Source organism: Mobula birostris, chromosome 11, assembly GCF_030028105.1.
Source record: "Mobula birostris isolate sMobBir1 chromosome 11, sMobBir1.hap1, whole genome shotgun sequence".
Lineage (NCBI taxonomy): Eukaryota > Metazoa > Chordata > Chondrichthyes > Myliobatiformes > Myliobatidae > Mobula > Mobula birostris.
The window spans coordinates 19,828,948-19,950,843 of NC_092380.1; the positions used below are offsets into that span (position 1 = coordinate 19,828,948).

The 121,896-nt window shown below is 44.9% G+C and overlaps 2 protein-coding genes across 3 annotated transcripts; one reads left to right on the forward strand and one right to left on the reverse strand.

Moving 5' to 3' along the window:
• Positions 1-51,273: 51,273 nt before the first annotated feature.
• Positions 51,274-80,809, reverse strand: pane1 (proliferation associated nuclear element). Of its 2 annotated transcripts, XM_072273027.1 has the most exons (6): positions 80,677-80,808; positions 79,734-79,813; positions 66,852-66,950; positions 56,128-56,207; positions 53,349-53,440; positions 51,274-51,885 (listed from the first exon to the last, which is right to left on the reverse strand). In XM_072273027.1, the coding sequence occupies exons 1-6, from the start codon at positions 80,731-80,733 to the stop codon at positions 51,745-51,747; spliced, it is 549 nt and encodes a 182-aa protein (XP_072129128.1). In that variant the 5' UTR covers positions 80,734-80,808; the 3' UTR covers positions 51,274-51,744. The 2 variants fall into 2 exon arrangements, with proteins under 2 accessions (XP_072129128.1, XP_072129129.1); XM_072273028.1 differs by lacking the exon at positions 66,852-66,950 and having other exon boundaries at positions 80,677-80,809.
• A 23,746-nt stretch (positions 80,810-104,555) lies between these two features.
• On the forward strand, positions 104,556-104,762 carry LOC140205427 (small integral membrane protein 45). Its single transcript, XM_072273029.1, has one exon. The coding sequence runs from the start codon at positions 104,556-104,558 to the stop codon at positions 104,760-104,762; it is 207 nt and encodes a 68-aa protein (XP_072129130.1).
• The last annotated feature ends 17,134 nt before the right edge of the window (positions 104,763-121,896 follow it).

Here is a 121,896-nt window from a genome sequence, read left to right on the forward strand (position 1 = left end):
CACCGTTAGGGTGGGAAGCCCAGTGATGTGGCCAAACAATATCCCGAGATGGACACATCTTACTGATATCAGCCAAGCTCAAAACAATCAAAGCACGCTCTGCCTCCTGATCCTGATGACAGTCTACTTCGAGACAGCAGCTTTGTGAGGAAGAACTGGGAAAGGTGGAGAGGTCGTCGGCTGGGCTCACTCCAAACAGCTGTATAATACGGGAGACACATCTGTCCTGATGCAGGCTCTCAAAACAAAACATCAACAATTCCTCTCTCTCTTTCCCCCTTCACCCCAGAACACCAAAACACAGACTGGTCTGTGCTCTGTATATTACAGAACCCCTGAGATGTGTGGGCTGCTGCCACTGAGACACACACACACACACAGACACACACACACACACACACACACACAAACACACACAGAATCACAGGGTCAGGGATGTCCCCTGGTATAATCCAAGCGGTCCACCCCCCCACCCCCAATCCAGAGCAAGGTGTCATCCATGATCGGGCACTGCAGACTGTCTGCTCGAGGGTCCGGAACAAGCTTTGAGGGAGAGACTGAAGGTGGGGGTGCCAGCCGCAGCAAGGGAGATGGGGCAGAAGCCGCGGTTTGGAGCCTCCCATCTACTCCACCCAAAGTTACCGAAATTTGTGTCAAAGCCCCATCTTCTACTGGCTTTCGATTCAAGGTCAGTCAGGTTTATTGTCAGAGGGATACATACCCAGGGCATAGATGCTGTGAAAATTAGCACTTATTGTAGAAGTACAGTGCCTTACAGACCTGACAAACATCAGTTACGTATACTTACATTGATATAAAGATAACTGACTTACTGACCGTTCCACCCCCGACGTTTAGGACAGCAATGAAGGATCTCCATCTCTGGTGGTGTTCAGGGCTTCCTTCATCATGTCAGTAGCTTCCTCTTGGTTTTCACTACTGTCAGCCATGCAAGTCCTGGGTGGAGACTCAGGAATACCCTCGCAATCAGATGCAGAAGGATTTTTCATTGCTGTTTCAGTAACAATTCTGTTCTACCAGTCAGGTTTGTTAGCCCTGAGTTGAACCCCCAAACCTGGAGTACCGGTGGACCACTCTTAGTCTGGCCTCTACCCTTTGACCTGTTTGGCATGGGTGGCCCTACCAAGAGCCAAAGCATAAAGCCTTGACTCCAGCCAACATAGCTCTCTGGGTCATTGAGGCATGGAAGCCTCCAAACCCTACGACAAGGTTGTGGTCCTCTTGGATGTCATCTACACACAGTGGGGACAATTTACAGCGGCCAATTACCCCACCAGGCTAGACATCTTTGGGATGTGGGTGAAAGAGAGAACAACCCAGGGGTATACCCACATGTTCATGGGAAGATCAGGCCATTTCCACACAGACTGCCCTTGTGGCCAGGATCAAACCAGGGTCTCTGTAGCTGTGAGGCAGCAGCTTTACCAGCTGTGTCACTGTGCCACCCTGCCGCTCTGCCCACAAAAGTAATTTCACCAATGAGCTTTCCAGCCCGAGGATTGCCTCCCTGTCTGTGCCAGGGACTGAGGGCACAGAGTCCCCACAGTTTCCCCTCTCCCTCCCCTCCCACCCCCCACCCCGAATCTGGAGGACTGGTGGACCACTCTTACTCTTTGACCTGTTTGGCATTGGTGAGGAAGAAGCTGGTGTAGAACTCTGAAGTGTATGTCTTCAGGCTCCCGATGGCAGCATCGAGAAGAGGGTACAGCCTCAATCATAATGGCAATGGATGTTGCCTTCTGAGACATCATGCCCTGTGGATGTCCTCGATGGCGGGGAGAGCAGTACCCATGATGGAACTAGCAGAGCTCACCACTCTCTGTTGTTGTAGTAGTAGTAGGCAGCCGTCAATCCCAGGGGATCATGGGTTTGCGCCTCTGGTGGATTGTGTCCTCTCCAGGGCACAAGCTTGGGTGGGAAGACTTGAAGAACCGGCTGTTGCCATGAAGCAGGTTCCCCCTCTCCATGTCGCTGACATAGTCCAAGGGAAGGGCAAGCGCCGATTCAGATTGGCACCAGTGTCGTTGCAGAGGTTTCCAGAGTGAAGTTCTAAACAGCATCAAACTGCCTTAGGGACCCCGGCTCCAGAGTTTTTCCTTGGGGTTTAGTCCCGAAGCCTTCCCCATGGGTGGGTATGGCTGCAAGCCAGTGGAGGTCTAAAATCAGAGTTTTCTTCTTCCAGGCAGGCTTCCATCCAAGACTGACAAGCCCCACCAGCCCGAAGCAACTAGTTTTGAGGCGCCACTGGTCCGCCTTTGACCCTTCCCTTGTCAGTAGAAACAGTTTCTTCAGGCGTAGTAGCTAAGCCACACATGCAGGCCAAGAGTTGGACAGAGGCTGTTAGAGATGCATGCCAGTTGGAGCACTTTATAGGTAGTGGGAGCTTGTTCCCAGCACCACCCCCGGCTATGACAACCTTAGGAACCCCACTCTCTTTAGCCTCTTGCATCCTTCTGCATTGGAGATTCCATACCATATGATCTTTCCACTGTACATGTGTACAGGTTTGTCTGTCTTTATTTACATTCTGAATTTCTTGAAACTTCTAAGAAAGAACGAAGAATGAGAACTGATGATATACTATCGACCTTTTATGAAAATATTCATCTGAATGCCCTATATTATGTTCTGCTGAATTCTAATATGAATAAAATTTATCCGGAATTTTAAAAATAAAAGCAGACCCAGTCTTCAGAAAGAGAATCAATGATACTGCTGCTCACTCTACACCCAGACTGATGAAACACTCTTATCTAACAGGCTCCCTGATTTGTCCAAGCAACTCCATCCATTGCCTGCATGGGACTAAAACACACAAGATCCTGTGGGGTCCCAACAGGGTGGGTGTGTTTCCTCTAGTGAGAGAACGTAAAACCAGAAATGTTCAATATCTGGAATTGCCCAGTTCACTCAGAGATGAGCAAATCGTTCTCTGGGGAGTGAAGATGTTGAACTTCTTAACACAAGGATAGATGAAGTCAAAGCCCCAACTCCAGTCAACATAGCCGGCTGGGTCATTGAGGGGATGAAAGGTTATTGTCATCCATGATATTAAGTGGCAGAGCAGGGTTCAAGGGACGAAATGGCCAGCTCCTGCTCTGGATTTGTATGTGTTGAATCACTGCTTAATTTCTGCTCCTTAGGGATCTTCCAGGAGTCAGGAATGATGAGTAGCCTTAATTCCAAGATTTCAGTTTATTTTAGTGTACAAACAAAAACGCAAATACTCATCAAACCAAGTAAAGAGCTGAAAAACGATGCTAGGAGTGGAATTAATGTTACAGGCTTTAAGACAAAAGAATAAAAGATGGCGCTTCTGAAAAATCTATCACTTTTATAGATAAGATACTCTTTAGATACAGATAAATTAATTAATAGTCTACATAATTAAAACAGTTACATCATGTTGGTCATGTGCTAATACTCAGCCAATGAAAGATGAGAAATGATAAATTCAGCAGGCCAGATTAAGGGGTCACAAGTTCTGATGAAGGGTCTCGGCCCAAGACGTCCACTGTTTACCCTTTTCCACAGATGCTGCCTGCCTTGCTGAGTTCCTTCAGGATTCTGCGTGCGTTGCTTTGGATTTCCAACACCTGCGGATTTTCCCCTGCGGGTGATAAACCGTTAGTTTAGCTGCTATACCGCTTTCTGCCAGTGAGTGTGAAAAATACACCAGTTTGTTAAAAAAGTACAAATCTTATTAAAAGTATTATTTAAAAAAGGTCAGTGGTTTCCAACACGTTAGGAGCTGAGGGGTGACTTCATAGAGACGGGTATATCAGGAGGGGGTATAGATAAAAGGGGACGGTCACAGTCTCTTCCCCAGGGTAGGGGAATCTAAACCTAGAGGGCATAAGTTTAAGGTTAGAGTGAAAAGGTGAACAGTGGGGTAGGCTTCCCCACATGCAGGGTGGTGGGTGCAAGGAATGGGCTGCCGGACTACATTACGCGGAATTAATTACAGTGATAAAAATTGAGCAGGATGCTCCTGTTTTTCATGTAATGCCTGAGAAGGCAGACAGGGCTTCAGTTTAATCTGACCATAAACTCACCTTCATTGAAGAAAGTAGAGCGGTGGATGTACTGTATATGGATTTCAGTAAGGCATTTGATAAGGTTCCCCATGCAAGGCTCATTCAGAAAGTAATGAGGCATGGGATCCAAGGAGACCTTCCTTTGTGGATTCAGAACTGGCCTGCCCACAGAAGGCAAAGGGTGGTTGTGGATGGTTCGTATACTGCATGGAGGACGGTGACCAGTGGTGTTCCGCGGGGATCTATCTGTCTGGGACACCTCTTTGTGATTTTTATAAATAACCTGGATGAGGAAGTTGAATGGTGGGTTAGTAAGTTTACTAATGACACAAAAGTTGGGAGTGTTGTGGATAGTCTGGACGGTTGTCAGAGGTTACTGCGGGACATCAATAGGATGCAGAACTGGGCTGAGAAATGGCAGATGGAGCTCAACCCAGATAAGTGTGAAGTGTTCATTTTGGTAGGTCAAATTTGAAGAAAGAATATAACATTAGTCGCAAGACTCTTGGCAGTGTGGAGGATCAGCGAGATCTTGGGGTCCGTGTCCATAGGACACGCAAAACTGCTGTGTAGGTTGACAGTGTTGTTAAGAAGGTGTATGGTGTGATGGCCTTCATCAACTGTAGGATTGAGTTCAACAGCCGTGAGGTAATGTTAAAGCTATATAAGACCTTAGTTAAACTCCACTTGGAGTACTGTGTTCAGTTCTGGTCACCTCACTACAGGAAGGATGTGGATACCATAGAGAGAGAGCAGAGATGATTTACAAGAATGTTGCCTGGATTGGAGAGCATGCCTTATGAGAATAGGTTGAGTGAACGTGGCCTTTTCTCCTTAGCGCGACAGAGGATGAGAGGTGACCTGATAGAGGTGTATAAGATGATGAGAGGCATTGATCGTGTGGATAGCCAGAGGCTTTTTCCCAGGGCTGAAATGGCTAACACAAGGGGCATAGTTTTAAGGTGCTTGGAACTGGGTGCTGGGGGGATGTCAGGGGTAAGTTTTTCACACAGAGAGTGGTGGGTGTGTGGAATGCACTGCCAGTGACGGTGGTAGGGGTGGATACAACAGGGTCTTTTAAAAGACTCTTGGATAGGTACATGGAGCTTAGAAAAATTGAGGGCTATGCAGTAGGGAAATTCTAGGCAGTTTCCAGAGTACATTACATGGTCGGTACAACATTGTGGGCCGAAGGGCCTATAATGTGCTGTAGATTTCTACGTTCTATGGACTCTTCCCTCTTGCTGGGTCAGAGCAAGGGGACTGACTTTGATCGTATGTTCCCAGGACCAGGGCTTGAAGGCACAACTTCTGACTCAAGAAGTAAGGGCGTCACTGAGCCGCTGTTGGCATATTCTGACCACTGAGTTCTTGTTTACTTGGTAAAATAAAGGTTACAGTAGGGTCTGTTTCCTGGTAAAGTTACAAAGCATTTTCATAATCTGTCAGCTTTGTGCTGAGATCAGTCAGTGATGCAAAATCTGGCATTTTTCCAGGGGTTGAGGTTTAACAATGCTCTGCTGCCCCCCCACTGCCCCAAGAACTGGACTGGGTGTATCAGGTGTAACATTACAAACAATTCCTGAGGCTTACAGACAGCCTTGACATTTCTATAGGGGTCCAGACATGGAAAGAGTTGGGAGGAGACATGGCAGGGCACTCCCACGCATCTCAAATTAGAACTGGGACCCCTATAAACATCTGGACCAAGCAGATCAGGTCCGTTTTTCCACCCCAGAACTGCAGATACACACATCATGGCATTACACATTCTGTGAGTGGGCACCCCGGGTGAGAAGGCAGTGTTCAGCAGTGTTGAGTCAGTGTCAGGGCTCAGTGTGGGGTGTTACAGTGGGGGGTGTTACAGTGCGGGGTGTTAGGGTCTGGGGTGTTACAGTGTGGGTGTTACAGTCAAGGTGTCACAGTGTAGGGTGTTTCAGTGAGGGTGTTACAGCGTGGGTATCACAGTGAGGGTGTCGCAGTGAGGGTGTCTCAGTGAGGATATTATAGTGAGGGTGTCACAGTGAGTGTATTATAGTGAGGGTATCACAGTGAGGGTGTCTCAGTGAGGATATTATAGTGAGGGTGTCACAGTGAAGGTATTATAGTAAGGGTGTCACAGTGAGGATATTATAGTGAGGGTGTCACAGTGAAGGTATTATAGTGAGGGTGTCACAGTGAGGGTATCACAGTGAGGATATTATAGTGAGGATGTCACAGTGAGTGTATTATAGTGAGGGTGTCACAGTGAAGGTATTATAGTGAGGGTGTCACAGTGAAGGGTATCACAGTGAGGATATTATAGTGAGGATGCTACAATGAGGAATGTAACTGTAAGCTGATACAGTGATGCATGTTTTGCAATTCCTTTGATGAGTGAGTAGAAAAATTCTGACCTAAGGTAACCTGAATGTATAATCTTATTATTGATGTAAATTTTCAAATCAAACAAAGTTTAATATTTTGCATCCTTACATTTAAGACACCTGTCGAGAATACTAAAAATTGCAAATATTTTGCAATTACAATGCAGAATGAAGTGGAATGTGTGATCCTTGAAAGTAATGAATGTTGGGGCATATCCCAATCAATTCTTCTTTGCATTGATCCAAGCAATATTAATAGTGAGTCCAGTAAGTATTGGCTGAGTTCGGCAGCTGTCTGCAGTCTGTGGATGATCAGCGTACACAGTAAGGGGTAGGACCACATGCTGATCTGCACATTTTAAGAACAGTTGCAATCTGACAGGGAAGGATCACAGAATCTGATGAGTGTTGCCTGAAGTGGAAGCAAGATGTTTGTTACAGCTGAGCACAGTCAGTAAAGCCCACTGTAAGAGACAGTAGACAATGATGGGGTGTCTAGAACTCAATGGAGGTTATTGGGCTGGTTAGCAGGAGAGAGCAGCGACCATCAGCAAGATTTTTCAATGGAGAATAGGACTGGTGTATTGTGCAAGCTTCAGTCTTGGGGCCCTAATTGTTCACTGCGTTACTGATGACTCAATATTCAAATATCCAGTAGCCAGAGAGAAGAGGGATCACTGAAAACATCTTCATCAGCATACAGGAAGCAGACTGAAAATTTGGCTGAGTGGTGTAATAACAACAACCTCTCACTCAATGTCAATAAGATCATGGGACTGATTGTAGACTTCAGGAGAGGGAAACCCAGAGGTCCATGAGCTAGTATTCATTGGAGGATCAGTAACTTTAAATTCCTGGGTGTCACTATCTCAGAGGACCTGTCCTGGACACATTACATAAATATAATTGCAGAGGAAGCACGACAGAGCCTCTACTTCCTCAGGAGTCTGCAGAGGCTCAGCATCTCATCAAAAACCTTGGCAAACTTCCATAGATGTGTGGTGGAAAGTGTGCTAACTGGCTGCATTATGGCCTGGTATGGGGACACCAATGCCTTTCAGCAAAAAATCCTACAAAACGCAGTGGATTCATCCCAGCATATCACAGATAACACCTTCCAAACCATTGAGCACATCTACATGAAACGCTGCCGTACAAAAGCAGCATCCATCATCAAAGATCCTCACTGTTGTAATGTGAGCATTATTAAAAGTAAGTTAATACTAATTAGGATAATGGGAGAGGGGGGGTTTACTTCCGGTGGGCTTTGTATATAGTGTGCCTGCCATGCGTACAGGTTGTGAAAGCCTCTGTATATACATAACAGTTTTGAAGTTCAAGATAAAGTTGTTTCTTTGGCATGAAGTTGTCGAGTGTGCCTTTTTCAAAGTAGAAGTTACTGCACTCACCACCCAGGCCATGCTCCCTTCTCACTGCTGCCGTCAGGAAGAAAGTACAGGAGCCTCAGGACTCACAGCCGCCAGGTTCAAGAACAGTTACTACCCCTCAAACATCAGGGGATAATTACACTCATTTAAGGACTCTTTTATCTTGTTACTTCATGCTCGTTATTTATTGCTATTTATTTATATTTGCATTTGCAGAGTCTATTGTCTATTGATCCTGTTTACAGTTACTGTGCTATAGATTTGCTAAGTATGCCCGCAGAAAAAAATCTCGGGGTTGTATGTGGTAACATGTATGTACTCTGGTAATAAATTTTACTTTGAACTTTGAACTTTCATGGGCAGTATATATGATTTTGAGAGCAAATATGGGTCCCCTGTGAATTCACCTTCCCCCACATTTGCATCCACATTCCACAGATCACCCTTATCATTTCTAGCACCTCTTTTGGGTTTTCACCACCACACGTATCTTCCACCCCTCTGCCTTCCAGCGTTCTGAGGCACAGTTCCCTTTACGGTGGTCTGGTCCATTTATCCAGCTCCACCAACGACTCTCCTTCTCACACCCCTTCCCTGTCTATCTGCAGGAGATCCAACAGCGGCTGATTTATCACCTCTCCCCTCATCAAGGGCCATCTTTTCAAGGTGAAGCAGCAGTTCACATGAATCTCTTCCGATCGAGTGCTCATGATGTGGACCTCACCTCACTGTATCAGAGAAACCAAAGACAGATTGGAGCAGAAAGCAGCTGCTCCGTCCACAGAAATGGCCCTGCAATCCCAGCTTCCTGTCACTCTAATTCTACGTCCCTTCTCCCCCTTTCAAACAATTTTAGGTAAATTCTGTGCTTAACTTCTATGTTCTATGAGATTTACAAGACGATGAGGCACAGCAGCACCTCTTTCACCTCTGATGGTTGAGGAAGTTTGGTGTGGGCCCCTAAATCCTAAGAACTTTCTACAGGGGCACAATTGAGAGCATCCTGACTGGCTGCATCACTGCCTGGTAGGGAACTGTACCTCCCTTAATCGCAGGACTCTGCAGAGAGTGGTGCAGACAGCCCAGCACATCTGTAGATGCGAACCTCCCATTATTCAGGACAGTTACAAAGACAGGTGTGTAAAAAGGGCCCGAAGGATCATTGGGGATCCAAGTCAACCACAAACTGCTCCAGCTGCTACCATCTGGGAAACGGTACCACAGCATAAAAGCCAGGACCAACAGACTCCGGGACAGCTTCTTCCACCAGGTCTTCAGACTGATTAATTCATGCTAACACAACTGTATTTCTATGTTATACTGACTGTTCATATTTAACCATCTTGCTACTGTCCTGTTGTATATACTATTTATGATAAATTACTATAAATTGCACATTGCACATTTAGACAGCGGTGTAATGTAAAGATTCTTACTCCTCGTATATATGAAGGATGTAAGTAATAAAGAGGCCAGCTGGTGGTGCAGTGACATCAGCGCCAGACTCCGGAGCGAAGGTGCCCGAGTTCAAACCCAGTTGGGCCACTCCCGGGCACGCTTTCCATCCGTGCCAGGTTGAGTGTCGAGCTCGCAAATCGGCCTTGTAAAAAAAAAACACTGCGCTGTGAGAAGGACGTGGGGGACCACTCACAGGATCTTTCCTCCAAGACAACCACTTGAAAAGTGGTCGCCGAGGCTCTGGCAGAGTATGGCACACAAAAAAAAAGTAATAAAGTCCTGCTGCCGACACACCTCTAACAGTGCCCTTAGGTCATCAGCCATTGATGTTTTGCTCCCTTAGCCTTGGTACATCTCCTGGTGGTGGATCAGTGGTAGGGGCCCCCCTTCAGCTTCCAACGGGGTTAGTTCGGTTCCCCCCTCGCCCCAATTTCTGTCCTTCCTCCTCAGCCACAGCCAAAAGCTGCTCTTTTCTGCCTCTTCTCTGGTGACCATCTTGAGCCTCCCTCCAGTCACTGCCATTTCACAGAGTAACCCAGTCATCAATGTGTCGATGAAGCCCCAGCATCCAACCTCCACAGGGTAGGTAATGGTCCTACAGCCAGCTTCCTTACACTTGGCTTCTGCATTCTAAGATTGAGTGGTTAGTCAGAGATTTTTATAAGGAGGCATAACTTTAAGGTGATTGAGGAAAAGTATAGAGGGATATCAGAGGTAGATTTTACACAAAGAGCGGTGGGTTTGAGGAATACTCTTCAACAAGAGCATTGGGGTAGAAGGGCATTAGATTAGGTTTTAGATTTTGAGGACACGCAGTCCTCTTTTATTGTCATTTCGAAATGCATGCATTAAGAAATGATACAATGTTCCTCCATGAATGATATTACAGAAACACAAGGCAAACCATTAATTGCCCATTAAGGGCAATTAAATAACTCTTAGGTACGCACACGGATGATAGAAAAATGGAGGACTATGTAAGAGGGAAGGGTTAGATTGATCTTAAAGTAGGTTCAAAGACTGGCACCACGTAGTGGGCTAAAGGTCCTGTACTGTGCTGTGATGTTCTATGATCTCCGATAAACAGCATTATTTTTCCACTGATGTGCCTGCACTTTGCTTTTTCAGTTTCAGTTTGCTTTTTCATCACTTCATTCTAAATGGGTCTTGATGGTAATTTTTACCATGACATCTTTGGCCTGCACCACAACAACTCTGTCCTCCCTTCCGCACCTCCTGTCTTCTCACTCTCCTAATTTTGAGGAAGGGCACCCCCCCCCAATCCAAAGCCTCCGCTGCTCCTCTCTCTGCAGGGGCCACTCAGGCTAAGAGCATCCTCTGCTTTTATTGTCCACAGAAGCGCACAGTCGTGAAGAGGCATTAAACAAGTTTGGCAGATTGAGATCGGTATAGAAAGGACAGCCACTTTGGAGCTAGAAACAACAGAACACAAAGAGACGTCAAAGCAGCAGAAATCTAGCATCAAAGGCAGGTACATGTACATCGATTATTAAAATATAAAAAATAAAAATGGCCAGAGGAATTCTGATCTTGCTATCCAGGGGACTGGGCATGGGGCTTCAGCCATACACAGCCCTGGGGGAACACCAAGACTGGAGAAGGGTCTAAGCCTGAAACATTGACCGTTTGTTCCTCTCTGTAGATTCTGCCTGACTTGTTGAGTTCCTCCAGCAATTTTTGTGGGTTGCTCTACAGTACTGTGCAAAAGTCTTAGACACGTGCAAAAATTATTCTGCAAGGTGAAGATGCTTTCAAAACTAATGAAAAGTTTCTAAATTTACCATCAAGAGGAGTAAACAGTAAAAAACTATATCAAATCAATAATTGGTGTGATCACCCTTTGCCTTTAAAACTGCATCAATTCTCTTAGGTACTCTGTCATGCAGTTATATAAGAAATCAGCTGGTCGGTTGTTCCAAGCATCTTGGAGAACTTGCCACAGTTCTTCTGCAGGCTTTAGCTGTCTCGCTTGCTTCTGTCCCAGACAGCCTCGATGATGTTGAGATCAGGGCCCTGCGGAGGCCATATCGCCTGAAACAATACAAAAAACCTAGGGATGCCTAAGACTTTTGCACAGTGCTGTAGACTTCCAGCACCTGCAGAATCTCTTGTGCCCCTGATAGAGCAAACCTGGAATACTTCAAGTCCCAAAGGGTTACAAGTCAGGGGAAAATAAAGTCCATCACATGAAGAGTAAGAGGCAATGTTCTGAAATCTGAGCTTGAATATAGCGCCAATGACATGTAATATTAGATAAGTATCCCAGTAAGAATGGTTGCACCTGACTAAATAGAGCAGTGCAGCTGATTAACCTGCTGCCGTATAGCTCCAGGGGCCTGGGTTTGATCTCTGTCTGTGTGGAGTCTGTACGTTCTCCCTGAGACTGGCGGGGTTTCTCTCGGGTGCTCCTGTTTCCTCCCACATCCCGAAGATACGCAGGTTGGTGGTTTGATCAGATGCTGTAAACTCCCGCTAGGGTAACGGGCTCATGTGATCAGGGTTGATGTGGGGCGGGGGGAGTTGATGGAACATGGAAAAATAAAATGGGATTTGGGTAAGTATGTACTTGATGGTCAGTACAGAATCAGGTTTAATATCACTGGCATATGTCATGAAATTTGTTAACCTAGCAGCAGCAGCAGTACAATGCAATACACGATTATATAGAAATAAATAAATAAGTCATGTATACGTATATATTAAGGTGTGGGCACGTGGCCATGTGGTTAAGGCATTGGACTGGTGACCTGAAGGTCATGAGTTCGAGCCCCAGCCGAGGCAACGTGTTGTGTCCTTGAGCAAGGCACTTAATCACACATTGCTCTGCGACGACACTGCTGCCAAGCCCAATGGGTCCTAATGCCCTTCCCTTGGACAACATCGGTGTTGTGGAGAGGGGAGACTTGCAGCATGGGCAACTGCTGGTCTTCCATACAACCTTGCCCAGGCCTGCGCCCTGAAGAGTGAAGACTTTCCAGGCGCAAATCCATGGTCTCGCAAGACTAACGGATGCCTGAAAATATATATTAAATAGTTAGATTAAAAATAGTGCTAAAACAGAAATAATACAAATAAAAAGTGAGGTAGTGTTCATGGGTTCAATATCTATTTAGGAATCGGATGGCAGAGGGGAAGAAGCTGTTCCTGAATCGCTGACTGTGTGCCTTCAGGCTCCTGTACTTCCTTCCTGATGGCAACAATGAGAAGAGGTGGTGGGGACCCTTAATAATGGACGCTGCCTTTCTCAGGCACAGCTCCTCGAAGAAGTCTTGGATACTACAGGGGCTAGTACCCAAGATGAATCTAACTATTTTTACAACTTTCTGTAGCTTCTTTCGATCCTGTGCAGTAGCCCTCCCTCCCCACATACCGGACAGTGATGCAGCCTGTTAGAATGCTCTCCGCAGTACATGTGGAGAAGTTTGAGTGTTTTAGGTGACACACCAAATCTCCTCAAACTCCTAATGTAATCTAGCTGCTGTCTTGCCTTCTTTATAGCTGCATCGATATGTTGGGACCAGGTTAGATCTTCAGAGATCTTGACCCCCCAGGAACTTGAAACTGCCCACCCTTTCCACTTCTGATCTCTCTATGAGGATTGGTATGTGTTCCCTCATCTTACCCTTTCTGAAGTCCACAGTCAGCTCTTTGGTCTTACTGACATTCACTGCAAGGTTGTTGCTGCGGCACCACTCATCTAGCTGGTATATCTCACTCCTGTACACCCTGCCGTCACCATCTGAGATTCTCCCAATAATGGTTGTATCATCAGCCAATTTATAGAAGGAATTTGAGCTAGACATAGCCACACAGTCATGGGCACAGAGAGAGTAGAGCAGTGTTGATAATCAGCGAGGAAGAGATATTAGCACCAACTTGCACAGATTGTGGTCTTCTGGTTAGAACATCAAGGAACCAATTGCAGAGGGAGGTACAGAGGCCCAGGTTCTGTAGCTTATCAATCAGGACTGTGGGAATAATGGTGTTAAATGCTGGCCTATAGACAACAAACAGCATACTGACACAGGTGTTTATATTGTCCAGGTGATCTAGGGCCATTGGAACACTTACAGTACGCTGGAGAAACTCAGCAGGTCGGCCAGCATCAGTGGAAATGATGAGTCGACGTTTCGGGCCCGAACCCTTCGTCAGGACTGAAGAATGAAGGAGAGGGAAGGATTTGAAGAATGCTTGTAGGTTCGGTTGAAAGATCAGTAATTTGAAAGACAAAGGGGTGGGGTAGGGGAAGCATCGACATCATAGGGCCATTGAAGAGCCACTGAGATTGTATCTACCATAGATCTATTATGGTGATAGTCAAATTGCAGTGAGTCCAGGTACTTGCAGAGGCAGGAGTTCATTCTAGCCATGACCAACCTCTCAAAGTATTTCATCACCGTAGATGTGAGTGCTACTGGATGATAGTCATTAAGGCAGCTCACCCTGCTCTTCTTGGGCACTGATATAATTGTTGCCCTTTTGAAGCAGGTGGGAGCTTCACACTGAAGCAGTAAGAGGTTGAAAATGTCCTTGAATACACCTGGCATTCGGTTAGCACAAGTTTTCAGAGCCTTACCAGGTACTCCATCAGTGCCTGCCACATTGCGAGGGATCACCCTCCTGAAAGACAGCCTGACATCATCCTCCGAGACAGAGATCACAGGGTCACCGGGTGCAGCAGGGATCTTCACAGCTGTAGTTATATTCTCCCTTTCAAAGTGGGCATAGAAGGTGCTGAGCTCATCTGGTAGTAAAGCATTGCTGCCATTCATGCCATTGGGCTTCACTTTGTAGGAAGTAATGTCCTGCAAACCCTGCCAGAATTGTTGTGCGTCCGATGTCGCCACCAACCTCACTCGGAATTGTTCCTTAGCTCTTGAAATAGCCCTCTGCAAGTCATGGGAAAAAGTACAGTTGACGTTTCGGGCCAAACATCGACTGTTCTTTTTTCCATAGATGCTGCCTGGCCTGCTGAGCTCCTCCAGCATTTTGTGTGCGTTGCTCGGATTTCCAGCACCTGCAGATTTTCTCTTGTTTCTCCACAAGACATGTCTGGTTTCCTTATAGAGATCTGGGTCACCAGACTTAAATGCCACAGATCTAGCCCTCAGCTGACAACGAACCTCCTGGTTCATCCATAGCTTTTGGTTTGAGAATGTAGAGTGAGTTTTTGTAGACACACACTCGTCCACACAGGCTTTAATGAAGTTGATGGCAACTGTGGCACACTCATCCAGATTCAAAGATGAATCCCTGAATACAGTCCGGTCTACCAATTCAAAGTAGTCCTGTAAGCGCTCCTGTGCCTCCCTTGCCCGTACCCTCTTGGTCCTCTCTACCCTCAGGGAGTAGAAGTACAGCCAAGTGATCAGACTTTCCAAAGTGAGAGATGGCCGAATTCCCATGCTCTTATGAAATGCTACAAAATGCTACCCGATATGCGTTTGTGGGGGAATTTGGAGGGTCAATGATAATGTGTGACTGCTGAATGTCCTAGTAGAAGGAAACAGAAATGTCAATAAAATAAAAGAGGATATGGAAAGCAAGTATTTTTAAAACATACCAGTAAGATGCTAAGCTAATTGCTAACCACCCTTCCCTAGCTGCAGTGGTTGTTGTGAAATGCAACTTCTACTCAGTCTCACAAATGATTGGACTGTTACACCTGTTTACCCTATCAGGAAACCTTGACCTGAAGCCTGTAGCTTGTCTTAAAAGGGAGCATTATGGACTGTATAATTCAGAATCGCCGCTCTCTGAGAAACGATTTTCACGTGGCCATGGAAATAAAAGACAATTGAATATCTGGGTCTGGTTGTTGTTTTAAATTCCCTGACAATATCAATATTTGAGCCTGAATATTATTTGATTTGTCCTGACAGCATTCTTGAAATATTAGATTAGGGTAGTCAAATCCATTGGACAGTTCAGTGCTATTTATCTACTTACCTATCTATTTATTTACTGATTGATGGATCTACTGAGATAGAATGTGGAATAGACCCTCCCAGACCTCCCAGCAATCCCCCAGTATAACCCTAGCCTAATCACAGGACAATTTACAATGACCAACTAAGCTACCAACTTGGGCTGGGGGAGGAAACAGGAGGACCCGAACGTGACAGGGAGAACGTACAACCTCCTTGCAGGCAGTGGTGGGGAATTGAACTCTGCACTGTAAAGTGTTGTGCTAACCACTTCACCCTGGCGGGTGTAGCATCTACGTGAAAGACAAACCAAAACCATTCAGAGACTGAGTGAGGGATTTGGCACTGTTGAAAAAAGTGTGTCCAATCCTTTATTACCAAGCCAGCAAAGACGAGCAATCAAAATTGGCGATAACATTAGAGTAATAAGCAAAATAAGTGGTCAACAAAAAACATATTAATTCCCTGGCTCACCCACTCTCTAACCAAACTAAACTAATGACACAAAGCGAGAATATGTGACTGTACTCATTTGCTTCTACCACACCCCAGTCCACATGACAAATTAAAAGGCACAACACAAAGTATAATGCAGACAGGCAGAAAATAGATACACCGCTCCTACAGCTGGCATTAAACAGAACTTGTTGCGAGCCTGGCTCAGTTCCATTCTATGAATTCTTTAGTACATTGAAGTACTTAGCTTAACTCACTGCTTATCTTTCGATATCTCAGAGAGATTTGGGTAATACCTTTTGATATCTCAGAGAGATTCTGGTAATATCTTTCGATATCTCAGAGAGATTCTGGTAATATGGTATGAGAAGTGTTAGTCAATGTATCTGTGACATTTAGTCTCCATCACTGAAAATGAAGATAACATGAACATCTGCTGACTTGTGATTCAAATTAAATTCTTCATATTTTATTTTTACCTACAGACTGAAAAACTTCTTCACAAGAAAGGTCAGTGCAACTGAACCATAATGTCCTGATCTCTCCTTTACACATTTCTTACAGAATGATGTACAATACTGTGCAAACTTTTTAGCCGCATACACTATTTATATAGCTAAGGTCACTACATCGCTTTCATTGACCTTACGAAAGCCTTCGAACTCGTGAGCAGAGATGGCCTGTTCAAAATCCTCACCAGGATCGGTTGTTCCCCGAGGCTCCTCAGGATAGTTCAGTCATTCCACACAGACATGAAGGCGTCGTTCAGTTCGATGGCTCTTCTTCGGAGGCCTTCAACATCCGCAGCGGTGTGAAGCAGGGCTTTGTACTTGCCCCACCCTGTTTGGCATCTTTCACGCAGTCATGCTGAAGCACGCCTTTGGAACATCAACTAATGGTGTCTCCCTCCACACCAGATCGGACGGGAGGCTGCTCAGTCTGTCCCGGCTGAGGGCGAAAATCGAGACTCATGAAGTACTCATCAGGGACATGTTGTTTGCAGATGATGTGTCACTGGCAACACACTCTGAAGAGCAACTGCAACGCCTCATGGACAGCTTCTCAAGAGCCTGCCAGGACTTCAGCTTGACCATCAGCCTGAAGAAGACCAACGTGTTGGGCCAAGGCATTGGGCACCCCCTCTGCCATTACCATTAACAACTATGAGCTGGAGGTAGTTCAGGAGTTTACATACCTTGGCTCCACCATCACGGACAGTCTCTCCCTAGACCCCGAGATCAACAGACAGATCGAACGAGCAGCCTCAACGTTCGCCAGGCTGACAAAGAGAGTCTGGGGGAACAGAAAGCTGACGACTCACACCAAAGTTGCAGTCTACAGGGCCTGCATCCTCAGCACACTGCTTTACGGCAGCGAGACCCGGAGCCTCTACTACAGACAAGAGCGGCGTCTCAATGCCTTCCACCTTCGCAGCCTGAGACGCATCCTGGACATCATGTGGACTGACCGAGTCACCAACAATGAGGTCCTGGCCCGCGCCCAGATACCCAGCCTCTTCACCCTGCTCCAACAACGCCATCTCCGCTGGCTGGGCCACGTACACCGCATGTCAGATGGGAGGATCCCGAAAGACCCGCTGTACAGGGAACTGGCCTCCGGCAAGAGAGCACAAGGGCGGCCCAATCTTTGTTTCAAAGATCCCTGCAAGAGAGATATGAAGTCACTGAACATGAACGTCGAGAGGTGGGAGGACATCGCAAGCGATTGCTCTCACTGGAGGCTGGAACTATGCAGAGGTCTAAAAAGAGAAGAGGAGAAGCTGAAGCTTGCTGCTGAAGAAAAGTGCACTCGTCAGAAAAACAGCACCAAGACAACACTGAAGGACAGCGCCTTCAAGTGCGGTCACTGCAGCCAAGACTGTCACTCCCATGTGGACCTCAACAGCCACAACAGACGCTGCTCTACCAAGACAGACTGAAGCAAGACTTTCCAGGCACAGATCCATGGTCTCGCGAGACTAACAGATGCCACAACAAAGGTGCCTAAGACGTTTGCACAGTACTGTACTTGTCAACGTGGAGTAGAGAGCAAGTTTGTCAATCCAGTGGGAGCAAAGGATGTTGGGAATTGTGAGGGTGGAGTGCTGCAGGAGGGGTGTGGAACAGATGGCAGAGGAGTGCCAGGGTAGCGAGGGTGGTGTGGTGCAGGTGCAGACGCACCAAGCCCTGAGACACCAGGCAATGTAATTAGTTCCAAACAATTGGTTTATTGATCATTACAGAATGTCTCTCTGATGCTTCCTGCTCCCTTCACCTTTTCCCAACTATGATTCCCTTCTCTCTGCCCCCTTCCTTCTCTCAGTCCACAATAGAGACCCATAACTAAATATCATCACTCATGTATGTCATGAAATTTGTTTTATTTTCCGGCATCAGTACAGTGCAATACATAAAATTACTACGATCCTGTGCAAAAGTCTTAGGCACCCTAGTTATATATGTGTGCCTAAGACTTGTGCACAGTACTGCATACAATTTTTCAGTGTGATCAATCATTTTCTGCATGGGGAGCATTTTGGAGGACAACACATTGGGTTTCTGCTATCTTCTTATCCTTTGGGCTCATCAGTCATCCCATCTGGTTGTGGTATGGAAGTCAACCAGTCACAGGGACTGCCTCTACTCTTGTTACTTCTCCTCTTGAAAATTACTTTGCTGAAGTGAGTTCAAATCAGTTCCCAAGCATGTTCGGTTGGGATTTTCAGCCCTTAATCCTTTATGTTCTGTGTTCTTTGATCCTCTTCTGACTCGAAGCAATTATTCAACATGTCTACCTTTACCTCATTTTCAGGGACTGCATATTACACTCGGTCACTCACTATTTCACATGACGTATTTAAGACAATTTGGAAGTTTGGTGGATCGCCGAGCTTGGCAAAGTGTTTGCAGACATTTCAGCTCCAATCGAGAAGCCAACATCAGTGTGCAATTGAGGATGTTATCTCCTCGGAATGCCACTTTATCAACTCCTTCCGGGAACAAGTGGATATTGATTGGATGTTGTGATCTGGTTAGCTGGTTCAAAACACAGTGAACAGTTCAGCAGTAGAAGATTCTGATTGGCTAGCTTTGAAGGCGATCTGTTGGAAGTGTTTCCTTCACTATCCAGACCCTGAGATTTCTGGCGATTTGTTAATTGTTGAGGTTGTTGTTTCTCCTTTCTCCGTAAGGGTTCATATACCGGATCTATGTCGGTGGGTTTGTTGATGGATCCTTCTGTACGGAACCACACTTCCAGAAATTCTCATTCTTTTCTTGTTCTTGCTGGAGTCAAGACTTTGTCGTTCAGTTGACGGCGAGAGGAGAGAGAGCGGCGCGCCGCGCGTGCACAGCCCTCCGGTGAAAAATGATATTGTATCCGTTAAATAGGGGCCGTGGACAATTTTGATTTGATGGAGATGGACGTGAAAGCACAGAGGAACATCTGGAGAAATTTCTGAAACGCTCGTTCGCTGCTGTCATTACTGCGTGGTTGGGAATCTTCCGGAGGGTAGGTCTCAAAATCCCCGGCTTTGCCTGCTGTTGGAGACCGAGATTGAGGTCAAAACGTTCGGACAGAGATGGCGCTCAGTACTCGGTGTCAGAGAGCTGATTCGGAGGCTCGAAGTTTTCGGATGACTCAGAGACGGATTGTGGTCGGGCATGGCAGGGAGAGTTTTTCTTCCTTCTCCTGTCTGCGTGAGATGTGGGACATTTGAGAGATTTTGAACTTTACTGTGCTCATGGACTTCTTCATCAAGTTATGGTATTGTTGCACGGTTGTAACTATATGTTATAATTATGTGGTTTTGTCAGTTTTTTCAGTCTTGGTCTGTCCTGTGTTTTGTGATATTGGAAATATTGTATCATTTCTTAATGCGTGCATTATTAAATGACAATAGAAGAGGACTGCGAGTCTTCATAATCTATCTAATCTAAAAAATGGTGTCTTCTTGTCTTCATGAGCTGATACTGGCGAGAGTGGGTCGTGCCCTCTGCTCGCTCGCTGATGCTCATGTTTTCTTCCTGTTTGACCAACGTAGCACTTGTTGCAGTCACTACTCCGGATTTTGCAGAGAACATTTGTTTAAGACCATATTGACACCACTTGAAAGTTACTTTTCGTACCTACAGCACTCTGAATTTTATTAGTTTCCTTTCAATTTGACTAATTAAGTTGATGTTTATATTAAAGGTTAAAGAGTAGCTTTATTTGTTATGTGTACATCGAAACAGAGTAAAATGCGCCGTTTGTGTCAAAGACCAACACAGATAGGCGTGGCCCACAAGTCTTGCCATGCTTCCGGCACCAATGTAGCACGCCCACATCTCACTGACCCATACGCCTTTGGAAAAATGGGAGGAAACCACAGCAGCTAGCTGGCTGGTGGCGTAGTGGCATCAGCGCCAGACTTCGGAGTGAAGGCTCCCGAGTTCGAACCCAGCCGGCTCCCCTGGCACGCTTTCCATCCGTGCTGGGCTGAGCATCAAGCTAGCAACTCAACCTCATAAAAAAGAAATTGCCTGCTACAGAAACATCAACAGCAAAAAGTTCATGGCCTGTGCTCTCTCGTGAATTTAAAGGCAATTTCTCTCTCTTCTTCTCTCTCCAGAGCATCTGGAAGAAACCCATGCGGCACGGGGAGAACATACAAGCTCCTTACAGACCGTGGCAGGAATTCAACCCTAACTGCTGCACTCCTTAAAATTCTTTTTATTTAAAATTTGCTGTTCTCTATGCATTACGAAATGAACATTTCCTTATCACTTTCCAGGACATTAGGACACACCAAAGCAGCTTACAACCAATGAAGTTATTTTAAAGTCTTGTAACCCAGGAAATTTGGAAGCTCATTTTGTGTGCAGTGAGCCCCCACAAGGGCCAGTGGAGGTGATTTGGTAACATGGTGGATGGACACTGGAACAAACTCAGATACGGCAATGGGATTTTTTATGTCCACCCACAAATAAAGAGATGGTCTCATTGTGAACTTTCAACAAACTGTGCAGCACCTTGGAGGGTATGATTCTGCCTGGATTATATGCAAGCGTCTCTAGAATGGGACTGAAACTCACAATTAATCCCGAGCCCAGAGCACTCCTCCAGCCAGTCACAGCACAACCAGGTTTGGACCATCCGATAAGAGAAAATTCTCCATTCCCTCCACTGGGGCTCTCTCTCATGTTTCCTTTTGATGTTTAAGGATACCTGTCACCCTGGACATTCCCCTTTCTCTCTTCTACCTTCTGGGAGAAGATACTGGAGCTTGAAAGTCTAGATGACCAGACACAAGAGCAGCGTCTTCCCCACTACGATCAGACTTCTGAACTTCTTTCATATCTCCTTTCCTGCAGTGCTGCCATGCTCTCGGATCTTCTTCTCTCTCTCAATTCCTTCCTTTATCAACACCTTCTACAAGGGCACCATTGAGAGCATCCTAGCTGGTACAGGAACAGCACCAACCTTGATCACTGGGCACTGCAGAGAGTGGTACAGACAGCCCAGTGCATCTGTGGGTGTGACCTTCCCTCCATCGAAGAATTTACAGCAGTAGGTGCATAAAGAAGGCCTGGAAGATCATCGGGGACACCAGTCACTCCAACCATAAACTGTTTCAGCAGCTACCACAGCATGAAAGCCAGGACCAACAGGCTACAGGACAGCTTCTTTCTACAAGCCTTACAAATTCACATGTCTGTACATTATGATGGAGTCATAACACAAAGATTTTTACTCTCTCACGTCATGGGACAGATGGAAGATTTAAATAAATTAATTCAATTCATTCATTCATTCAAATCAGCATTTCTTTTTGCCCTGCTTCAGACTGCACCACAATCTTCAGAATATTTCACTGTTTCATTTATTCATTGATTGAGAGTCAGGACAGAACAGGCCCTTCCAGCTCTTCGAGCCGCACCTCCTGGCAATCTCCAATTTAACCCTAGCCTAATCACTGGACTCTTTACAATGACCAATTAACCTATCAACTGGTACATCTTCAGACTGTTTTGCCTTTGTAATGATATTTATTATTGCAATGCATACTGGTTACTCTGTGCGCTGCACTCAGGCAAGGAATGCCAATGCACTCTGGTGTACACGTCAATAAATTAATCTGAAATCTGAGATTTAAAGTAGTTCACATCAGAAGTGATGTATGAGGTAAGGATTTTCACACAGTTATTCCCTTCTTCCATATCTCCATACCCTGGTGCCCTTTCTACTCCAGGCCTGCCCCTGCAATAGTTCAAAGTTCAAAGTTCAAAGTCTATTTATTATCAAAGTGTATACTACATCACCATTTACCACCTTGAGATTCATTTTCTTGCGGGCATTCACAATAGAACAAAAAAATACAATAGAACCAGTGAAAGACTACACACAAACTGAGGCTACGTCCATACTCCACCGGATAATTTTGAAAACGCTGGTTTCGAGTAAAAATGACAGGCGTCCACACTAAGCGTTTTTCAAAATATCTCTGTCCGCATTAGACGGATATTTCGGCGAATCTCTTCCTACTGGGCATGCGCAGGGCACACAGCAAACAAGTGAAGCGGAAACAGTATACAGTACTTAGTGCGCGTTTGTCCAGTTACAGAGTAGAAAAACTTCAGAGGAATTGCTCTTGGCTCTCACGCAGGAGGACTTAAAACTAAAAAAAACAAATACTGGAGCGTATGGAGGCAACCGACAGGGAGTTCACGGACAGTATGACCCGGCTGACGACGAACATTGAAAAACTGACTAACTCTGTTGCATTAATAAAGCACCTTGTTAAATGTATAAAACATGTCTGCATCAGTGTTATCTTGTATTTCCATACAACGTTACATTCCGCTGTTACACATCTATTGTCAGAGAAGTACTTGCATAAATAGGTAAAGCACCTTCATACAAGCAAGGACAGAAAACAGGGCAAAGTGAGTATACTTATTTATTCAGTAAGCTATGGGTCAAAGTATTTGGTGAGTACATTTTTAACTCTTCTGGCTTCAGTCTCGTTGTCGTCTGTTCTGAAATTGTTAGGTTCTGCGAAGCGCAGAATCAAATATCGCTGTGATGATTGTACACTCTAATATCAATTCTTTGGCGACAATAAAGTAGTAATAAGAAGAAGAAGAAAACAATGAAATGCCGCACTGTCACCATCTGTTCCAGCACGTCATGACAGCGGTTTCAGAAAGCTCCGGTTACCCTGTACACACTGCAACGGATATTAGGCATTTTCAGATTTATTCACTCTGGAGACCGTTTCTGAAAATCTCCGTTTTTGGGGCTGAAAACGCCATTTCAGTGTGGACGGAAAGTCAAAACGAAGAGAAAAGGCTTCATTTTCAAAACTATCCGGCGTAGTGTGGACGTAGCTAAAGACTTACAAACAACCAGTGTACAAAAGAAGACAACTCATGTAAATACAATAAAAAAAAATAGAGGGAGAGCAGGGAGAGAGGGAAGGGGGAGAAAGAGAGAGAGAAAGATTGAGAGATGGAGAGAGAGAGATTGAGAAGGGGGGGAGAGAGGGAGAGAGGGAGGGAGAAGGGAGAGAGAGGGAGAGGGAGGGAGAGGGAGAAAGAGAGAGAGAAAGATTGTGAGAGAGAGAGATTGAGAGCAAGAGAGAGAGAGTTTGAGAGAGATTGAGAGAGAGAGAGAGAGAAAAACAGAGAACATGAGTTTAGAGTCCTCGAAAGTTAGTCCATAGATTGTGGAATCAGTTCACCATATTCCCCCACCCAAATCTCCATGAGAACCATTCTGATTCCCACATCTGCTGCTTTTCATTCAGTCCTCTCTCCCCAGAGCAGAGCCCATGGGTGCAGCCAGTTGCTCCCTGGGCTGGTGGGTGAGAGAGCACCTGACTGAGCTGTGGCCTCTATGGAACTCTAACAGGAAGGATCTCAGACAGGAGGAGCCCAGGTCCTTGGTGCGAAGAAAAGAGACAGGACACAGAAGGCCATACCAAGTCTGAAATGAGATCTTTCCAGTTTCAATCGGACTGCTGTATTTTTCACCATTCGCTGAAAATAGAAATAAAATTTGCACTTCAATGCCATTGAAACCTCCAGGAGTTCATCTCCCTGAGAGTTGCATGCAGATGCAGTTAGTATATTTCAGAATCACCCTAGTTAACAAAAGTTCTGGCCAAAACTAACATGAAGGATTTCAATTTGGCACTGTTCTTCATGTCATTGTATTTACTGGCATTGGCCGTGGTTCAACGGTTTTGGTGTACGCAGTTTTATATTAGAAGGTCATAATGTTCCATTGCAAAGATGTAACCACAAGCTGCTGATGACACTCCTGGGCTGGGATTGAAAAAGTGATGAGATATTGTACCAAACTCCTTGACTCACCAACAAGTTAATGTGAAAAAAAGCCCCAGCGCGCCATTTCAGAATGGTAGTTAGTGCCGGTAATGTGCCAGTACTTATCCCTCAGCCAATATTATTAACATTGACGATCTGATCAGGAGGCATCCTGCTGGTTGTGGAAGTAAGCCCAATGTAAATTAGTTGCTGTTGTCCCCCTGTCACGGCAGTTATCATACAGTTTTTAAAGAAATATTTTACTGGCTATAGAGCATCATGGCATTTCCTGGGCTCCCAGGAGGAACATAATGAGTGCAACTCTTACTCTTATTATAAAATGGCTGAGGAAAATGATCATGATGGTGCTGTGCTGTGGATCCAGGGCAGTCCTACTTATAACCATAAGACAATAAGATACAGGAGCAGAGTTAGGCTGTTTGGCCCATTGAGTCTGTTCCGCTACTTCATCATGACTGATCCATTTTTTCTCTCAGGCCCAGTCTCCTGTCTTCTCCCCATATGACCAACCAAGAACTTAAGGCTCCGCCTTAAATACACATAAAGACTTGGCCTCCACAGTTGCCTGTGGCAACGAATTTCACAGATTCACCACTCTCTGGCAGAAGAAATTCCTCCTCATCTCCATTCTAAAAGGATGCCTTTCTATTCGGAGGTTGTGTTCTCTGGTCTTAGACTCTCTCACCACGGGAAACATCCTCTCTACATCCATTCTATCAAGGCCTTTCGCCATCCGATAGGTTTCAATGAGGTCATCCCTCATTCTTCTGAATTCTAGTGAATACAGGCCCAGAGCCATCTAACGCTCTCCAAGTAACAAGCCGTTCAATCCTGGAATCATTTTCGTGAACCTCCTTTGAACCGTCTCCAGTTTCAGCACATCCTTTTGAAGGGGCATAAAACTGCACATAATACTCCAAGTGAGGCCTCATCAGTACTTTATAAAGTCTCAACATGACATCCTTGCATAACAAATATGCTTCAGCAGGCAAGGCTGGTGATTCTGAGTGACAGTACGGAAACAGGCCCTTCAGCCCAACAAGCCTGTAGCCAACATCAACCACCCATTTACACCAGTCCTAGGTTAATCCTATTTTTATTCTCCGCACATTCCTATCAGCATTTGCATGTTGATTGGCTGGTTGTTTATTAGTCTTGTTTATGTTTAGTTTTAATGAATTCTAGTCAAGTCAAATTTATTTATAAAGCACATTTAAAAACAACCCATGTTGACCAAAGTGCTGTACAAACCATAACAGGTAACTAAAATCACAAATACAAGAAACAACAAGGCACACAGCTTATAGGCACAAAATAAACAACACATGAGCCTAGGCACAAGCCAAAAATCAGCCACATCAGGAAGATTCAAACGCTAGTGAATAAAGGTAAGTTTTAAAACTGGACTTAAAACAGACAATGGAGGGGGCAGATCTGATAGGGAGGGAAATGCTATTCCACAGTCTAGGGGCTACAACTGCAAAGGTGCAGTCACCCCTGAACTTAAGTTTAGATCGCAGGACAGCCAGGAGCCCCAAGTCAGTGGACCTAAGGGACCTAGAAGTAGAATAAGGGGTTAGAAGGTCTGTGATATAGGAGGGGGCCAGCCCATTTAGGCCTTCTCTTGGTGCATTTCCTTATTTTCTAGTAAATTCAAAACCATAATTCCAAGCAAATTCATCTCCAAACTCCAACACTTAGGACCCAGCAACTTCCCTTGACTTCCCGACTAATCCGCAATATACTACAGGTGGGATTGGCTAGATGACCTGCTCATCCCCATTCTCCCCTTAACCTGTGATGCTTTGACTAATCAAGAACCTTTCAACCTCCGCTTTAAATACACCCAATGACTTGGCCTCCAGAATTATTGGTGTCAATGAATTCCCCAGATTCACCACCCTCAGTCTGAAGAAATTCCTCCTTGTCTCGGTTCTAAAGGAACATACTTGTATTCTGAGGTTGTGTCCTCTGCACCTAGACTCCCCCACTATAAGAAACATCCTCTCCATGTTTTTCAATATTTGATTGGTTTCAATGAGACCCCCCCCCCCCCCCATTATTGGTAGCATCAAGAAGTCTTTGCAAGGCATCCATAGAGAACGCTTCGATGGTTGGAGCCTTACGTCAGCCAAAGATAGATGGTTATGTTTGTAGAAGATGAGTCATCCGTGCCCCAGGACCCCACTGCAGCAGCAGTACAGTGCAGAGCAGGCAACCAGACCCAGCCACCTGCGGCGGCTTCTGTTCATCTTAACAGCAGAAGCGGGTCGTCCTCTGAAGCCTGCACAAAGTTAAGTTTCATTCATGACTTTTCAGCATAACGCAGCCCAAGTCAGCAAAGCACAAGACCTGCACAACATTCAGGCAAGGCCTGATAAGTGGCCTGTATCATTTGCATCATAAAATTGCCAGGAAATAGTCATCGCTAATAAGAGAGAGTCAGTCAATAACTTGATCAGTCTAGAGCCCCCACCCTCAACCATTATTAACCTGATCAACTTGATAAATGCCATGGCTAAAAGGGCAGGTAAGAAGGTGATTAGCTGTAGTAACTGCCGTCCCACCATCAGAAGCCTGATAGAATAATCTTCTGTTGCCTGGATGAGCTCCTACAGATCTCTAAAGGCTCAACGTTAACCAGGACACAGCCCATCAACCACTCTACACAAGTCATAAACACAAGAGGTCCTGCAGATGCCGGAAATCCAGAGTGACACACACAATATGCTGGAGGAACTCAGCAGCTCAGGCAACATCTACAGAGAGGAATAAACAGTCAATGGTTCAGGCAGAGATCCTCCATCAGGACTGGAGAGGAAGGGGTAAGGAGCCAGAATGAGAAGGTGGAGGGAGGGGAAGGGGCACAAGCTGGCAGATGATAGGTGAAGGGAAGAGTAGGTGGGTGGGGGAGGGAGGATGAACTGAGAATCTAGGGGGGAATAGGTGGAAGCTGTAAACCGTAAGCATTCACTCATTCCACCAGTGCACACAGTGGTTGCTGTGGGTACCGTCCACCAACAGCACCAGTTACTCCCCTAGACCACTCTGACATCACCTCCCAAGCCTGTGAACCTGGCCACCATGGAAGGACAAGGGCAGAGAGTGCTTGGGAGCACCACCAACTTCAGGATCCCCTCCAAGTCACACAGCACCCTGTCTGGAAAATACACTGTTGTTCCTCTCTGAAGCTTCCTCTTGGAAGTGTTCTGGGATCTCCAGGAGAACAGCAGTAATCATTGGACCAGAAGGGCCTGTTCCCTGCTAAATGAAATTAATTAATAGTCCATTCCTCTCCCAAGAGTAATCTGGGATGGGCAATAGATGTTGGTCCTGCCAGCTACACCCAGGTCTAAAGCAGACTTTTAAAACAAAGGAGAAATTTTACAAATCTGGTGGGTCTAACTGGATTGCACCTCACTCACCGTTGGTCCCTATCTGATTCAGCTCTCACATGTGGCTCTGCTCCAATTTGCCTACAATCACAACAGATCAACGGCAGATGCCATTTCATTGGCTCTTCACTCAACCCTGGGACATCTGGACAGTGAAGATGCATACATCAGGATGCTCTTCAATGACTACAGCTCTACATTCAACACTATCATTCCCTCAAAACTAATCAATAAGCTCCAAAACACAGGCCTCGAAACCTCTTTGTGTAACTGGATCCTTGGTTTCCTCACTTGCGGACTCCAGTCAGTTTGGATTGGCAACATCTCCTCCACAGTCCCAAACAGCACAGCCGTATCTCAGGGCTGTGTGTTTAGCCCACAGTTCTACTTACTCCACACCAGGGGTCCCCAACCTTTTTTGCACCGCAGACCGGTTTAATATTGACAATATTCTCGTGGACCGGCCAACCGGAATAAGGGTTGGGGGTAGGTTTGCCAACGGACAACAGTAGTAGTCAAATTCGGGACACTTGTGTTTACCCTGAAAAAGACTACCATGACCATGAAGCCTTGCGCGGGCACCTTGCGCGCATGCATGTATGTGCCAATTTTTTCTACAAATCGTTTTTGGCGATTCTGTTCAGTGAAACTACACTGTACATACATTATTTCTACTTTATATAGGTTGTGTATTTATCATATCATTCCTGCTTTTACTATATGTTAGTGTTATTTTAGATTTTATGTGTTATTTGGTATGATTTGGTAGGTTATTTTTTGGGTCTGGGAACGCTCAAAAATTTTTCCCATATAAATTAATGGTAATTGCTTCTTCGCTTCACACCATTTCAGCACGAACAGTTTCATAGGAACGCTCTACCTTAGCGGGGGAAATACAGGACAAGGGCGGTCCCGTATGGGACAAACCAATTTAGCCCAATATACGGGATGTCCTGGCTAATACGGGACAGTTGGCAACCCTGGGGGGGTGGGGTGGTGTTAATCACAACCAGAATATAGGTGATAAGTCAACTATGTCACTTATAAGTGGCTAATATACTCAATTTCGTTTCTAAAAGGGTTTATCTAATGAATTTAATATTAAGCACACAGCGCATATTTTCCTCGCATGAATATAGCGGTAAGTCAATTATAAGTCACTTATAAGTCAATAGCATCATAACATTTTAAGTAACGTTTGGATATTAAACACACAGCACATACTTTCCTCATATGAACGTATAAAATTATTGCAACACACCAATATCACTGAATCCTGGCTGGGCTTGTTTCCCTGCAACAAGACGGTCCTATTGAGGGGTGATGGGAGACTGCGATACTCGAAGGGGGTTCCTTATGTCCAGTCTATTCCACAATTTAGTTTTCGTTGCATTCATTGCAGAAAACCCTGCTTCGCAGAGATATGTTGGAAATGGAAGCAACGTTTTCAGTGCTTTCGTGGGTATCTCAGGATATTCAGCCTTGACTTTAATCCAGAGTGCCGGCAGAGATGTTATGTCAAACATACTTTTCAGCCCGCCGTCATTAGCAAGCTTGAGGAATTGATCTTCTTCCCGCGCTGACATGGATGACGTGTGCGTAATGACCTGGCGTGTGTTCAAGTTCAACAGTGGGTATGACAGGGAATGAGGAAAGGTGCAGCTGACTCATATAGCCAAATCGTATTGTTTCTTCGCAGCCTGGTAGCACATGCTTTGCGGCCCAGTATTGCTCCACAGCTCGGTGGTTGGGGACCACTGCTCCACCCTTATGACTGTGAGGCTAAGTACAGCTCCAACATCATCTATAAATTTGCCAATGACACAACTCTTGTTGGCAGAATTTCAGATGGTGATGAGGAGGCATACAGGAGTGAGATAGATCAGCTGGTTGAGTGGTGTCACACTTAGCATCAGTAAGCCCAAGGAACTGATTGTGGACTTCAGGAAGGCGAAGTTGAAGGAACACACACCAATGCTCACTGAGGGATCAGCAGTGAGCAGTTTCAAGTTCCTGGGTGTCAACATCTCTGAAAATCAATCCTGGGCCCAACATATCGATGCAATTACAAAGCAGTCACAACAGCAGCTATATTTCATTTGAAGTTTGAGGAGAATTAGTATATGACCAAAGATACTCAGAAATTTCTACATAGAGAGCGTTCTAACTGATTGCATCTGGTATGGAGGGACCACTGCAGAGGATCAGAAAAAACTGCAGAAAGTTGTAAACTCAGCCAGCTCCATCATGGGCACTAGCCTCCCCAGAATCCAGGGCACCTTCAAAAGGTGATGCCTCAAAAAGGCAGCATCCATCATTAAGGACCCTCACCACACAGGACATACCCATTTCTCATTGCTACCATCAAAGAGGAGGTACAGGAGCCTGTAGACACACAATCAATGTTTTGGGAGAAGCTTCTTTCCCTGCGCCATCCGCTTTCTGAATGGACAATGAACCCATGAACACTTCTTCACTATTTTTTCCTCAGTATTTTTTCCCACTCTGTTTGCACGACTAATTTAATTTATTTTTTATATATACTTCTTATTGTAACTTATAATTATTATTACTATGTATTGCAATGTACAAAACAACAAATTTCACAACATATGTCAGTGATTTTACACCTGTCTGATTCTTAATCAGCATATAGGAGGGAGATGGAAAATCTGATCAAATGATACCACAACTACAAACTCTCATTCAACGTCAGCAAAACGAAAGAGCCGATTATTGGCTACAGGAGGAAGAAACTGAAGGTCCATGAGGCAGTCCTCTGGAGTTGGAGAGGGTCAGTAACTTTCAATTCCTTGGCATTATCATTTCAGATAACCTGTCCAGAGATCAGCATGTAAGTGCCATCACAAAAAAAGGCACAGGCAGTGTCGATACTTTCTTAGAAGTTTGCACAGATTCAGCATGTCGTCTAAAACTTTGGAAAACTTCTAGAGATGCACAGTAGAGAGTATCCTGACCGGTTGTACAACAGCCTGGTATGGAAACCAATGCCCAAGAATGGAAAAGCCTACAAAAATTAGTGGATACAGTCCAGTCCGTCACGGGAAAAGCCCTCCCCACCATTGAGCTCATCTACTTTGTACAAGGAACGCTGCCATAAGAAAGCAGCATCCATCATCAGAGACCCATCCCCTCCCCCAACCATCCAGGCCATGCTCACCTCTCATTGCTTACAGTGGGAAGGAGGTACAGGTGCTTTAAGTCCCTCGCCACCAGGTTCAGGAACAGTTATTAGCCTTCAGCTATCAGACTTCTGAACCAGCATGGATAACTTCACTCACCTCAACACTGAACTGATTCCATAACCTATGGACTCACTGTCAAGGACTCTACAGCTCATGTTTGCAGCATAATCTAATTAATTAATTAATTATTAACTATTTGCTCAGTTTGACTTTTGCATATTGATTGTTTGCTCCGTCCTTCTGCCTAGTTTTTCATTGGTTCTGTTGTATTTTTTGTTCTACTATGAATGCCTGCAAGACATTGAATCTCAGGGTATTATCTGGTGACATATACGTACTTAGATAAGTTTTTTTTGAACTTTGAAGTCTGAAGTAGGTACTTGTACATGGCAGCAGCCACATCCCATTATACTTCTTGGACAGGCGGTGTAAGTCAGGTGAGAGTAGCCGCGCTGAATAGAGACATGCCTGTCCTAGCATGTAAAGTCATCTCTGGTGCACTGGGCAGATAAGACCTACAGTGACATCCAATGGCCAGGAAGGCAGTTTTGTGGAGAGCGAAGGGCATGACAAGGGACAGAAGAAATCATGGTCATCCACTGCAACCAAAGAAGGCGCCAGCTGTGATGCCCACTCGTACCGCTGGAGCTGGACTTCTGAGGTCAAGAGAGCGGAACGGCCCAGTGCAATGGCTTTTCCACTTTAAAAACCCTCCCACGCAGGTTTCCTGTCATCGTTCGACATGACAAACAGCTAATCAATCAGCACAGGCATTACCATCTGCGTTAGAGTATTAGCGAGATATAACATGGCAACAGGCCCTTTGCCCCACTGATCATCGGCCGCTCATTTTCACACTAATCCTCTGCTAAGCCATTCCCAGCCTGTACCGCTCACCTACACACTGAGGCAACCTACAGCAGATAACTAAATGACCAAACCCCACCCCTGCAATGTGGGAGGAAGCTGGATCAACGTAAGGGAAACCCAGATGGTCACAGGGTGAATGTGCCCATGCCACGCAGGCAGGGACTGATCCTGACTAGTGACTCTGCTGGCCCTGCCACTCTGCCAATGATACTGGCACAGAGAATCATGGAGAGAAATGAAATCTACGGGTGAAGAGACAGAGGGGGAGGCAAACACAAAAGAGCAGGTAGAGTAGTTCAGAAGTCTGGGTTAGGAAAATTGGTGGAATTTGGGCATTGAGAAGCCATATTCTTCTCCTGGAGTCAGTACGAAGCTCCTCTGATAGACCATCACTTAACTTCTTTGGTTATGCAACCACACACACGTGTGTAAAATCCTAAGTGAGACCTACTGTCCCAGTTAACTTCAGTCCACATCAGTAAAGGGGAACATTCTGTTCTGTATGACATTGAAGCCTTGTTATGTGCAAGTTGGTCACCATTCTCCACTATAGCTTCCAGTCACCCCACTGGACTCTCAAGTACACTCAGTGGCCACTTTATTAGGTACACCTGTACACCTGCTCGCTAATGCAAATCCCTACCTGATCTGCCAATCGTGTGGCAGCCAACGAATGCATAAAAGTATGCAGACATGGTCAAAAGCTTCAGTCATTCAGACCCAGCATCAGAATGGGGAAGGAATATGACCTAAGTGACTTTGTTTGTTGGTGCCAGACAAGGTGGTTTGAGTGCCCCAGAAACTATTGATCTCTTGGTTGCTGGTGCCAGACAGGGTGGTTTGGGTACCTTAAAACCCACTGATCTCTTGGTTGTTGGTGCCAGACAGGGTGGTTTGAATACCTCAGAAACTGTTGATCTCCTGGGATTTTCACGAACATCAGTCTCTAGAGTTTACAGAGAATGGTGAGAAATAAAGCACCCAGTGAGTGGCAGTTCAGAGGAGATTGGACAGACTGGTTCAAGCTTACAAGAAAGAGGCAGTAACTCAAATAAGCACATGTTACAACAGTGGTGTTCAGAAGAGTAGCTCTGAATGCACAACACATTGAACCTTGAAGTAGATGGGCTACAGCTGCAGAGGACCATGAACATACACTCAGTGAACACTTTATTAGGAACAGGAGATACCTGCTAAACTGGTCACTGAGTGTATATTTTGGTCAGATTCATGGGAAGTTCTCTCCCCCCCCCACCCCGTTTTAGACAACACCAATGGTCAGGACAGTCATGGATGTGTTGTCCTGTGTTGTGGGATCATCTGCCACATTAAACTTGTACTCTGCATCCTATGCTACGGCTAACTAGACACTCCTTCCCTCTTGAGTCTTTAGAGTACTGCACATCCATTGCAGGTCACCTGCACAGACCCAAATTTATAAAGTAGTTTTGAAATGAACTAGAATGTAGTAAACAGCAGCTGAAGACAAAATTAGTTCAGGGACCAAAAAAAAACAAGTTATTTATGCATACAAGGTGGGCATCTTCAGTGGAAATGACATCAATGTGTATGCCTTTAATCAGTGACTTCTGATGTCAGACTACCTCCCACATTATGCCCGCTCTACAAACACCTTCAAAAGAAACCTGCCCCCACAAACCATTTGCTAACTTCAAGAATGCTTCCTCTTTCAGAGAAAAAAAAACATGTTACCACCAAGGAAGTACTTCTTCATAGAACTCAAAGGAACTCTAAGGGTGCGGAGCCTCGAAGACTTCTTACCCTTCTCCTGCCCAAGGCACATCTCATCTGATACATGCCTTCTGCTTAAGCAGCCAAACACACACATACACACACATATGCACTCACACACATAGAGCACATGTGTAAATATACTCACACACCTTACACATCAGGCAGATGCACACGCACTGTCTCATAATTAGGTGTGAAATGTCCTAAATTACACCACATGCACTGACTAATATTTATCATACCACCCACATTATACCAACTGTAGGAGTTTGCACTCCACACTGTTGTTGTGTCAATGAAGTTACTGGTAGTTACAAAGCAGCTTCTTTATTTGACAAAACAAGGTACAGTAGGCATCATATGGAGACGCCTTCAGTCAAAGGGTCATGCTGGCCCAACATGGGGTTCGATATTTTATGTACCAGACATCAAAGGGCAACTCCATATTTATAATGTATGGACAATGCTTTCTTTAAAACTACATACAAACTTCACACCTCCCTCTTCGCACACACACCATAGACATTGAAGTGAATTTTAATCAGGATTGTCTGGACTGACATTGATGGCTTTTGGGAATCCATTGTTCAGAGCTGCACTTCAAGTTAAATCCACCATTCATATTCAGATGCGAAGACTGGTAGCCAAAGTCATTTGCTAAATGTACATGTGCTAAACCCAAAAATTGTTCTAACACACACATTGATTACACTGGACAACAAAGATTTTGCTTCCTGAATACCTTTAGGTGTATCTTATGAATTTTGGGCTACTGATCATGAAAATCACTATGAAATTTCCCTATCTCGCACCATTTTTTGAAATCTCTTATGTTTATTATTTCAATTCATAATTCAAGTCAATTAAAATGTTGCCTACAATGTAAACTGGAAAATTTCCTATCTTGTCCAGGCATGCTTGGGCATGCTTAGGCGGCGCAGCTGCTGCATGGCAGGACAGATTTTCGTAATAATTATTGGGTTTAGGACTGTAAGGATGGAATTTGCTATCACCAGGCACAAAAATTTCTATGAAGGATTTTGATATTTGAGACAGATGTTTCCCAGAGTAACTGGTGCCAAGATTAAGAAAAGCATTTTTGTTGGTCCATAAATCAAACAGGTCATCAATGACAGGCAATTTGAAGAATTTCTAGTGGGACCAGAGAAAATCACATTCAAGGAAGTTGCTGAAATTTTTCTCGGCATCTACAGAGCACCAAACTACATGCAGCTGGTTGAAAGCATGCTTCAAGCATATAAAACCATGAAATGCAACATGCCACTAAAGACTCATTTTCTGCATTCCCATTTAGACTTCTTCCCTGCAAATCTTGGTGCTGTTAGTAATGAGCATGGTGAAAGGTTTCACCAGGACATTGCAGTCATGGAGAAAAGATACCAGGGCAACTGGAATCCATCAATGCTGGCGAATTATTGTTGGACACTTAAGCAAGAAGCCTCAGACACTGAGTACAAATGAAAATCATTAACAAAATATTTTTAACTTAGTTGAACTATTGCAAAGCATCAGCACCATTATGCAATTAAACACATTATATTCAATAAAAGTTAATTTGTTGTTTCTCCAAATTCCTGCGTGATACAAGTAGTCTGAAATTATATTTGTGTTCATCTTCAAGCAGTCTATCATAAACAAAAAAAATTCTGAGGAAGCAACACTTTTGAAAAAATTTGTTGTCCAGTGTTACTGGTCTCTCAGTATACTTTTCTATCTTCTCTCAAAGAACAGCACAACCAGGTTCTGGGAAACTGCTCTCTTTGTTCTAGCCAATATTTATTGTCCAACTAATGCCTTAACATATCAATCTGCTCACTAATATGTATATTATGCATGCTATAATGAAACCCCTGTTTAGATTCCCATATTTCAACAGAATGGATCTCTACCAAAGGAGGTGTAAGGCATTCCTTCCCTCTGCTAGCCTGCAGGTCACCCTTGGACAAGGTGTAGCACCTGGTTCGCCCCCGATCAGGGTCACGTGAAGCCGTGGGAGCAGGTAGTGAATGGTCATACGAGCAGCTGGTGCATATCACAAGTCCTGGTTATGTGGTCACTGGTGCCAGGCAGGCAATCTCTGAAGAGTATTGATAATGGTTGAGGGCCACCCATCTTGTAAAGGCACTGCCCAGAAGAAAGCCACTTCTGTAGAAGAAGCAATCATGGTCATGGAAAGACTGCGATCACCCACGTCATACAACACGGCACATGATGATGATGATTTCAACAGAGGTTAAGCTAAACATAATTATAAACATCTTTCTATGGACTGTAACATGTACTAGGATGGCAAAGGAGGGCTTCAAAAAGATTCCAGGCTTTTTAAAAACCAAATGAAGATCAAGAAAAAACTGCAAATGCTGGAAATCTAAAATAAAAACAGAAAATGCTAAAAACACAGCAAGTCGGGCAGCATCTGTGGAAAGAGAAGTAGTTGTTCCGATGAAGGATCTCCAATTTATCTTACCACAGCTGCTGCCTGACCTGCTGAGTGATTCCAGCATTTTCTGTTTTTTAAAGCCAAGTTTGATATCATTTCCAATTGCTTCTCTCCGCTCAGTCTTGAGAACATTGAAGATAAAAAAGTACAGCACAAGAACAGACCCTTCAGCCCACAATGTTGTGTCGAGCCAATTAAAATTTTGATCATGCTCATGTCCCTTCAAATTCAGTTCGTGTAGTTGTCATTCAACCATATACATGTATACAGCTAAACAAAACAACATTCTTCCAAAGCCAAGGAGCAAACACAGTAAATATCATTACACACAGCACATATTGTTACAGTCCAGCACAGACAGTCACAAAACAATATTAGCACAAGTCCCTGAGTAGCATGGTCTGAAGGGTGATGGTGCATGGGATGTTGTCCTGGAGCCATGTTTCTGCAAGGACAAGGACGCAACAGTTCCTCATCTTACTCTGGGTCAGCCCCAGATTAAGGCAATCCTGCTTGTCTCCCAGGGAGCGAACACTGGAGAGCAGCAGCAGCAGGAGTGCTGGCCTGCAGGAGCCAGCCTACAACCCAGCACACTCACCGCGCCTCTGACGCCTTCTCCCATGGGTGGCTGTAAAAGACGACGCCGCGGCCTGAGGGTTAACAACTGAGATCACATGGTCTTGCCAATGAGACAATGAACCAGACTTGCAGTATTGTGTATTACCAATATCCAACAGGGTCTTGAAAAATTTTTTGAAACAAACATTTGCTCCATTTGTCAGACATGGAGAAGCCGCTGCGACCAAGCACGCCACTACATTACCGGAAAACAGAAAACGCCCAATTTTGAATATGTAGTAGGCATAGCACCTTTGACAGTAAAAAGTCAGTTTATTATGCGTATTTGTATTTTAAAACACATGCATTAATTCTCAGTATTTATTATCTATTGTGAGTATTTTATATTGTGTTTTATATATGTATTTTATATATGTAGTGTGGTGTTGTGTATCTTAAGCACTTACCACTGAACAAATGAAGTTCCTCACGGAAAATAAAGTGAATTGAATTGAATTGAATCTGTGGAATGTACTGTCACTGGCAGCTGTGGAGGCCAAGTCATATTTAAGGCAGAGGTTGATAGATTCGCAATTAGTCAGGGCATGAGGGGATACAGGGAAAAGGCGGGAGATTGAGGCGGAAAGGGAACTGGATCAGCCATAATGAAAGCAGAACAGACTCAATGGGTTGAATGGCCTAATTCTGCTCCTATATCTTACGGTCTTAAGGTTTATAGTCTAATCTCTGATCAATAGCCTCCCATGCACCAGATTACCTGTTTTACCACAACTGGTTGAGGGCTAAGTATTGTTGAGGAGAGGGTGAGGGGTCATCGGCCTGAAACATGCAGCACTGCGAGAATTGTTATGTCAACCTCCTTTTATCGGGGCTGTAGGGACTCCTTAATTTCATTAAGCAGAATTCATCCGGACTGTTAAGGGTTAAGTTTGCCGTGTATGTTAGGTGTTACGTTGTATGTTATTACGTCTTGGAGGTAGGTTTTTTTCATATATATATATATATATATATATATATACACACACACACACACACACACACACATCGCCATTTGTTGGCAGTGGGAATAAACAACTATGACTGCAAACACCGTTGGTCTCAAGCTCCTTGAATTCTGGAAACGCCGTTGGTCTCAAGCTCCCTGAATTCTGGAAACACCGTTGGTCTCAAGCTCCCTGAATTCTGGAAACGCCGTTGGTCTCAAGCTCCCTGAATTCTGGAAACACCGTTGGTCTCAAGCTCCCTGAATTCTGGAAACGCCGTTGGTCTCAAGCTCCCTGAATTCTGGCAGGAACATGCCGCCATTTGGTTCGCCCAGTTCGCAGTGTGGGGAGTCTCTCAAGGTGACACGAAACATTACTATGCTGTTGCAGCATTAGACAGCTGTACAACGACTAGGGTGATCAGTGTCCTGCCCCCTCCCCCCCAGAAGTCGGCAGGTATGGGACTCTTAAGCAACTCTTAACCAGAGACTTTCGAACTTTCTGAATCTGAGTGCAGCCGTCAGCTCTTCTCACTGCCCAGCCTGGGCGACTCTTAAGTCGTCAGAGTTGATGGACCACATGTTGTCCCTCCTGGGCGGACATCAGCCATGTTTCATCTTCAGAGAGCTTTTCCCTGAAGCAGCTACCAGGCAAGGTGCAATTGGCTCTGACTGGCCCCTCAGAGACCTCCGGGCTCCAGGGAGAGAGGCTAACAAGCTGTTGTCCGTCACTAAGAGGCCCTGTGTGACCTTGTGGCTGGACAACTTCGCCACCTCGCCACCACCTGAACATGAGACAATCGCCGTGGCTCAACGATGGGCTCCTACCCTGTGTTTTTACCACACACAAGATTTGGGCCGAGAGATAAGAAGTGGCGCCCACCCTGCGGGTTCAAGGAGTCAGGAAACAGGAGCTGCTATGGGCTTCGGCAGGTCAGGCAGTTTGTTGTTCATTACAGACTCTGTTTCCTGGCGCCATTTCCTCCGTGATTTGGGTGCTCAGGTGAGAATCCTGCCCGCGTCTAAATTGGACATACGGACTGGGAAATATGGACCATCTCTCGAAGCCGTGAACAGCAGTGTCATCCAGACTTTTGGTAAGCGTGAGATGGCATTGTGCTTCGGCGGGCAGAAGATCCGCCGGAATTTGGTGTTGGGAGCAGACTTCCTCTGCACCAACAGCCTTCTTGTTGATATCCAGAACTGGCTCCTCGTCAACGCAGAGACTTTCTACTCCCTCTCCGGCACACTCAGCCCCACTGGCACTTCAAAGTTATCCAGCGCTCTTTCCGCCTCCGACAACTTCCTCCGCCACTGGGTGGGGCACCACTTCCTCACCACTGGCCCACACGTTCACGCCCGCACCAGGCGCCTCGACCCAGAGAAGCTAGCCGTCACCAGGGCTGAGTTTGATGCCATGGGGTGCCTGGGCTTCATCAGGCAGTCCTGCAGTCCATGGGCTTCCCCTCTCCACGTCATGCAAAAACCAGGGGGTGGAAGGCGTCCACGTGTTGATTACCACTGCCCCAACAACGCCACAACCCCTGACCGATACCTGATCCCGCACATCCAGAATTTCTCTGCCTGTCTGGCAGGGAAAATTGTTTTCTCAAAGGTGGACCTCATTCGCAATTATCACCAAGTGACAGCCCTAAAACCGCTGTTATTACACCGTTTGGTTTGTTTGAGTTCCTTCAAATGCCATTCGGGCTGAAGAACGCAGCCCAGACCTTTCAGCACCTCATGGACAGTGTTCTCAGGGATGTGCCATTCCTGTTTGCTTACCTAAAGGACACTTTGGTAGCCAGTTCTTCTAGAACCCTTTTCGAATGCCTTAGTCAGTACGTCTTATCGTCAACCCGGTCAAGTACCAGTTTGGACTATCTGTGGTCGATTTCTTTGGACACCGTGTCAATGCAGCAGGGGCAATTCCACTGCCGGATAAAGTTGAGGCCGTTAAGCACTTCCCTTGGCCAGTCACTGTTCAGGCCCTGCAGGAGTTTTTGGGCATGGTGAACGTTTAACACCGTTTTGTCCCCAAAGCGGCTCAGCTCAGGCGCCCCCTCTACGAGGCCCTTGGGGGCAAAGCGGCTGAGCACGTCATAGACTGGACGGAGGAAAGGTCCAAGGTGCTCCCGGACACTCAGCAGGCATTACCTAATGCGACATTGCTGATGCACACCCTCCCAGACGCACCGATCACTCTCACCACAGATGAGTCTGATTGCGTGGTCGGCGCAGTGTATGAGCAAGTTGGTTCTTGGCGTTTGACAGCCTCTCGCCTTTTTTTAACCATCAGCTTCTTCCCTGCGAGCACAAGTACAGCATTTTGATTGTGAGCTTCTTGGCTTGTACTTGTCAGTACGGCATTTTCATATTTTCCTAGAGGACTGTCCATTTATGGTTTTTGTGGCTCATAAAGTCCCTAACATTTGTCATGGCTAAGGTCTCTGAACTTTGGTTTGCTCGACAGCAGGCCATCTTTCTTTTATTTCAGAGTTCACCATGGACATCCAGGATGTCGCGGGGAAGCGTAATCTCGTGGCTGACTGCCTTTCCTGGTCCTTCCTTGGTGCTGTTCCTTTGGGCATGGACTACACTCAGATGGTGTCATGGTCCGGATCGGGATCCCTTTAAATTTAGCTTGTTTATGTTACGATCCGGACCGTTGATTCCTTGCTTTCCCGTGTCCCTTGACTTCGGTGATTAGAAGCAAGTAACGCTCGGCTGAACCGGTAGTTATAGTCTCCGGCTTTCAGCCATTCGGCGCAGGAGCGTCTGCAAAGTCACGGCATGCCAATGTCATCTGGCCGGAGCAAGCCTTGTCTCTGCCGAAACGAGTGCCGGTAATTCGCCTTTCCTCACCGGAGCAACCCTGTCCAGTTACTTCGCTGAAGCGAGCCTGTAAAGTTTCCTCATCAAGGTGGGTCCGTCAGTTAACCCGCCGGAGAGAATCAAGAGCCGCTGTCTACTGTTCCCGGGCCGAGTCGAGAGCTCGGCACTACCCGGAGGTCCCAAGCACCACGTCCTCGCTCCGGCGGCATCCAAGTACCACGTCCACGTCTCGGCTCCAGCGGCATCCAAGTACCATGTCCATGTCCTGGCTCTGGCAGCGTTCAAGTACCACGTTCATGTCCAGACCCTGGCGGCGTTCAAGTACCATGTCAAGTCCTGGCCCTGGCAGCTTCCAGTTCTGAATCTAGTCCTGGCCCTGGCGGTCTGTGATTCCTGTCCTACCCCCTTATCTGAATCCCTCTTCTGCCCCTCTCGCCTCTAGCCCTCATCTGCAGCCCCCGCCTGCACTTCGGTCTAGTTCCATCACCGGAGCTAGATAGGTACTGTCTGGTGTTCATTCATGTTGGTCTTGTCTTGTCTTGTCCTCGCCTCCTTGGGGTAAGTCAGGCCGTTTTGCCGTTGCCCCGCGGGGAGTTGTGCCTTGTCTTGTCTTGTCCTTGCCTCCGTGGGGTAAGTCAGGCTGTCTTGCCATTGCCCCGTGGGGGCTCATGTCTTGTCGTGTCTTGTCCTCGCCTCTGTGGGGTAAGTCAGGCCGTCTTGCCGTTGCCCCACGGAGGGTCATGAGTCCCGGCCCTATGTCCTGTACCCAAGGAGGGGTCCCGGCTCTCTGTTCTGTGTGCAAGTCCCAGCCCTATGTCCTGTACCCAAGGAGGGGTCCCGACTCTGTGTTCTGTGTATGTGTCCATGGTTCCATGTACCTGTTCTCCTGAGACCGAGGCTCTGTGTTCCCATGTTCCTCCTCTCCCTAGCCCATGTCATGTCAATGCCTGGTTCTGGGGTCCGAGCCCGAGGCAAGACCCAGGTACTGGGTCCTTGCCCAGTCTCGGGCTTGGAGTCCATACCCTAACCTCTTCATGTCTCCTCTAGTTCTGGGAGCCGATTCCGAGTCCTAGCCCAGACCCTTGGTTCCAGCCTAGTCGTAGTCCTCAGTCCTTATCCAGTTCACTATTCCTACTCCTGCCTTGCTCTCCTGGTTTCGAACAATAAACTAAATTTAAGTAACCTCACAAGATGTGTCTTGCATTTGGATCCACCCTTGCTCCCAAAGCCCCCGCCATTGTGACAGATGGCAGCAGACCAGATTTCGGGCCTGAGTGTGTAGGCACTGCGTTCAGCTGACAAAGGGTTGAAATTGGTGGACGTTGCTTTCTGTGACAGCGGCGTTTCACTACTGTGTGATGCGTCAATGGGGCGACCAAGGCTGGTTGTGCCAGTGAGCTGGCAGCAGTGCATTTTCATTGTGGTCCGCGGGCTTTCTCACCCGGGCTGGAGGACCTCACAGAAGCTGGTAACAGAGAAGTTTGTATGGCATAGGCTTAAGAAGGATATCAGGGACTGGGCCGGTGCTTGTTTGGTGTGTCAACACGCGAAGGTGCATTGACATGTGTGACAATATCCTAAGTTATTCATTAGGGACTGTGCTTTTAAAAAGAGAGAGAGAGAGCGTGCAGCTGTACAGCACAAACAACTTGTTACAGAGAGAGAGAGGGTGAAAACTGCTCACAGTTTGTTTGGGATTTCTGCAAGGTCACTGCCAGCTTCTGAGTTCCTACAGGGAGAGGGGAGGAGCTACTTGATGGACAGCTGGTGTTCAGTACAACAGTATTTAAACCAGCGTAATTGCCTGTTTCACAGGACACGCAGACGCACCAAGGTGTGGTGAAGTTACCACTATCCTTTTCAGGTGCCCACGAGTGTGGGACTGAGGATCAATAACGAGATATTGATCTGTGATTATTAGTGCGTGAAAGAGCGACCCTGTGGAGTCTATCAGTGTGTCTAACCTTTGCCTGGGTTGATAGACTATCACTTGAAGATTGTGCTCTTAAGTTGGTCAAGTTTGGCTAACTTGGAAGTTTCGGAGGACAACGGGAAGAATCGACGGCATCGGCTTACTCAGACAACCACAACACCTCTCTCTCTCCATCACTACTCAACTCAATAGCACGAACTGAACTGATTTCATTTACCCATCACCATAAGACAGTATTCATTTACTTGAAGAAGCTTGGTTTTTATATTTCCACACTTATACGTATAATCATTGCTAACCCGTTTGATACATCTGTATTTATATTACTGTATTGCGTAGTTACTAATAAACGAGCCTTAGTTAACAGCAATACCAGACGCCAAGGTGTTTTCCATTTCTGCTGGTTCCTTAACACGTCACGGGGTACGTGACACACGCCAAGGCTCCTTTTATCTCTTTTCACAGTCCCTGAGCAGCGCTTCGACCAGCTGAATGTGGATTTGGTTGACTGGTCGGCTCTGTCCTCCGGGTTTACTCACCTCCTCGCTCTCACTGATAAGACCAGAGGCAGTGCCGCTGTCGTCCATTTCAGGCGCGGAGACGGCGCGCGCGTTCCCTGGCTCGTGGGCCGCGCGGGCTTGGGCACGCGGTGCCCGCGCCCTCGTGTTCGCACGATTTGGAGAGGGGAAGCCCATGCACTGCAGGACGATGCCCAAGCGCTCCACGGCGTCAAGATCAGCCTTGGCGACGCCCAAGCTTTGGTGTGCGGTCGCCCGTAATGGGGGAGGTGGGGGGCGGGTGTCAAACTGCACTGGACCACGGCTGATCACCCTCAAGCCGACGGTCTGTGCGAGCGGTTCCACCGTTCAATGAAAGCCGCGCTCCGTGCATGCCTCGGTGGCGGTTGTTGGGTGGACGGACTGCCGTGGGTCATGTTGGGCCTGGGGACGTTTAGTCCCCTTCTGCAGAGCTCGTTTTCGGGCAACCCCTGCCGGTGCCGGGAGAGTTTCTCCCAACATCCACGCTCCCCTGGTCTGCTTCACAGCAGCGGGCGCCTTGTATGAACTGCGCCGAAACTTGCACTCCGTGCCCACGACGCAGCATGGCATGCCGCGGTCAGACCTGTTGCCGGGTCTGCGGGAGGCGAATTATGTGTTTGTACGTCGGGGTCCTCCGCGGCTGCCTTATGGCGGCCCGTTCCGCATGCTGGAAGCGGGGGTTCATTTTTTTACGCTGGACTTTAGAGGTATCCAGTACAGTGTTTCTGTGCATTGTCTCAAGCCTGCCCATTTGGACCTGGAGTCTCCAGTTGGAGTGGAGCTGGACGCTCCCAACTCCAGACCTTCTGACATTGGCTGTTCTTCCTGCCGGTGAAGGCAGGAGTAGGTTCGGACGCGTTTTGCGGGCCCCTGCTCGTTTGACTTTGTCTGCTAGGGTGAACTCTGGCGGAGTGGGGGGGGGGGGGGGGCGCATGTGTAGGGACTCCTTAATTTCATTAGACAGAATTCACCCAGACTGTTTAGGATTAAGTTCGTAGTTGTAAGTTACGTGTTACGTTGTACATTATTAAGTTTTGGGGGTGGAGTTTTTCCTTATATACCTGTATATATAAAATTTCACCATTTGTTGACGATTTAAAGAAAGTGTACGTTAGAAGTAATTACACTCGTGTCATTTTTTGTCACCACTCCTACAGGGCCTCTAATTTCTTCTGAAGGTGACACCTTTTTGATGCATTGATCTCTCAGTACACTCTGCAGTGTCAATGTATTCAATTGACTTTATTTCTTACATCCTTCACATACACGAGGAGTAAAAATCTTTATGTTATGTCTGCATCTAAATGTGCAATGTGCAATTTATAGTAATCTGTAATAAATATAGTATGTACAACAGGACAGTCAATATGGCATAGAAATACAATTTTATCAACGTGAATGAATCAGATTGTGGTTGGGGTGACTCGGTCCCCAATGGTCTTTCACACCCTTTTTATACAACAGTCTTTGTAAATGTCCTGAATAGTGCGGTGGGTTGTCTGCACCACTCTCAGCAGGGCTTGAGTCCATGGTCTTGTAAGACCTGGGATGGTCATTTCCACTAGAGGAAAGATTTACTCATAGTGGTTCTGATCTTGGAATGACTGGGTAAAATGAGAGCAACTGCTCAGTGTTTCGTAAGATGGGCTCAGTGCAGAGCCAAAACAGGAAACCACAAGGACAACAAAGGTGGAAAGCTGCAATGAATTTGCTTCAATTAGGGTAACAGTCAAAACCAAACTGCGATGACTACATGAACTATCATTGATTGCTGAAAAAGGTACAAAAACCTGGCAGGGGAATCTCGGTCTCAAGTTCCCAATCTGATTTAACTACGTCTAGGGTGGGAACACTCCAAGGATATCAGTATTGTGAGGAATTTCAAACAAGAACGGAGGTAGACCTAGTTGTGGCAAACAAAGCAGCCCCTTGATTGGGTGACACAAGGGAAGTGGTCACCACCTCCTGGGGTTGGCCCCATCGCATAGTCAATATGATCTTTTCCAAGAAGCCCTGAGAGAAACTGGCCCATTGTTTTAGTTTGTTCTCATCTCACTGAACGTCCTAGCTTATCCTTGACTCTATCCCATCCAGTCCCTTCCTGCCTCCCTTGTGGGCGGCACGGCAGTGTAGCAGTTAGCGTAACACTATCACAGCGCCAGCGACCTGAGTTCCATAAGGAGATTGTACACTCTCATCATGGTCGTGCGGGTTTCCTCCGGAGGCTGCTGTTTCTTCACGCTCTCTCAGGTTAATTGGTCCCACGGGTGCAATTGGGCAGAAGTGTACTGGTAAGTGGGAGCCTTCAAAAGTGAAAATTTGAGAGTAGAGTTTGTATGTTCTTGTCAGAATAAAAGGCAGGGATAACAGATTTAGGGAACCTTCGATTTTGAGAGATATTGAGGCTCTGGTTAGGAAAAACAAGGAGGTGCACATCAAGCATAAGCAGTTAGGGACAAATGAGGTACTTGAGGAGTATAAGAAATGCAAGAGAACACTTTAGAGAGAAATCAGAAGGGCTAAAAGAAGGCATGAGGTTGTACTAGCGGTCAAGGTGTAGAAGAATCCTAAGGTCTTCCACAGATATATTAAGGGCAAGACAAGAACAAGGGACAAAATTGGTCCACTGGAAGATCAGTGCGGTAACCTATGCATGGAGCTGAAAGAAATGGGGGAGATCTTAAATGGATTTCTTGCATCTGTATTTACTCAGGGGACAGACACAGGGTCTATAGAAGTGAGGCAAAGCAACAGGGAGGTCATGGACCTTATACAGATTACAGAGGAGGAAGTGTTTGCTGTCTTGAGGCAAATTAGGATGGATAAATCCCAGTGCCTGACAAGGTGTTCCCACAGATCTTGAGGGAGGTTAATGCAGAAATTACAGAGGCCCTAGCTGAGGTATTTAAATCATCCTTAGCTACAGGTGAGGTGCCAGAAGATTGAAGAATAGATAATTTATTTATTTATTTGATTTTTTTTGTTTTATTTAGAGATACAGCGCAGAACAGGACCTTCTGGTCCTTTGAGTCACACCACCCAGCAACCCACCGCTTAACTCAAGCCTAATCAATGGACAATTTATAATGAAAAATTAACCTACTAACTGGTACACTTTTGGACCATGGGAGGAAACTGAAGCAACCAGAGGAAACCCAAGCACACACGGGAAGGAACATACAAACCTGCTTACAGAGGACACTGGAATTGAACTCGGAGCTCCGACATACCGAGCTGTAATAGCGTTGTGCTAACCGCTATGTACCATGGCGCCCCAATGTTGTTGAGTTCTTTAAGAAAGGCTCTAAAAAAAAGCCAGCAAATTATAGGCCAGTGGGCCTGACATCAGTAGGGGGCAGTTTATTGGAAGGTATTCTAAGGGACCAAATATATAAGAACTTGGGACTGATTAGAGATAGTCAACATGGCTTTGTGTGTGGTAGGTTGTGTTTAACTAATCTTTCAGAGCTTTTCAAAAAAAAGTTACTAGAAAAATTGATGAAGGAAAGGAAGTGGATGTTGCCTTCAAAGTCTTTGACAAGGTCCCACATTGGAAGTTGGTCAAGAGGATTCAATCACTTGGCATTCATGATGAGATAGTAAATTGGATTAGATACTGGTTTTGTGGGAGAAGCCAGAGAGTGATAGTAGACGGTTGCCTCTCTGATGGAGGCCTGTGACTAGTGGTATGCCACAGGAGTTGGTGCTGGATTCTTTGATGTTTGTCATCTATATCAATGATCTGGATGATAATATGGGAAACTGGATCACCAGATTTGTGTATGATACCAAGAACAGGGGCGTAGTGTACAGTGAGGAAGATTGTCAGTAGGCCTGCAAAGAGGTCTGGGAGTACAGGTCCACCATTCCTTGGAAGTGCCATTGCAGGTGGACAGGGCCATAAAATTGCTCTCTATAAATTAAAGTACTGAGAAACAATGGTTGGGATGTTATGTTGAAGTTGTAAAAGACGTTGGTGAGGTCTAATTTGGGATATTGTGTGCAGTTCTGGTCGCCTACCTGCAGGAAAGGTATCAGTAAGTTCAAGAGAGTATAGGGAAAATTGACAAGGATGTTGTCGGGAATTCAGGGCTCGAGTTATAGTGAAAGGCTGAATAGGTTTGGACTTTATTCCCTGGAGCGTAGGAAAATTAGGGAAGATTTGATAGAGCTATTCAAAATATAAGGAGTATATAGATAGGGTAAATGTAAGCAGGCTTTTTCCACTAGGGTTAGATGAGACTACAAGAGGTCATGGGTTAAGGGTGAAAGGTGAAATGCTTAAAACGAACATGAGGGGAAATTTCTTCACCCAGAGGGTGTTAAGAGTGTAGAATGATCAGCCAGCAGAAAATAATGTATGCTGGTTAAAGTTCAAAATTTAAGAGAAGTTTGGATAAGTTCATGGATGGGAGGGATATAGTCTATTCAAGTCAATGGGAATAGGCAGAATAATAGTTCGGCACAGACCAGATGGGCCAAAAGGCCTGTTTCTGTTCTGTAGTGTTCTATGACTAAGACTGATAAACTATACGTAGTCCTCACCTTTCATGCATTTAGCCATATAAATCAGGATATATTAATGAACAGAGTGTATTTGAACTTTTGTAGGGGAACTGTGAAAGAGCTCATCCCCTGTATAGAACCAAGAAACAAATGTGGTTGCAGTTTGATCAATGATTTGTGGTTTATGGGGTTTTTGAAGATCATTTAAATGGCATTGAACAGACTGTGCTGGACAGCACTTACTTTGATCTTGCACTCACCCTCAGAAGAGAACAAAGTGCAACACTGCCACCCTCTGACAACCTGTCCTTACTGCAGCTATTTCAAATGGAAACACACAGGAGAGAGTAATTATAATGATCTATGTGGCTTTTAAGATGGAAGTGTGGGTTTTCTTGAGAACAGGATAGAGCATAGCTCTACAAACTGAAATAATAACACTGTCAGATTGTAATCTTTGCTGCTCTCTTCTGTCAACTTATTGCCTGCTCCATTCTAGTCCTGTGATGTTTCCCATAGACCTCCTTTTTAGTCTAATATTGCTGATCAGTAGGTAGAGCTTTGAGATATTATAATGTATAATGCATACTATAATGCACTGATCTAAAGAAATGGTAGAAAAAGGTCAAGGGGCTGAATGGCCTCTTTCAGTCCCAATACTCTATCCTATGTTTACTAGATTATGGATTTCACACTGAATTCTGTTCCATATCCTCTCATTAACACAGGGTGGGTTTCAGTTCCCTTGCTTTGCTGAAAATGCAACCATTGTTGGCAGAATGTCAGATGGTGACAAAAGGGCGTACAGGAGCGAAATATACCAGCTGGTTGAGTGGCATCGCAGCAATGACCTTGCATTTAATGTAAGACCTAAGAACTGATTGTAGACTTCGGAATGGGTAAGACAAGGGGACACACACCAATCCTCATAGAGGAATCAGAAGTGGAGCGAGCAAACAAGCAATTTCAAGTTCCTAGGTGTCAATATCTCTGAGGAACTAACCTGGACCCAACATGTTGATGCAACTATAAAGGTTATTCAGGTGTATTTCATTAGGAGTTTAAGATTTGGTATGTCACCAAAAATACTTGCAAACTTCTACTTGCAAATTCCTACTGCACTATACTGTAAACACGAAACCACTTTTTATAATGCTGTTTACATTTTAAGTACATAGTTTTATTTATGCATTTTTGTTTATATCTGCACTTCTATCTTTATGGTGAAAAAAATTAATCCTTGACTTAAGTCCGCCACCCAACCTGCGATAAAAACTGTTGTCATTCAGAGTTGTGGTTTCGCCAAAGAAATAGGTTTAAAACACGCCAAGCAGGAAATCAAAATGAAATCCAGGAACTTCGAAACAATCTCAAATTGCATGCTACATTATGTTAGTCCCAATGTTGTAAGTCAGGAAAGGACAATGTGGAAAACAAGCAGTTGACATGGAAATCCCATTGATAAATGATATGAGAACCCAACAAATGATGTTCAATATGGGTTGTTTGTGTTGCAATTTCTATTATGTGATGGGTGTAGCGAGGGCAAAACCGCTACTGGCTATGGCCTTAGACCAACAATTGGACTAGTGATATTCAGAATGGTACTGCATCACAATGTAAACCGTGCAATCCATTTGGGACAAAAAATCTAACTAAAGTCGCAAAACTGATTTAGCCTAAACTCAAAATGACTCGATAGCTTTAGGATCTAGTAGGGTTCAGGGTTAAAATTGTCTATAGAAAGTTGTATGTAAAATGTGATAGGTGTGAAATGCAGAGTTTAAATCAAAGCTTTCCCTTTACAAGATTGTTATGTAATTAAGTCATATTAATGGATTGATTAAACAATCAGCAAAAACAAACACCTTAAGGGCATACAAACCAATTATTTGTGAAATATATGGGTCTCAACAAGTGGAGGCCTTGTTGAAGATGGGGAATATAAAAGTAAATCGGGGAAATAATTTGCTACTTGCTTTTTATTTTAAAACCAACATAATGCCAGTGTGGCCTCATTCAGGACTAATACCCACCACTAACCAAGCATTTAGTTCAGTTAATGAACCACATTAACCAAACTCAGTCTCCAACAGATCCTGACATTTTCATTTATAGGATTGTACAATTTCATATAAAATCCTGAGTTTTGACACACTAATTTATAAAGAGCCAACCCTACCCTATCCAATTTAAACACCAAGTTCATTTTTTGATAGGAATAATCAGGTCCCAGTGGGGCTCTGGTTGCGTACCCAGGCTCCAGATAAATCATTTTGGAGTGTTTCATGTAAAGCTGTTTCATGTAAACTCATGATGTTATTGAAGAATCCCTAACTGTCTTTTAAAAATCCCTCCAAAGTTTATCCATTGATTATGCAGCCATTAACCAATGACTGAAATAAAATAGAAAATGCTGAAAACACACAACAGATCAGGCAGCACCTATGAAGACAAACCATTAATGTTTCAACTTAAAGACCCTCCATGAGAATTGAGAGAGAAAACGAATTTTGCTTTAGTTGCCTTTTGTAGAGATGTATAAGATAGGGAATCCAAGTGTGTTTCTCCCACATATCACTACAATTTGACTTACATTTGGGGCTTGGGAGGGGCTTAATGGCACACAACTAGTCTATAACAACTGAGTAAGAAGTTCTTTAGTCTTTTCAAGCTATACCAACAATGTTTGCTCCCAGGCCTTTAACAATGCATCACCCATGAAGGGTAAGAGCACTTCTATATTCACCCCCCATGAAACAACACAAAATAGGAAGCACAATACTTGTAAAGCTTTCTTCAGCCACTACGTTAGCGCAGTTAAGCCACAACACCCTTGAGTAGAGTTGGATTCTTCTGGGTTCCTAGATCCAGGAGACACCATCTTTAATCTGTGCCCACTCCAGAACCTCAATACCAATCAGATGCATTTGAATATTGTTCTTTACCCACATTCATTCAAAGTTATAAAGCAAGGCAGGTGTTAGGTGCTCCTTCCCTCCACTAGCCTGCAGATTACACTTGGATAAGGTGTAGCACCTGCTTAGCAACCCCGCCCCCCACCCCAGATCAAGGTCACATCAAGCCATGGGATCAGGTGGTGGAGGGTCATATGAGGAGTTGGTGCATATCACAACTCCTGGTTATACGACCACTGACACCAGGGAGACAATCTCTGAAGCGTATAATGGCTGGAGTCACCCACCTTGAAAAGTCACTGCCCAGAAGAAGCCAATGGCAAACCACTTATGTAGAAAACTTTGTCAAGAACAATCATGGTCAAGGAAAGACTATAATCGCCCACAACAGGAATTCTGCAGATGCTGGAAATTCAAGCAACACACATAAAAGTTGTTGGTGAACGCAGCAGGCCAGGCAGCATCTATAGGAAGAGGTGCAGTCGACGTTTCAGGCCGAGACCCTTCATCAGGACTAACTGAAGGAAGAGTGAGTAAGGGATTTGAAAGTTGGAGGGGAAGGGGGAGATCCAAAATAATAGGAGAAGACAGGAGGGGGAGGGATGGAGCCAAGAGCTGGACAGGTGATAGGCAAAAGGAATACGAGAGGATCATGGGACAGGAAGTCCAGGAAGAAAGACGGGCGGGGGAACCAGACGACGGACAAGGGGTACCCCATCTGTTACTTATTTTTATAGACTTCTCTAACTTCTGCTAATGCCCCACCTCCCCCTCGTACCCCATCCATTATTTATTTTTATACACACATTCTTTCTCTCACTCTCCTTTTTCTCCCTCTGTCCCTCTGAATTTACCCCTTGCCCATCCTCTGCGTCCCCCCTCCCCCTTTTCTTTCTTCCTGGGCCTCCTGTCCCATGATCCTCTCATATCCCCTTTGCCAATCACCTGTTCAGCTCTTGGCTCCATCCCTCCCCCTCCTGTCTTCTTCTATCATTTTGGATCTCCCCCTCCCCCTCCAACTTTAAAATCCCTTACTCACTCTTCCTTCAGTTAGTCCTGACGAAGGGTCTCGGCCTGAAACGTCAACTGCACCTCTTCCCAGAGATGCTGCCTGGCCTGCTGCGTTCACCAGCAACTTTTATGTGCGTTACTATAATCACCCACATCATCTGACATGATACATAATGAACAAATGATAGAGCAAATAGCTACTCCAGCTATTTCCCTAAATGTACATTACTTCACAATTAGAAAAAACCCAGAGACAAACAAGTTGAAACCAACAAAATGGTTAATTTATACTTTATTTATATTACACATTGCATTATTTACAAGCATCATAGAACTAATAGGAAGAAACCATTTCCTTAAAATCCCAAGACCGAAAAATCCATATTCTTTGTTGAATTCTAGCTCAAACTTTCTCTATTCTGAATTCGTTTCTATTCTCAATCCAATCCCCACTCCCAAATACTAATTGTTCATTGACAGACCAGTGTTGCTCCAAAAATGTTTTATATTACATCCAAACCTGCACTTCAACTGACTCCATACAGTGAAAACACCAAGTCAGCCACATACACAATAATTACCCAACATCTCAATTGTATTTAAGGAAAAGTAAATTGAGATGATTGCTTCCACAATACATTTGGGTAGGGCACTGAATTGAAGTTCAAGATATTATACGAGTTACATTAAGAAATATCATGGGATGCTTTGCAATTGTAAGTTGGAAATGTCCATAATACAACAGGCTGTTTAGCATTTCTCCACTTCGGTCTTGAAGGAAGGCCTTATCAAAGAACTGAGAGCAAGGGCTGAGATACCTGGGACCAGGCCAGCCGCCACCTTCAACATCTGAAGGAGCCTCTTGGCTATCACTGCTCTTCTTTCTGTGGACTGATAAATAAAGTAAATGTCACTCAGACCCAATTGGCATAAAGAAATATAAAATTAGAAATTCCACAACAGTAAGACAGATTCTAGTGCTTCTCACGTATCACGTGGCTGGTGTATTTGTTTGGCCACATTTCGTGACATTTAACCCTTTCACCCTTGTTTCATCTCGTCACATCATCTGCAAAGATTGTTACTCATTTTCATTTCATTTTAATTATCATCTGATCAAACAGTGATCTGTTCCAAAGATGTAAGTGACAAACTCAGGTTGGAGTTCAATTAGTTTAAAATTCAAGTTCTTGCTCTGGTGCTAATCTCATCACCACCACCCCAGTGTAGGAAGGCATCTCTACACAACCATTGTTTTCCCTCTAATTCACATCTTTGTTCCTCCAAGAGGACCACAACCTTGTCACAAGGTTTGGAGGCTGGAACACCTCAATAACCTGGAGAGCTATGTTGGCTGGAGTCAGGGCCTTCTGCTTTGGCTCTTGGTAGGGTCACCCATGCCAAACAGGTCAAAGGGTAGAGGACAGACTAAGAGCATTCCACCAGTCCTCCAGGTTCAGGGAGTTCAGGTGGTTCAGGTCAGGGCTAACAACCGTGACTGGTCAAGACAGTCATTGCTGCCCTAAATGATAGCGGCATAACAGGTAGTAAGTCATATGTTTGTTCAGCAGCTGGAAAAACCTTTAGTCTTGAAACAAGAGTTGATTAAAATATTCAAGTTTTGACAAAAGAGCCAGGTCTTAACATGAAAAAGTAAATATAACTTATTGGACCTTACAAACTTTTTCATTACTGGATGCAGACTTAAGTTTCAGCTGTTAATTCCTGATACCTTTTAAGCGTAACTTTACATTGCATTAATGTGAACATTAGAACCCTTTCCAATCAAAATTTGAGAACAACGCTTTTGCAATCTCAGATAACACTTATTCCAGGGAGATTCTTTATGCAGCTTTCCCTAGACCTGTTGGAAATGATTGTTCCCTTCTGGAGGTATCTCTGCAGCAGTGCAACTGATGGCTGAGGCTCTCCCTGAAAAACCATGGAAACCAGCTTCCCAGGACAGAGCTGGATGTCCGTCCCACCAGATATGGCAAAACATTTTGGGAAAGATTTTGGTTTGCCATAGATCAAAACAAATACTCTCAAAATAGTGCCTCATTTTTCTCACACAGGCAGCAACTAGGAGGCACAGTTTCTCTGCAGCTGTCAACACCTCCCCCCACCCACCCCCACAACATCAGTCATATGGAACTAAGATGGGAAAGGAAATTTTTCTTCCCCATCTAAAATTGAACACTACACTTCCATACAGACCTCCCAACTTGAGCCATCAGACCCATTGAATGGATAAAAATCAAATAAAACAAATAGTGACAGTTGACTCTCCCAAAGGGGAAATCATACCATGCATATAACACCTTACCATGAGTCATCCTCACAATTATTCATACCTCAAGTTCAACAGGTATCAGGGGGCTCAAGTAGGAATCTGCCAGTTGCTTCAGCGTATACATGTCCACTGACTGGTGTTTAACAGATTTGTCTAAAACAAACAGAAAAATGTCTGAATTGCAAGCCAATGAATATTTGTCCTTATAGATTTAGGGATTTAACTTGTGATAGACTGTGGAGCTCCCAATTCAGTTAGCAGTGAACACAACCTTACAGATGCCATAATTCTACTGCAATACAACATAGAACACTACAACCCAAGAACAGGCACCACAATGTTGTGTCAAACCAATTAAATTAGTAATCAAGCATGCCTTGCTAATCACCCATCACCCCGTGTAGCCCCTTTCGAGGAGCTATGAACTTGGACCCCAACCTCACTGCTCATCAACACTAAGGGTGTTGAGGGTCTTTCCCTTAACTTTGTATTGTCTCTTTATATTTGACCTACCAAGGTGCAACACTTCAGATACAGTCAGGTTAAACTCCATTTGCCATTTTTCCACCCATACCTGCAACTGATCTACATCTCACTGTATTCCTTGCCAGTCTTCTACACCACCCACAGCACCATCAATCTTCGTATCATTGGCATACTTACCATCTACATTTTCATCCAGGTCTTTCATAGACATCGCAACAGCAGAGGTCGCAGTACAGATTCCTGTGGAACACCATTAATCATAGACCTCTACCTAGAATAACTCCCTTCAACCACCACCCCTAACTTCTATGGGCAAGCCAGTTCTGAATCCAATCGGCCAGATCACCATGGATCCCGTGCATCCTCATCTTCTGGATGAGCCTCCCATGGGGGACCTTGTCAAATGCTTTACTAAAATCTATGCAGACAATATCCACAACTCCACCTTCATCAATCACCCCTATCACCTCGTTAAAAAACTCAGTCATGTTAGTGACTTAATCTGTATAAAGCCATGCTGGCTCTCCCTAATTAGACCCTGGTTTTTCAAATGGATAAATCATATCCCTAGCAATTCTCTCCAGTAACTTCCCTACCACTGACGTGAGACGTGCCAGTCTAGTTTCCAGAATTATCCCTGGTTCCCTTCTTGAATTATGGAACAACATTAGCAACTCACCAGTCCTCTAGGACCTCGCCTGTGGCCTAAGAGGACATGATATTGGTCAAGGCCCAGCAATCTCATCTCTTGCCTCTCTCAGTAACCTGGGAAATATCCCATCAGGCCCTGGGAACTTGAGTTCTAATAGACACAACACTACCTCCACCTCTAGCTCGAAATGCCCTTTTCCTTGGTAAGTACTGATGTAAAGTACACACTAATGTCCAAAGCCACATCCTCCACATCCAGCAAATATTCTCCTTTTATCATTGAGTGGTCCCATCCTCTTCCTAGTTATCCTCTTGCTCTTGATATATACACAGAATGCCTTGGGATTCTCTATTTCCTACTTGCCAAGGACTTTTAATGGCTTTTCTAATTCTTTTCTTGAGTTCTTTTCTGGCTTCTTTGTAAACCTCAAAGGCAGTTTGATTCAGGTTTCCTACACTTCACATACTTTTCTTTTTTTTTCTTGACTAAATTCATCACCTCTCTCAATATCCAAGGTTCTCTAACTTTGCCATCCTTGTCCTTCCTACTGACCAGAATATACCTGTCCTATACTGTGTAGTTGGTCTTTCAACCCCCTCCACATGTCAGATGTGAAACTTGCCCAAAAACAACTGTTCCCAACTCTCCCTAGTTCCTACTCAATGCTCTCACAACTTGCCCTGGTCCAATTTAATAATCTCTCACAAGGTCATACTTATTTTCATCTATCACTATTTTAAAACTTAAGGAGTTATAGTCATCGTTCCCTAACTGTTCACACACTGAAAGGTCAATCACCTGACCAGGCTCATTCCCCAACACCAGGTTCAATACAGCCCTTCCTCTTGTTGGACTCTCTATGTATTGATTTGAGAAGCCCTCCTGGATACGTCTAACAAATTCTGCCCCATGTGAAGCTCTTGCACTAAGGTCCCTGTTTATATTAGGGCAGTTGAAGTCCCCATGACAACAACACTATTGTTTTTACACCTTTCCTTAATCTACCTGCATATCTGTTCCTCAATGCCTCAGTGGCTATTGGGGTGGAGTCTGTAGTATAATCTCAGAGAGATTACACCCTTCCTAGTTTTGAGTCTTACCCATAGACTCAGTGGACTAGCCTTTCATTCTGTCCCGAGTGCAGCTGTGATATTGTCTCGATTAACCCCCCCCCCCCCCCTTTACCTCCCTATCTTTTTTAAAACTTGGTAACTCTGGGACATTAAGGATCCATTCATGTCCCTCTCTCAAAACCAAGTCTCTGTAATGGTCACAACATAGTTCCATGTAGTGATCCATTCTAAGTTTATCACCTATACCCATAATACTTCTAGTACTAAAATCCATACACTCCAAAATATCGCTGCTTGTCTATTTCCACTCCATTCTGTAGAATCTGACCTTCATCGTGGGGTTTCATCACTCCACGCTTTCATTCATTTTCTCACCAAGCTTGACTAATCTAGATTTGATTTTAAGGCACTGATGGATTTCAAGATTAGATTTCAATTGATTAAATTTTCAAAACTGAACTGCAACTAAACAAAACAGCACTATCAAAGGTTGAAAGGAAATGAAGAAAGCAAAAGTCAAAAAAGTCCCAGTGGGATAATTATGATTATTTGACTTGAGGGATGCAAGAGAAAAGGGCAAGTGAGGTTGCACATTTTGAAAGTGGTTGAAAAGAATTAACTGAACTTACCCCCAACTGCCATAAAGCAAACTTTTCCAAGAAAGAAGTTCACATCGACATAGGCCAACGATGACCTCACAGTTTCTACACTGAAATTAAAAACAAAGCTTAATGTGTTTACAGGTGCAGAACCACATCAAGATTCCACTCCCCAACCCCAATGTTGAGTTATTCTCAATTTTTAAATCACAAAGGCCAGAAATGACCAACAGTTGTTTGATGTGGCAAGTCCCAATGACAACACTAGCACCTTTTCAGTCACTTTGGCCAAATACTTAATTCAAATATTTGTACAGATCTGCTGCCCTATCGTTGGCAATTGCACTGTGGGAATCACAAATGAAAATTTGCTCTTGCTCTCAACTTGCATAATCCAATAGGGTAAAACCCAGTGTAATGCCCTGGTTAAGAATTTTACTGTGAATGCTGTAGGGTATTTCATTTAATAGCTTTCTGTAGAATCAGTGTGTTCTGCTGCTAGTGTTTGGGTTTCAGGTAAAGATAAGGGGCTGTAATATTCAATTTCGGAATGTTGAGTCAGCAAAACAAAATGGTGGAATTGGGTGAAGGTTCTAGAGAAAGCCGGGCAGAGAGAGTTTTGTGATAGACACTGGTGGGGGTTGTGGTCTTTTAGTGGGAGATGGAGAGAAAAGAAGATCAGGAGAGACGGCTGTAGGATTTGATTCAACTGGAATGCAGATTCGATGGAGTCCAAGGTGGGAAGTTCTACCAGTGATCGGTGCTGAAGAGTCAGTGCCATAAGGAACACATCCAGATTTTGGAAGATATGAGCTCAAACCTTATGCACATTTAGACTGGTTCAATTATAGTGGGACCTTTCTCTTTTTCTTCTTTTAATAACTGTTTGATTAAGCCGACACAAGTAAATACACCTTTATAATTGTATGTCAGTACGATCTGTTATTTCTTACCAATGGATAATTGTACGTGGGCAGTATTTACACAGTACCCGCTCAAATTGGAGTTCGGGTGGTCGAAACCTTCCAACATTCCAGCTTGGTGGAACCCAAGTTATACCAACCCTGGATGTAGAGTTTGAGAAAGGTAGTTTTCTCACTGCTGAGTCTAGTGCCTGTTAGCAGAGTGGCTAATAAGCCAAGTTTCTATAGAAGCCCAGTAAAAGGGGGGGGGGGGGCAGGGGGGAGAAGAAGGGTGGTAGAGGGATTTAATTCTGTGGGCTCATCCAGGATTAATTCACTGAATATTGTGTAATTGCGGTAAGAATTGATTTAAATGGTCTGTGTTTAAACTAGTGTCGGGAAAAGCGATTAAGGTACTTGATCATGGACGCCCCAGGGATTGAGCTTTGTTGTGATTCAAAGTGATTACCCACAACTAATGCTTGTGTTCTGAGCGGAGCAGATATCCACAGCCCAGATGAATTGCTGATTAGAGTTTTAAATTCAGTTCCAGTACTAGGGAAAGTTACACTCATCGAACAGCAGTTTGACCAAATGACAGGCAAAGATGTCTTTTTAGTTCAGACTAGCAGTGACGTGACTGGAGTGGTGCTGCCTGGTATGATTAGGCACCTGCAGAGGCGGGGCCATAAGTCATCTATACTTTTGGGGCGGGGGGGGAGAAGAGAGACAGAGACAGAGACAGAGAGATTGAATCAGAGGGTGACAAATTTGAAGCCAATTTTCTTGTAGCTGAGGCAAAGACTTTAAAGACAAGTAGCTATCGTTTCTGCAAAGTGAGGGGAAGGAGTTGTCTGATGTGAAAGGTCTAATAGGTCCCTCAGCGAGTGCTGAAAAGTCCGAGTTGGTTTCCGCAATTACCACTGGCAGAGTCAGAATTATTCTAGGCTGAGAATGTTCTCGGGAGTGAAGCCCACCCCCAAGTGGGAGGGGGAATATGAGACTTGGGTAGAGCAGACATCTCAGTTACTGGATGAGTGGCAGTGCTCAGACAATATGAAAAGACAGCGACTCGTAGAGAGTCTAAAAACTCCAGTTGCTGAGGGGAGGTCCTTAAAGAGAACCCATTTACCGCGCCAGCGAGCTACATGCAAGCGTTATTTAATGCCCTGGTTAAGATTTTTACTGCTATGCTGTAGGAATTTTATTTTAGCAGTTCTGTAAGAGCACTCTGTTCTGCTTTCAGCCTGTTTGAGTTTGAGCTAAAGATAAGGTGCTATGATATTCAACTTAGAAATGTTGTGTCAGCCAATCAGGATAGTGGAATTGGGAGAAGGTTCTAGAGAACGCTGGGCAGAGGGGTTTTTGTGATGGACACTTGTGTGGGTCAAGGTCTTTTTGGCAGGAGCTGGGAAAAGACAGGAGGAAAAATGGCCGAGGATGCTGTTCCTGTTGCACAAGGTGCTTTGCACAAATGAATGGCTTCAAGGAGGAAAGACCAATACACCTGTGGGGGAGCCTGTTTGTTCAAGATGGATTTTGAACAACATTCAGAAGGTGGTGTGTACTTTCACGCAGACAGAGGGTCCAGCGCTTGAGTTAAAGACAACTTCAAGATGAGCTCCATCTTATGTGCATATTTGGAATGGGTTAACTGTAATGGGCTCTTTTTATTTTTTTTCTTTTTCCTATTAACTGTTTGATAAAGCTGACACTTGTAAATATACTTTATCATTGTATGCAGTGTACGATCTGTTATTTCTTGCCGACAGCTAATTGCATGGGGACAGTGGTATTCATACAGATTGGGGTTCAGGTGGGTGAGACATCGCAACTTCCCTGTTTTGCTGGGACAAAAGACGGACAGAATCAGAGAAAGGTGGTTATCTCACCGCTGAGTCCAGTGGCTGTTAGTGAGGGGTGAACGAGCCATATTTCTAGAAATGCCCGGTAAAAAGGGGTTTCAGTTAGGAAGTGTTTTTGGTACAACGGACAGACCTGATGAGGTTTAGGCACACATTCCAGGATAAAGGGGAGAAACTTTCTACCTACATTTTCCAGGTAGAGAGACAGCTGCATTGCTTGTGCCATAAAGGGGATATTCAACCGGCTGAGATAAATCAATCAAGGATGGAGCAAGTGGTGAAGGGCGCACAGTCACTCTACATGATTGCATTAAGCCTCTGAATGACCTGTATGACGTATACCCCCTCTCGTTTTTTGGGCTGATTAGAGAAGAAAGAGGTGGAAAACCTAATGGAGGAGTGGGAAGCCTCCATCAACAGGGCAGAATCCTCAGTACTAGCCTCTGTTGCTGAAGCGACCCGATGACACACAAGCGAGGGCTTTGCAGGATGTAGTGAAAGACCTACAAGCTGAGGTATCTCAGCTGATATCGGCTAGTGCTGCCACCAAGCACGACAAGGCCAATAGGAAGCCGGACCCACCACTGGGACATACTAAGCAGAGGGCTGCTACAAAGCAGGGTCTCTTGACCAGGGAAATGACCGGTATTTTTTGTACAACTGTGGGGAAAATGGACATTTCAATCAGGAGTGTGAAGGTCAAGATAACTTTTAGAACGTAAACTAACAGTTACTTAAACAGAAAAGGAAGTTGGGAAACTTTGGACAGACCAGCAAGGGAATAGCCTGGCGTCTCAGAGGGGAAACACGCTCCAATCAATGCATCAAGAAATACACTAAAGAGCAAAATCCAATTTCTGAAGGCTTACTGGAGCTGAGCTTCATTGTATCCACACAGATTGAGGGTATTTATGCTGGAGCCATACTTGACTGGTTCCAAGGTTACTATACTGTACAGATCCTTCTACAACTGGTATTTGACGCATTAGAGATTTGGGGCCTCAGTACTGATGATTTTGCATATGATAGTTACTTGTCTTTGAAGCTGGAGTTTTCAGAAGCAGGTGCTGGAGTAGCTGAAGGCCTTGATACATTAGTGAGAAGGGTAAAGCTGCCATTATTGTGGGAACAAATACTTCCCTTGTGAGAAGGCTTGTGGGAGATAGCAAGGAGAGAAATGGAGAGAATTTCTTGAGAACCTTGTCAATTCACCAAGTATTCAGGAGACATTTTTGAGAAGGTGCAAGTTCCTCCAAGTTCTGAGAAGGCTGTTACCTTCCTCAGTCCAAGGAACTGTCTGGTACACCCAGCCCAAACTCATTGTGTTACATCTTGGGGAAGTAGCTAGAGTGACAGGACACCCTGAATTCCCCAGAATCCTTGATGCTGAGGCCCTCCTGGTGGATGCTCTGGAGGATCACGAAGAAGAGTCACGTTTACCTGCTGGAGAGGCCTGAACTTCAGAAACTGTCAGCTGTACATGCAAACAGAATGACAGTGATTGTCAGGAACACCACAGTGAGAGAGGTCACCCTCAGATGCGGGATGCCGATGGCACATCTTTTCCCAGTGAACATAATCTCTAGTTTTCAGATGAGAAAACCAGAACAGAGACAATCTCCTGGACTGAGGAAGGTAACAGCAAAGTCATTCAATTTTGGTGACTCCCTGGTACCCGAGAGATGGAAAAGGAGACTGACGGAAAAGATGTTAAAGTTCGAAGAAGTCTTTTCTACTGATGAGTGATGTGGGTTGTTCCAAGAATACCCCTTTCAGATAACGGTCTCAGCAGTTAACTCCTGTGGAGGTGGAAGATATTCAGCGGCATCTGCTGAAACTGAAGGAAACTGGAATTATCACCGAGTCAAGAAGTTCCTATGCACCGTGGTGAGGAAGAAGAATGGGAAGGTATGAATGTGTATTGACTATCGGACACTGAACTGACTATAGTCCCTGACCAATATACTGTTCCACAGATCGCAGGTGCGCTGGCATGCCTGAGTGGAGCAAAACGATTCAGTGTGCTGGACCTAAGGAGTGGGTAATATCAGATACCCATGAGTGAAGTTGACAAGGAGAAGATGGCACTCATGTGTCCAGTTGGATTCTTTCGGTTTGAAAGAATGCTCCAGGGCATATCAGGGGCACTGGCTATGTTCCAACGTGTCATGGAGAAGACTGTTGCGGAGATGAACCTGCTTGAGGTACTGGTGTACTTGGATGATCTCATAGTGCTTGGGTCCACTCTGGAAGAATACGAGACAAAGCTACTGAAGGTGCTAGACCTCCTGAAATCTGAAGGGTTAAAACTGTCACTGGACAAGTGCCAGTTCTGTAAGACATCAGTCAACTGTGTCTGGCACATAGCCTCACAGGATGGAGTAGCTACAAATCTGTCCAAAATAGAGGCAGTGACCACATGGCCAAGGCCCAAGAATGTGAGTGCTCTACACTCCTTCCTTGGATTCTGTGGGTACTACTGGAAATTCATGAAGGACTACTCCAAAGTAAGCCACCCTTTGAATCAGCTTCTGGGTGGGTACCCTCTCCTAGGGAAGAAAGGGAGGAGAACAAAAGGACAAGGCAACATTTATTCTAGCCTTTCGGAGAAAGATGGGATGCAAAATGTGAAGAAGCCTTCCACCTGCTGACTAAAGCACCTGTATTGGCCTTTGCAAACCACCAACTGCCATACATGTATGCCCTGCACACCAGTGCCAGCCGTGAGGGTCTAGGGGGGTGTTCTATATCAGGACCAGGGCAAAAGGTTGAGACTTGTTGCTTTCATCAGCCAGAGTCTGTCACCCTCCGAATGAAACTATCCTATGCACAAATTGGAGTTCCTGGCATTGAAATGGGCTGTGGTAGATAAGTGACTGTCTATTTTGTACCAAGTTCAAGGTGAGGACTGACAACGGTCTACTGACTTATATCTTGACCTCAGCGAAGTTGGATGCCACAGGTCACCGATGGTTGGCAGCGTTGTCAGCTCATGAGTTCAGCTTGAAATATAGACCAAGGAGCTGGAACACTGATGTGGATGTGTTGTCCCAATGTTCGCATGAGGTGCTGGAAATGGGCAGAGTGGGAGAGCGTTCCTGACTTTGGTGTTAAGGGAATGTGCCAGTTATCCGCCACAGGGAAACCAGTGGCAAGGCTGTGGCAGAATAGAGCTGGGGATCATTCGGGAGCTTCGGGTTGGGCTACCCCACAAGGTTATTGCAACTTGACGACTCTGAACACGAGGCAGTTCCTTGCCTTGAGTCCTGCGGAACTGACGACCACCCAGCGAGGCGACCCCGGCATAGGTGCCATTTGGGCATCTGTTACTGAAGGGGATATGGCCCAAGCTGAAAAGACGAAACACCCTACCCTACTCTACTGATGAGAGAATGGAGAAAACTGGAGCTGAGGAACCTGGTTTTATACAGGGTCACATCTCCTCCAGACAGGCCTTGGCATTCCGAGTTGGTTTTGCCTGAGAAGCATTGAGGATTGTGCTGAAGTCACTTCATGATGATTCGGGTCATTTGGGGTTTGACAAGACCAATTGATTGGTCCAAGATCGGTTCTATTGGCCCCGAATGAAGCCTGAGGTTGTACAGCACTATAAGTCGTGCATTCGATGTATTCGGAGGAAGACACTGCCTACAAGGGTTGCTCCATTATCTAATTTATAGAGTGGGGCGTCACTTGATTTAGTGTGTATGGACTTCCTCTCCACAGAGCCTGATACCCGCATCACGACAAATGTCTTGGTCATTACTGATCACTATATCAGATCTCCTCAAGCCTTCCCCACAAAGGATCAAATGGCATCCATAGTCACCAAAGTATTATGGGAAAGTATTTTGTTCATTATGGCCTCCCAAGGTGGATACACTGATCAGGGAAGGGATTTTGAGAGTAGGCTCATACGTGTTACTGAGCATGCTTGGAGTTGTGAAGTCGAGGACCACACCCTATCATCCTCAGGGTGATCCCCAGCCTGAAAGGTTCAATCAGATAATGCTAGACAGACTTGGAACTTTGAATATCAGCAAAAAGAGCAAGTGGGGTCAGCATATTGGGCATTTGGTTCACTGCTATAACTGTACAATGAAGGAACTATAGAATGAAGCTACTGGACACTTGCCATACTACTTGATGTTCAGGCACGAAGCCAGATTGCCAATAGATCTCTGTTTTGAGACCGGTGGTGAAGACTTGCCACAGAAGACTTATCTTAAGTATATGTCTGACATGAGGAAAGAACTGCAAATGCTTATGCTCTGCTAACAAGCAAAATCAAGGAAACGAAAGGAGATATGATCAAAAGATTAGATTTTCTCAACTGTTGTCTGGTGACAGAGTTTTAATAAAGAACTTGGGGCTACCAGGGAAGCACAAGTTGACTGACCGCTGGATGTCTACACCTTATGTAGTAGAGAGTCAGATGCCGAATGTGCCAGGTTTCAAGGTGAAGCCAGAGGATGGGAATGGTCCCGTCAGAATTCTCCACCGGAATCACCTTTTACCTCTACAGCAGAAGGTACGTGTTGACCCAGAGCCCAACATGGACCCTACACCTAGCAGGAAAACTCTGCGCAGGACAAGGGGAAAAGACGATTAGTGGAAAGGCCCAAAAAGGACCTACCCACTACAAGCTGTATGGCCTCTGAGGAAATGGGGGTGTGGTATACATTACCCTTAGATTCTCTCAACTGATGCCTGGTGACACAGTTTTAATAAGGAACTTGGGGCTACCAGGGAAGCACAAGTTGGCTGACCGCAGGATGTCTATGGCTTATATAGTAGAGAGCTAGATGCTGAACATGCAAATTCCCCAAGAATTGATGGAGATTCCTGAATCTCTCCCCACTGACTTCGAGATAGTGGGGGGAACTAGCAGAGGGCAGGCAGACACAATGCTAGACAGATTAGGGAAGCTGGGCTCCAGTGCAATTGGGGATGAAGCTGAGCTCAGGTGATAGGAGGATCTGAGTTGTCAGAAGGCACAAGTAATGGACTGGGGAGGCATCCCCAAGCAGACAGGAAAGGTCCCAAGGAATAATGGATGCTAAAGAAGCTGAAAATGGGATAAGAAGGCCTCAAAGAGTCAGGAAACCCCCAGATAAACTGGCATATGACGTACCGAAGGAATAAAGTGTTGCATCTATCGCCCGAATGAGCTATGTCACTGCCATTTACAAATGGATTGGAGGCCTTGACATCACAAAATTTCTTTGGAAAACTGTTATTAATGATGGGTTGATAAAATTCAAAGTCATGAGGACATGACTATCTTTGGTAGGGGAGAATGTTAAGATTTTTACTGCGAATGCTATAGGGTATTTCAGTCCTGACGAAGGGTCTCGGCCTGAAACATCGACTGTACCTCTTCCTAGAGATGCTGCCTGGCCTGCTGCATTCACCAGCAACTTTGATGTGTGTTGAGGGTATTTCAGTTAATAGCTTTCTGTAGAATCAGTGTGTTCTGCTATTAGTGTTTGGCTTTCAGGTAAAGATAAGGGGCTGTAATGTTCAACTTAGGAATGTTGGATCAGCCAGTCAAGATGGTGGAATTAGGAGGAGGTTCTAGAGAAAGCTGAGTGGAGAGGGTTTTGTGACGGACACTGGTGGGAGATGGAAAAAGAAGAAGATCAGGACAGATAGCTGTAAGTTTCGATTCAACTGGAGAGCGGATTTGATGGAGTTCAAGATGGGAAGTTCTACTGGTGATCAGTGCTGAGGAGTCAGTGCCGTGAGTAAGGGACTTATCCAGATTTTGTAAGATATGAGCTCAAACTTTGTGCTCATTTAGACTGGTTTAATTATAATGGGCCTTTTTTTTTCTTTTTCTTCTTTTTCTTCTCTTAATAACTGTTTAATTAAGCTGACATTAGTAAATACACCTTCTTTATAATTGTATATGGTGTATGATCTGTTATTTTTTGCTGACAGATAATTGCATGTGGGCAGTATTTATGCAGTATTTGCTCAGATCGGGGTTCAGGCGGTCGAAACTTAACCTTCCAGTTTGGTAAAACCCAAGGCATACCAACCCTAGACTTAGAGTTCAAGAAAGGAAGCTTTCTCACCTCTGAGTCCAGTGGCTGCAAGCAGAGGGCTAACTAGCCAACTTTCTATAGAAGCCCGATAAAGGGGTGGGGGTGGGGTGTTTCCACCAAGACAAACATTCAAGCACATTGCAAATGAGACAACTATATCACCTACACTCAGATAATTCTAGCACCACAAAGAGAGTGACTCTTTCAACAGCTCAGTGTATTGAGCCTGATTATACTGAAGCAGAAGTATCATACCACATTCACCACCTTATTGATGCAATGTGTTTCATTGTAAACAACAGGAATTCTGCAGATGCTGGAAATTCAAGCAACACACATAGAAGTTGCTGGTGAACGCAGCAGGCCAGGCAGCATCTCTAGGAAGAGGTGCAGTCGACGTTTCAGGCCAAGACCCTTCGTCAGTTTCATTGTATCTGCCTTGGCTCAATGATAGAACTAATGTGGTAAATCAAAAGGGCAGGGAATCAAGGTCTCAAAGCAAGAGTATGTAATTTAAACTGACAGCAGTGAACTATGAGGATATAAATACACAGCACTAATTAGACACAAGCAGTACTGTCCTGGCTGACATTCACCACCAACTAGTTATTTAGCTCAATATTACCTGTGCTGGGAAAAGTGACAACAAAAAACAGTTCAAAAGCACTTAATTGAACAAATAGCATTTTGGACTAAGGCCATGAAATTTACTCTAAAATACAAACTTGATTTTTATATTAATAATAATTGTGCAAGTCTGAGATTGTTACTTAGAACGTTTACTTAGAAGCTAGGAGTAAAGCTAAAATAACGTTCAAATAGTAAAGGAAATGAAAATCAGAATAAATAAAAATAACAATTCAGTGGGGAGGTTTATTCTCACAATGTGTAGTTAATATAACACGAATGCATCACAGCTTTGTATAGCAATTGCTTTGCCCATGACCACAAGAAATTATAGAGTTGAAGGCAGCCCAGTCGATCATGCAAACCAGCCTCTCCTCCACTGATTTCTCCTCACACTTTCCATTACCTTGGGGAAAGATCAAGGCCCTTCAAACTGAGTCTGTCTCTCTCCTCCCACTGGGCAGAAGATACAAACTCTTGAGAGGACATACCACAAAACTCAAGGTCAGCTTCTATCCTGCTGTTATCAGACACTTGAGCAGATCTCTCAAATGCTAAAAGATGAACTCTTGATCTCCAAAACTACCACATTGTGGCCCCGGTCCTTTATTTACCTACCTACTCTATACTTTTCTCTGTAACTAACATTACATTCTGCTTTTCCTTTTCACTACCACGATGTACTTATGTATGGAATTACCTGGCTGGCTGGTACACAAAAGACAACAATAAAATGAAGAATAAACCAATATGTTATGACTTCAGTATGCTACATCTTGTTCCAACAAAAAGGTTGCGGAAACATCTCAAAATAATCCAAGTTAAGGCATAAACTGAAGAAACCCTAGTTCCCATTTCCTCTGTTAGCAACATAATTGATGTAAACTGTGCTCAACCGATGTCTATTGAGTTAGATTAGGAGGTTTGCATCCCTCTTCAGCTTACAAGTGTTTGATTAAAAATGGTGATACTGTCAAGGAATAACAGTGTGAGACACAGTAACTGCAGATACTGGAATCTGGAAGAGAAAACAAGATGCCAGAAGAACTCTGAGTCAGGCAGCATCCGTGCAGGGAAATGTTCAGTCACTGTTTCGGGTCAGAAGCCTTCATCTGAACTAAACAAGTACAGGAGAAATGGTCTGTTTAAAGAGGTGAGGGGGCAAGAAGAAGCAAGAGGTGGCAAGTGATAGACAAGCCAGGAAAGGAGGACTGAGTCTCTGTGAATCATGCTCTCTAGGAACTGTAACCCTATCAGATATACATAAATGGATCAAAGATGTTCTGGTTTCAAGAATCATTCCAACTCACCTATGCTGACTGCGCATATCCATTAGGAATACAATGAGGTCTATCCGAGGCCGGGTGTGCTCATTTTCCACTGGTAATGGCAGACGTTTTGCTAAATGGCTAAAATAAAAGTAATATTTTACGTTATCTAATGAAACTGTAGGCAGGGGTTAGGTAATATCCTCAATGAAAAGAACCATGAATACTGAATTACTGAAGGAAAATCTACAGTTACTGTTAACTCTTAGTTGTTAGCACCAACTGACTAATACAGTAAATATACTGTACTTCAAGCCATCTGCCTGGGCTAAACAACACTACACAGGTGAAGAGATGAAAGATTTTTGCAATTATCTAATATTTAGTTAATCAGTTATACTGCTAGCATCTCAACATCAAAATGAGAAAATATCACACAGAAAGCTGCCCTCATTTTTTGAAAAGTGATGACAAAAGGCTGATTCAAAGCCACAGTCATGAAGAACTCCGACACTTGTTCCTCCAGTCTGACCCATATTCAGTATTATGAGTGATCAACATCTAACTTCATGTAATGTCTGTCTGTATAATGATACTTTGCTGAGCTCCCAGCATGCAGTGAAAGAGTCATTATGTCTACAAACACACTTTACTGACAGTAATGTTGATCTGGAACCTGATATAAACCCGTCCTTACTGCAGATGGCGCAAACTCATAAATTGCTTGCAACTGCTGTTGAAGGTTCGTGTGGCCAAGCTGGGATGAGCAGTATGTCCACTGAGGTGTGGAAGTGACGGCTGCATCCTAGTAAGCAGAGGCTATTGCTAAGGAATAGCAGCATTCAACAGGGTGTCGACATACCATCTGGGATTGTTTATCAGCAAGATGTCATACTAAACAACAGAACATAATGAAGCTAACTGGTCCCTCAAGTCTGTCTTGCCATTCAATATGGCCATGGCTGATCTTCCCCAGGTCTCAACTGCTCCCCACAGCCCTCAATTTTCTAATTTTTAAAGTTTTATGTGTCCTTGTGGGAGCTAGATCATTGGGGGTACTTAACAACACTCCCGGGTAAAGAATTTTAGAGTCACAATCCTCTGAGAAAAGAATTTTTGCGCTCGTTTTAAATGAATCCAATTTAATCTGGTAATGATGTTTTAGTGCAAGATTCTCCATTAGTGGAAATATCTTGACACCCAGCCATGAGATGCCACTAGATAAAATATCCCTGATCTTTCTATACACTAAAGAATATACAGGAGGTCTATTTAACTGCTTAGGATAGAATAACCTTCTCAGCATAGGAATTTAAGTAAAACTGCTAAACAAACTTGACAGGGTGAGCAACATCTGTGGAAGCACTCCAGTTCCTCACTTTATTTTTTGCTACAAATTTGAGCATCTGCAGTCTCTTGTGCCTCTGTCCTAGGAAGTAACCTGTTTAAGAATTCCTCCAATGTCAGTATATCCTTACTTAAATAAGGGAACCAAAACTTTACTGCACATTATACTCCAGGTATGGTTTCACTAACACCCATTTCTAAATCTAACGCTCTTGCAATAAAGGTCAATGTGCCAAACTGCAATACCACTTGTAGTATTTTCCCAATTTATGCACAAGAGCACCCAGCTCCCTCTGTACTTCACTTTTCTGCACATCTCAATTTAGATGACAAGCTGCTTTTAGATTGCTCTTACCAAAATACATGAACCACTGGCATACATTGTGTTGTTTTGCCGTAGCAGTACATTGCAATATATAATTTAAACTATAAATTACAGTAAGTATATATCAAAAGAAAATTAAATTAAATTAGTACAAAAAGAAGAAAACAATACTGAGGAAATCTGATGACAGAGGAGAAGCTATTTCTAAAACATTGACAGTATGCCTTCGGGCTCCTGTACCTCCTCCTTGATGGTAGCGATGAGAAGAGGGCATGTCTTGGATGATGGGGAGCCTTAATGATGAATGCCACTTTTTTGAGGCATTGCCTTTTGAAGATGTCCTGAATGTTGGGCAGGCTAATGCCCATGATGGAGCTGGCAGAGTTTATAACTTTCTGCAGCTTTTTCCGATCCTGTACAATAGACCCTCCCCACCTCATACCAGAAAATGATGCAACCAGTTAGAATGTTCTCCATGGTACATCTTGTAGAAATTTGCGAGTGTCTTTGGTGACATACCAATTCTCCTAAAACTCCTAATGAAATAATGAGGCACTGTCATGCCTTCTTTGTAATTCAATCAATATGTTGGGCCCAGGATAGATCCTCAGAGACACTGACACCTAGGAACTTGAAACTGTTCACCCTTTCCACTTTTGATCCCTTGATGAGGACTGGTGTGTATTCCCTGGACTTTCCCATCCTGAAGTCAACAATCAATTCTTTGGTATTACTGATGTTGAATGCAAGGTTGTTGCTGGGACACCACTTAACCAGCTGTTCTATCTATCTCATGCCTGTATGCCTCTGTCACCATCTGAAATTCTGCCAACAATAGTTGTGTTGTCGGCAAATCTATAGATAGCGTTTAAGCTGTGCCAATCTACACAGCTATGAGTGCAGAGAGAGTAGAGCAGTGGGCTAATCAAACATCCTTCAGATGTGCCAGTGAGAAGATATTATTTCCAATCCACAGAGACTGTGGTCTGCCAGTGAGGAAGGCAAGGATCAAGTTGCAGAGAGAGGTACAGAGGCCCAGGTTTTGTAGCTTGTTGATTGGAACTAAGGGTAAGATTGTGCTCACACTTCCCCAACCCACATTAAACTTCACTTGCCAAGGTTTTGCCCACTCACTCAAACTATCCATATCCGATTGATTATAGACTCCAGCATCCTTCCAATAGATATTAACCTAACAGGCCAATGGTTACCCATTTTTGGTCTTCTTTGCTTATGCAATAGTAAGTTTTCCAGTCTGTTGGTATCTTCCCAGAACTTGGCAAATTTTGTAAAATCTCATCCAATAGCTCCAGTATCTCTGCAGCCATTTCCTTTAAAACAGTCAGATGCAGACCCTGGGGACAAGGTGACTTGTCTACCTTTAGTCCAATTACCTTCTCTATTGTTATCCCACATGGTAATAATTGCTGCAAGTTCTTCTACTGTGATTGAAATCAGCTCATCAGAAACCTTTGGAATGTCTGCAGTGTCCTCTATCATGATGACTGAGACAGAGTATTGATTCAGCTTATCTGCCATTTCTTGTTATTAATTCTCTGTAAAAGATGACTAAATTAGGCAAATTCCCTGGGCACAGCTACAATTAAGTCATATGTGACTGCCAATCTAAGTAAGCCAAAGAGACCAAAAGTTTATTCCCAAACTCTGCCCTGGACTGACTCACAACATGGCCATGAATATACATCAGGGACAGCAATGGTAGATGGCAGTTAATCCTGATGAGTGCAAGATGATGCATTCAGCTAGGATATACATAATGAAAGCTTGGTTCCTAAAGCTGAGGAGCAGAGGAGCCTTGATGCCAATTATTTCTAAATGCACCAGCAAAGTCGAAGACTGGCCCTTCAGCTCACCATATCCATCCTGATTTTGCTCAACCACACTAATCAATCCCTATTTGACTTGGAGTCAATCAGCATGGAAACAGGCCTTTCAACCCACCACAATCTCATCAACCAGTGAGCACTCATCTGTATTAATCCTATCTTCCATTGACTTGTAGCCTTCTATACAAGTATTTGTCTCGAAATGTAAATGCTGTACAGTTCTGTTTGCACCACTCATCAGATTAGTATGTTCCAGGTACATGCCACTCGCTGGGTAAAAATGAAGGCAGAGCTTAGGAGGGTTAATGGCATCCAACGGCAACTCCTCTGCTTGCATCTTTGGAAACAGCTCTATTTCCATCTTTAATAACTCTATTTTTCCCTTTCAGGGTTCTTTTGACGACCCTGATCCAGAGTTACAGGTTGATTACGGCTCCTTGCAGGAATGGGACCCGCTCTCGGGGTTCCATAACTGGCCGTTGTTTGGCAGGCCAAAGGCTCAGCCTAAGAGTCCAGCTCGAATTCGGATGCATAGAATCTCGGAGCTCTGGAGACGGGCGGATCGAGGATCAGTGTCACAATAGGAGACCCATGTGTTGTCGGAAGAGTCAGGATATCTGCCGTGTGCCTGGAGACCCGAGATTTTTGTAATCTTCAGGCACAGAGTTCGAAAAGAGCGAAGTAACGGACTTTTAACATCATAAACCAGCGAGTTGTTTGTTATGTCTCCCTGCTCATTAAGAAAATGAAGACATCTCTTTCTCCCTTATTAGAGAGAGAAAGAACCTGCAGTATGTCGAATACCAGGTGAAATGCGAAGTCTTTGGGATAACTGCAAGTCTGTGTCTTTGCTATTGCTTTGCTCATGCTTGAGCAGTGGTGGCAGTGCCAATGCTTTTTCTTTGCCAGTGGGGGGAGGGGGAATTGTTGCTCGCTGCCACTATGCATGGGAGGGGGAAGCTGTGGGGGGAGGGGACTTTGGGGTTCTAACATTTAACTGTCATTCATTGGGGCACTCCTCTTTTCTCGTGGATGCCTGAGAAGAAAAAACATTTCAGGATGTATATTGTATACATTTCTCTGACATTAAATTGTACCTTCAAACCACCTCTTACCCTTTATCCTAGATCTTTGTCCTTTAGTTTCGTTCACCTGTGAGAGGGAGAAAAGTTGTCCATCTATTCCATACCCTTCATAACTTGTCATGTCCCATTTACAGTCCTGACGAAGGGTCCCGGCCCAAAACGTCGACTGTACCTCTTCCTATAGATGCTGTCTGGCCTACTGCGTTCACCAGCATTTTTTGTGTATGTTGTCCCATTTTAATCTCCCTGATCTGAGACCATTTTTCTAACGTTTTTTAAATGTTGTTTTAAATTTCCTTTAAATGTAGTAATTTTATCTGCTGCCACCACCTCCTCTGCAGCACAATTTAGATATCGGTATCTTGGTTAAAAAAAAAATTGTTGTCCCTTCGGTCACATTGAAAACTCCTTCCACTCACCTTAAACCTATGGCCTCTAGGTTTTGATAAGGTGAAAAAGGCAGATAGGATATTAGCATTCATTAACTGATGAAGAGAATATGACAACAGAGAGGTTATGGAGCAACTGTATAAAACATTGGTTACTCCACATATGTGTTCGGGTCTGGTCACTATACTGTAGGAAGAATGCAACATAGTGCAAACAACATTCACCAGATTGTTGTCTGGAACAGAGCATTCCAGCTATACAAACAGAATCAATAGGCTGGGTTGCTGTCTTCTCTTCTGTTCCAAAGAAAAAGGGGCACAGAGAGTATAAGGTATTAAACCAAATTCAGAGTTGTACAGTATGGTAATGGGCCCTTCAACCCAATTCATCCATGCAACCAAGATCCTGTTTTCTCCATATCCCCTTAAAGCTTTCTTATTCATGTACTTGCCTTTTAAACATTGTAACTGCACCCGCCTCTACTGGCAGTTCATTCTATATATCCACCACCCTCTGTATGACAATCTTGCCCGTCAGATCCCCTTTAAAGCTTTTCCATCACTCAAACCTATTCCCTATAGATTAAGGCACCTCCTACCCTGGGAAAAAAAACTAACCATTGGCTCACTATCCCCAATTTTTTAAACCACTACATCACCTCTGAGCCTTGTTCATTCCAGGGAAAACAATCCCAACTTGTCCAGTCTCTCCCTATAACTCTATCAATGCAACATTACTGTGAATTTTCTCTATACGGTTTGTAGCTAAATCACATCCTTCCAACTAGAACTACACACAGTACTGCAAGTGTTGCCTCATTGTTAAATTGTGTCTCACCACTGTAAGATGACATCCCAACTCTTATGCTCAAGCTTCAGCTAATGACGGCAAACATACCATACACCGTCACCACTCTGTCTACCTTTGCTTCTTTTGAGGAACTATGTACTTGTACCCCCTTACTCTCACTGTTCAGTACCCACTCTCCAGATTCAGAAAGATCTGAGGAAGAACTATTTTCACCTCACAACATTAAATAAAATATTGGTGGCACAGCTGCTGCCTCAAGGCCAGAAACCAGATTTTAATCCCAACCTAACACGCATGGAGATTGCACATTCTACTTGTGACTGTGCTGGCTTCCTCACACTTCTCAAACACATGCAGATTGGAATTGGTTTATAACAGTCACATTTACAGTGAAAAGACTGTCTTGCATATTGTACAGATCAAATCATGACACAGTGCATCGAGGTAAAATAATAACAGAATTCAGAAAGAAGTGCAACAGCTAGAGAAAATGCAGTGCAAACAAACAATAAGATACAAGAAAATAAGGTAGATTTCGAGGTCAAGCGATTGTCTAACTGTACTAGTGAACTATTCAGTCTAACAACAGTGGGTAGGTGAATTGGCCAGTGTAAATTGCCCATGATGAGTAGGAATGATACCAGACTAACAGCACGTTTACCCTCGGGTCTGAACGGCTGAGCACAAGTCTAATCCAAGTGCTCTTACTACATGGTCCATCTGAGATTTCTCCTTTCCCTTTCTGGATCCCTCTGTCTCAGGGGAGCAACTAGCCACAACATCTATTACGTTTAGACTCATTCAGCTGTCCTGTACCCTTTCACCCATTTCCTACCCGGCATGCAGGAATTCAAAACAGTCTCAGTGAAGCACTGATTCACTTGTACCTCTACAAATCTAGTGTACTTCAGTAGGTGTAGGTGTTCAGAAAGTGGTGTTCACCCCCCCCCCCACACACACTACAGAAAACAAATGTGGATAAGACGATTGGTTTGCGTAGTAACAGTGTTCAGTCCTCAGAGTAACTGAGCTTCTAGTTGCTCTCCAGTGTAATTTCCCATTTCACTCTGACCTCCTGCACTAATACAAGGTCCAAGACAAGCCCAATTCATCTTCCATCTGGGAACATTGCAGCCTTCCGGAATTAATATCAAATTTCCCAAAGGAGAGACAAAAGACTGCAGATGCTGGATTCTGGCTCAAAAAAAAAAGTCTGCTGCAGAACACAGCAGGTCAGGCAGCATCTGTGGTGGGAAATGGACAAATAATGCTTCAGGTTGAAACCAGATGAGATGCATCAAAACATCAACTGTTTATTTCCCTCCACAGATGCTGTCTGACCTGCTGACTTCCTCCAGCATTTTATCTGTTGCATCAAATTATGTCCATTTGTGATCTTGGCCTAGTTCTACTTCATGAGAATTGTCCAGTCAGCTGCTCACATCTCACAGTTCTGTTATTAGCTACACATACCACAAAGCAGAATACAACTGTCACAGTGAATTATCAAGCCTCATCCTAACAGAGAATTCTCTTTATCACAGTACAGCAATGCAATGGTTACCACAACGCTTTATAGTACCAGCCACCCAGGTTCAATTCCCACCACTGCCCGTAAGGAGCTTGTTCGTTCTTCCCAAGACAGCGTGGGTTTCCTCCAAGTGCTCTGGTCTTCTCCCACAGTCCAAAGACCATAATATACAGGAGAAGAATTTTGGCCCATCAAATCTGCTCCGCCATTTCATCATGGTTGATCTAATTTTCTCTCAGTCCAATCTCTTACTTTCTGCTCATATCCCTTCATGCCCTGACCAACAAGTATCCATCAACCTCTGCCTTAAATATACATAAAGACTTGGCCTCCACAGCTGTCTGTGGCAAAGAATTCCACAGAGTCACCATCATAGCTAAAGAAACTTCTCATCTCCATTCTCAAAGGACATCCCTCTATTCTAAGGCTGTGTCCTTTGGTCTTAGACTCTCCCACCATATGAAACATCCTCTCCACATCCACTCTTTTTAAGGCCTTCCACCATTCGATAGGTTTAAATGAGGTCACTCCTCTTTCTTCAGAATTCCAGCGAATACAGGCCCAGTCATCAGACTATCTTCATATGACAAGCCATTCAATCCTGAAATCATTTTTGTGAACCTCCTTTGAACCCTCTCTGGTTTCAGCATATTCTTTCTAAGATAAGGGGCCAAAAACTGCTCACAGTACTCTGTGAGGCCTCAACAGTGCTTTGTAAAGTCTCAACATTACACCCCTGCTTTTATATTCTAGTCTCCTTGAAATGAATGCCAGCATTACATTTGCCCTCCTCACCACAGATGCAACCATGCAAATTAACCTTCAGGGAAAGCTGCACAAGGACTTCCAAATCCCTTTGCACCCCAATTTTTTTTAATTTTCCCTCCATATAGAAAATAGTCACCCCTTTCATTTATTCTACCAAAGTGCATGACCATACACTTCCCAACACTGTATTTCATCTGAACACTCACATTGTGCTGGATGAACTCAGCAGGTCAGTCAGCATCAGTTGACTATTTCTGCTATTTCTTTGCCAATTCTCCTAATCCAAGTCCTTCTGTAGCCTCTCTACTTCCTCAAAACTACCTGCCCTTCCATCTATCTTCATATCATCTGTAAACTTTACAACAAAGCTATCAATTCCATCATCCAAATCATTGACATACAAGATAAAAAGAATTGGTCCCAACACAGACCCCTGTGGAACACCACTAGTCACCAGCAGCTAGCCAGAAAGGCTCCCTTTATTCCCACTCTTTGCCTCCTGCCAATTAGCCACTGCTTTATCCATGCTGGAATCTTTCCTGTAATTCCACAGGCTCATAGCTTGTTAAGCAGTCTCATGTGTGGCACCTTGTCAAAGACATTCTGAAAATCCAAGTACGTATCAACCGATTCTCCTTTGTCTATCCTGCTTGTTACTTCTTCAAAGAATTCCAACAGATTTATCAGGCAACATTTTCCCTTGAGGAAACCATGCCTGACTACAGCCAACTTTATCATGTGCCTCCAATGAGACCTCATTCTTAACAATCGACTCCAACATCTTCCTGACCACTGAAGTCAGACTAACTGGCCTATAGTTTCCTTTATTCTGCCTCCCTTCTTGAACAGTGAAGTGACATTTGCAATTTTACAGTCTTCTGGAACCATTCCATAACCTAGTGATTCTTGAAAGATCACTACAAACACCCCCACAATCTCTTCAGCCACCTCCTACAGAACTCTGGGATGTACATCATCTGGTCCAGGTAACTTATCTACCGTCAGAACTTTCAGTTTCCCAAGAACCTTTTCTCTAGTTATAGTAACTTCACACACTTCACGCCTCTGACATCTAGAACTTCCACCATACTGCTAGTGTCTTCCACAGTGAAGTTTTCCATTATTACCTCTCCAACATAGTTTTCCAGTGGTCCAATACACAAGTGTCTTTTACACTTTATGTATATGTATCTGAAGAAACTTTAGGTATCCTCTTTAATTTTAGTCGAAGTCTGTCCCGAGCCTTTGTGGCCCAACAGGCCAGTGCTTATGCCGGTTTCTGTGGCGTGAAATGACTGAGTACGAGACTCCCCCCCCCCCCCCGGATAGGACGTCAGTCTATCGTAAGGTTAACCCCCACCATTCGCCAGTACCCATTTTCAGCTGGGTGGACTGGAGCGGTGTGTGGTTAAGTGCCTTGCTCAAAGACACAACATGCTGCCCTGGCCAAGACTCGAACCCACGACTTTCAGATCGTGACCCCAACACCCTAACCACTTGGCCACGCGCCACACTCTTTAATATTATTAAGTGTCTTATTCTCGTGCTCCATCTTTACCTTCTTAATGATTTTTTTTAGTTGCCTTCTGTTGGTTTTTAAGTTTCCCAATCCTCTAACTTCCACCTAATTTTTGCTCCATTATGTGCCCTCATTTCCCCTTTTATGTTGGCTTTGACCTCTCTTGTTAGTCAGTTATGTCACCTTTCCTTTAGACTACTTCCTCTTTGGAATGTATATATCCTGTGCCTGCCAAATTACTTCCAGAAATTCCAACCTCTGCTGCTCTGCCATCATCCCTGCCAGTGTTCTTTTCCAATCAATTCTGGCCAACTCCTCTCTCATGCCTCTGTAATTCCCTTTACTCCACTGTAATACTGATACATCTGACTTTAGCTTCCCCTTCTCAGATTTCGGGGTGAATTCAATCATATTATGATCACTTTCCCCTGAGGGTTCTTTTACCTTAAGCTCTCTAATCAATTCTGGTTCATTACACAACACCCAGTCCACAATAGCTGGGCTCAACCATAAACTGCTTGAAAAAGCCATCTCGTAGGCACTCTAGAAATTCCCCCTCCTGTAATCCAGCACCAACCTGATTTTCCCCAATCAACATGCATATTAAAGTCCACCAAGACTATTGCAACATTGCCTTTTTGGCATGCATTTTCAATCTCCTGTTGTAATTTATAGGCCACATCCTTACTATTGTTTGGGGGTCTGTATACAGTTCCCATCAGGGTCTTTTTACCCTTGAAGTTCCTTAGCTCTATCCACAATGATTCAACATCTTGTGACCCTATATCACCTCTTTTTTTCCCCTTGATTTCATCTTTTACTAACAGAGCAATGCCGCGCCCCCTGCCTTCCTGCCTATCCTTTTGATACAATGTGTATCCTTGGACATTAAGCTCCCAGCTATAATCTTTCTGCCATGATTCAGTGATGCCAATATCATACCTGTCAATCTGCAACTGTGCTGCAAGTTCATCTACCAATACAACACCTTCAGTCCTATATTCACCCCTTTCGATGTTGTCCACTTTACATTGCAACTCCTTCAGTTGTCTCCAATTTTGTCCTATCAACAGCCTCTCCTCACTATGGGTTGCCCATTTGTAAACCAGCTACCCCATCTTCAGCACTATTATCCATCTTTCCTACAATACTTCTTGCAGCTCAGGACACTAGTTGGTCCATGCTGAACCTTTTGCTTCCTTACTTTGTCTGAGATCTTACCAACATCTGCCTCCACAAACTCCCCACTGATTGCTCTGGCACTCTGGCTCCCATTCCCCTGGAACTCCAGGTTAAACCCCACCATGCAGCAGTAACAAACCTTCCTGCAAGGATATTAGTCCCCCTCCAGTTCAGGTACAAACTGGCCCTCTGTATCCCTGGAAGAGAACCCAATGATCCAAAAATCTTATGCCCTCCCTCGTACACCAACTACTTATTTATAGGCATCCGTTAGTCTCATGAGACCATGGATTTGTGCCTTGGAAGGTTTCCAGGGTGCAGGCCTGGGCAAGGTTGTATGGAAGACCAGCAGTTGCCCATGCTGCAAGTCTCCCCTCTCCACGCCACCGATGTTGTCCAAGGGAAAGACATTTGGACCCATACAGCTTGGCACCGGTGTCATCGCAGAGCAATGTGTAGTTAAGTGCCTTGCTCAAGGACACACATGCTGCCTCAGCCAAGGCTCGAACTAGCAACCTTCAAATCACTAGACAAATGCCTTAACCACTTGGCCACGCGCCAACACAATAGCCAGATATTAAACTGTATAATCTTCCTAATTCTAGCCTCACTAGCACGTGGCATGAGTGAAATCACAACCACGGAAGTCCTGCCCTTTATCTTAGCACCTAACTCCATGAACGTCCTATCCTAACTACATGGACCACAACTCCTGGCTGTTCACCTTCCTACTTAAGAATCCTGAGGACTCGACCATCCGGGAATCTTGTTCTCGCCCACAGAACCTCCTGCTCATTCCCCTAATGAATCCCTGATCACCACAGCATGCCTTTTCTCCCCACTTCCCTCTGAATTACTGAGACATGCTTAGTGGTAGAGACCCAACCATTGTGACTTTCCTCTGTTAGGTCATCACCCCTCAACGGTATCTAAAGTGATATACTTATTGCTGAGGGGGACGACCACAAGGGTACTGTACACTAGCTCCTTAACCCCTTTCCCCTTCACAACTGTCACCTTGGGTGTAACTACCTCTCTATATGGCCTATCTATCACCTCCTCAGACTCCTGAATAATCCAGCTCTAGCTCCAACTCCTTAATGCGGTTTGCTAGAAGCTGCAGCTGGATGCACTTCTCACAGCTGTAATCGTCAGGGACTAGAGGTATCCCTGCCTTCCAACATCCTGCAAGAACAACATTTCACTGCCCTGGCTGTCATTTCTACTATCCTAGCTGAGCAGATATACAGAAGGAAAAAAAATTGAAGTTTTCTTTACTTTGCTTTCTCTAAGTGAAGCCTCTCTTAACTGAAGCCTCGAAGAGCTAACACCTTAAGATCACCACTCTGGCAGTCCAGACAACGGCCGCTGCATTTGCCTCTGCCTTCCTTTTATTTGCTCTTACTAATCAATCCCAAACACCGCTAGTCACTGGTCAAAGCACTATTACACTGTCACGACCTACCCCTGCCTTTTATTCTCAGGCAGTGGACCTGATTGAAGTATCCAACTTCCAATATCCAGATTGGCCGCTGGTCAAAGACATACTGTTTGGTAAGTTAATTGGTCATTGTAAATTGATCTGTGGTAACTTTGAATCAGAGGTTGCTGGGTGGCATGGCTGAAAGGGCCTGTTCCATGCTGTATCTCAATAAATAAATGTTACTGAAAACAAAAAATGTCTTCTTAGTTCCAGTTCTGACAAAGAACCTGAACTGTTACCTGCGTACCTCACACTACAGATGCTGCCTGAGCAGCTGAGTATTTCTAGCATATCCTGTTTTACTTCCAACACTTGCAGTTTTTACTTTGGAAACCGAATCAACTTGTTTAAGTGTCAAAAGAATTACATAAGGTAAGAGGCACTGATATGCTGAAAAGTCCAGAACAAGAGTACAAAGTCCTAAATAGCTGGGCCACTTCAAATGAAATCAGGAAATACTTAAATGAATGAGAGAACAAACACATTGGAGAAAGTTTTGAAGCCATTGTCACAAATACAACAGTTTTGAAATAAAGGCAATTCATTGACCAACCCATTACTCCATCATGGTTCCCTGATTACCAGGGTACCACTCAGCCCAACTGATTTCAATGTATCTGTAATAAGCAGAACTTACACATTCACTTCAAACGACCTGTTCTCCTTCAGAATCGCCGCCGCAAGTTGTTCTAGAGGAAGAGCTTCAGCTCCAACTAACTGCAAAGACAGAAATATTTTTAAGAGACTTGTAAATTTAACTTAAATTTAACATACATCAGCCCCATGCAAGATAAAGACTTCCAAATTGAAGACATTCCCGATTGCGCTTTCAGTAAGACTTTATAATGGCTCAGAGATATTCAACCAGGCTGCTGAAAGAAGAGGGCATTCACAGTCTGAGCTCTCCCCCAACTTAATAATGCTCGCAACTCATCCCCCCCCATCCCTGATCAACTCGCTGGGGTGTATTCAGACACTGAAGGGTGGAGAGGAACAGATGAAGAGAGGGAAGGACAAATGCATAGATAGGAAGGGGACAGATAGACTAGGAAAGGTAGAGTGAGACGAGGAGTGGGGGCAGAGAGGAATGAATGAGGGAGAGGAGGGGGAGAGGAGGGGGGGAGGAGGGGGGGAGGAGGGGGAGAGGAGGGGGGGAGGAGGGGGGAGGAGGGGGGGAGGAGGGGGGGAGGAGGGGGGGAGGAGGGGGGAGAGGAGGGGGGAGGAGGGGGGAGGAGAGGGGGGAGGAGGGGGGAGGAGAGGGGGGAGGAGGGGGGGAGGAGGGGGAGGGGAGGAGGGGGAGGGGGGGAGGGGGGAAGGGGGGAGGGGGGAAGGGGGGAGGGGGGAAGGGGGGAGGGGGAGGGGGAGGGGGAGGGGGAGGGGGGAGAGGGGGAGGGGGGGGGTGGGGGTGGGGGGAGGGAGGAGGGGGGAGGAGGGGGGGAGGAGGGGGAGGGGAGGGCGAAGGGGGTGGGGGGAAGGAGTACGGTGAGGGTGGAGGGGTCGGGAGGGCGAGGGGGAGTCGGTGAGGGATGAGGAAGGAAAGGGTGACAAGGAAGGGAAGGGTGACGGGGAAGGGTCCGCACCAGCACAGTGGCCGTGTTGAGGTCCGGGTGTTTGCTAAACGGCCTCAACGTCGCCATCTCCCACCGCCCGCGCGCGCCATCCGCTTTGAAAAAAACCTCTCCCCTCTTGCGTTGTCACGCAGCGTGCTAATCGCATGACGTCATGCCGAAACGACTTGTCATGCGCAGCCATTAGATTCAGCAGTGCTGCTGTTTAGTGTTGCAGCGACTGCTGCGGATGGGAGGACCATGGACTCCCGGAATTAATATCGTGGACTTTGTTGCTTTACAGCAGCAGTCTATTTCAGTTCATAATATTAAAAACTATAACTTACAATAAGTATATATAAACAAAAGAAATTAAATATGTAGAGAAAAGGAAGAGGATTAAATACTGAGATAGTGTTCATGGGTTCAATGTCTCTTCAGAAATCTGATGGCAGAGGGGATGAAGCTGTTCCCGAATCGCTGTGTGTCTTCAGGCTCCTGTACCTCCTTGATGGTAGCAATGAGAGGATGGTAGTCTCAGGGTGATGAGGGTCCTTAATGATGGATGCTGCCTTTTTGAGTCATCGCCTATTGAAGGTGTCCTGCAATGCTGGGGATGCTAGTACCCATGGTGGAGCTGGAAGTTTCTGCTGCTTTTTTCCAATACACTGCAGTGACCCCTCCATACCAGACAGTGATGCAACCAGTAAGAATGCTCCCATGGTACCCATGTAGAAATTTGCAAGCGTCTTTGGTGGACACACTAAATCTCCTCAAGTCCTAACGATATATAGCTACCGTTGTGCCTTCTTTGTAATTGCGTCGATATATTGGGCCTAGGATGGGACATCAAAGATATTATCAACCCAGGAGCATGAAACTATTCACATTTCCCACTGCTAATTCCTCGATGAGGGACTGGTGTGTTCCCTTGACTTCCCCTTCCTGATGTCCACAATCAATTTCTTGGTCTTAATGACACTGAATGTAAGGCTGTTGTTGTCCCCCACACAAACTAGCTGATCTTATCTCACTCCTCCTCTACGCCTCCTCATCACCATCTGAAACCCTGCCCAACAATAGTCGTGTTGTCCGCAAATTTATAGATGGCATTTGAGCTGTGCCTAGCCACAGAGTTGTGGATGTAGGGAGAGTAGGTGTTAATTTCCAATTAACACAGACTGTGGGCTCCCGGTGAGGAAATGAAGGATCCAGTTGCAGAGGGAGGTACAGAGGTCCAAGTTTTGGACCCAGTGATCCGAACTGGGAGTATGATTGTGTTGAACGCTGAGCTGTAGTCAATAAACAGCAGCCTCACGTAGGTATTGCTATTGTCCAGGTGATCCAAGGCCGCGTGGAGAGCCAGTAAATTTGCATCCATCGCAGAACGATTGTGGCAATAAGCCAATTACAGTGGATCCAATTCTTGCTTAGTCCGGAGTCCGTGCTAGCCAGGACCAAACTCTCAAAGCACTTCGTCACAGTGGATGTGAATGTCACTGGGTGACGGTCATTGAGGCAGCTCATCCTGCTCTTCTGGGGCACTGGTAAGATTGCCACCCTTTTGAAGCAGGTGGGAACCTCCGACAGCAGCAGTGAGAGATTGAAGATGTCCTTGAACACTCCCATCAGTTGGTGCAGGACTTGCACCACCAAGTTCAAGAACCGTCATCTACCCCTCAACCATCAGGGTCTTGAATGAAAGGTCATTACTACACTCACCTGTCCATTCTTGGTTCCCGCGCCAGAGATCTAACTTTAAAGATTCTTTATTTTGTCATTTCATGTTCTCATTATTTATTGGCATTTATTTATATTTGCATTTGCACAGTTTGTTGACTTCTGCACTCTTCTTGATCTTTCATTGATCCTGTTTACAGTTACCATTCTATAGATTTGCTGAGTATGCCCATAGGAAAAAAGAATCTCAGGGTTTTATGCGGTGGCACGTATGTACTCTGATAATAAAATTTACTTTGAACTTGGTTTTCAGTTCCCACCAGGTACACATCAGGGCCTTACGCCTTGCATGGATTCACCCTCTTGAATAAAGTTCTGACTTTGGCCTCCAAAACTGAGATCACAGGGTGACCAGATGCTGCAGGGATTCTCGCTAGTAGTTTTATTCTCCATTTCAAAGCAATTGTAAAAGGCGTTGAGCTTATCTGGGGGTGAAGTATCACAGCTTTGTAGGAGATAATGGCCCGCAAACCCAGCCAAAGCTGTTGTACATCCAATTCCGTCTCAATCAAAATTGCTTTTTTTTTGCCCTTAAAATAGCCTTCAGTAGATTGAACTTGGACTTCTTGTATAGTTCTGCATCACCAGTCTTGAATGCCACAGATCTAGCCCTCAGCAGACCACAAATTTCCTGGTTCATCCACAGCTTTTGGTTTGAATATGTCTGATATGTTCTCGGAACACACTCACCTACACAGATCTTGATGAAATCAGTGAGAACTGTGACAAATTCATTCAGATTTGTAGATGGATTCCTGAATATTGTCCAGACCACTGACTTAAAGCACTTCTGTAAGTGTTCCTCTGCCTCCCTTGACCATACCTTCTTGGTCCTCACCACTGATGTTACAGCCTTTAGCCTCTACCTATTACTGGGTGTAGAAGTACGGCCAGACGATCAGACTTCCAAAAGTGTGGGGTGGGATGGTATAGTACATGTACTTGATGGGGGTATAACAGTGGTCAAGTGTGTTGGCTCCTCTGGTTCCATAGGTGATATGTTGGTGGTAGTTGTTCAGAGACTTCTTCGAGCTGACCTAGTTGAAATCTCCCGTAATGATAGGGTGCACAGTTTTGTGCCTACTGTTTACATTGCTCAGTTCCTCCAGTGCCTGTCTGACTTTGGAATGTACACTGCTACCAGGATGATGGTGGAAAATCCCCTCGGCAGACAAAATGATGACATTTGACTGCTAGATGTACCAGGTTATGTGAGCAAGACTGAGACAGAATAGCCGCATTTGGTCACTACTATGAGTTAATCATAAAGCATTCTCCACCAACTCTGCCTTTAAAAATCTCAGCTTTCCTATCCTTGCAGAGAACCATGAAGCCATCGAGCTGCAGTGCTGCATCTGAAATGGATGAAGGTAGCCACGTTTCCATGAAGCAAAGTATACACCAGTCCTTAATATCTCTCTGGTTCAGCAATCTTGCTCTGAGGACTTCCATTTTATTTTCTAGAGACTGTACATTCACCAACAGGATAGTCAGGATTGGGGATCTAAAGCCACTGCATTTCAATTGTATTTACAGACCGGCACGCCATCCCCATTTATGTTTTCTTAACGGTGAACACCACTCGCAGCCCGAGTCTGCCATTCAAGGTTCATTGATTTTGAGTATCCATAGAATTTCTTAAACATCTTAAAACAGAGTTGCTTATTGCAGTACCCATGGCCGTGACAATGGATTTCAGCTACAGTAATCCCAAATGGGAATACTTGATGATTCCCATTGGAGATGCACACAGTTTCCCCTTAATGTCAACATGGTGTTGCAGACCCGGACCGCTGGATTCTACCTGCAAAGATGTTGCTTATTCTGCTCACTGCTTCCAAAAGTTTCACGGTCCTTCTTGCATTTAATCTCCTCCCTCTTTATCTTTTTAGTCTTTCATTCCAATGCCCAAACTGTTCTCTTTGTCTTCTAAACCACGAACTTTTGAATAATATTGGTGAAGTGTGGGCAAAATTGGTGACAACGAGATGCATCGGAGTTGGACATATGTTACATTCCCCTTAGGCAGACCCCTGGAATCAATGGCGTCTTGCTTCCTGATGAAGGGTCTCAGCCTGAAACATTTATTCATTTCTATAGAAGCTGCCTGACCTGCTCTAGTTTTGTGTGTGTGTTACCCTGGATTTCCAGCATCTGCAAAATCTCTTGTGTTTATGATGTGTTTCCTCTGTGAGATGTGGGATTGAGGTTGTGGGAGCTGCAGGTAGGGCAGACGGTGGCTGGTTGCTTTATGAGCTGAAGCCCTCCTTCTCTTTGCTCCCAGCTCATGGCCTCAAGGCTTTCAAGGCCATCCCACCCAAAGAGGTCGAGATCCAGTGACGATTTTCTTCACAGAAACTTATTTTAGGTCATCCTTGAATCGCTTTCTTAGTCTGCCTGGTAACCTCCCAAAACAGAGGTAGAAGAGAGTGCTTATTTCAAGGGACTGGTATCAGATTAGTACCTTCCCAACACACTCTTTCCAATTCAGATTTCCAAAATTTGTAATTATTGGGTTTCCAGTTACTTCATTGGTGCAATATCATTATCATAATTATGTCCTGTGTCATATGATGTGAGCGATCATGGTCTTTGACCATGATTGTTCTTGGCAAATTTTTCTACAGAAATGGTTTGCCATTGCCTTCTTCTGGGCAGTGTCCTTACAAGATGGGTGACCCCAGCCATTATCAATAATCTTCAGAGATGGTCTGCTGGCATCAGCGGTCACACAACCCAGGACTTGTATTATGCACCAGCAGCTCGTAAGACCATCTACCACCTCCTCGCATGGCTTCTCGTGACCCTGATCGGAGGGCTAAGCAGGTGCTACATCTTGCCTAAGGGTGACCTGAAGGGTCCGTTGGTGGAGACCTATCTTCACCCTACCATCCAAGTACATTACACTTAGTAATTTTAGCATGCCTGGTTAACGCTATGATTATTACTTCCTGTCTAATTTTTCCCAATCCCCTGGCCACATTGCTAGTTTAAGAACTTGTAAAAAAAAATTTCTGCCCAAAAGAACCTTCCAGATACACGGCGGTGAAAGGCGATTGCTGCATCATCAGTTACTTCTTGTGTTCCATATGTCGTTTCAAAGAAAAGCAAAGATCTACAGACGCTGTAAATCTGAAATAGAAACAGAAAAAAGGTGGAAATACTCAGCACGTCAGGCAGCACCTGTGGGGAGAGGGATGTTATCATCATCATCATGTGCCGTGTCGTATGACATAGGTGATCATGGTCACATAACCATGATTGTTCTTGGCAAATTTTGCTACAGAACTGGGTTGCCATTGCCTTCTTCTGGACAGTGTCTTTACAAGATGGGTGACCTCAGCCAAGATCAATACTCTTCAGAGATTGTCTGCCTGGCGTCAGTGGTCGCATAACCAGGACTTGCGATATGCACTGGCTGCTCATACGGCCATCCACCACCTGCTCCCATGGCTTCATGTGACCCTGATCCGGGGGGATAAGCAGGTGTTACACCTTGCCCAGGGTGACCTGCAGGCACTTTACACCTCCTTTGGTATCTCCACCCTGCCACCCAGGGAGGGATATAACTATGATGTATTAAGCTGATTCCACTACTCTCTGCAGCTTCTTGCACAATTGAATTGTCACACCAAACCATGATGCAACCAATCACAATTGGTGAGACAAGATTTCACATGATTATCTCCACTCCAAGCTGACTATCTCCACTCTTTGTGTGCCTTTTCAAGTGTAAATAAATCCATTAATTTCCTTACCACTGATTGAAGACTCACTGGTCTGTCAATACCTGGCTTGTTCCCACTGCCCTTCGTAAATAATGGGACAACATTAACTATTCTCCAGTCTTCTGGTCCCTTGAGACCAGAGAAGATGCACAAATCTCTTTCACTGCCCCAGCTATCTCCTCTGTTCCTTCCCATAGCAACATAGGATGCATTTCATCAGGTCCTAAGTATCTGTCCACTTTTATGTACTTCAAGTACGGGAACCCCAACTCTTCACAAAGCACATCACTGACTCAGACAAGGGGAACATGCTAAATACAGTATATTCAAGTTTAGATGACAATATGGGCTGTGTGGATATACAGTGGGTCTTAAGGGAGATATGGACAGGTTATGTGTAAGGGCAAGGACATGGCAGATAGAATATGATGTGGAAAAACAAGAGGTCATCCATCTTAGTAGAGTTTCTTTTATAAAGTGGAGTATTTACTGGAGTTTCTACAGAAAAGATATAAATAAGGTTGAAAGGATACAGAGAAAATTCACAACAATGTTGCTGGGTCTGGAGGACCTAAGTTATAAGGAAAGATTGAATAGGTTAGGACTCCATTCCTTGGAATGCAGAAAATTGAGAGGAGGTTTGATAGAGGTATACAAAATGATGAGCATATAGATAGGGTAAATGCAAGCAGGCTTTTTCCACTGAGATTAGGTGGGGCTACAACCTGAGGTCATGGGCTGAAGTGAAAAGTGAAAAGTTTTAAGGGGAACATGAGGAGAATCCTATTCACTGAGAGTCGTAAGAGTGTGGACTGAGCTGCCAGCAGAAGTGGTGCGTGCGAGCTCGACTTCAATGTTTTAGAGGAGTTTGGATAACTACATGGATGGTAGGCATATGGAGGCCTATGGTCCTGGTGCAGGTTGATGGGAGTAGGCAGTTTAAATGGTTTCAGCATGGACTAGATGGGCCGAAGGGCGCATTGCTCTGCTGTACTTTTCTGTGACTCTATGACTTTTTTTTTTAAAAGGAGCGAGATTAGAAAGTGTTGATGTTCACAGAGACACGGGTGTCCTTGCCCGCAAATCATTTGGAAGTTAGCATCCAGGTACAGCAAGCAGTCAGGAAGGAAAATGGGGTGTTAGTGTTTATTGCAAGAGAAGTCAGTACAAGTGTAGAGACAGTTGTCTGTAAGGCGCTGACAAGGCCAGATCCGTATGCTGAAAGGTGAACCCTTGATCTCCCAATCTACCTTGTGGTGGCCCTTTTGCATCGTATTTTCCTACCTGTGTTGCAGTTACACAATCTGCTGCATTCTGTTTTTACTGTCTTAGTTTATTAATGTATAGAATCTGACTGGATGGGATGCAAACAAAAGCTTTTCACTGTATTTCGGTACATTAACAATAATAAACATCTCCCAGTTCCAGTTCCAACTGCAGGGAAGTGATACTGAGGTAGATCAATCAGGGAATGTCAGGTGGCGGAAGAGCAGTGAGGGAAGAATAACCTACTTCCATTGTTTTCTCTCCACTCATCCACCCAGACATCCCTTTTTGGGGCTTTGGCATCGAGTTCTGGGGCATAATGCTGTGGGCGTTCTGCAGTATTAGACAAACATGATCACTGGAAGTGGTGGAGACCCCCCCCCCCCCATCACCTGGGTGCATAGCTGATGTGACGGTATATCATTGCAGTGAGCTTGACGCTAGGCTGCTTACGAATTTTAAATTTCTAGGCCGCAACCAATCTCCGCCGAATGCAATCAGCTGCTGACTGTATGTAAATAAGAGGCCTTGCCAGGAATGATGTGAAGTTTGGCAGAAGATAGAATTGTTCAGCTTTATCAATGTTTCTGTGTACTGTGCCTCAGGGAGTTCATAGGTCGCTGTCTAATGTGATGCTTCATCTCTCTCTCTCTCTCTTTCCTCAGTACCACATGGAACAGCTCAGCAGGCTGGTTACCATGGCAACAGATGGATTTAAAAAAAATCGTCCTGCCAAAAAAAGAAGGCGCAGATTGGCTGACAAGTATTCAGGGAGGGATTTCTCAGGCTGGAGGGCTGCCAGATTGGCGGTGTGTTGGGAAAGGACAGAGAGAGACAGAGATATAGTGAAGGAATATAGAGAACCCGGCACGGGCTTTGGAAAGAGAGGGAGGGAGAGAGAGAGATAGAGAGAGCGAGCGCGAGAGCAAGGGGGTTGGGGGGAGAAAGAGAAAGCCAGAGAGAAGTTGCTAGCAGGTCGCAGAGCAGAAAGAACAGACTCCTTCAGCTGATCACTGTCAGGCTCCAGCTGATCCAGAGCGCAACTGAAAAATGGGACCTTGAAGAGGACACAGGAAGTGGCCATTCTTGTGCAACCTCCCTCCCTCTAACCCCGTGGGCTCCACAAAGAGTAAGTCCGGTTACTTGTAGTGCATGTATTCTGTGCCGTCCTGACACGATTGCTCGCTCCTGGCAGGCAGTTCAGCTGCCGGAGCCCGAACCCCATGGAAGCGCTGTCCAGCCCCATACTGGGTGAGCGACGACAAGGCCAAGCATAGAGCAACCCAGCTGATCACTGGGAACCTGACCTGCACACACTTAACATAGGGAAGAGTCCAAAAGGTGAGAAGAATGCATTAGTTCCAAGGAGGAAAATTTGTATTTGTTTGGCTGTAGTCATGTGTGGTTGAATAACAATTAAACTTGAACTTGAGATCTCTCACTTTACAGCAACAAAATACAGTTCACGCAGAGCCACTGGTTAGCATAGGAAACTACGGGGCGCAAAAAACTCCTACAAACAGCGTGGTGACCAGAGCATCTGCTTTAGTGGTGGGGGCAGAGGGATAATGACTCATATTAGAATGAACACCCTTACTTTAACACGGAGTTTTGCTATTTTACCCAGTTACTGGACTGTTGTGCTGATGCCTACAACATTCAAACAGAGAAATGTGTTTGATTTAATGAAGTAACTTTGATAGTTTGGGAATAAACTAGTAAGAGGAGTTTTAGCTAAGTCACTAAAATCAGTTGGTCCACAAATGGAGCAAGCAGGAAGATGGTCCAGTTAGCTTCCTGGTCGGTACAGAGCCCTGTGCTGTGGATTCAGAAATGCTGTTGATATTTGCTAATAGAATGGCAACTATCATTCTTTACTGAATCTGGCCGCCTTGTGACTTCAAGCTAACTAACATGATTGAGTTTAACTGCCCTCCGAGCGGCATTCTCAAATCGGAGGAATACAGGGGTGGGTGATAAATCAAATTGTAAAAATCGTATATAATTAATGTTTTCCCAGTGAATGCTGTTTATCTGATGCTCTGTGTCGGTGATGCTGCTGCAAGTAACTTTTTCTTTGCACCTGTGCACATATACACATTGGCCACTTTAATTGGTACCTCTTTTACCTAATAAAATGGCCACTGAGTGTACGTTGGTGGGCTTCGATGTGTTGTGCGTTTGGAGATGCGCTTCTGCACAGCACTGATGTAACGTGTGGTTATTTGAGTTACTGCCGCCCTCCTGTCAGATTGAACCATTCCAGCCATTCTCCTCTGACTTCTCCCATTAACAAGGCATTCTCACCATCCTCTGCAAGATCTAGAGACTGCTGTGCGTGAAAAATGTCAGGCACCGTGGCGGTGTGGCATTAGTGTGATGCTATTACAGCTCAGGGCGTTCTGGAGTTCAATCCCGGTGATGTTCTGTAAGAAGTCTCTGTACGTCGTTGCTGTGGAATCTGTGGGGTTTCCCCAGGTGCTCTGGTTTCCTCCCACAGTCCAGGTTCTTGCCGGATAGAATACAATGATCAATTAAATAGACCTGTGAGAAGGTTAGGGTTAATTGGGGTTGTGGGGTTGTGGGGTTGCTGGGGTAGGTTGGCACAAAGGGTTGGGAGGACCTTCTCTGCACTGTATCACTAAATAAATTAATTAATTCCCCAGGAGATCAGCAGTTTCTGAGATACTCAAACCACCCTGTCTGGCACCAGCAATCATTCCACGGTCAAAGTCACTTCGATCACATTTCTTCCTCATCCTGTTGTTTGGTCTGAACAACTGAGCCTCTTGACCATGTCAGCATGCTTTTATGCATCGAGTTGCTGCCACACGATTGGCTGATTAGATATCTGCATTAACAAGCAGGTGTACCTAATAAAGCGGCCTCTGAGTGCATGTACTTGTGCCTCTGACAACGAACTCAACTTTGACTGTGAATGATAACTATTGTTTATTTCTCTGTGGGGAGTCACATCTTGGCAGTAAAAGTGTTGTTGATAATGCAGCATTCCTTCTGTGATCTTCTCAGGTTGTTCTACCTGCCTGATAAGTGAGGGTACTCCTTGTAGCTGCCTTTCAGAATACCAGATGCTATGCTTCAGTGCAGAAGTCTGGTCCTCCATCTACTGAACGCTGCTGTAAGCTTTTCACTCCACCTAGTGTACATGACAATAAATTCCTTTGACTTTGACTCTGAATTCTTTTTGAAGAAAGTCACCCCCTAAAGATGAACTCGCTGGGTGGAATAGCCTGGATACAGTGAAGATTGGAAGGCAAACAGGGCCAGGATGGCTCTTTAAAGAAATCTGGGATGCGGGGGGAGGGGAGTCACTGCTTCAGTTAGTCATGGGATGTTAAAAAACAGGTTGCCAAAGTTGTCCTGATGAATGGACTCAGCCCGAATGTCAACTGTTTACCCTTTCCCATAGATGCTGCCTAGCCTGCCGAGTTCCTCCAGCATTATGCGTGTGCTGCCAAAATTAACCTTACTTGCAGTTTGACCCCACTCAGACGAGGCAGAGCGAACACAAGCTGGGCTGAAAAACAAGCCGACCCACCTGCGCAGGGATGTGTGACAGAGAAGTATGCAGGGAATGTAATTTTCATTCAGGGTCTGAATGCATCTACAATTAGATTTATAGCTAGCTAGATAGATATTATCAGGTAGTGTGGGTGAATCATTCAATGAAAGAGAGTTTGGAAGCCACTGCTTTAAAAGCTGCCTGTCATCTTCCTGTTTAGTGTGGACGAATTAGCTGGCTTCCTTCATGGAAACATTTCATCGTCACCCTGATCTAGCAATCTGATAGAGGTGGGTACAGATGCGCAAATCTCCACTTGGAAAAGAGACCCTGATAACATGGGCCAGCGGGCTTCTCCAACATAGTTTCTGCCTGTTTGTCCACACTTGCAAGCAATGGCTTACTGCTGCAGTATTCTCCATGGTTGCCCCGTGGCCACTAGCCACAGAGAGCCTTAGCAAGCATTAGAAATGATAGTCCAAGCTGAGAAAGCGGTGAATGAGACAGGCACAATATTGGGCATGGAGTACCAAATTAGGGAAGTCATGCTGAAATTCAAAAGATTTCAAAAGGTACATTTAATGTCATAGAAATGTATACAATACACATCCTGAAATGCTTTCTCTTTACAACCTCCAAGAAAACAGAGAGTCCCCAAAGAATTAATGACAGTCAAATGTTAGAACCCCAAAGTCCCCCCCAGCTTCCCTCCCTCCCGCGCGTAAGTGGCAACAAGCAACAGTCCTCCCTCCCCCCGCCGGCAAAAAAAAGCATTGGCACCCGCCACAGAGCACTCAACCGTGAGCAAGGCAACAGCAAAGACACAGACTTGCAGTACTCCAAAGACTACATTGTTCACCCAGCATTTGACATATCACAGGCTCTCTCTCTCCCTAATAAGGGAGAAAGAGGTGTCTCCATCTCACAGTGAGTGGGGAGACATAACAAACAACTCGCTGGTTTACAACGTTAAAAGTCCGTTGCGTCACTTTTTCCGACCTCTGTGCCCAAAGATCTCGGGTCTCTGGGCACACAGCCTTAGATCTTCCATCTCCCACGACACACCAGTCTTCTGCTCGAACACCGATTTCCGATCCCCCCCCCCCCCCCGAAAACTCGGTCCTCCGAAAGCAAGCAAAGCTCTTAGGCCGAGCCCTTGGTATGCCGAACAACGTCCAGTTATGAAACCCCATGAGCAGGTCCCATTTCCACAAAGGACCATAGTCAGCATGCAACTCCAAGTCAGGGTCTTCAAAAGAACCCTGAAAGGGAAAAATAGGGATATTAAAGGTGGAAATAGAGCTGTTTCCAAAGATGCAAACAAAGGAGTCGCCATTAATCTTACAACATAACATGACGTCAAAAACTTGGACAAACTTCTATAATTATGCAGGTGGTGGAGAGTATATTGATTGGCTACATCACAGCCTGGTATGGAAACACCAATGCCTTTGAATTGAAAATCCTACAAAAGGTAGTGGATTCGGCCTAGTACATACACTGGTAAAGCCCTCCCAACCATTGAGCACATCTACATGAAACATTGTAGGAAAGCAGCATCCATCATCAGAGATCCTCACCACCCAGACCATGCTCTTTTCTTACTGCTGCCATCAGGAAGACAGTACAAGAGCATCATCGGGAGTCAGAGAGTACCACAACAGAGAAACGTGCTCTTCAGCCCATCTCATCCATGTTGAACTGTTATCCTGCCTAGACCCACCTACCTCCACCAGGACCATAGCCCTCCCATCTATGCACTTATCCAAACTTCTCTTAAATGTTGCGATCGAACCTGCATTGACCACTTGTGCTGGCAGCTCCATCCACAGTTGCACTACCCTCTGAGTGAAGTTCACCCTCAGCTTCCCCTTAAATATTTCACCTTTCATCCTTAACCTATGACCTCTAGTTCTAGCCTCGCCCAACCTCAGTGGAAAAAGCCACTTTACCCTATTTATACCCCTCATCATTCTGTATACCTCTATCAAGTCTCCCCTCATTCTCCTACACTGCAGGGTATAAAGTCCGAATCTCTATATCGCAAGTCCTAAAGTCTCGGCCACATCCTTGTAAATTTTCTCCTCACTCTTTCAATCCTATTGTGTTTAATTCAGGTTGCATATAACGGGAAGAGTGTGAAGTTATTAAAGAGTATTTATTGAGATACAGCGCAGAATAGGCTCTTCCAGCCCTTTGCGCTGTGCTGCATAGCAATCCCCCAGTTTAATCCTAGCCTAATCACAGGATAATTTACGATGACCAACTAACCACCCAGGAATGGAGAATACATCCTGACATGAAAGGGTACGTTGCATCAGAGAGGCTTTGGACTGGACAACTGAGGGGAGATCTGGCCATATTAAATGAAGAGATATCTGGATGCAAGGGATCACAGGAGATCTTCCCCTTTGGTGGACAATGAAGACGAGAGATCCTGCACGTACAGAAAATCCAGAGCAATGCAAACACAGTGCTGGAGGAACTCAGCAAGTCTGGCAGCATCTATGGAGGGGGATAAACAGTCAATGTTTCTGGCCAAGACCCTTCCTCAGGATTGGAAAGGATGGGGGGGGGAGAAGGTCAGAATTAGGTGGAGGGGAGGGGAAAGTATACAAACTGGCAGGTGAGAGGTGAAACCAGGTTAAAGGGAAGGTGGGTGGGTGGGGGGAGGGGAGATGAGATGAGAAGATGGGAGGGGATGGGCAGAAAAGGTAAAGGGCTGAAGGACGAAACTGATAAGAGAGTATAGTGGAACATGGAAGGAAGGGAAGGAGGAGGGGAACCAGAGAGAGGTAATGGGCAGGTAAGGAGACAAGAAGGAGCAAGACGGTAATTAGAATGGATAATGGAAGACGAAAGACGGGGGGGGGGGGCGTGGAGAAGGGGGAGAAATTACAAGCTGGAGAAATCAAAGTCATGCCGTCAGGTTGGAGGCTACCCAGACAGAAAATGAGGTGTTGTTCCTCCAGCCTGAGAGTGAGCTCATTATTGTAGTTGGCTTCCATTTGCAGGAATCAAGGCCATGGATTTACACAAGGCAAGGTCCACCTGAGGCAATGTGACAAAGACAAGATCAGACAAGATCATCCTGTCTTTAAGAGTGACATTTGTTGCAGGCAAATGTTGGTGAGGGCACTGAGGAAGTTCAAATCCAAGTTTATTGTCATGGGCATACATACCCATGGAAAGTATGGCCTGAAAACTAGCTTTTTGCAGCAACAGCAAACATGAAAAACTTGTGTTAACATAAACTTAAATGAATATAGAAGCAGCAGTCCTCTTTGTAGCTGTCCCTGTGACCACTTGCTTCTATCCAAACCTCACTGTAACATCACGCCCTGAAGTCTGGGGCAGGAGGCCCAGTGATCCTCCCAACACGCTCCGCCATTCCGGATGGTCACGGCTGATCCTCCACTTCAGTGCGGCCTCCCTTCCCTATCCCCACGTCCATGATTCCCATAATATCCAGAAACGCACCCGTCTCCGTTCTGAATGAACTCACTGGCTGAGCCTCCCCAATCCAACTGGGGAGAGAATTCCAAAGGTCCAGCACACTGTGTGTGATGACGTCTCTCCTCATCTCAGTCCTAAATGGCCTCTCCTTGTTTGCACATAGAACAGCACAGCACAGGAACAGGTGCTTCGACCCACAATGTTGTGCCGAACCACTAACACTAGTAATCAAATGCCCAATTAATCCCTTCTGCCTATCATTCCTGCATAATATTTGCCCATCTTGAATGCCTCTGTCAAATTTGCCCCCACCAACACCTCTGGCAGCACATTCCAGGCAGCCATCACTCTCTCTGTGTGAAAAACATCGTCACACATACATCTCCTTTGTACTACCTCCTCTCATCTTAAATGCATGCCCTCTGGGTGCTACACCTTTCAACCCTGGGAAAAAGATACTGGCTACCTCCTCTCTCTACACCTCTCAACCTTATAAGTCTCCATCAGGGGCCGGCTGGTGGCGCAGCGACATTGGCGCCGGACCCAGGAGCAGAGGTTCCCGGGTTCGAAACCAGTCGGGTCCACCCCTGAGTACGCTTTCCATCCGTGCTGGGTTGAGTGTCGAGACCACAACTCGACCTCGTAAAATAAAGGGAAAATACTGCAAAAATGTGTGTGAGGAGTGGCCATCCACACAGTGTCAGAGTCTCAGTCTCTCTCTCTCTCTCTCTCTCTCTCTATATATATATATATATATATGCTGAGCCAGAGGCACCCCTCGTCCAGGGGAACTTCCACCTGCTTTGAATCTGTTGAACCCTCTCACAATTATGCCCATTTCAATGAGACCTTCTCTCATCGCCCAAACCCAGAGAATACGGTCTTTCTTCACATGGTAAACCCACCATCCCCAGGAACCTCTTTGCGCTGGAAAATAATTGTTTTAATGTTCAGCAGTACTTGCACAAACAGCTGGGCCTGGATTGCACGCTCCAGTCTCTGAAATGAATTAAACATTGTCCCCAAACCAGGCCAACATCCCCCTGAGAGCTGAGGATTCGCCTCACCCTGGGCTTTGGGGGGTGCTTGGGGCGGACAACCCATTTAGCATTCGATATCCAGACCCTGTGACTGGAGGTGGGAATGACGGGCAGGGGGGGGGGGCAGTCCCAATAGGCTGGATTCACCTCAATGTTCTATCAGACACCTTAGCAGATGACCACCAGTTATAGAACATAGAACTGCACAGCACCGTACAGACCCCTGTTCACCTCATGTTAAAGGAGGCTCTGATTTGTCTGACGAACACAGTTATTCATGATGACCGCCAACTCACAGGTAGTTTGGCTTGGTCCTGGGCCTCCTCAGATGGCCTGATGTTAATTATGGCTGTTCCATTTTAGTAACAGTATCTTTAATTCCATGAATTTTACCTGAGGGCTCTGAGAACTGTAACGATGTTTCACTGGACCAGCTATTAGCAACCCTGGGGGCTCAACAAGGCTCTAAGTTACTACTGATGGTGAGGACGTGGATGTGGGAGGACCTACAAGTATCTGGGGCTGCATCTGAATGACAGACTCCCTGTTACTATTGATGGTGAGGACGTGGATGTGGTGAGGGCCTACAAGTACCTGAGGGTGCAACTGGATGGCAGACTTGAGTGCTACGCCAACACAGAGGCTGTGTACAAGAAGGGCCAGACTCGCCTCTACCTCCTGAGGAGACCAAAGTCCCTTTGAGTATGCAGACCTCACCTTCACATATTCTACCAGTCTGTGGTCTATGTGGTGGTGAGCTGGGGCAATGGCATCAACACAGGTGATGCCAACAGGCTCACTAAACTGATTAGAAAGGCTGGCTCTGTTATAGGAGTCAAACTGAAAACACTGGAGGCTGTGGTGGAACAAAGGACCCTACGGAAAATCCTGGCAATCCTAGACAATGTTTCTCACCCTCTGCGTGCCACCTTGGCTGAACAGAGGAGCACTTTTAGTAATAGACCAAGATGACTGCTGCTTCAAAGAGTGTGACATGAGGTCATTCTTACCTTTGCCCGTTAGGCTCTATAGTGAGTCAACCTATAGCCGGGGGAAGTGATGACACCCTCCTGTTAGACTTTTTGAGGTAACACTGTTCATTCTTTCTCACTTCTCTTCTAATATTTGTGTATCTGTGCACTTGTAATGCTACTGTGACACTGCAAGTTCCTTCGGAATCAACAAAGTATCCATCTATCTACATAAATGATGCTGTGTCAATGAGATGATTAAGAATCACCCGTCCCAAGTCCTTGGCTGTTCTTGAACAGAGAGGCCCAGTAAGTATTTCAAGGTCACTTAAGTACTTTGAATTGTTCATGTCAGTGAGAATAAATTTGTTAATTTTGATTATTACATCAGACAGAGCAGATGCTGTGCTGATGAGAAAATGCAAGAAGAATGGATTGTGTTTAATATTTGCTCAAATGGTTATTTGCAGATAGTCATACAGCATAGAAAAAGGCCCTTCGGCTCATCTGTTCAGCATTGAACTATTCTGCCTATTCCCATCGACTGACACCCAGACCATAGCTCTCCACATTCCTCCCATTTGTGTACTTACCCAACCTCTCTTAAATGTTAAAAATCAAACCCATCTCATCACTTCTGCTGCAAACTCGTTCCATCCTCGAAGGTGAAGCTCAAATTGTTTTATTTCTCTGTTTATTTTCAGATACAGTGTGGTATGAGTCCTTCTGGCTCAATGAGTTTCACTGCCCAATCAACCCCAATTTTAATTCCTAGCCTAATCATGGGACAATTCACAATGAGCAATTAACTTACTAACCAGTAGGTCTTTGGACTGTGCAAGGAAACCAGAGTACTCTAGAAAACCCACATGTTCCACGGGAAGGATGTACAGACACCTTACAGATGATGTCGGGATTGAACTCTGATGCCCCCGGCTGTAATAGCATGGCGCTAACTGCTACACTACCGCCGTGTCCATGGGTTTAACGGTGTTCACTGGACACTTCCCAAAACAGGGTCCCACATTGCCACAAGTGGGCACAGAGGACGAACAGGTTGGGGATTGTCCGTCAGGCGACCTGGTAGTGCAGCGCGTGACGCGGCTGAACTCAGGTGCTGTCTGTGTGGAGTTTGCACGTTCTCTATGCTTTCCTCCCACGTCCCAGTGAACCCGTGGCTCGGTGAGGTAATTGGCCGCTGTGAATTGCTCCAGTATAGGTGCTGGCAGAAGGATCAGGGACAGCTGATGGTAACAGATTATAACTGCTGCACAGGGTACTCTGGCAATAACACTTTGGTGAGTCAACTTTGCAGAAGTTCTTATGAGCTTCAGTTTTGTGGTGAACTTATACTTTGTGGGTTTTTCTGATGTCTGTACTGTGCACGCTCATATCTGCAGATCAAACCACCAGATGCTGGGCTCTCTGTAGCAAGCACCTCACTCCAAATGTCTTAGGGGCAGCGTGGCCTGATCTGTACATGCAAATTTATATCTCATCCTGAACCCGGGAAAATTAAGCTCAATTAATTATATAATCCTAGACCAAAATGTTTTAATGTCATATACTTGTAGTGCACGAAGAACGGCCCTTCGGCCCATCTCACCCATGCTGACCAAGTTGCCTGCCTGCGCTATTCCCATTTGTCTGTGTTTGTGTAATGAGAGACCTTAACGAGAATGGCTAGAACCCAAATGCTGAGTATCTGAGGCTGGGATCGAGACACGGTATGAAACTGAAACGAGAACTCAGCACTGAACAAGACCATTGGAGATAACCCAAGTTGATTTGAACACTGAACCTCTGTTCAGGCAGTCCTTAAAAATTAAAATCCTGATGCCAAAACATGGTAGACAATTAGCAGGACTGTTCTGGATCATTAAAGGGGCTATGCCAGTTATCCATACTCTGGAGAATTAGAGCATTGGAATTGCGGAATGGGCGCGGTTGGGTGTGCATCGTAACAGCTTGGTCAATATCCTTCTAAACGTTTTTTTATCTGCAATCCTGTGCAAATGTTCTAATTATAGACAACCTCCACCACTTCCTCTGGTCCTTACTCCTTTCTTTAAAAAAGTTGGAACTAGTGTTAGTAACAGTCAATAATTTGTTAATATGTTAGTAATAGTAGATTTCTACAAAACCCATCCTGTCCACTCACATCTTCACAGGAAAGAAATTTTCTCCAGCCCCACAGCAAAGCAGTAGAATCTGAAAAAGCCTATGAGCCCTCACGGGAACGCAATCAACACCCCACCACCACTGACTCACTAACTGCCAACTTGAGAGTGATGTCTACATCCTGAAAGGGATTGAACTAAAGGTAGAATAGAGAGGGCATAGGAAGTGCCAGAGGACCTGCTTTGGTTTGCGGATCTTATTGCAGACTTAAGGAGCACATTCAACCAAAGTTATGGAGAATGGGGTAGTAGACTCGATGGGCTGAATGGTCTAATTCTGCTCCTATGTCTCAAGGTCTTAAGTGTTGGTACAAACTCCCAGTACAGAGTTCAGGATTTTTAATTCTTGCTCAAGTCCAGAGAGCATGGAAACCAGGTATCAGTTTACGGGGCATGACGTTGTCCGGTTTGATATTACCCAGAGGAGATGACGCTGGGCGGACTTGGACTGGACTGGCACCTCGTGGAGACTAGTCACTGCTCCCTTTGTCCATACAGTGGCTCTCAGAACTGCACGCAGAATCAGATTTAATATCACCAGCATGTGTCCTGAAATTTGTGGCAACAGTACAACACAATATATGATATTATAGGAAAAAAATATATATAAAAAAAAGTATATATACATATATCAAACAGTTAAATAAGTAGTGCAAAAGCTGAAATAAAAACATAGTGAGGTCGTGTTCATGGGTTCTGTGCCAATTTAGAAATCTGATGGCAGAGGGGAAGAAGCTGTTCCTGAATCGCTGAGTGTGAGCCTTCAGGCTTCTGTACCTCCTTCCTGATGGTAGCAATGAGAAGAGGGCATGTCCTTTGTAGTGGGAGGGGGCCTTAACGATGGACACCACCTTCCTAAGACGCCTCTCTTTGAAGATGTCTTGGATACTATTGAGGCTGGTACCCATGATGGAGCTGACTAATTTTACAGCTTTCTGCAGCTTACTTCGATCCTGTGCAGTAGCAGCGACCCCCACCCCCCGCCTCCCCATACCATAAGGTGATGCAACCAGTCAAAATGGTCTTCATAGTACGTTTGTAGAAATCTCAGTGTTTTAGGTGACAAGCAAGGTGGGCAATTGCTTGCTCTCCATATCGTACTGCTGTTGCTGGCTTTGCAGCAGCAGTCCTTTCTAATTACATAATAAAAATATAATTTACAATAATATGAATTTCTTATTGCAAGTTATAATTTTAATTATATATTAATTTAGATAAGTAGTGCAAAAAAGAGCAAATAAAGAAAAAAAAGTGAGGTAGTGTACAAGGATTCATTGTCCTTTCAGAAATCTGATGGCAGAGATTAAGAAGCTATGCCTAAAACATGGTGTCATCAGGCTCCTGTAGCTTCTCCTTGATGGTAGCAATGAGAAGAGGGCATGTCCTGGGTGATGGGATTCCTTAATGATGGGTGCTGTCTTTAAAGGCACCACGTTTTGAAGGTGTCCTGGATGCTGGGGAGGTCAGTGCCCATGATGGACCTGGCTGAGTTTACAACTTTCTGCAGCTTTTTCCGATCGTGTGCAGTGGCCCCTCCGTACCAGACAGTGATGCAACCTGTTAGAATGCCCTCCATGGTACATCTGTAGAAATTTGTGAGAATATTTGGTGACATATTAAGTCTTTTTTTTCCTCTATTTCTTTTTGCACAGTTTGCTGTCTTTTGCATATCGGTTGAACGTCCAAGTTGGCACGGTCTTTCATTGTTTCTGTTATGGTTATTATTTTATTATCGATCTATTATGCCCGCAAGAAAATGAATCACAGGGTTGAATATGGTGACATTATGTACTGTAATAATAAAGTTACTTTGAACTTTGAGGCATGATGCACTGAGCTGTATTCACAATGCTCTGCAGTTTCTTGTAGTTGCGTATAGTTGAGTTGCCAAGCCATGATGCATCTGGTTAGGATATTTCTATGGAAAATGGGGCCTGATGTGACCTGGGCAGGTATCTCAGCCAATCAGACTCTGAGCGAAGGTTGGTATGGCTTCAACTAGAGTACTATGGCCTCACAATTGCACTACCTGTACCATACTCGTCCTCTGTCGGTCTGGGTTGACCACGGATATTACAGCCTAGCTGTCAAGATACACAGGCTAGGGCAGTACAATAAGGAGAGCAAGCTATTGCCCACGCAGCTAACTCCCTCCCTCCACACACATCTGATGAACCCAAAGTAATGGCAGAGACCAATACAGTTTGGCACCAGCAGCATCTCAGGAGTTACCAGTCAGCGTTAAACTCAATGCCCGAGGGACTCCAGCTCCGGATGTTTCCGCCTCAGGGGTTTACTCCCGAAGCTACCTCCACAAGTGGGCGTAGCCACAAGCCAGCGGAGGTTTGAGATCAGAGTTCTCCTTATCCTAGATGAGCTGCCAACCACAGCTGACCAAAGCAAATGACGGAACAGACTCAATGGGCCAAATGGCCTACTCCTGCTCCTATATCTTATGGTCTTTAAGGTGCCGGCATCCCGCCTTTGCCCCTTCTCCTGTAAACAGAAGCAGTTCCGCAGGGCCTAGTGGCTAAGCCACGTGTGAAGGCCAGGGGCTGGACTTGGTTGTCAGAGGCGATCTGAATTGCACACCATTGGGAGCGTTTAATAGGGTGTGGGAGCTTGTCTCCACTTCTGCCCCTAGCTATGACAAGTAAATTACAGAGGAGTCTGATAGAATAGAAGCAACTATGTAGAATTAATCACTGTGGATGAATAGTCAACATTAGTTAGTTCACCTTCCTGGAAGATGACAAATCTAACCCTTAAAAGGAAACTGAGTGACTGCAGTACAATCCCCACATGTGACATTTGAGAAAGGTCATTTCTTACAGAGGAAACAGTTGCACAACTTGCGAGAACTGAGGCAGTGGGCCTGGGGAAACTACTACTCCTGGGGTCACTGCAGCAGAGGGAGAATGACAGAACTCTTTAATGTTAACAAGATTGATATTTGCAGAGAGCTGGCCAAATCAGCTTCACTCTAACAAGCCAAGTCCAGCAGTTTGCTGCCATACTGCTGAAGGGGAGGGGCTGAGTGGTGGGACAGTTCTTCACTTGAACACTGGAGTTCAGAGGGATGTTCCCCCCACCCACCCACCATCCCCACCACCCCCACCCTTCCCCTCGCCTAATCTTGACCTCAATTCACGTCAGCAGCCGCTAACTGGTAAGCGAGTCCCTGACCCCCGACCGGTCTGTGTCCGCGTGCATCGCTAAATGTTCACATTCAGATCGGTGTGGGCCGATCTCCACCTGACCCAGCTCAGTGATGAAAATCGCAACAACCACAGATGCTGGAAATCTGAAATGAAGACAGAAAATTCTAGAAACCCCCAGCAAGTCAGGTAGCATCCGCGGGGAGATAAACAAGAGTTAATGGTTTGCAGATGAGGCATCTTTGCTATAGGGACGTGTACGGGGTCTAAAATCAGAATCAGGTTCGGTATTGCTGATGCCCGTCGTGAAATTTGTTGTTTTGTGGCAGCAGGACCATACACGACATTAAGTATACTACGTTACAATAAAAATTTAAATACATAGTGCAAAAGAGGAATAGTGAGACGGTGTTCACGAGTTCAGAAAGCTGATGGCGAAGGGGAAGAAGCTCTGGCTATAACATAAATTTCATCTTCCGGCTCCTGTACTTCCTCCCTGATGTCGGTGATGAGAAGAGGGCATGAAAGATTCTGCCCTGTGGAACTGTGCTCAGCGGGTTCTGGGAGAGGATGGCTGAGCACAGGGCCATTTAGGGTAAGTCCTGCACAAAGCTTTGCCTTTTGAATCTTCTGGTGACTCTCAGGCAAGGTAGAAATTGGAAGTGCAAGGAATGGACAATGTCTAACTGATGCATTTATATTTCCATTCCCCCCCCCCCACCTCACACAAGACTATTCAACCCATCATCTCTATGCTAGCTCACAGAACAGCCCATTTTCCATTTAACATGTTCTTCCCATAGTCCCATCAAACCCAGGTCCATCATTTTACATGTTGATGGTCATGGATTTTGCACCTAGAAATCCACGTATACTTACCAGTCTACCGAGGGTTTGTGCAGGACACGTTTTTATTGACACAGAGAGTGGCAGGTGCCAGGAGCGGTGATGGAAACAGAAGAATTCAAGAAATTTTTCAATAGATACATGAATATGCAGGGAATATTTATTTTTAATGTCGAGGTACAGCAAGGAATAGGCCCTTCCAGTTCAATGTGCCACCCAGTGACCCACCTACTTAACACTAGCCTAATTGCAGGACCAATTACAGTGACAATTTAACCTACTAACCATGTCTTTTGAAACTAGAGCACCCGGAGGAAACCCACACGGTCATAGGGAGAACATAGAAACTCCTTACAGACAGCACTGGAATGCAAGTTCACGTTCAAGTTTAGGTACAGCTGAATGAAACAGTGTTCCTCTGGAGGTACACAGTACCAACAATCTTACACAGTACAAGACACCTACCGCGCACAAGAGAACAAACATGTACAAGATATTTAATTTAACTCCCGACTCTGATGACAGAGCTGTAATTAGACCACAAGACCATAAGACCATAAGACAAAGGAGCAGAAGTCGGCCATTCGGCCCATCGAGTCTGTTCCGCCATTTTATCATGAGCTGATCCTTCTCCCATTTAGTCCCACTCCCCCACCTTCTCACCATAACCCTTGATGCCCTGGCTACTCAGATACCTATCAATCTCTGCCTTAAGTACACCCAGTGACTTGGCCTTCACTGCCACCCGTAGCAACAAATTCCATAGATTCACCACCCTCTGGCTAAAATTGCCTCACAATAACCACTACGCTACCATAGCACCCAGAATACAGGGTTATACTGTAGGTTTTGTGCAAGCACAAGAGATTGATTTAATTTGGCATCATGGTCAGTATAGATATTGTGGACTTAAGGGCCTCTTAAGTACTGGCAGACCACAGTACGTGTGCTTGCAACACTGTGTGTCCGACAGAGTGATCAGCAGCACTGGGGCTCCACAGGGGACTGTCTTGTCTCCCTTTCTCTTCACCATTTACACCTCGGACTTCAACTACTGCACAGAGTCTTGTCATCTTCAGAAGTTTTCTGATGACTCTGCCATAGTTGGATGCATCAGCAAGGGAGATGAGGCTGAGTACAGGGCTATGGTGGGAAACTTTGTCACATGGTGTGAGCAGAATTATCTGCAGCTTAATGTGAAAAAGACTAAGGAGCTGGTGGTAGACCTGAGGAGAGTTAAGGTACCTGTGACTCCTGTTTCCATTCAGGGGGTCAGTGTGGACATGGTGGAGGATTACAAATACCTGGGGATACGAATTGACAATAAACTGGACTGGTGAAAGAACACTGAGGCTGTCTACAGGAAGGGTCAGAGCAGTCTCTATTTCCTGAGGAGACTGAAGTCCTTTAACATCTGTTGGACGGTGCTGAGGATGTTCTACGAGTCTGTGGTGGCCAGTGCTATCATGTTTGCTGTTGTGTGCTGGGACAGTAGGCTGAGGGTAGCAGACACCAACAGAATCAACAAACTCATTCGCAAGGCCAGTGATGTTGTGGGGATGGAACTGGACTCTCTGATGGTGGTGTCTGAAAAGAGGATGCTGTCCAAGCTGCATGCCATCTTGGACAATGTCTCCCATCCACTACATAATGTACTGGGTGGGCACAGGAGTACATTCAGCCAGAGACTCATTCCACTGAGATGCAACACAGAGTGTCATAGGAAGTCATTCCTGCCTGTGGCCATCAAACTTTACAACTCCTCCCTTGGAGGGTCAGACACCCTGAGCCAATAGACTGGTCCTGGACTTATTTCCTGGCATAATTTACATATTACTATTTAACTATTTATGGTTTATTACTATTTATTATTTATGGTTGTGACGAAAACCAATTTCCCCCGGGATCAATAAAGTATGACTATGACTCTTCCCTGTACTGTTCCGTGCTCTCTGTTCTATTATACAACAAACGGAGATGTCTTCTGTCCTCTTCCTTCCAGACATGCCTCACTTCCTGGACTGGTTCGTTCCTGTCTACTTGATGATTTCCATCCTGATCCTGGTGGGGTTTGGCGCCTGCATCTACTACTTCGAGCCGGGCCTCCAGGAAGCCCACAAGTGGCGGACCCAGCGGCCCATCACGGAGAGGGAAGTTCGGAAGACCTTGATGATCCGAGACAACTTGGGCTTCAGGCCGCCTGAAGTCTGAGCCTCCCAGTGAGACTGCCACGTCCGCCCAACAGATAATCACCGTGTTCTCAACTGGCAGTGCACTTCATGGGTAAAGCAACCCCTACACCTGTTAATCACAACCAAATCCTTTAAATTGTCCTTCTTGTCATCACATGGGGGTTACAACTCATTTTTAATTTGGAATCTAAAGTTGAAATGAATGGTATGATTGCCTTAATAACTAATGGTGCCATTACAGCAATATAGCATAATTATACATGTAGAAATAGTGCCAAAAATGTGATCATATTGGGTCCACCGTCTGCAAAGCCCAAAACTCAATAAGAGATCTTAAGCCTCTGATATAGACGTCTGTGGAAACCCTCACTATAGGGAGGTTATACTGTATCCACCTACTCTCCAAGGACTAGCCGACTTCCCTGTCTAGTCTCAGTGGTGAGGTCTAGTTTCCAATACCCACTGGTTGTGTGGTAGGTCCCCCTCCCTACCAAGGAGTTACCTCTGGCTAACAAAGGAGTTTAAACACAGTTTATTGCATTTTTACTGATACTGGTTTAAATTTAGACAAATAGTTATTTACACACATTTAAAACTTGCAGAGGATTTCTGATTCAATCAAAAATTTCTGAATTCCAAACGATTTATGAACGACAAAGGATTTCCAAGCACAGGTCCAATTGTTACAAACTAAAAGAACATACCAACACAGAAACCAAAGGTTGAGGAGTGAATTCCAGTTCTTCTTTCTGTCACCTTATCTTTCGGTCATTCCTAACAATCCCCAATACTTTCCAATATTTATACTGTTTTGCTACTAGTTGACAGTTTTTGCATGTGATGGTTCTCAGATACCTTTGCTGGGACAAAGTAATTCACATAGATAGTCTAAAAGCTTCTGGGGACAGAGATCCCAGGCACCCGCAATTAGTGCTGCAAGGGCCGACTCTCTGAGTACACAAATATCCTAACTATATATTGATCATACTGCGACCATGCTTGATGTGCTAAGTGACAACATAATCCCCGTCTGGAACCTTCTTCATCCTATCACAATGATGCAAAAGAAAACTTAGCTGTAGTTGTCTAGTTTGATGTAGACCACTTAACATAACCCCATTGGCTCAGATTTAGCTGGTGCAGACCAGAATGTCTCATGGTCACTTCACTTTGTAAATCATAATTCTTGAGTAGCCAGTCACCTGCTGTGGACCAGTTTCCTGTGCTCTACAGACAGTGCAGTTTGTTTACAATGCTGACTTTTTTAAACTCAAGACTGATTATTGCTTGCAATTTACATTAAGACTGAAGATTGGTTCTCACTTAGAAACCATAGAAACCATAGAAAAACTACAGCACAGAAACAGGCCTTTTGGCCCTTCTTGGCTGTGCTGAACCATTTTCTGCCTAGTCCCACTGACCTGCACACGGACCATATCCCTCCATACACCTCCTATCCATGTATCTGTCCAATTTATTCTTAAATGTTAAAAAAAAACACATTTACCACCTCTTCTGGCAACTTATTCCATACTCCCACCACTCTCTGTGTGAAGAAGCCCCCCCAATGTTCCCTTTAAACTTTTCCCCCCTCACCCTTAACCCATGTCCTCTGGTTTTTTTCTCCCCTTGCCTCAGTGGAAAAAGCCTGCTTGCATTCACTCTATCTATATCCATCATATTTTAAATACCTGTATCAAATCTCCCCTCATTCTTCTACGCTCCAGGGAATAAAGTCCTAACCTATTCAACCTTTCTCTGTAACTGAGTTTCTCAAGTCCCGGCAACATCCTTGTAAACCTTCTCTGCACTCTTTCAACCTTATTTATATCCTTCCTGTAATTTGGTGACCAAAACTGAACACAACACTCCAGATTCGGCCTCACCAATGCCTTATACAACCTCATCATAACATTCCAGCTCTTATACTCAATACTTTGGTTAATAAAGGCCAATGTACCAAAAGCTCTCTTTACGACCTTATCTACCTGTGACGCCACTTTTAGGGAATTTTGTATCTGTATTCCCAGATCCCTCTGTTCTACTGCACTCCTCAGTGCCTTACCATTAACTCTGTATGTTCTACCTTGGTTTATCCTTCCAACGTGCAATACTTCACACTTGTCTGTATTAAATTCCATCTGCCATTTTTCAGCCCATTTTTCCAGCTGGTCCAAGTCCCTCTGCAGGCTCTGAAAACCTTCCTCACTGTCTACGACACCTCCAATCTTTGTGTCATCAGCAAATTTGCTGATCCAATTTACCACATTATCATCCAGATCATTGATATAGATGACAAATAACAATGGACCCAGCACTGATCCCTGTCGCACACCACTAGTCACAGGCCTCCACTCTGAGAAGCAATTCTCTACTACCACTCTTTGGCTTCTTCCATTGAGCCAATGTCTAATCCAATTTACCACCTCTCCATGTATACCTAGCGACTGAATTTTCCTAACTAACCTCCCATGTGGGACCTTGTCAAAGGCCTTACTGAAGTCCATGTAGACAACATCCACTGCCTTCCCTTCATCCATTGCCTTCCCTTCATCCACTTTCCTGGTAACCTCCTCGAAAAACTCCAGTAGATTGGTCAAACATGACCTACCACGCACAAAGCCATGTTGACTCTCCCTAATAAGTCCCTGTCTATCCAAATGCTTGTAGATTCTGTCTCTTAGTACTCCCTCCAATAACTTACCTACTACCGATGTTAAACTTACTGGCCTATAATTTCCCGGATTACTTTTCGATCCTTTTTTAAACAATGGTACAACATGAGCCACTCTCCAATTCTCCGGCACCTCACCTGTAGACAGCGACATTTTAAATATTTCTGCCAGGGCCCCTGCAATTTCAACACTAGTCTCCTTCAAGGTCCGAGGGAACACCCTGTTAGGTCCCGGGGATTTATCCACTTTAATTTTCCTCAAGACAGCAAGCACCTCCTCCTTTTCGATCTGTACAGTTTCCATGATCTCACTACTTGTTTCCCTTAATTCCATAGATTTCATGCTAGTTTCCTTAGTAAATACAGACGCAAAAAACCTATTTAAGATCTCCCCCATTTCCTTTGGTTCCACACATAGCCGACCACTCTGATCTTCAAGAGGACCAATTTTATCCCTTACAATCCTTTTGCTCTTAATATACCTGTAAAAGCTCTTTGGATTATCCTTCAATTTGACTGCCAAGGCAAACTCATGTCTTCTTTTAGCCCTCCTGATTTCTTTCTTAAGTATTTTCTTGCACTTCTTATACTCCTCAAGCACCTTATTTACTCCCTGTTTCCTATACATGTCATACAACTCCCTCTTCTTCTTTATCAGAGTTGCAATCTCCCTTGAGAACCAAGGTTCCCTATTCCTATTCACTTTGCCTTTAATCCTGACAGGAATATACAAACTCTGCACTCTCAAAATTTCTCCTTTGAAGGCTTCCCACCTACCAATCACATCTTTGCCAGAGAACAACCTGTCCCAATCCACGCTTTTTAGATCCTTTCTCATTTCTTCAAATTTGGCCTTCTTCCAGTTCAGAACCTCAACCCTAGGACCAGATCTATCCCTGTCCATGATCAAGTTGAAACTAATGGTGTTATGATCACTGGAACCAAAGTGCTCCCCTACACAGACTTCCATCACTTGTCCTAACTCGTTTCCTAATAGGAGATCTAATATTGCATCCCCTCTAGTTGGTCCCTCTATATATTGATTTAGAAAACTTCCCTGAACACATTTTACAAACTCTAAACCATCTAGACCCCTAACAGTATGGGAGTCCCAATCAATATATGGAAAATTAAAATCCCCTACCACCACAACTTTATGTTTCCTGCAGTTGCCTGCTATCTCTCTGCAGATTTGCTCTTCCAATTCTCGTTGACTATTGGGTGGTCTGTAATACAACCCCACTAATGTGGCCATACCTTTCTTGTTTCTCAGCTCCAGCCATAAGGACTCAGTAGACAAACCCTCTAATCTGTCCTGCCTGAGCACTGCTGTAATATTTTCCCTAACAAGCAATGCTCCCCCCCTTCACCTTTCATTCCCCTGCCTCTATCACATCTGAAACATCGGAACCCTGGAATATTAAGCTGCCAGTCCTGCTCCTTCTGTAGCCAAGTTTCACTAATTGCTATAACGTCATAATTCCACGTGTCAATCCACACCCTCAACTCATCCGCCTTCCCCGCAATACTCCTAGCATTGAAATATATACACCTCAGAAGATTTTTACCACCACTCACAAACTTTCTATTAGCGGATTTGCTTGAACTTTTAACATCATTTATTTTCACCCCAGCCACACTGTCAGCTCTGGCACTCTGGTTCCCATCCCCCTGCAAATCTAGTTTAAGGCCTCCCCAATAGCACTAACAAACCTCCCTGAAAGGATATTGGTCCCCCTGTAGTTCAAGTGTAACCCATCTCTCTTGTACAGGTCCCACCTGCCCCAGAAGAGGTCCCAATGATCCTGAAATCTGAAACCCTGCCCCCTACACCAGTTCCTCAGCCACTTGTTCATCCTCCAGAGCATCCTATTCTTACCCTCACTGGCACATAGCACAGGTAGCAATCCTGAGATTACCACCCTCGAGGTCCTGCTTTTCAACTTCCTACCAAGCTCTCTATACTCACTCTCCAGGACCTCCTCACTCTTCCCTGCTATGTCATTGGTACCGATGTGCACCACGACATCTGGCTGATCACCCTCCCACTTCGGAATGTCATGCAAGCGATCAGAGACATCCTTGACCCTGGCACCCGGGAGGCAACAAACCATCCTGGATTCTCTGTCACGACCACAGAACCTCTAACTATCAGGTCCCCTATCACTACCGCTCTCCTCTTTTTCCACCCTCCCTTCTGCCCGCAGAGCCAGACTCAGTGCCAGAGATCCGGCTACTGCAGCTTGTCCCAGGTAAGTCATCCCCCCCAACAGTATCCAATGCGGTATACTTGTTGTTGAGGGGAATGGCCACAGGGGAACCCTGCTCCGCCTGCCCTTTCCTCTTCCCTCGCCTGACATTGACCCAATTTCCTGTCCTCTGCTCCTTTAGCGTAACTGTCTCCCTGTAGCTACGATCTATAATCTCCTCATTCTCCCGAATGATCCGCAGGTCATCCAGCTCCTGCTCCGGTTCCCTAACGCGGTTTGTCAGGAGCTGCAGCTGGATGCACTTCCTGCAGGAGTCGTTGTCAGGGACACCGGAGGGCTCCCTGATTTCCCATATCCTGCAAAAGGAACATTCCAACATCCTGCCTGGTATTCTCTCAACTCTAAACAATCTGAACAAAAAACTTACCGGAACCTACTCTGGCCTCTGCCTGTTCTCGCCGAAGCCTGTTGAGCCAAAGCCGTCCCACTCTGACTCAGTCCACTCCGACGATGGCTGCTACAATGATGGTCGCTGTATATGGTGGTCTGCTTTTAAACCTTGGCACGCTACGTCACGCGCCTGCGCAGTGCAGACCCTTCTCCCCGAGCAGTGTTTAAAAAAAAAATGACTTTTTCTACCCGATTTCTTCACTCCCTTCTCCTCAGCTGCTTGCTTCAACTGAAGTTGGGCAAAGTTGGGCAAAGATATTGGTTAGAAATTTAAGACCATAAGACATTGGAGCATAATTAGGTCATTCGGCCCATCGAGTCTGCTCCGCCATTTGATCATGGCTGATCCATTTCACCCTCAACCCTATTCTCCTGCTTTCTCCCGGTAACTTTTCAAAAATCTATCAACTTCCAGTTTAAATACACTCAGTGACCTAGCTTTCAAAGCCAGCTGTTGCAATGAATTCCACAAATTCATCATCCTCTGGCTAAAGAAATTCCTCCTCACCTCCGTTCTAAATTGACGTTCCACCATTCTGAGGTTGTGCCTCCTGGTCCTAGGCTTGCCCACTATAGGAAGCATCCTCTCCGCATTCACTCTCACTCGGCCTTTCAACATTTGATAGGTTCCAATGAGATCCTTTTAATTTTGACATAAACAATGCTGACCCTCTGGAGGGTCACACTGCCGGGCTAGAAAGCTGAGGTTGGCAATAAGCTTCTCAATCCCTAGAAAGTAAATTTCTGTCACAAAAAAGTAGGTAGTTTTACCAGCAAATAACTATACGCCTGTGGCTGCCACTATCATCACTCAGAGAGGAACGAGCCCAGTCAATGATGGACTCCACAAGAATTGTTCCCACCTTTAAATTCACTAAAGTCTCTACCGAGGACCAAGGATCTAATTGATACAGGTGGCATAGGAAACACTCCACTGGGACCTGGCTGCTCCACCAATCAAGCAGCAGTGGTGGATCAAGAGTAGCTAGAGAGAAAGTCTTGGCATTTGGAATTTTACTTAGCAGATGACAAACCATTGAACCAAATAATGCCGGATTTGTCAGGGGTGGTAGGCAGTTTCCCTAGGCAGCCATTGGTGCACTGATGCAGAGGCTGAGCCAGCCGACCTTTGGCCCTCTGTGCCAATTGTTCTTCAGCTGCCCCCACCGTTCCGCGAGAACCTCAGGGGGGTCTGACTGGTAAAGGCTAGGATGGGAGGGCATTCTTAAATATCTTTGATAGTGATTTAAAAACTTAATAGAATTCACTTAAATACTTTTAAAATCTTTTTAACTTTCAAACTTTTTGAAGAATAAGACAACACATTAAGAAATTATTAAAACAATTTAAAAAGTAAGTGAGAAGTTACCTTGTGCTGCAGCCCCTGTCAAGCGCTGAGGGTTCTAGGCTCTGCCTTTGAACCATATGGAGCCCAATGGTGAAGAAAGGAATGGACGACAGGCATCTGTCACCAGGCTTGGAGGTCTGGATAAATTCAGACCATACTGACCAGGCAGCAGCTAAGTCCAGGCTGTTCCGTTTGGAAGCAACATCGTGCCAACTCATTTTGCCCATTAACAGAGGCACTCATGTTTCTTTGATGAGTTTTTTAATCCCATGAAACATTTTTTTTTTAAAAAGCTGGCCAGTTAAAAATTGGGAGTGCGGGGATGGGGGTTCCCAAGTTAGCTAACAGAAATAATTACAGCACTGTTGGATTAAGGAAACTAGATCCCTGTTCAGAGTCTCTCGTCTGGTTTTCATGAACAAGACAAGATCGATTCCAACTTCTGAAAACCAAAACAACTGCAGATGCTGGAAATCTAAAATTAAAAACAGAGAATGCTGGAAACACTCAGAACAGAGTAAGAAGAGAAATAGGGTTACATTTTCAGGTCAAAGACCTCTCATCAAAAGCCAGAATGAGACAATAGAAGGGTGTTAAAATGCAGGGAAGATGGGACGGAAGTTTGACCCTGATGGGGTGAAAATGAGGTAATCAAGTTTACCTATTCAATGAGTGAAGGGAGCAGTTGGAGAGTGAGAACAGAGGCAATGGAATGTGGGAGTTGCAAAATGTTGAGCAGGAGGACATGCCTGGTAGGTCAGACTGGGAATGTCCTCCACTCCCTGAGGAAAACAAAAAGAAAACTTCTCCAAGCATCACAATTTTGTCATGATGGAGAGGTTTATGACATCCTGAGCGTGATAGCATCTGGAGCTTAGTTCCTGGTAAGGCCACCCAAGGCTGTAAGGTCAAAGAGGAGGTTCTACACAAAGAGCAATCCAACCAAGACCTCAACGGTGGAGCTGGCAGTAGGTGATGATGCATCACAATGGCAGCGAAGAGTCCCCAGCCATCTTGCATTCCACCCTACTGGACTCTGGTCCTGATTGTCAAAGACCATGTGGTGGCTGCCGTGCATCAGATTCCCCATATTAAACAAAGTCCACGCACAGGTGTTTGCCATTCAGGAAATAATCCCATGGGAGAAATTTATACTCGATTCAAGTGATCGCCTTACTATTACTACAAAAATTTTTAAAAATACCAACAAGTTGTGCCCATCGAATAGGTGGAGAAATCAAGTTCACACATATCATTAAAGTAAGGAAGATTGCTACATTTCCTGTTCCACACCAGCCAGCTGGTCAGCCCAGGCCTTCAGTACCTGGCCAGGTACTCCGTCTGGACTGAATGCTTTCCTTGGATTCATTATCTTGAAGGCAGCCCGCACATCATCTTCAGATACTGAGACCAAAGGACCATCAGGAGACATGGGGCACGCAATGTTCCCTCCCTGTTCTGATGGTCAAGGTGAGCATAGAAGGCATTGAGCTCATCTGGAACTGAAGCTCTGCTGTCCCCCATGTCACATGATTTAACTTTGTAGGAGTTTATGACATTCAAACCCTGCCACAGCTGTCGAGCAGCCTCGCTGATTCCAGTCTAGTCCAGAATCTCCACTTCGCCCAAGAGATGGCTTTCCGGAGATCATACCTGCACCTCTTGTGGTGTTCTTGATCTCCAGGCTTGAATGCCTCTGATCTGGATCTCAGCAAATTCCAGATTCCATGGTTCATCCAGGGCTTCTGATTGGGGTAGGCTCTGAACAACTTTGTGGGGACACACTCATCCACATCTGTTGTAATAAAGTACGAACAACCCTCATTCAGGTCCTCAGATCAGGTCTCCAACACAGCCCAGTCCACTGACTCAAGGCAATCCTGTAGCGGTTCCTCTGCCTTAGTTGTCTTGATTTCTGAAGGCTTGCTCTTTTGACTCTGTCTGTATGCAGGTAGCAGGAGTACAGCTAGATGATCTGATTTGCCAAAATGCGGTCTCAGGAAGGAATGATAGGCATTCCTTATCGTAGTGTATCAGTGGTCACAATGTCACAACGAGGTAGTTTGTGAGGTCAAGAGCCCATCTTATCATACTAGGGACTATTCAGCAGTCTTAAAACAGTGGTCATTTGATTCCAATCAATTGGTTTATTGATCATTACAGAATGTCTCTCTGGTGCTTCCCACTCCCTCCCCTCTCCCTTCCCAACCATGAATCCCCTCTCCCTGCCCCCTTCCCACTCTCAGTCCACAATACAGACCCAAATCAGAATCAGATTTATCATCACTCACATCTTGAAATTTGTTTTTTTTTTGCTACAGCCGTAGTGCAGTACATAAAATTAAGACTTCTACTGTGCAAAAGTCTTAGGCACCCTCGCTATATACTGTATATGTGTCTAAGAGTGTTGCACAGTACTTTAGCAACAGAATTAGGCCATTTGGCCCATCAGGTGTGCTCCACCAGTGAAGGTGGGATTTCCAGGGGCTGAACAGACAAATGTTTGTGGTGATACCTAAAGCAGAACTGGACCCTGTGGAAGAGAAAGAAACTTAAAAGAAAGAAAAGAACATCATCTCTTATTTTGCCGGGAAATAATTTTCAGAAAATTCAGGGATAAGGAGAAAGCTCAGGTAGAATATAATATCCTGCAATAAGTGAGATTACAATTCTGTAGGATACTTCGACTCTTGGGCCAGTGCCCTAAGATTAACACGGTAGCTAGTGGTTAGCACAACGCTTTACAGTACAGGCAACAAGGGCTCAACTCCCACCGCTGCCTGCAAGGAGTTTGCATATTCTCATCGTGACTGCGTGGGTTTCCTCCGGATGCTCCAGCAGGCTGATTGGTCATTGTAAATTGTCCTGTGATTAGGCCAGGATTAAATCGGGGGATTGCTTGGTGGCACGGCTCGAAGGAAGCCAGGAGGGCCTATTTCACACTGTATCTCAATAAATAAATTAATTAACAAAAATCCAATTTTGAGTCATAAGAGGTGATCGATCTGAAGTACTTCTTTTCCCGAAAAATTAAAATTAAAAGAACTCTTAATGTTCCAATATTTTTAAAAATTACAGAGTCTTAACAAATCAATTTGCTATTCATTAATGGACTTGGCAGATGATTCAACACTAAAGTAAGAATAGAGTTCATATGACTTCATTGTGGAAGTGGGGGCGGGGAAGTTTCAATGTGATTGAATTTATGAAGCAGAGGTGGATTGTACACAGTATTTGTGAATGGAATTAGCTCAAGTTCTTTTTCGGAGAACAGGCTTGATGAGTATAACCTGAAAAGCCTTTATGTACACTATCCTTCCAGTGTCTACTGAGAGCCGACTGAAGTTCAAACTGGGCTCAGGCTCGGGAAGATCACATTCTGCGCTGCACCCACCTAGAGTCCGATAACATAGAAATCTACAGCACATTACAGGTTCTTCGGCCCATAATGTTGTGCTGGCCATGGAACCTACTCTAGAACTACCTAGAATTTCCCTACCGCATAGCCCTCTACAGTATTTTTCTAAGCTCCATGTACCTACCTAAGAGTCTCTTAAAAGACCCTATTGTATCCGCCCGTACCGCCTTCGCTGGCAGTGCATTCCACACTAGTTCACGCAGACCATGGCTCTCCTACAGATTCCGTAATAAATCTTCTGAATGACTAGCAGCTAATGGTATTGCTTTTAACAACTCAGCCTCTCTACAAATATCGATAGGAATAATTCAAAGGAGGTCAACGCCATTCAGCGTAAAATTACTGGGGTTAAAAGCTGTCTCATGCACAGGGGGGTGACTGCTGCACAAAAAAAATCCTTGTTTTAATGCTGTTTACCATGAAGTAATAACGAACCGAGAGAATCTTCTGCCACATCGTCATTGTAGGATTTGTGCTGATATTCTGATGGTGGGAATCCTTCCTTTCATCACTCAGTGGCCCTGCTACAAAATACTATCTCTGACATAGATTTTTTTTTTGGGGGGGGCGTTTTGTCGAGCACTTTCACTCCACCCGCAACAAGCAGGATCTCTCGGAGACCAGCCTCTTTAATTCCAATCCCCATTTCAGCACATTGCTCCGAGGCCTCCTCTACTGCCACCATGAGGCCACTCTCATGTTGGAGGAGCAACACCTCATATTCCATCTGGGTAGCCCCAAAACCGATGGCGCAACCATCAATTTCTTTAACTCTCCCCCACCCCACCCCACCAAGTTATTCTGATTTCCATCCCAGTCCTGAAGATCAGTCTCAGCCCGAAACGTCGACTGTTTATTCCTCTCCATAGATGCTGCCTGGCCCGCTGAGTTCCTCCGGAATTTGGTGTACGTTACTCTTCATTTCCCGCATCTGCGGAATCTCTCGTGTTTACAAAGTGCCACCGTTTTCAAAGTGAATCCAGATTTACTTGATACCAACTCCACTGACTCAAGGTGCTGCCGGGTTTTGTTTTGCAGGTCTGAGTAGGTGATCCGGATCTATTGTGGATTCCTCTTGGTTTAAATACTTCTATCCGGACGCCAAATTCCACTGACCATGAACTTTGCGGAGCTTCCCGACGCTTAGTCTGGAGCTCATAATCCTCACGTTTGAGGTTCACTGCGAGACACCAACCGGTGCACATCAATCGTATAAATTTGCTTGCGTAAAATTAACTGAAGTAGCCGTGTTACAAATATATAAATGAACCTAGAATGCTTTTGGTCGTCTTCGGAATGTAATGAAATACCTTTCCTTACTTGAAAGCCACATTTACCACTGATGGCGTGCAATGGTTTGTAAAGCTTAATTAGGTAGAAACCTGCCATTCCACCAAATGATCAATACCCATATTGTGTGTACAGTACTGCAGTCCCCCGATAAGGTTCCTGCCACATATCTGTTTGTGGAAGCAATATAACCCCGACCATTTAGATATTGACAACCCAATTGTACCTCTATTCGAGAATCCAAAATAAACCTATCCATTCTGACAATTGCAGTCCAGAATTCACCCCTGTGTATAATCCAAGCTCAAAGCAAACCATTCAGTGTAATCCAATCAATTCATCTGTTTGAAAAAAAAATCGCAATTGCCACCCACACGAGGTTAAATCAGCAGCTACCCATTCAGCGAGATCAAAAGGTTAAGAGAATTACGATATTTGACTAGTTCTGCTCTCAGTCGCATCGTTCAGTGAATTCAATTCAATCAAGCCTCTCCCATGGTTCCATCATCCACACAACCCCATTGGGGCTGATGTATTTTACCATCCTAAGCTTTAATACCCTGGCAAGTGCAATATTGAATCCACATCATCTGTCTATGCAGTAGTAAACACCCAAATGTGTAAAAGATTCGCTCAGTCTGAGTTGATTCATAAATTGTAAGAAGATATCTTTATGTTTGCAAAGATAACCTGTCTACAGGTTGTCAGGCAGCATTTGAGCATGTCTTAAATAAAAATATCGTGGTCAACTGATTTGTCTTTCGGTCTAATTCTTTAAAAGCCACAGAAGCCCGAAATGGTCAATACTATGTAGCAGGACACACAAAAGGGGAATCAAAACGAACAGTAAAGCCAAAGCAGGCTAAGGTTCAGCCGGATATAGAAAGCATCACCCATCTCTTTGCAAAGAGTAGCGTAATTTATTGACCTTCTGGGATATAAAGGCAGCAGGTCAGCTGCCCACAGACTCATTCAGCTAAATTTCCCACTTGCCTTAGAGAGGATCATGAAGAAAAACGGAATAATAAGATTTACATCCTTACCCTTGTCCAAAGAAATCCCTCCGTGAATGGGGTAGTTGTCAATCAGTGTCTATCATTTTAGCTTTAAGAGCGTCAAAAATCCAGATGTTAGATTTGGAAGTATTTAAATTCCAGTGGATCGCAAACTGTTATTGCGCCCCAATCAGCATGATTCTTAAAGGTCTATTATCTTTTCTAAAGAAATAAGAGGATTTGGCAGAAGAGTTAAACTCTTTAACAGCTATTTCCCTTTAACACAGCAGAAAATTGCTTGTTACATGGCACGTGTTCCCATAGTAACCTTGTTGCCACCAATCAAAGCAGGACGGAGGAGGCATTTATATCAAATACAAAAGAGTGTTGCAGTTACTAGGGTAGGTAATGGAAACAGAAGAGAGGAAATTGTGTGGACTAGGTTAAGGCTGGGGAATTATGCATTAAACAAAACATTGAAAATGATAGGGAAACACCAGACAGGATTGTGTGAGGAATGTCAGGAAGAGGAGTCAGTAGAACATGTAGTTCTGAGTTGCAGGAAGTATGGGATACAGAGAGAGATGATGAGAAATAAATTAAGAGAGTTGGGGATGCAGGAATTCACACTAAAAGGGTTGCTGGGCATGGGTGAGAGAGCACAAGCCCGGGTATTTTTAGCATTTTTAAGGGGTACAGGGGTTTTTTATAGAATATGTCTAGTGCACATTCTGAAGCAGAGGGTGGCGGTAATGCACCATTAAGCTGGATGCCAACCGCTGTAAAACAAGATACAGACAGACAGAAAGCAGGACGGAAAAGCAATGGCAATGGCTCTCTGCTGGGAGCCAGTAGTTCTCGTTTTCTCTCTCTCTCTCTCTCTCTCTCTATCTATCTATATCTATATCTATATATATATATATATATATATACACACACACACACACACACACACACACACACACACACACACACACACACACACACACACACACACACACAACAGATAACATAGCTTCATCTACAGCCCGGTACAAAATTAGATCACTTATTTTTACTCATGGGACAGTAGGTTGGTAATGTAACATAGTCGTAGCAGAGCCAGCAAGGAGAGGTGAGTCCAGCTGCAGTTTTGGGGCATAATTGGTCTCATCCATTCCTTCATGAGATCCAGGTGCCCTATTTTCCAAGGAAGCAGATTTACCCTGAGCTGAGATTTCTTGGTTTCAGAGTTTAAATCATATTGAAGATGTTAAGAGGTTATTGAGTCAGAGAGTTAGAGAAGACTACAGGACATAAATAGGCTCTTTGGCACATCTAGTCTGTGCCAAGCTGTTTTTCTGCCGATTCCCGATGAGCCTATCCATATACTGATCCAAACTTCTCTTATTTCCTTATGTGTTCCACACTTCCACCACCCTCTCAGTGAAGAAATTCCTCCTCAGTTTCCCCTTAAACATTTCACCATTCACCCTCAGCCTATGACTCACCCAACATCAGAGGGAAAAGCCTGCATGCAGGTACCCTACCTATACCTCTCTAAGATCTCCCCTCGTTCTCCTATACTCCAGAGTACAAAGTCCAAACCTATTCAATCTTTTCTTATAAATCCCGAGTCCTGGCAACATCCTTGTAAATTTTTTTTCTGCACTCTTTCAACTTTTTAACAAGTTTCCTGTAGGTAGTTGACCATAACTGTGTGCAATTCTCCAAATTTGGCCTCGCCAACATCTTGTACAATTTAAACATTACATCCCAACACCTGCACTGTGCTTTGATTTATGAAGACCAATTTGCCAAAAGCTCTCTTTATGAAATATAACATTGAAACATAGAAATCTATGGCACATTACAGGCCCTTCAGCCCACAATGTTGTGCCAACCATGTAACCTACTCTAGAAAATGCCTAGAATTTCCCTGTCCCACTTTCAAAGAGTTCTAGATCAGTATTTCCAGATCCCTTTGTTCTACTGGCCTCCCTTGTGCTCTACTGTTCACTGAGTTAGACCATAAGATAGAGGAGCAGAATTCAGCCATTTGGCCCATCGAGGCTACTCCACCATTTCATCATGGCTGATCCAATTTTCCTCTCAGCCCCAATCTCCTGCCTAGAGTATTGTGTGCAGTTTTGGTCCCCTAATCTGAGGAAAGACATCCTTGCCATAGCGGGAGTACAAAGAAGGTTCACCAGATTGATTCCTGGGATGCAGGACTTTCATATGATGAAAGACTGGATCGGCTAGGCTTATACTCTCTGGAATTTAGAAGATTGAGGGGGGATCTTATTGAAACGTATAAAATTCTAAAGGGATTGGACAGGCTAGATGTAGGAAGATTGTTCCCGATGTTGGGGAAGTCCAGAACGAGGAGTCACAGTTTGAGGATAAAGGGGAAGCCTTTTAGGACCAAGATGAGGAAAAACTTCTTCACACAGAGAGTGATGAATCTGTGGAATTTTCCGCCACAGGAAACAGTGGAGGCCAGTTCATTGGCTATATTTAAGAGGGAGTTAGATATGGCCCCTGTGGCTAAAGGGATCGGGGGTATGGAGAGAAGGCAGGTACAGGGTTCTGAGTTGGATGATCAGCCATGATCGTACTGAATGGTGGTGCAGGCTCGAAGGGCCGAATGACCTACCCCTGCACCTATTTTCTATGTTTCTATGTTTCTCCCCGTATCCCTTCATGCCCTGACTAATCAAGAATCTATCAGCCTCTGCTTTATATATACGTAAAGACTTGGCCTCCACAGCTGCCCGTTGCAAAGAATCCCACAGATTCACCACTCTCCGGCTAAAGAAATTCCTCCTCATCTCCGTTCTCAAAGGACACCCCTCTATTCTGAAGCTGTGTCCTGTGGTCTTAGACTCTCCCACCATAGGAAACATCCTCTCCACATCCACTCTATCAAGGCCTTTCACCATTTGATAGGTTTCAATGAGGTCACCCCTCATTCTTCTGTATTCTAGTGAATAGAGGCCAAGAGCCATTAAACACTCTTCATATGATAAGCTGTTTAATCGTGGGAAAATTTTTGTGAACCTCCTTTGAACCCTCTCCAGTTTCAGCACATTCTTTCTCAGATAAGGGACCCAAAACTGCTCACAGTGTTCCAAGTGAAGCCTCACCAGTGTTTACAAAGTCTCAACATTACATTCTTGCTTTTATATTCTAGTCCTCTTGAAATGAAGTCCTACTCTAGTTTGTCCTCCCAAAGTGCAACACCTCACTGCCTGCATTAAATTCCACCTGGCATTTTTCATTCCATTTTCCCAGCTGGTCCAGATCCTGCTGCAAGCTTTGATAGCCTTCCTTGTTGTCACTACATTCCAGTCTTCGTGTCATCTGCAAATTTACTAACACAATTTGCCACAGCTCAGGCTCCTTGTTTCGTGGTCAACCACGGATGCTGCCTCCTAACTGCCCACGTTGTTGGTGCAGTGCCACTATTATGCAAGCCAGGTCAGTACGATATGGAGAGCAAGCTGTTGTCCATGCAGCCAGCTCCCCCTCTCTACACAGTTGTTGAGTCCAGAGGAACGGCAGAGACCGATGCAGTTTGGCACCAGCGCCATCGCAGGAGGGGTGCCAGTCAGCCCTGAACTCAACGTTGGACTGCCTTAGGGACTCCCGCTCCAGATTTTCTCCTCAGGGTTTACTCCCAAAGCCTTCCTCACGAGTGAGTATAGCCACAAAACAGCACAGTTTTGAGATCTGAGTTTTCCTTCTCCTAGATGAGCTGCCAACCACAGCTGATGAGCCCCATCTCCCCAGAGTGATAAGTTTTAAGGCACCATTAACCCAGCTTCTTCTCCTGTCAGTAGAAATGGTTCCTCCAAGCTTCGTAGTTAAGCCACATGTGAAGGCCAGGAGCTAGACTTGGTTGTCAGAAGCTATTTGATATGCACGCCATTGGGAGCATTTAGTAGGTAGTGGGAGCTTATCCACATGACCCACCACAACTCCCTTCCAGCTATACCAACCTTAAGGAATTTACCACATTATTAATTAAGTCAATATCATTAAATCATTAATACAGATGCAAAACAATAAGGTCAAGTGAAGTATTCTTCTTATTGTCATGACAATCCAAGAAAGGTCCAAGGTCTGGAGGTGCAAGATATTGTAGATGCTGGAACCAGGAACAACAAATAATCAGCTGGAGAAACTCAGTGGGCCGAGCAGCATGTGTGGAGGAAGGAGATTGGCAACATTTTGGATCAAATCCCTGCAGCAGGATGCAGAGATCCAAGCTCTTCCCAACTATGGAAGATGGTTTTCAAAAATCAGAGTTAGTTGTATTATCACTGATATCTGTCACAAAATTTGTTGTTTTTAGGAAGCAGTACAATGCTGGACATAAAAACTACCTTAAGCCACAAAAATAAATAAATAAATAATGCGAAAGAGGAATTCATAGACTGTTGAGAAGTCTGATGTACTGGGGAAGAAGCTGTTCTTTAGTGTGGGTGCTCAGGTCCCTGCACAGTCTTGACCTTGGGTATGTCCAATCCCCGATGGTAGTAATGACAAGGGGACATGTTTCAGATCTTTACTAATGGATGCCACCTTTTTGAGGCACCACCTCTTGAAGATCTCCTCGAAGGTGGGGAGGGTTGTGCCCGTGATGGAGATGTCTGAGTCTACAGTCCTCTGCAGCCTCTTTCGATCCTGTGCATTGGAGCCTCCTTACCAGATGGTGATGTAACCAGGTGCTAAGCTGCAGAGGCGACCTTGATAAGGCATGAGGGAGAGTGCCCTTTCATTG

Excerpts from the sequence above, each read along its gene's own strand:
- pane1 (XM_072273027.1), bottom strand. The coding sequence starts at position 80,733 with ATGGCGACGTTGAGGCCGTTTAGCAAACACCCGGACCTCAACACGGCC. Across the intron at positions 56,208-66,851 it reads GATATGCGCAGTCAGCATAG|TGTAGAAACTGTGAGGTCAT; the intron begins GTGAGTTGGAAT and ends TTTTAATTTCAG. Across the intron at positions 51,886-53,348 it reads TGATACCTGTTGAACTTGAG|TCCACAGAAAGAAGAGCAGT; the intron begins GTATGAATAATT and ends TTTATTTATCAG.
- LOC140205427 (XM_072273029.1), top strand. The coding sequence starts at position 104,556 with ATGCCTCACTTCCTGGACTGGTTCGTTCCTGTCTACTTGATGATTTCC.